The sequence below is a fragment of the Conger conger genome, chromosome 8 (genome assembly GCF_963514075.1).
Source record: "Conger conger chromosome 8, fConCon1.1, whole genome shotgun sequence".
Lineage (NCBI taxonomy): Eukaryota > Metazoa > Chordata > Actinopteri > Anguilliformes > Congridae > Conger > Conger conger.
In genome coordinates this window covers 31,676,704-31,791,663 of record NC_083767.1, presented here as the reverse complement: position 1 = coordinate 31,791,663, position 114,960 = coordinate 31,676,704, and the positions used below count along the sequence as shown (strand labels likewise).

The following is a 114,960-nucleotide window of genomic DNA, read 5'->3' as shown; positions in this document are numbered from 1 at the left end:
GTGAGAATGTCTGGGGACATTGAATACCAGACACAAGCTCCAGCGTTCTGGATTAATTGTAGGGGTCTGATGGCGGATGCTGGTCGGCCAGCCAGCAGTGATTTACATTAGTCCAGGCAGGATGGGACCATTGCTTGAACAAGGTGCTGAGTGGAGTAGGTCATGAGGAAGGGACGGATTCTCTGGATGTTGTACAGGAAGAACCTGCATGCCCGGGTCACCACTGTAATGTTCTCGGAGAAGGACAACCTGTTGTCCCATCAGCCCTCTGCGGTTTCATCAGAGAAGGGAGAGGTTAGAGCAGGGCTGAAGATTAGTTCCGTCTTGCCTGGGTTGAGCTTTAGATGGTGGTTGTCCATCCAGCTCTAGATGTCTCTCAAGCAAGCGGAGATACGGGTAGAAATCTGTGTGTCAGATGGGGGTAAGGAGAGAAAGAGTTGGGTGTCATCAGCATAACAGTGGTATTACATGCCATGAGCAGAGATAACAGGGCCTAGGGCTCAACATCAAGAACACGAGGGTACCAAGGACTGACCCCTGGGGAACTCCTGTAACAAGGAAAAGAGGGGTTGATACTTTACCACCACAGTTCACCTGGGAGGACAGAGAGAGATGGGGCTGAATCCAGCCAAGGGCTATGCCACAGATCCCTGTAGCTGCCAGGGAGGATAGGAGGATGGAGTGCTTGACCTTGTCAATGGCCGCAGAGAGATCAAGAACAGAGAAGAGGGAGGCTGCTTATGCAGCCTGAATGGATTTATTGATGCAGTCTGTCGAGTGGCCAGGTCTGAAGCCAGACTGGTCAGGTCTGAAGCCAGACTGGTAGGGGTCCAGCAGGTTATTCTGTGAGAAGAGGGAAGATAGTTGGTCAGAGGCATCTCGTTCAAGTGATTTGGATAGAAAAGGAAGGAGAGATACCGGACGGTAGTTCTATATACTGGAGGGGTCCAGATTGGGCACATATTCCAAAATATCTCTAGGGTTGCTTTTGATCACTCGAGGAATATTTCAAAAATTCAGAAGATACTGTCCTTACATGATGCAGAAAAGGTAGTCCATGCTTTTGTTACCTCAAGATTAGATTTTGGCAATGCTCTTTTGTATTGATATGCAAATTCATCTCTGAAAGGGTTCCAGCTAATTCAAAATGGGGCAGCTCTCACTATAACAAGATTTGAGCACATCAGCCTAATGTTAGCTTCACTTCACTGGTTGCCAGTTAATTTACAAATAGATTATAAGATACTACTTCTGACCTTTAAAGCCTTACATGGGCTTTCACCTTTGTACTTAAATGATTTACTTTTTCCTTATATACCCTCACAAATGCTCCGTTCACAGGGTGCAGGCCTCCTTGTTATTTCTAGAATAGCTAGGTGGCAGAGCTCCTCTCCTGTGGAACAAATTAACTGCTCATGTTCAGGGCGTAGACACTATCACCTTATTAAAGCTAGGCTTAAAACTTATATTTTTAGTTTGTCCTATAGTTGAGGGGCAGGAGTGGGTGGTTGGCATAAGCTAGAGAGTCCTCTGGTGGACAGCGGTCAGTGCTGTCTCTGGACCATTAACATTAGTTCTGTGTTAAGCTAAACCAGTCATGGTCTAGTGGTGACTGTCTCAAGCCTGCTTTTATAGCTGTGTTGGCCACTGCCTCCGTTTCCCTTAGCTAGGGTTTTCCTTATGGAGTTTTGCATTGTTCCCACATCAGCTGCGTTTGTGGCTAGATGTTAATGCATTTGATTTCATGGCCTGTATGTGTTAATGTCAAGAGTAAATGTTATGTTATAGTAAAAATATAGTTTTAAAGGGTTTATACATAAGATGTGGATAAGTTTAGTGGCACTCAAATAAAATGGTACACAACTCTGGAGTAGAGCAATAACTTTAATATCGTTGGTAAGCTTACATTATCCTCTTGAAATTAATTCCTAAAACTCAAATTACATTTTGGGGTCAGTACAACTGATTTTGCAGTGTAACAAAGGTGACTATTGGCTGTGGAAGTAGAGATGAATCACCAAATTCATTCTGCTCTTGGCACTTTCCAAGAGCTCTAGCCCAAGTTTCCTGAGCATGCGCTCCTGGCCCAGAGCTCCAAGCCAAGACCAGCTGTGCACCCCTCCACCCCACCCCCTCCGGCAACTGTTGATTCAGCTCCAGCACCAAGCCTGTCCCCTTGCCTGACAGTGCCACCCATTGGTGTTCATGCCATCCCTCTATGTGACCAGAGTCGCAAAGTGACAATGCCCTTTGTTAAAAGCGCTATATAAATAAAAATGTATTGATTGAAGACCTTTTTTAGAACCCTGCATGCTCTTTTCTGTACTTAGTACTTATGTAACCTGGCAATCCTGTTTTTGCGGCTAACTAGTGGTTCTGGTTAGTGCACCATAGTCACTGACACATTCATGCCTGCCTCCTGAAGAGTGTTTCTGATCTGTCAGACAGGTTTGGGGAATTCATTATGATAATAATTTGTCAGTCGTCCACTGTAGAGGTCTTCCTTCACCTACAAGTTCTTTTGTGACTACTTATTAAAAATGTCCCAAACAGTGAATTCTGACCATTTTGAAATGAGATAAAATATAGGCTAACAACAGGAAAATGTTTAAAAATGTCCTGTTACCATTGAAATCAATGCTATTTGGCGGCCATCTTGAAAACATTCAGAAACATTTCAGATGGTTTTCTCAATGTCAAAACTGACATTCAGAACCATTTCAGATTACGACAAATGTGTTATGATAACATTTTAAGTAGATCTTTGTGCATGTGCATTTAAGATGTGTCACATCCATAACGCAATGGCGACACATCTATAATGCTGGTATCTCCTCATGAAAATCAAGTCAAAGATATAAATATTTTCTAAATTGCTATTTTTATGTTCAGCCAAGAGTTTTTAGAAAGTGTATAGTCTCCCCAAAATACCTGTCTTCTTGTGTCACATCCATAACAAGTTACAGAACAGAACTGTCAGTTAATGGCTCAGCACAAATGGCTAGGTTGCTCGACAGCCGCTGCATATATTTTGGTAGGATTTATGGGAACACCATCTGTTGAAACTTTCATGGGGGTGTCTTTCTTTTCCCTTTTTCCTCTAGTTTCAAAGGTGTCCATAATGACTGGGGCTACAAGCCGATTAGCTTACCGAGTGTCCAACGCAGAGGCTGACTAGCAGCAGCCAAAGCAAAAAATGCTCAGCTTTCTTTGCAATTCTTTACATGATAAATACACCTGTTTTGTTAAAAGATAAGGGAAACTTATGGGGCATTTGATGGGTGGAGAAAAAAACAAAAAAAACAAAAAAAACCCATCATTTTAGAAAACATTGGCCTATGAGTAAAAACTTGTCATCAACCTGGATGGCATCTTGCACCACCCCAGGACTGGGCAGCCTATTGCCAGTGTGACGAAAGTCTACATCACCTTCCGGCCGACCAAGAAATCTTGCCTACTGGAGTAATCATGATCTGTCAACCCTTTATTTGATACAACGCTATCAGGTGATTGTGCATTTTCAAACTTAGTTCTGTGCCTGCATACATATAGTTTCAGGTTACGTTTGTGAACTTAATAGGCACCCGCTAGCAAGGAAGCTATAGCTAAGAAGGCTATCTCACTAGCGAGCAAACAGTTGTGTATTATAATAGGCAGATAAAGTTAGCTAGCTAGGTGGTTTGTAAAGTGCATCCACCTAGCTAACAAATATTAGCTGCCTACTGGAATTCACAACTGCTTGCTCCCTACTTAAAAAATATTTTTTGGTGACTTGGAAGGCAGTTCAAGATTTGTTGGTCACACAGAACTTCTTGGCACACATTGGCAAAGAAAAAAATGGAATGGAAGTTAAAAATGGTTATAAAAAAGGGTTATAAATCTTTCATTCTCATTTTTTCTTTATGCATGAAAAAATGTATACGGTGAATCATGAGGTGCAACAATGAATACTTACCCAGCTAAAAAAGAGCAATATCCTTTTTCATCAAATACAAATGATCACAGAGAAGTATTCCTCTATATATGGGGAGTCATCAACGTCGACTATAATTTTTTCTTATGATGAAAAATGAGGTGCACGTATTTCCCTCTGGGAGGCTGAATTTTTGCCACAGAGGCAAAATCTCAAATGAAACATGGAACCACTGTATGTTAGGCTTCATAACTCCAGCTGTGAGCATCACAGAACACACTTAGACACGTATAGTTTATACATAAATTATAAAAAAAATAAAGTGTCACAAATACAAAAACTGTGCATTGCTGTAAATCATAATGATAATGATATATTTTACTACAAATCAACTGTTGACTGATGAAACATACTTTTTCATCATTTACAAATGGGAATTACTTGCTTTTCATCAGTATAGGGTCTAAGATATAGAGGGGTCCAAAAACCTATCCAAAACCTCTTTGAAAATAATTTTTTGTTCATTATTAAGCATATACATTTGCCCCTTATGGTGGTTTAAGATCAAACATTGATATTATATTGAAAAATAAATAATACATAAATTGTGACACTGTGGTACACCTACATTTTCTGTATGTAATCTTTTGTTGCAAGGGGATTTCAACACTCAATTTCGTTGGCACGGATGGTGCAGTGGGTAGCATTGCCGCCTCACAGCAAGGAGGTCCTGGGTTTGAATCCCTGTCGGCCGGGGCCTCTCTGTGCAGAGTTTGCATGTTCTCCCCGTGTTTGTGTGGGTTTCCTCCGGGTACTCTGGTTTTCTCCCACAGTCTAAAGACATGCAGGTTAGGCTGATTGGAGAGTCCAAATTGCCCATAGGTATGAGTGTGTGAGTGAATGGTGTGTGTGCCCTGCGATGGACTGGTGACCTGTCCAGGGTGTATTCCTGCCTTTTGCCCAATGTATGCTGGGATAGGCTCATTTTTATATATATTTTTTAATTTTAATTTCTTTTTTTTGCAATATTTCGATGAATCAATCACAGGCATTGGAACAGTCCATGTAAGTGCAGGAGCAATATTCCATGCAGTGCAATCCCACAGACAGACACTGGTACTTTGTAGTTTTACTACAGTCCTTATCATTGCAGTAGAGATGGGTGACACCTCTTGCTGCTTTTGGTGCAGGCTCTTTTTTGAAAAGGACAGGCTGCAGTGATGTGCCAACTTGTATCAAACCTTTCCCGACTGGATTCCAAAGGATGGGTTTCGGAACGTGACTCTGGCACCATATACCAGTTTGGTACGTTGCCTGTAGGCAAGATTCAAAAGCATCTTCAGTGGGAGGCAGATGTGAGACGGGCATGTCTGGGGTTGATGCAAGAATGTAACAAAGCTCATCAACACTGGTACACAGCTGGCCTTTTGCCTTCTTTTTCAGGCCATAGAGATGAAGAGCATATAGTCTTGCAACTGGCAAAGCCTCTGAAAGGCAGTCAGACAAGCCAAAGGTTCTCAGACCCTGAAGCTTATGTGTTTCTCAATTCTCATTTTGAACAGGCTGCTTGTTGTATCACATCCGGTCAATGCGTGGCATGCTGGAAGGCTCTCACACAGTGCCGTTCCCAATTTCTTTTAAATATTGGATACCGGGATGAACCGTTGTCTATCACCATGACCAGCATGCATGAACACGGAAGCTGTTCCAAGCAGACCTTGACTCACATAGTAAATGAGCAACACAAGTACATCTGTTACATCACATGATGTTTTGATATCTGTCAGAGAGGTGAATTGCATGCAGAACCATTCTGGTGTCAGCTTCCTCTAGTGTGCTGTACAACACAGGCAAGCAGTGGACACCTGTGTGGTCAACCATCCTGACCTCCTGGCCATTTTCAAATCCACCTGCTAATATAATGGAATCTTGGTCAAACAAGCAAAGTTCTGCTGTGGTAATAAAGAAATGGGACATTTCTGGTTCCTGTGATGTTATGTGTTCTGCTGTCTCATATGTTTCCCCTTCTCTCCCACTCAAGACACTTGATTGACTGTGGATTGTCATTTTGACCATAAACTAAGGTGACAAGTCAGATGGGTTTTGCCTTTCTTTGATAACCTCCATGATTTTTTTGCACATGTGCATGCGTATGTGTGTTAGCTCTGAGGAGGTTGTATGCTCTCCTGAATGTGTGCGGTTATACAGGCAAACAAAGAAACTAAGATGGAGGAAGGTTTGAAACTAGCTGAGCAAGTGAGGAAACTATGCTGCATGGAGTTGGCAAACAGATGAAGGATAACCTAATGGTTATCAGTGTGTGTCAAGATCAATAATGCCGTGTTATGACCAGTTAGTAATTAATATAGACCACATGCAAGATCCTGTCTATGCCTGATGTCGATTAACTCAACACAGCGCGGCAGATTGTTTGGAGCCAACCAAAAGAAAATGTGTACAGTAACCATGCAATACATTGAGCATTAAAACAGTTATGTACATTCAATCATAGTAGTTACCGTTGAGATTAAGCTAGCTATATGCCCAGCAGTGGCAGCAGCTAATTAGGATGGGCCCCAGTGCAAAAATTTTTATGGGCCCTTCCTCTGACAAAAAAGTCAACCAAGACGCAGGCATGCGCACGCTAAATCATATAACCTACGCATGCACACACAGACACGCACGCACCACCATTAAACAGATATTTTTGAGACAATACTTAGGATTTTATTTGGCTCATGAGTAACTTTAGTTATTATTTGGTTGCTTCCTCTTTGTTAAGTGATACAATTTATAATTTCTATATCATAAGGTTTTTAAAAACAGCCCCAAATCTAATTCACGGTAACTGCTGGGAGAATTATCAGCTTTTTTGAATTTGAATGCAATGCTGCTGTATTAACTACAACTTCTGGTAAAAATGAATGGTCAGTGAAGCGTCATTGAAGGTATTTAAACATTACATCAGTAATACATTTGCTTGTCGCCATCATTCCTCAAGTTCACATCACACCTTCTTCTTGAAGTAACAATTTTCTTCTTTCTGACTTTTTACATGAAAGCATTTTGGGACATTCTGTAGTTTTGAACCTAGAGTTTAACAGGTTAATCCACACCGCCCCCTAGAGTCTAGAACACATTTCTTAGAACAATTTCAAATACTGTAGATCCACAATAAATTCCACAATATGTTTACTGTGTGTTCATGCATTACAAACAATATCACGCATTAACCAAACTAAAAATAGCCTACATAAATATAACTGGAATATAGACATCTAGGGGGTGGAAATAAAGGGTGAGAGACATTTTGACATATAGACAGACAAGGTTAACCCCAATACAGCTCAGAGTTTACCTGGATCACTTTCACTTTTCAGCCGAATGTAGCTGAATTTTCTCCTGAAAAAGTATAGTAAGCTAAGGTTATATCTAGCTTGCTATCCTACCTGCAAGGTTTTGCCGCTGTCAGGTGCAGTGATTGCGATGGGCAACTGCTACTGCTGGGAACAGGGTAGCAGTTGAACAATTTTTTTTTTTCAAAAAGCCATCCAGTTTAGGTAGTTTTGCAACCCTTTTCCTCCAGGTCCTTTTTCATCTATTCTTTTCTGCGACCCACTTTTGTGCTTCAAGGGCATTTTCATACTAGGCAGCTAAATGTCGCTCAATGTTTTATGCACTAGACTAGCTAATATCAACACATGATCAAGACAGTTCACAATGGAAAACAGCAAACATATTTCCCGGCAGCAGTCTTGGCATATCAGAAAATAACGCCAACACCAAATTAATTAGCCTGCCACAAGTTATTTTATTGAATACTTTATACATTATAGCCTTTTTTCTGTAAAATAGACACATGGTATGATCACATATTGTACAAAGAAAGAGTAATGAGGAAAACTGGTGACTGTGCCATGCTCTGACATTTGTGTCATTTTAATTTTATATACAGTGATTCCAAAGTGTTTCATATCTTTGTTTTCAGCACAAACACAGCTACAATATTATGGCAACATTAAGTAGGTCATATGTTGGTTGTAAATTGCTCTAGAATCACATAAATTGTGAATGGTAGTTTTGAATACGTACACGAATGCAGTAAAATCACATACTAATCTATTGTAATGAAATTTTTGGATCACTGAAATTTGTTTTGGTCTTGGGTATCAAAAGATGACAAAATATTGGAGCAAATCCAATTAGAAATATAAATTATTTTTCAGCACCAATTGACAATGGGAGGGCTAATGGTCTTTCTTCAATTAATATTTATGTGGTATGTGGTCCTGCCAGGTAAGTAGGCATTTCATACCTGGCCTGAACCCTCCCTACCTCTACGACCAAGCCTTTCCACAATACTCAGTGATCCATTTAGAAGACAGGAACAAATAATTTTTTTGATTCAGGAATTTATTGAAATCACCACACAAACTCCAGTTTCGCGTGCCATTTTTCAAAACTATTCCTGTTTAGCTGCAAGCACAGGGGGACATCACACTCTTTCCACTTCCACAGTGTCGTTTTTCCCGAAGTCGGATATGTTCTGGTTTCCAGGGTGAAATCTGGAGGAGTTGTGGTATGAAGAAGGGGAAAGCGCTCGCCCTTCTTCCAGTTCCAAAACATGCAATGTTGTCCTTAGCGCAGGCTGCTTGCCTCATGGGACTTACAGGGTTTGCTGTGCAGGCTCTGTCGCTTGGGTGCCTGGCTCTTCTCAGACTCCTGGGAACTCCGGCACCAGCTTGCAGTGCTCCGTGGCGGGTTGCTGGGATAGGCCTTTGCGAGCGAGTGTTGCTCGGGCTTACAGCCTGTCCAGTGCTGCGTGCGAGACGCTGGTCCAGGGAAAGTACTGTAGCGTAGTGGTTAAGGTACATAACTGGGACCCGCAAGGTCGGTGGTTCGATTCCCAGTGTTGCCACGATAAGATCCGCACAGCCGTTGGGCCCTTGAGCAAGGCCCTTAACCATGCATTGCTCCAGGGGATGATTTTCTCCTGCTTAGTCTAAATCAACTGTAAGTGGCTTTGGATAAAAGCATTTTACAGTACAGTACAAATTACAGTACAACAGGAAGTCGTTGCTGGGTGACTGTCCTACATCATGGTTGTTGTAGTTCGAGTTCTGTTTAATAAAGGGACTTGTAGTCCTATTGTCCCTACACCACTATGAGCCCGTACATTCCATAACACTGCCCTGGTTACACTGCAGTGCTCCTATATGAATAACTACTTAGCCCACAATGAACACATGCCTGGCTATATTAACAAAGGCTAACAGTTGTCTATTATGGCCAATGTGAATATAACAATTAAAATATTACAAACAGCAATATGTACATCTTCCCCATGTATTCTAGACTTTATACTTCATCGTATGACCCACTCCCCAAATCCATGTCAGCATGGATTGAATTTGAATTGAATTGCCATGCAAAAAGGTTCCAAAAACTTGAGAAAAACAACAATTACGACTGAAATGCCTGTATATAATTGTGTAACATTATGGATGGCTGTGCAAAGCTGCACTGAAGAAAGAATACTAGTGGTTATGCTCAGCCCAAAGTAACAGTTCTAATTTTACAATTGTACAAGCCATAAACCGTTGGAATCAAACAGAATTAACTGAAAACATTTTACCATGGTGTAAATGGCAACTCAGGTGCTAAATGTGTGACCGATGTAAATGATAGTGGAATGATATATACGTATGATATAACACAATAAATCATTATTCATAAATTAACAATGATTTCGCTATTCAGTGTTTTTCACCACTGTATTGTGAGTATCTTCTGGCTATTTTTGGCTTGATCTTACTATCACATAAAAAAAATGTTTGGTGGTGAAATGTTTGTATGTATTTTTGAGTTCATATTCCTCGATGGATGCTATTGTCCAATGTGGCAGGAGGTTAACTGGCCACACAATGTGACAATGATGGTACTTAAGAATTCTGTGTTTGAATTACTTGTCATGTATCACTTAATAATAAAGCTAGAACACAGTCCAAAAGTATAGGAACAGCAATCCAATTGAGTTGTTGCTTCATCTCATAGTGGAGCAGTCTCGAATGCTAGAACCATGGCCACAAGTGCACTGGCTATCTTAACATATATAGTCCAAAAGTATTGGAACAGCAAGGTCAATCCCTTTGTTTTTGCTATACACTGAAGACAATTGAGTTTGAGGTCAAAAGATGTACAAGAGGGGACAATTTCAGCTTTTATTTACCAGTATTTTTATCTAATTTGTTCAATTAGAACATATCACCTTTTGTATCAGACCTGGAAGTTTTATGGGCTGATGAGACCAAGATTAACCTCTACCAAAGTGATGGAAAGACCAAAGTGTGGAGAACAAAGGCATCTGCTCATGATCCAAAACATATCAGATCATCTGTGAAGCACGGTGGAGGAAGTGTCATGGCTTGGGGTTGCATGGCTGCTTTTGAAGTGGGCTCACTAATCTTTATTGATGATGTAACTGGTAGCAGCAAGATTAATTCCAAAATTCAAAACATTCTTTCTGCCAATTTATGGAGAAATGCATCAGGAACTTCATCATGCAGCAAGACAATGACCCAAAACACACTGCCAACACAGCAAAGGACATTAGGGAGAAAAAGTGGAAGGTTTTAGACTGGCCAAGGCAATCACCAGACCTTAACCCAATTGAGCATGCATTTCACCTCCTGAAGAGGTGAACAATGGTACAGTTGGGTCACAGGCTTGATGCAGTTACTACAAGCAAGGAATATGCTACCAAATATTATATATTTACTTTCATTGACTTAAATACTCTATTCCAACAATAACTTCGCTCAAATTTGGGAGGACTGATACCAAATATGCTCTGTTCCAAGTAATTAACACTTCTAGGTGTAAATACCAGTGCAAGTTTGTGGGGAAATTCCCCTGATTAGTGATAGATAAGAACTCCAGCATCTTGCTTAACTAGAAGCAGAACTTAAGTGATTCCACACAGGTTATAGTAGCCAGTGATAGACAAATATAGCAACATTTATGCAGCTGAGACAGTATACAGGCAACAAATGAGAAATAAGAAAATAAAAATACACAGAGACATAGACAAAACAATGGGGGAGGTAAAGCGGATGTCCCACTGAATGGCATTTCCAGTATACTGCTAAATGCTATGCTAGGGTATTTCCTCATAGACCGGCAACAGTGACAACTTCATTTTAGCAGATGAAGCATAAAGCCGCAGTTGCTCTTCAGGTTGTCATCGATGGGCTACTGATTACAAATAGGATCACATTTGTGTGATCAAGTTTATAAGTTAAAATCATGCCAGTTGAAAGAGATTCTTAAATTGCATGTTTTTTTTTTTATTAGGCATGAAGATGGCCTAATTGTGCACATTCTGTCGCTATGAAAAGGAAAGCATTATGGGAGACTGAGATAGAGCAGTAGACAAAAAATGTAAAACAGGACTTTTCACAAATTGTATGCAAAAAAATTGAGCAACCCTGGTCAAAATACCTTTTACAATTAATATCATGGTGAACAGAAGCGAACCTGGTACAAAATTAAACAAGACACATTTCATACATTTTAAAGCAAGATTGCTGTCTATTTGAATATTTCTTTTACAGTATAGGCCCTGTGCAAAAGTTTGGGGACCCTGTCAGATAGTACTTTATAACTCCTCCTTGGGCAACTATAACAGCTTACAAATGCTTACTGTAGCCAGCTAAGAGTCTCTTCAATTTTCCCCCATTGTTCCTGGCAGAACACCTGTATATTATTTGGCCTCCTTGCATGTATGGCATGATCAGTCTGGGGACTGTGGTGGCCATTCTAAAACTTTCATCCGTCTTTCCTGGAGGTACGTCATGGTTGATTTCAAGGTACGCTTTGGATCATTTTCTTGCTGGAATATCCAAACTCTGATTCTACCATGAACCTCTAGAATTTCTTGATATTTGGTGGAACCCATTCCTCCTTCAATTTGCACAATATTTCCTGTGCCCACAGCTGCTACACAACCCAGATGGGAAGGTATTATTCTTTACAAAGGCTTCACCCTTTTTTGGCCAAAAAGTTCAATTTTGGTCAGTCCAAAGCACATTGTTCTGAAAGGCTTCAGGCTCCCCAATGTTTTCTTTTGCATACTTCAGATGCTTAATTTTGTGTTCTTTTGGTAGGTCTTTATTGTTTAAAGGAAGTTGTATTGTTGTCCTTTGAGCAGCTAGACCTGTGTTTGCTACACTTTTTTTGTAGTTCTTTTGCAATGGTGTGGGTTCTTCTGAGCATTTCTCACCAGGTCTCGGGCCATCCTATCTATCGTAAATCTTTCTTTGTTTTTCAGACCTTGCCTTGACTTCAACTGTTCCATTTATCTTCCATTTTCTAATAATGTTCCTGACAGTGGAAATGGGTAGAAACTTTGAGAGAGTTTTGTAGCCTTCTCCTTCTTGGTGGAAATTAACCATCTTCATTCTGAAATCCTTGGACAACTCTTCAGAGGAACCCATAGTTGTTAACACAAGACAGAACAGCCACTGCAGTTGGAAACTTTAGAAGCCATAGAGTTCATTCAGAATAAAAAGTTCAGCCCTGGAATGATACCCAGCTGACTATTGAAGCTCATTGTAACAGACATTTAAACAAGGGGTGCCTATATTTTCTCATACCACTGTAGCTATGCATTTAAACCATGAAACAAATACTTTGAAACCAGACTTCAAGGCAACATAGTTACATAGCTTATATTTCGCTTTCACCACTCTATATAATAGGGAGGAGTATACCAGAAGTATTGTTCCCGAAACATGCGCTTTACCTCCTTATAGGCTTACCAAAATAAACATTCTGTTTGTACAGACATATCACTCATTAAGGTAAAGATAAACCACTACTGCAAAATAAATATAAATTGTGAATACATAAAAACAAAAAGTATTCAGTTTTTCGGGGTGTCTCGGTGGCACAGCCTGTAGAGCACTGACCGCATGCTCATTGCGAGCCGCGACGTCCAACATTTGTCGCATGTCTTCCCCTCTCTCTCGCTCCCATTCTTCCTGTCTCTCTATACTATATACTGTCCAATAAAGCTGAAAAAGGCCTAAAAAATATCTTTAAAAAAAAAAAAAGTATTCAATTTGAGGCAATGAGTTTTATTGTTACCCTACATTTATTAAATGTTATATTCCATCAGGTTAAAAGTGGAAAAAAAATAGAATAGCATTTTAACATTGTTCAAAGCATTGAATAACGTGGTTGAAGGCACACTTCTTTAAAAAAAAGTCCTATAGTGGATACGGTCCTGTTACAATTAATACATCGAAGACAAACCACAAACTTATTCACACACAAGATGTTCATGTTTAATATGCCTGTACATAAAATGTCACACTAAAACTTAACTTGGTTTGGGAAAAGTATGCACTGTTCACTAACGCAGTCGTCGTGTTAGCTGGTTGGTTGTAATGTTATTAGTATTATGCATGTTACTTTATTCAAAATGGTAGTTAGTGATAACACTTGCTGTGTGAAATTTAGTTTGTCATGCATAACTTTGACCGTTATTTTGTTCTTTATTGACCAGCAAAGTAAGCACATTCTCTGACCCCCCCCCCCCCCCCCCCAATATCATAAAAAAAAATAAAGAACTAACAACAGTAATACAACAAAAGGAGGGAGCACAAATAATACATGATGCCCTATGTCTGGCATAGCTGAGACAGTTATTTCATAAGATGCTCTGGTTACATTTAAGCGCAAGAAGGATGATCTGAATGGCACCTGGTTAGACTGCATGATATTTGTATGAGACCTGAGCATAACTTGAGCCATATCATTTATAAAGATAATTTACCCAAACATATCTATTTTGAACAACAGATGAGTATTATAGAAGAAAACACACAAACTTGATTAAAAGAACATTAGCTCTATTTCCTGGAGCTTAGTGAGTTGCAAGCTGGCAAACTTGCAACTTTGTATCTTTTTATCAATTGAGACAATCCTGATCCCTCTGGTAACTTCAAACAATACTGCACTTGTCTAGCATATAGAAGCAGATCTATAAGCCTAACTCAAGTTTTGATGAATAGCCATGTTTTATCTGTATGTTGTTGGGTGTATATGCAAACCCAATACTTTTGTGGAGAACCAAATTGAATTTGGCTTTTCAATAGTGTTAAAGCAGCAAGTCAAAAGGGCTGTCACAATAATCTCATTGTCACCAATTTCCATTCATTTGCGTAGATTACAGCTGTTCCACCAACAAAGATGAACGTGCAGAAATGACAGGAAAGCATCCGGAATGGCTGGACTTTATATTTTAGAAATTTTTCAAATATTTGCACGTTGTCATGGATTTATAGATCTGGGCTTATCTCAATCGAATCTGACGCAGTTTTTTCAGCATTCTGTAAAGTTGAAAACTGTGCAATAGTACACCGTTTGGGGCATTGAGTCACATATATTCCTGTCAGGCAAGTCGGCCAATTGCCCTTTTGACATGCCTCTCAACTCAGGTCTAAAGTGTAAGTTGTAACCAGTCTATAGCATATTATCCGATTTCATGGACCGTAAGCAGTTCTGTTTGTCTTTGAGAGAAATCCCACAAGCAGAAAAATTGTTAATTGTTTCTGGCTGTTCTCATACTACTCTCATACTGTGATTCCCTAGGGTTCTGTATTTGCACCCATCTGTAATGAGAAAAATCTGTAACAAAAAAACGTTGTAATTAAGTGGCTGTAGTTAAAATGATAGCTGGCACAAATTAAGGATAGACTAACTGTGGTTCACGATTGATGCAATATTCTGGAACAATTTCTCACTTGGCATAAAAAATGTCATATGTAATAAATCTAGTATCAACACATTATTACTGTCAAGAACCAATAAACTTTACACCAACCTACCATTATATTATGTATAGGTTCATAACAACACCGTAGAGCAGTCTTATGTATCTTGCTGAACTAAACTGCACATTGTTGATTAGTGCCAGTACTGTATATGCAAGTTAGATGCATTAGTTCCTCTTTCCTAGTTAATATAACATCATCCGGTTGTGCTCAATATCTAAGAGACTGATAGATACAGGACATTATTTGTTTGCCTGGAGGGCAGGCGACGTTGTTAGGTAGCCTAAAAATCAAGTCCAAATATGTGGGTCAAGGAGAAAGTTGCATACTACATGTGCTAACACCAAATGCAAGTCTGTAAGTAATGCCACTGTAAATTCATTATATAATCATACAATTTATACTTTCTTTATTTGTACAACAGTAGTAATTTTACTGCTGTGAATGGGATCATTGTCATGATTTAAGTTAAGGGCAGATAGTTCTAGTCATGTTTCATTCCCTTTAAAAACTTGGTTTTTGCTCCTTGACTGACTATTAATTTGATAGCAGATTTAACAAGAGGAAAAAGACCTGTGGTAAACATTTGTTTTGTTTCACATTTTTCAAAAGGTTTATTTTTCTTTAGAATGTATGGGAAACGTATGGAAAAGTATGGAAAAGTATGGAAATCTGGTCAATGTAATGAAGAAAAAAAGTCCTATTTCAAATGTCGAATGTCAAATGTCGGACTTAAAATGTCTGTTAAAATTGAGGGATTTGAATGAATCCCATTTCTTTATCGTATCCAAAAAAAACATAATGTGAATCTCCCAGACCTTAGGCTATTTGAGAAACACTGCAATGCATCAATTAAGCAATAACTCACAACAGACAGTGGTATATTGTAATTTTATCACAGCTAAGGGGCGTTATTTGACCCAACGTGCAGCGTTGCATGCAAATCCTGGTTAACATTATTGCAAGCTGATCGGTTGCATATTGGAGTCCCATTTTCTCTCAATCTTGAAGAAATGTTTTGAATGCCAGTTTTGGAAACTCCAGTTTTTTACTCCACATTTTCCTTTGACTTTCACCTTCCCTATGCAGTTGAATTATATCTAAGAAATGTTTGGGTAGTTTGACAAGGGTTTGACAAAGGTTTGACAGGGGTTCTAACATAATGTCATTGACACTTTTGGTAACAAATTCTTGGAAGGACACAGCTGTAAATTGTTTGTTGATTGGAAAATCTTAAGTGGAAATAGGGTGCACAAACATAAATACCGACATTATATTTAGTGGAGGGGGCTTTTCTGTAATTCTATATATGTCTCCTGCATTATTGTCTGAGACTGACAACAAATGCACTGAATGGCTGATTTGACAGGAAATTTAATAAATTAAAGGGTGGTCTCTAACTCTTGCGCGGTACTGTACATTTAAGGGCCCTATTTTCCAGAATGAACTTTGTATGTGGAAATGGCGCGGTGCACAGGTGTAAAATGGACTGGACTATATTATTAGTGGGTGTGGTGCACCTTCATTCATTCATATTCAATCAAATTAACTATTTTCATTACATGTAAGAACAATGCATATTGGGCAGGTTGTATTGGCAATTTCCATAGTCTCGATGAATACAATGGAAGATGGGGATAAGGCATTTTTGCAGCAGATGCAGACTTGCGCTGACGAATCTCATAAAAAAAGAGAAATCCATTTGAATTTGTACATATTCTCTTGTCAGAATTTCAATAAAACATTGCCTAAACATTTATAAGAGGCTAGTTTAATTTCCCATTAAACCTGTAGCTCAATAGTTTAAACACACTATTCTATAACCATGAAATAATGACGAGTATCTCAAATTTTTTTTAAAGAAAAAAAAGATCATAACGTTGGCTACAAAGCTGTTCACAGCAGTGAACGACCAGGTATAAAAAGTTGCTCAAATGAAATAAAAATATTATAATGTATGATTAAATCATTAATTCACTCAAATGATATGGCTTACTAAACTTAACTTGCATTTGGGGTTCGCACCCATTGCATATGCAACCTTTTCCTTGGTTATTTACATGACCAAAATATCTGAATTAGATTTTTGGCTAGGCGTCACGGATGGTGCAGTGGGTAGTACTGCTGCCTCACAGCAAGGAGGTCATGGGTTCGAATCCCCGTTGGCCGGGGCCTCTCTGTGTGGAGTTTGCATGTTCTCCCCGTGTTTGCGTGGGTTTCCTCCGGTTACTCCGGTTTCCTCCCACAGTCCAAAGACATGCAGGTTAGGCTGATTGGAGATTCTAAATTGCCCGTAGGTATGAGTGTGTGAGTGAATGGTGTGTGTGCCCTGTGATGGACTGGCGACCTGTCCAGGGTGTATTGGAATGTATGCTGGGATAGGCTCCAGTGACCCTGTTCAGGATAAGCGGGTGAGGATAATGAATGAATGAATGAATGATTTTTGGCTACCTATCAACGTAGCCTGCCCTCTAGATAAAAACAATAATAACTTGTTGAAGATGTTATATTACTGAAGAAGATATGCTAGGAGATAACTAATGCACTTAATGCATGTAACTTGCACACACAATATGCTACTGGAACAAAATTAAAACACTGTGCAGTTTAGTTCAATAGGACTAAGAAATGTGGTTAAGTCGTTAATGTCTCAAATTATTGTTGCGTTCACATTTCTAAGATAATAAAAACTGTGACTTAATAAGACTGCAAGATAGTGATGCTCGATTGTTAAAAAGATTCTCTGCTAGCGAGAATAGCACTTCAGATGCTTTTAGAGTACCAAAGTCCTGACGTCAAAGCCACGTTCCCTGGGTCATAAAGAAATCAAAAAAAAAAAAAAAAAAAAAAAATCATGTTCCAATATAAGAACTAAAATCTACTATTCAAAAGTTGCATGGATAAGCACATTGTTTTTTTTCTTAGATTTGTTTTATTGCACGTCCGGCCAACATATTTCCAGTTTGGTAGAAATATGTTTGTTTAGCAAATAATTTGATGCAGACATATTTATGGAACGAATATCCCACCTGGTTATGAAGCTACAATTGTTTTCTGACTAACGTTGAAGTTTATTTTGTAATCTGTTCAGCCATTTTCAAGAAAAAACTATTTTTCCCTGGGACTATACCTAAGCAAATATCATCTTGAACTACTTGTGGTTGTTGCGTAAATGCATTACTAGGTCATGTCAGTATCAAACTAATTTGAAACATGCAGATCTTCTTGTATGGGGTTTCCTACCTTTTCCAACAAGGTATAATGTGTCATATTCAAGCAACAGACGTGATGGTTAATTTTCTTTACATATTGTAACAAAAAATTGGTTTTAAAGGAGTAACACGGTGGTTGAATATGACACTTGCCAGTTGTCTTTTGGCAACAACAAAACAAATGTGCATGATTTTTTAATTATTCAGTCATTTTAAGTTTTAATTACAATTTAACATTTTTGCTAGCTAGCTAGCCAAGTTAAGACAAAAGTACAAATATAACGTCCTTATGAAAGCAAACTACCTATCTAGCTCTCTAAAGGCACTCTAATTTAAGCGAACCTAATGTTAGTCAAATATTTGCATTGTCTTGCCTGGAGGCCAGTGGCGCAAACTATGAGACAGGGGGACGGATAAGGGGAGTGGTTATCCTTGTGTGATGCAGGTATGGGGAAAATATTTCTAAACCGGTTGAAAATAGGTAGATTGAAAATAGATATATTTAAAACGCTTACTTCTCCAAGACTAAAGAACGGACATTCATACTTTCATCATGTTCTTTCAATGCCCCCTTGTGCAAATTGCATTAATTTTCTGATTATTCATGTGTCTGGACAAAAAGATATGCACATGTTTTGTATTTGGAGAGATTTGGGGACACTTGAAGACATTTGGGTGCAGATTTGGGAAAACTCATGCGGAATTTGAATGCCTGTAAATATCTTCACCAAATTGGCTTCTAGCGCTGAAGTGGAAAGGGTTAACTACTGTCACATAATTAAAATGAAAATATTGTTCAAGTTGCTTTATGCCATTCTTCTCATAAAGGATGAATGTTAAAAAAAAGAAAGAATGAAATACACCACCCCAGGGATCATAGTCTAGTAGGAGAACAGCAACAAACAATTAAAAAGAGAAATAAATTACATGAATTAAAATTAGAAAGAAGAAGAAAAACAAATAGGCTGGTCATGCTTGCATTGCATGTGAAAGCCCCAAAATTAGCAGTATTCCATGGACTGTGACTTGCGTATTTGACCTGGGTTGAGGAGGCGGGTGGCAAAAGTGGAGAAATGCGGACCTGTCTGACTGGGAAAGTGCAATAACCTACACCAAAATGGCAATGAGCTGCTCCTCGCTCTTGACTGACACCCTGAGCAGTGGTTCTCCTCCCACTTTGGTGCACGGCAAGACCTAAAATTACCAAAGGTATCTGGCTCATCTGGAAAACACGAAATCAACAGCTCGCAACAAGTCAGGCGCCGGCCAGAAAACAGGGACTTAAGTGTCCAAAGGCAATACTTTCCACAAACACACTGAATATGCATATAGTATGTATAGTATATATATATATACACACACACATTACACTCAGTGAGCACTTCATTAGGTATTTTTTTTTATTTTTATAATTTCTGCTGCTGTAGCCTGTCCACTTAGAGGTTTGACACGTTGTGTGCTCAGAGATGCTCTTCTGCATACCACAGTTGTAATGTATGGTTATTTGCATTACAACCACCTTCCTGTCAGCTTCAATCAGTCTGGCCCTTCTCCTCTGATCTCTCTCATTAACAATGCATTTCTGCCTACAGAACTGCTGCTCACTGCATTTTTTCCGCACCATTCTCTGCAAATTCTAGAGACTGCTGCGCATGAAAATCCCAGGAGATCAGAGGTTTCTAAGATACTCAAACCACCCTGTCTGGCACCAACAATCATTCCACGGTGAAAGTCACTGGGATCACATTTCTTCCCTATTCTGACATTTGTTCTGAACAACAGCTGACCACATCTGCATACTTTTACGCATTAATTGCTGCCACATGCTTGGCTAAATATTTTCATTAACAAGCTGGTGTACATGTCTACCTGATAAATTGCTCACTAAGTGTATATTAAACAACTCTACATTTATTGGTCTGTTGACCAAAACAGTGTGACTACTTAAGGTACATAAAGGGAGTTTTAATTTAAGAATTATATTTTGCCTAGCACTTGCTAGCTCATACTACATGAAACATAACATATGACAGGATAAAAAAATAAAAAATAAACTAGTATACAAAAATAAACAAACCAGTTTGTCAAAAAATACCCCTGAGTGATTGACCTGTGGCAATGACATAGAAAAAGAGAGTACCTCCACCCTTAAAATTTCACCCCAGAGGCTACTAACAATTGCACAAGAACACAAGTGCATTAAGATTGGTTATCTGAGTAGCAGTGATACAGACCAGGCTATCAGCACAATGACCAGAGACAGTGCTGCAGAATGCTTCTGTGGACTTGTAACAATCCACTGGCAATGATACCCTGCATCTATCTCTATATCCACAAGGCATGCATCTCCATCCTGCCCTCTACACAGTGTTATATAAACTCTAATACATGATGGACCATATAGCAATTCTGGCTCAGAATTGGGCTTTGTTGGTACATTTGTGAGCTCAGGAAGTGCACAAGCAGCACATTTTCTCATTCATTTTTACGGTAAATAGTTTACTTTTCAACTTTGGTTGTAAAGTACAATTTCGGTTGTGTTTAGGGGTTAGGGTATAGACATCACAGGTCCAGCTTATACTTTCTAATATTGTAAACATGCAAGAGAAGTGTTCCAAATAATCTCACTGAGGTAAATGAGTGTTACAAAACTTCACTGAGGTAAAGCACTGTTAGATAGTAGCCTATAGTATTGCTGAGGTAAAATATTAGGCAGAGAATCCGTTCAGGAAATATGGTGAAACCGCAATCTACTATCAGAGGTGCCAACATCGCAGAGTTGAAAACCAGAGCAGCAAGGGTGAAAAAACTGAATTTGGACATGAAAACCATAGCATTGTATTTATTCTCGCACTTGTGGCTTGTCCCCCCTATTTCTACTTATCATTAGATGTCCAACTAAAACACTGCGACTGTAATCTATTATTGCATTGGTGCATTAAAAAAAAATACAAAATTTGCAAGAAAACTATAGCTTTTATGACCTTCCCCATAGCACCATAGTAGTGGGTCAAAGACCAGAGCTGTTATAGGTAAACAGTAGCAGTTGGCACCCCTGTACTATTAATACTAGGACTGGCTTCTGTTAAAACAATGCATAAACTTGTTAAAACTTTGCCTGTTCAGAAGTTAAGGCTTCAAAGGGCATTCAAAATTGGAACTTGTTCGCTGCACATGCTCTCTCTTTCTACCAAAAGTATTTGCCGTTTTCTCAATTATTCTCATTTTTGGGGTTGTGATTTCCCTTTGGTGATCCGTGAAATAATTTTGCCACCTGAATTTGCCAAAGAATTTACAATGTCAGAAAAATCCTGATTATGTGGTCAAATCAAGCCAAGGAAATACATTTTCATTTTCATTTTCACAAACAATAACATTTACTGTGTAAGAAAAAAAGGCCCCACTGTAATGGCAGTAACTTATCATAGACATTGGTGATGTCTCTGGATTTCCAGGAAGGTCAAGGGCTGATGAGAAATTGGGCGTGGCTCTATAAGAAGTTGAGTTTGTCAGAGTTGTAAACGCTGCCGATCTCAGTAGAGTCGGTATTGAGAGGAAGAGTAGAGAAGTAGTTGCCTGTATTCCTGCTCTTTCCAATGTCAAACTGGATTCCAGCATCAGAAGAACGCAGGATGTCAGAGCTGATGGGAAAGGAGGGGGGCGTGGCATCCATACCCTCTGCCTCCTAATGCAAGAAAAGCCAGTCATAAGTATTTTATTCATCAGTTTTTGCATACAGGGGAACATCAGTCTTTAAGTGTGAATTGATCTCACCTGAGTGACATGAGAAGAAGCCCTCTTTGTCGCAGGAGATGGTCTGGAGGCACTGCTCATGAGAGCGAAATAGGGCTGAAATACAGTGAGAGAGTGACAGAGAGCTCTGGAATTTTTTTTTCTTGTTTGTAATTTTAAAGCTGAGAAAATATTTCAAAATTTAATAGAAGCACAGTTCATCACATAGATAAGGATAATCATCAACTTAGGAAAAAGAAAGAGAGTTCAGAAGAAGCAACACTAATCATAGGGCGGTGGTATAGCAATAAACCCAGTAAAGAAAATCAGAAAGACAAATCAGAAGGAAAATAACAAATGCAGGAGTAAGTAGGGGAAAGTGGGGAATATCATCACACATTTCACTCTTTCTTAAATTTCTTGGGCACAGATCAGAATGAATTCTCAGGCACATATTTAGTATTCACTACATCTTCATATCTTAGTTCAGTACAAAATTATAGACAGTGAAGTAGAGCACATGCATTTCTAATAACTTGTCACATTGAAATCCCACAACCAAGTCATTGGGAATGTATATATATCTAAAATTCAAAACCAAATATAACTTCAACAAAGGACCAGCTAGGCTGGATCTGGGAGGGGTATTCTGGGATGGTGACTCAAAAGCTTTGGATGGTTCAGAAACTGGCCTATAGAGAGCACCAAGTAACCCCAAACTTAATTGAACAGTCTAATGTGTCTTACTGCTGGAAATTCCACAATCACCTTGAAAGTGTATTTCTTTGTCCAGTATTTCTTTATATAAAATGACAATTTTCATGCAAGAAAGCAGATGTTTTGGCTTTTAAACTATATTTAAAATTACTGACAGTCATAATGTCATTAGTCAACCACTCGTAGAAACCTTTTCTAATACATTTTTTGAAATGTGTGCGGTTGTCCTTGATCACTCCCTACTCCCCAGCTAGACCACTCCGGTCTGCCAGCTCTGGTCGCCTTATGGTTCCCTCTCTACGTGCACCTGGCGGTCGAGCTGCACGTTCACGCCTGTTTTCTGTTCTGGTTCCTCAGTGGTGGAATGACTTGCCTACCACTGTCAGGACAGCAGAATCCCTCCCCCCTATTTCGACGCAGACTCAAAACACACCTTTTCAAACTCTACCTCAGTCCTCCGTCCTGATTTCCCCCGCCCCTCCTTTCTGATATCCTTATCCTTGTCTAACGCCCCCCAAAAAAATAAAAAAATAAAAATAGAAAATTGCACTTATGATGACGACTATATGTTTAGAACAGCATTCCATGTGTATTTTCCTAGTTCTGGATGTGATGCTTTGACTTGTGGTAGAACCTATGCACTTGTAAGTCGCTTTGGATTAAAAGCATCTGCCAAATGACAAAAATGTAAAAAAAAAAGTTAATGTCCCTTCTTAACAGTCCATCTCAGACCTGTGTTTAATAATTCTTCATATTTTTGATGTATGGAATTAACCTGCAGTGGGTGCAGAAATTTGTGTTGTAATGTTTGAAAAGAGGTAGTAAAGTTCTAGGTCATAAAATCACCACTCACCAACAACATGTTTGTGTTTCTATGTTCCTAAGAATAAAGTTAGCCCAGAAGATAAAATTAATATAAATACAATTGTGAATAAAGATATACGAACAAATAGTGTAAAGGAAAAAGTCCATAGGAAATTCCCATTATTATTTGGTGCAAGATTTGTGAGAATGTGATCTTGCCTTGTACTATATGGTTGTGACGCATGTGGTCCACTCAGTAGATTAGAGTGCAATTAATGGGATAAACCTACAATAGAGAACCTGTATACAAAATTCTGTAGAAATGGCTTAAGAAAAGTGTCAACTACTGCCTGCTTACAGAATTAGACTGATTCTACTAGTCCAAAAAAGCAATCTAAAATTTTGGCTACATCTCCGCATACAATTCCACATAATTTCATCCAATTTAAGGCAACCAAAACCCAAGAGCCCAGACTCAGTCACCACATTCAAGTAGTAACAGGCAGACATAAAAAAAGATGAAAACCCAAGGAGGATAGAACATGGCCACTGTATGACAGGTGAGGTTCAGACAGAGATGCACTTTATTTTTTCGAATTAAAGATGAATGATTATGCTTCATGTTAATCATTAGGCTCCTAAATGGTGTAGACACATGGCCGATAATGTAGAATAATAATTTGAATGTAGTTGTTTGCAATATAGCAAAAAAAGCACAGCTTAGGATTTTTATTTTTCATGCTATGCATAGCTATTTCTGACATACTATGGCTGAAGAGGGTAAATAATTCCTCTAGACACCAAAAGCTCATAGTAAATATGTAAAACTATGTAACAGCATGACACAATTCTGGGATTGCAACCGGCATACAGGTGTGGGGAGACAGACAAATTTGTGTATTGGCCCACTTCACATATGATAATGACTGTTATCAGTTTCAAGGTTCCCCCTCTGGGGATTTCCCACTCGGCTCCAGGGGGGAGCGGGGCAAGGCCCCAGGACCATTAAGGATTTGAATGGCCCAATCCGAAGTGCTCGGGATATGCGCAATGCCATTCCATTCCTTACCACCAATCAGAGGTTACACTTGATTTGTAGATATATTTGAATATATGCAAATGTAACCCTATGAACACCCCAAACACCATTGCTTTTCGGAAAATTTTCCTGACTGTATAATAAACTTTCCTGCTTTTGTAGGGGAAAATTCACAGAACAAAACATCTCCCTCCTAAAAGCATGATAAACAATCACAAGTCAAAATCAGACTCCACCTTAGTGAGCAGGCTGGTTCCTCCAAAACTCTCGATGATGTATGCTAAAGGTGTATCAATATATCCGTATAAAAGTATGATATGTAACCTGTATAGTTTCAAACTGATTACTTGCTAAATTGTGCTAGAATTACACAGTGAGATATGCCTGTACAGCTGGTTTCTCCAGGACTCTTGATGATTTATGCCAGAAGTGTATCTATATGCAAGTGACTTGTAATCAATATATCACATGTATGCTGCTTGTTATCAAATCAAATGAACCTAGAACATTAATTATAGCTGAGCTTATGAAAACGCAAGAAACCACAGTGAAAACTGTTGAAATGAGAGCAAAGAATGCAACGTACATTTACTCACTTTTAATATTAATCAAATGTTTAGTATGTCTGTATATTTTCGATGATTACTGCTCATAAGATCATGATAGAAAAGTGACCCATATGTGGAAAGATACAGAGTGACGTGTATGGATGACGTGTGTTAGAGGGGGGGGGCATCCAGAACTTTATGAGGTCTTGTAGTTTTCCACTCTGCCAAGAGTGCGGGGTGAAGTGAGGACAGGGGGGCGGCCTGAACTTTGTTAGTAGTTGGCAGAGCGCCCTGAACTTTGTACAGAGCTGGCAGAGCATAAGGACCTTTGGGAGGAGTTAAGATAAGAACAGTGTGGGTGATTTGCCACAATGAGGTTTGAGGAGGAGTTGTAGGAGGAGTAACTGTGTATAAAATGGGTGTAAAAATGACAGTTGAGGTCCATGTTTTGTGCTGAACTGGTCCGGCTTTATGCATTTGTGCTAAATAAAGTCTGATTTTCCTGAAGAGCTTGCTGCCGTGGTGTCTTTTCCCTCGTGAAGATGTTTTTTGACAAATTGGAGATTTGGACTCGTTTCCTAGACACGACACTTTTTACTAAGAACGTTTGATCTTCTTCTTCACTGGGACAAAGGTCATTTTTTCATTCCTCAGTAAATTCAGAATTTACTAACACAGGGACCCCAGGAGGATGGGAACAGAGGTTTGGAACCACAGCCCTAATCTACCCGAAACCCACACTATAAGTTTCTACTTTTTCAAATTAGTCTTCCAAAGAACTCCAACCTTCAGGTTATCTGTATGTTTAATCATTAATATAGGTTATTTTAATTATATAAAATATGTGGTCAGATATTTCAGATAATAGTAATTTTTTGAGACTGATCAGACAGATTTAATCAGTGTGACAGGTGAAACCCTCCAGTGTGAAGTGTTAGTGTTAGCAAGCTACATCAAGTGCAATATTAAAAAAGTGTAAAACATGGAATGGTTGCAAACTTGTCAGGAAGAGGATGCAAACTGTGCATATTTTCCCCACGGACAGTAAGGAAGATGGTGAGGGAAGCGATAAGTAACCCAAGGGACGCTGTTTAAGAATTGGTTGTGTCTTGGGGTCTCCAAGTCAGAAAATAAATATAAAATGGCACCTTGATATCAGCAATCTTTGGAAGGGTGGCACGGAGACAACCCTTACTAGTACTAGTACAATAAACAAAACCAAGCATCCTGAGTTTGCCAAACCTCATTGGAATTATGACTGGAAGAGAGTGCCATGGTCAGATGAGACCAAAATGGAATGTTTTTGCCATACACACAATTGACTTGTTTGGCAGCAAAATGTAATGCATTCAAGGAGAACCACCTCATACCTACAGTGAAATACAATGGCAAGGGTTATTGATGATTTGGAGATGTTTTGCTGCCAGTGTACCAGGAAATCTTGGCAGAAAATCTAGTTGTAGGTAGATTGTCCAGCAGGAAAATGACCCCAAGCATACATCAAAATCCACATAGAAATGGTTAAGTAAAAACAACAACCATCTCAGTCTCCAGACTTAAATCCCATGAAAAACCTGTGTTCAGAACTGAAGAGGGGGGTATGCCAAGTATATCAATGAAATATGGAGGATATCTGAAAAGTTGTGCATGGAGGAATGGTCAAAAATCCCTCTAATTGTATTCTCCAAACTTATAGGAAAAGACTTGTGGCTGTCATATTTGCCAGGGGTGTTTGCAAAAAGTATTAAATCATTTTAAATACTTTTTGTGAAGATTTATTAGGGGTGCCAATACTTCTGGGGCCCACAGTGTATATTATTTTATCTTACAATAGAGAAATGCACCACTTTATTATCAACACCCTCCCCCATGCATAATGCGCATAATGCGTTATCATTATCGCATGTTTTCCTCATATCATCCAGCCCTGACCACAACAGCCTCAAATCTCATAGAGACCCGTGTAGGGCAGTACAGCATGAATCCTCCACAGCAGAAAGCTATTACCAATGCAATACTGTCCAACTTGGTTATAAATTGTAACAAGAGCTTTCTGAAATTTCTGACAATAAGTACAGACAGTATGTGCAGCCCAGTGTGTCGCACAACATTGATATCAAAAGCAGAGAATCTTGCTACAGAGAGACGTTCAAACTGAAAACTCAGCTGAGCAATACAGACCATCTTTCAGACAAAGTGGATATTTGGTCCAACTGAGCTAATTTAATGTTTCATTGTCCTGCCATTATTAGAAAGCAAATAAATCCATGTAGCCTATTATAACAAATGTTATTTATCTTCAAATATTGTCCTGTCAGTTTCTCTCTCATGTTTGACTTGTGAATGAAAGACAACAAAGGTTACATTATGAAAGTTATATACATTGCTCCGTAAACAATTTCACAGTTATCCGAAATGATTCAATGCTAGATTAATAGTTCAAATTTAAGAAATGGAGTAAAAATATCTTGGATTGGTTTAAACCATAGGTGTCCAATCTTATCCTAAAAGGGCCGGCATTGGGCGCAGGTTTTTGTTTTAATCCAGCAGTAACACACCTGATTATACTAATGAACTAATCGTGGTCTTTAATCAAGACCTTGATGAGTAGAATCAGCTGTCTTAGTCCTGTGCTAAAACAACAACCTGCACACACACCGGCCCTTTCTGGATAACATTGGACACCCTTGTTGTAAACAGAAGGCTTTTTGGCACATCCCTAGGCTAACCAGCGTTTTGCTCGCTAACTTGTATCGGCAATGTGGATAAATAACCCCTTTCTTTTTTCAGTTCAACGCCTCAACGTAAATTTCACCTTATCACAAGAATTTAAATCTACAATCATTCAGATGAATAGTGGGCCATAGCTACACACTTTCTCTGAGTCTTGTGGGGGTGGGGTGGGTGAAGACAAACAATAAAGCAAACTGATCTGAAACCTCACAAGTTCCCAAGACAGTAAATCCACAGCCAAAAAACGAATATCATTGTTTTATGGACGCATGTAAGGTTACATCCCTGTCCAGCTTTGCAAGCGAATATCAACCCCTGCTTAAAAAACAGCTTAAGTTAAGGTTTTGAAAGAGCAGGTAGCTGGTTGACCAGTTAAACCAGCTCTATACTCAACATCGTTTGACCAACTCAAGTTATGTTGCCAGGGACAGCTAAAGTCAGCTAGTTTGTTTACTTTAATGTTACATTGATGTTTGTACTGATGAGCTAATGTTAACAACATCCACGCCTCTATAATGCTAGTTTCAGATCTAGCTTGGCGGTAGCCTATCAAGATAGCAAAGCTCATATGGCTAGCACGCTTAAATAAGACCTTAGTACTTGGTATCTAGCTTGCTATTTTAATATGCGTGTGTCTAACAGACTAAAATCTACATGTAAATGCACCTCTTTTCCCACAACAAACACCGTCATATAAAGTTGTGACTTCATCAGACTGCCACACCATTCTGTCCTCAGAAAAGCCAGAAGCCCCAAAAACCCCAATAACTGCACTCCAATACCTAACCTCCACTACATATTTTAATCAGTAGAAAACCAATACATAACCGAAAGTGAAGATTATAAAGGAGGAAAAGAGAAAAATGGTAAGAAAAAAAACCCTGGAGTTGGGGAGCTCCACCAACACCCTACCTCAGAGAGAAAAGAGAGAATGTTCAGAAAGAACCTACTTCAGTTGAAGGACCAGGCTTCCAGTTGCTTTTAGGCTGACTTGGTACGTTAGCGTGAGTCCCACTCCACTGAGGCTGACTTGGGACACTGGGATTAAGAGGATTTGTGGAACTGGAAACCTAAAGCAAAACATAAAATCACCATGCGGCCCATCAACAACCATGCAAGCATGCACAGGGGTGGACAAATTATATGTACATGCGGTTGCGGCAACCAACCTCCTAAATCTGGTTGTCGTGATGCGTTCTTTGGTTGCTCAGATTTGTTCCAGTTTTTGGTGAAACTCATGAAGCACATGGGCTTCACACCAGTGGCGTGCGCTCATTGTAGCGATGGGGGGCAGTCGCCACCCCATCATTGGCGAAAAAAAAAAAGAAACCTTTTTAACAAATGGCCATTTGCCATAATAAATTAAATACACAAATTATTAGCCTATAACTAAAAATAAAATAAAGCAGCAGCCTACAGTTTAAAACCGTATGTTCCATAATGCATCAGGACAGGTTGGCGCCTTTGCATCAGCCACAATATCGGAAGTGTTCGTTTTTTTTGTTTAAGTAACAATCGCTGCCTATATTGTTTGAAGTCATTGGGCCTCATTTATCACTATTTTCGGAAATCCGTGTGCAAATGTATGTGTGATCTGAAACGAACTAAAAACGTTCTCAAGATTCACGAAAGACACGTAGACACAGCTTTTTCTAGTATCCACGTGTGTATGTTGATAAATACCAAGTAATCATAAATCAAAGACGCATGCACAAAATTTGTCATTAGCTTAAATAGACGCCCCTAAAACACCATAGATGGAATTTCGGATTTTTAAAGAGATACTCGAAAAAAGAAAAAAGCTTCTCTGAAGCGGAGATTAAAGTTCTGTTAATCGAAGTGCAAGCCAAAAACACTGATGCTTAAATACTTTTTTTCATCTAAAAATAGTGAAAAATAGTGCATTTTGTTTTAATAGTTCTTTAAATATCTTGGTAAGTACTGGTGTTCATGATCACGTCTATCTTAACAACTGCTCCAGGACATGTAGAATTTTTCATATTTAAAAGAAATAAAGGCCCGCCATATTTAAAAATACATGGGATCTATTCCGATATAAATTTCACCACGTGCAGTACCATGTAATTCCAACAGAAGGAAGAAGGGTGAAACTGATGTAGTTCTGTTTATAGTTTATAGACTGTTCTGTATATGTTTATAGTCAAGTGTATACAGTTTAAAGCAGTTTTTATTCTAAAAACTGTTTTAAGCAGGTGGTTGGCAGATTGGTGTATTTTATTTCCTTAGTGTAAGCAGTGAATTGTCAGAGCTGTGAAAAAAAAAATAAAAAATAATAATAATAATTGTTTGATATTGATATTTGGCACTTTCCTTTCCACAGTGAAGCCTGCAAGGCAGCAGTTTCTGCTCCCCCAACCACCAAATATACATATTATTACTTTGCTAGCAACTTTTATTTCATGTATGTTAATGAAATGTATCTTTATTTCTGTTACTAGCTTGCTAATCCCGTTGCGGTTATTTTGACAAGCTGCTGCCTTCAAGGGTTCACTAACGGAGTATACATTGGGCTAGAGGAACACATAGGCAAATCATAGGAGACGTCGGTATCCCACCAGAGGGTAACAGCAATAGCCTTATTCAATGTTTTCCCTGTCCTTGCAGAGAGCCAGAAGGAGGTGTCACAAGCCTCAAACAAAGTGATTATGTGGCCATGGTTCAAATCTTCTAATAAAGCTGTAAATGTAATGTAAAACCATAGCAAGGAAGCCTAATGCTGCATTCATGTCATATCAGAATGAACGAATTAGCACCTTCCAACTGGGAAAAACTGTTCATGTCAACCTCTGACATTAAACGTGAGGCAAAACTCCTAAACAAGCGCATCAGCCACATGTCATGCCACATGTCATTTGCAGGTGTACCTAGAACTTGAACTCACGATTATAGTTTGTTGTTCCGAAGGTGTAGTAGGCTATGCCATGCCTCATACTTGTTTAATGGAATGAAACATCACCCATTTTAATGTTGAATCCTTTTGCGTTTTTATATGATATTAATAATTATAATGTACAATTGGCATATTAAAACAATTTTGCCACTCTAAATAAAATAAATATTATATACATTTATATATGATATATATAATTATATATATACATATATAAAATATTAATTAATGGAATAAATTAATGGAATAATTAATGGAATAATTAATGGCTTTAATTATTGGAATAATAAAATAACAAAACATGCTTTACAGCCATGCTCTTTCATTTCCACACACAATACGAACAGCTGAGACCACTCATGATGTATATTCAGCTCCTATGAAAAAACTGACATCTGACAACTTTGATAAATCCCACATTATTTACGGTGAATTTTGTTCGGCTCACGTTTGATAAATGAGGCCCATTGTTTGCAATCATCTCCCAATGGTTGCTACTGCTAGCTACCTGGATACTTGCGATGAGGTGGTGAAAACGACCAAACAGAATGAAAGCAAAGGGGTGAGTGATTACACTGACTGCTCTGTTGCTTCATATCATGAATGCAATCTAGTGAGCATAGACCTGCAGCTCAACAAGCCTAGCTACGTTTTTTGAGACATGCCCAGTTTCTAAAGATTTACTTTCATGAGACAAAAATTTAATTAACTACATCCTGCAATATATGCTGCAAAAGGTAGTAACACCCCAAGCTGTCTCTATTTTAAGGTATGCTGGAGGTCTTAGATTACAACTCTTTACCTTGACAATTACCGTTCTAGATTCCATTTGTACATTCCATCTTTCTCAAGACTCTCGCACAACACGTTTACTTGTGTTGTGATTGGTCACTGCTTTTCATGAAGCCAAGATGAGGATATCCCATTATTTGAGCTATGCATTTAAATGGATACCAAAATATGTACTAAATATAGAGCTCTATTGTTTACTTAAAAGGCAGATGACACATTTTCTCTATGAGGACTGTTGCTTTTAAAATTTACACGGGTGCATGGCTCAGGCAGTAAGAGCAGTCGTCTGGCAGTCGGAGGGTTGCCGGTTCGATCCCCCACCCGGGCTGTGTCGAAGTGTCCCTGAGCAAGACACCTAACCCCTAAATGCTCCTGACAAGCTGGTCGGCGCCTTGCATGGCAGCCAATCGCTGTTGGTGTGCGAGTGTGTGTATGAATGGGTGAATGAGAAGCATCAATTGTACAGCGCTTTGGATAAAGGCGCTATATAAATGCCAACCATTTACCATATGAATACTATTAATGAACATAACCACAGCTATATATAATAATATACTTGTAATATTCTAAGGGGATACAGTTTACATATTTTACAAACGTAACTTCTTAGGCAGCCAGCCAGCACTTAGCACTCATGTCACTGAACGTTACACCCTCGTCTGATACGGTCTGGAGAGGGGGTTCGATAGGTAACGTCAGTGTTAATCAATATAGCTCGTTATTATTATAAGGGATTGCAGTCTACACATTTTGACAAAGTTTTGTGACGGCTCATCTGCGTTACCTTTTAAAAAGGAATAATCTTGGTTTTCGACTTTGTTGATGATATGTGAAAGAAAGAAAAGATGGGAAGTGAAAGAGCGGTGACATAATTAACAGCTCCCACATACTGATTGGAGAGGCAATTAAAGCTCAGCAAATAAATAGTATGTCAGATCTTGCCCTATTAATTTCCAACCAATTCGCTGCAATTTAGGTAACGAAAGAAAACGCAAAATTATCCGCTTGTCCGCTGGGCTTTGTGTTGCTGAGGTTTGGTTGCCAAGACTAAAATCTGGTTGTCCCAGGTGCCAGTACAACTGATTTGTCCACCCCTGATGCACACACTGACACTCTCTCACTCACTCTCACTCACAGACACTATCACTCACACAGACACTCTCACTCACAGACACTATCACTCACACACTCACTCTCACTCACACAGACACTATCACTCACACAGACACTCACTCTCACTCACACAGACACTATCACTCACACATACACTCTCTCACTCACACAGACACTCACTCTCACTCACAGACACTATCACTCACACAGACACTCACTCTCACTCACATAGACACTCACTCTCACTCACACAGACACTATCACTCACACAGACACTCACTCTCACAGACACTATCACTCACAGACACTCACTCTCACTCACACAGACACTATCACTCACACAGAGGGCCATATTTTCTGGCCGACGTCTGCTGTGTTTCAAGCTGGTATGCTGTTGATTTCACATTTTCTGGACGATCCAGATGCGTCTGGTCATTTCGGGACTTGCGGCACGCCAAAGTGGGAGGAGTTACTTGGGCTGAGTCAGTCAAGAGTGAGCAGCTCATTGCCAGTTTGGTGTAGTTAATTGAAAATTTCCGGTCAGGCAGGTCCACATTTCACCCTTTTGCCACCCACCTGCTCAAGCCAGATCTCAGTAATTAACAGTTTTCGTCAATAATATGCTCTTCAGTTTTTTCTTTCATATAGCGAAATCCCACAAGCAGGAAAATGCATCAGTTACAGTGGGGCAAAAAAGTATTTAGTCAGCCACCAATTGTGCAAGTTCTCCCACTTAAAAAGATGAGAGGCCTGTAATTTTCATCATAGGTATACCTCAACTAAAATGAGAAAAAAAAAAAAATCCAGAAAATCACATTGTCTGATTTTTAAAGAATTTATTTGCAAATGATGGTGGAAAATAAGTATTTGGTCAATAACAAAAGTTCATCTCAATACTTTGTTATATACCCTTTGTTGGCAATGACAGAGGTCAAACGTTTTCTGTAAGTCTTCACAAGGTTTTCACACACTGTTGCTGGTATTTTGGCCCATTCCTCCATGCAGATCTCCTCTAGAGCAGTGATGTTTTGGGGCTGTCGCTGGGCAACACGGACTTTCAACTCCCTCCAAAGATTTTCTATGGGGTTGAGATCTGGAGACTGGCTAGGGCACTCCAGGACCTTGAAATGCTTCTTACGAAGCCACTCCTTCGTTGCCCGGGTGGTGTGTTTGGGATCATTGTCATGCTGAAAGACCCAGCCAAAGAGGTTTTCACTCAAAATCTCACGATAGGTGGCCCCATTCATTCTTTCCTTTACACGGATCAGTCGTCCTGGTCCCTTTGCAGAAAAACAGCCCCAAAGCATGATGTTTCCACCCCCATGCTTCACAGTAGGTATGGTGTTCTTTGGATGCAACTCAGCATTCTTTCTCCTCCAAACACAACAAGTTGAGTTTTTACCAAAAAGTTCTATTTTGGTTTCATCTGACCATATGACATTCTCCCAATCCTCTTCTGGATCATCCAAATGCTCTCTAGCAAACTTCAGATGGGCCTGGACATGTACTGGCTTAAGCAGAGGGACACGTCTGGCACTGCAGGATTTGAGTCCCTGGCGGCGTAGTGTGTTACTGATGGTAGCCTTTGTTACTTTGGTCCCAGCTCTCTGCAGGTCATTCACTAGGTCCCCCCGTGTGGTTCTGGGATTTTTGCTCACCGTTCTTGTGATCATTTTGACCCCACGGGGTGAGATCTTGCGTGGAGCCCCAGATCGAGGGAGATTATCAGTGGTCTTGTATGTCTTCCATTTTCTAATAATTGCTCCCACAGTTGATTTCTTCACACCAAGCTGCTTACCTATTGCAGATTCAGGCTTCCCAGCCTGGTGCAGGTCTACAATTTTGTTTCTGGTGTCCTTTGACAGCTCTTTGGTCTTGGCCATAGTGGAGTTTGGAGTGTGACAGTTTGAGGTTGTGGACAGGTGTCTTTTATACTGATAACGAGTTCAAACAGGTGCCATTAATACAGGTAACGAGTGGAGGACAGAGGAGCCTCTTCAAGAAGAAGTTACAGGTCTGTGAGAGCCAGAAATCTTGCTTGTTTGTAGGTGACCAAATACTTATTTTACCGAGGAATTTACCAATTAATTCATTAAAAATCCTACAATGTGATTTCCTGGATTCTTTCCCCCCATTCTGTCTCTCATAGTTGAAGTGTACCTATGATGAAAATTACAGGCCTCTCTCATCTTTTTAAGTGGGAGAACTTGCACAATTGGTGGCTGACTAAATACTTTTTTGCCCCACTGTAGATTGGATTTACTGATCGCTGTTTTTTTTATCTTCTTTAAAATTATAATTCCTGTATTTATTTCTGTTTTTAATTATTTGTGGCTATTCTCATTGTAGACTCGGGTACAGTATTTCGTTCTTTTTCTTACACCCATCTGTAATGAGAAGAATGGCATAACGCAACTTGAACAATCTTTTCATTTTAACACGACAGTCGTTAAAATGATAGCTACAGTAGCGCTTACTGGTATAAATTACGGATAGATTGTATTTGTAAACTCTGATGATTAATCCGATATTTTGCAACAATTTCTCTCTTGGCATAAGTAATATGTAATAAATATAATATCAATGTATATGTGCAGACATAATTACCGTTTGTTTTAAAGAAGCAATGGTCATTACACCTAGCATGATGTAGTTACTAACAACAATACTGAGCAGTCTTTCTTGCTGTTAAGAGAACTAAACTGCACAGCGTTTCCAATTTATGCCAGTACTCCTTCCTCGCTCAATGTCAGAGACCGATAAACAACAAGATGTGTTGTTATTATTTTTTGTCTGGAGGGCCAGATACATTGATAAATGTAGGGGAAAATTCACAGAACCTAAAAGCATGATAAACAATCACAAGTCAAAATCAGACTCCACCTTAGTGAGCATGCTGGTTCCTCCAAAACTCTCGACGATATATGCTAAAAGTGTATCAATATATCCGTATTAAAGTATGGTGTTTCCGCCCGGTTTGGAGATATTTTGTTCTGTGAATTTTCCCCTACATAGGTAGCTTAAAAATCTAATTAAAGTTCAAATAACCTAGGAGAAAGTCACATGCACAACATGTGTAAACCCCACATGAAAGAAAATCGCTCAGTTCAGTTTAGTAAGCCATATCATTCCTATTAATTCATTATTAAATTTTTTTATTTTGTTTGAGCAACAGTTCATACCGAGTCATTCACTGTTGTGAAAGGCTTGATAGCCTATGTTATGATCTTCCCTGGTTTCATTCTGTTTAGTAAAACTTACTTCAATAATTGAAAAAATGTCTGTACAACCAGCACAATTTGCATGGATCCTAATGGTAATGAAAATAGTTAATTTGATTGGATATGAACAAAGGTACCACACCATGCACCTTGATCTGTGCTCCCCTTGCTCGACGTTGGAAAATGGCAACATTGAATAGCCATGCCCAGTATGCAACGGACTTCGCCGAGTGACTGCGCCAATGATTCCGGAAAATACTCACTCACTCACTCACTCACACACTCACACACACACACACACACACACACACACTCACACACTCACACACTCACACACTCACACACTCACACACTCACACACACACACTCACACACTCACACACTCACACACACACACACACACACACACACACTCACACAAACACACACACACACACACACACACACACACACACACACACACACACACACACACTCACACACACACACACACACACACACACACACACACCTACCTGTCTACACATACCTCACCATACACCACAGGTTGGGCAGGAGCTTGAGCAGACTTCTTGCAGCATATTTTCTTCATACAAAAACACATGATCACACCGAAAATCAAAAATCCTAAGAGTGGCAAATATTTAAAGTAAGTAGGACCTGTAGAGGGGCAGAAAGAAAGAGGAGAGAGAATGAGGCCATTCAGTAATATTCAGTGAAACAGTATGAGTCTTAATTTTCCAATTGAAAAATGTGAAAAATCGACAGAATATTTTTTTCATGCAATTAACCTTGCAACTATTTTACTTATTATTCCACAGAATCATTCAAAACAATCACATTTTTCTACCAAATATAAATTTACATGAACTAAAGGAACTACATTGTGTCATTCCATCACTTCATAAAAGCATAAAAAATGAGGTAACAAGCAAGCAAAATCCCTCAGCATGGGAAAAGGCAAAATAACTGTCAATTCAGAAGACACAGAATGTAATTGACCATCACACGTCTGTTAATGGGTACATAAAAAATACATGAACATTTCAACATGCCACTTAGCACTGTAAGGGCAACAATAAAGATGCAAAAAACATACGGAATGGCTGCAAACTTGCCAGGAAGAGGACATGAGTGCATATTATCCCCACGGACGGTAAGGAAGATGGTGAGGGAGGCCATAAGTAACTGAAAGATCACAGTTTAAGAATTGCAGAGATTGGTTCCTTCTTGGGGTCACCGAGTCTGAACAATATCCATACAATGGCACCTCCATACCAACAAACTCTTTGGAAGGGTGGCACAAAGACAGCCTTTACTGTGCACAAAACCAAGCATCTGGAGTTTGCCAAACCTCACTGGAATTATGACGGGAAGAGAGTGCTAGGGTCAGGTGAGACCAAAATGTAAGGTTTTGGCCATACACACCAACATGTTTGGCGTCAAAAGAGGAATGCATACAAGGAGAAGCACCTCATACCTACTGACAGAAAATCTGGTTGCCTTTGCTAGGAAGCTGGGACTTGGTCTTCCACAGTATGTGACATGAGCTGGTGAAATGGTCTACAAGTCACAAGTCTGCAGTTTACAGTATGGCACACTTGTTTTTTTTGTGTTTTAGAATCCATTTCATATAATAAAGTGATACAATAAAAATGGGGAACATCTACACCAACTTATAGCCTAAAAGTGTAGGCAAAGATTGTTCATGTTCTCCTTTTGTAAGTTCATTTAGGCGACCACATTTTTCGTAAAAAAGATCTGTCATTCATGTCCAAATTGAAAAATGATTTAGCCAAAATCAAGCAGAAAAATTAATGCAATGGAAGCACAGCATATACTGCATATTAAACTATTTTTCCTTAGAAGTACACATATGCTCAAATGAATATCAGTTTAGCTCTAAGCTTTCTGTTTATGTATGCTGACCTAACTGGTCTCTTTGGGCATCCTCACTTTACTGTATCCTACACATTTTCAAAAATTGTGAGCTTGCCACTTTGGCTGCTACCTAGCCTCCTGTCTGTGTACTATGTTGTCATCTTAGATGATCTACTGCCTGCCCGAGGACCAAGGACTGATCGTTAGAACTGGATAGTTATGACAGAACTCACCCTCCACTGTCACCTCAGCAAAGTAAACCACGTTCCCATCTGCATCCACAATCTGGTAAATTCCACTGTCAGAAGATCCCAATTCGTCGATCTCCATCCTGTCCTCCTCCACTGTCAGGCGGTATTCGTATTTAGGCAGTAACACCCTCCCATTCCTTACCAGCTGTTGTTTGCCATTACCATCAGTAGGTTCAAAGTACAACTGCACCTGAGAAGGTAAAAGCTTCAGAGGAAAGACCACAGAATCCCCATTGGGGGTGAAAAAAGTGTCCCCACGGGCTGAGCAGGAGAGAAGAGGACAGGAAAGGAAGAACTTAGTAAAGTCTGTAGCCTCCACTGGAAGTTATTATTACTACAACAGTCACTGACCCCCCCACCCCCTCCAAGGGTTAGTGCCTTTTTAGATAAATTGCGTTATCTTTTAAAATGATTTAAAGGGGGCAGTTTACCCAAATATGAAATTATGGCATGTTTCCAGTTACCCAGAATAGTATCTGTCCATCCAGGTTACATGCAGATAACGTTAGTGGTGTCATTTTGCAGTGTCACAGATTTACAGAGTCCAGGACATTCCATAATGCGAAAGATATAGTCCGCATCTACACAGTTGCCAAGCCACAAATATTTTGCGGAAGTAGCACTGCCTCATTGGTCCATTGAGGTGATTGCACATTGAACATTTTAACATGCTGAAGGGAAGGGTATTTTCACACAAGTATAATCTCACTAATAGAGAAGAGATCTGTACATATACTAATTGTACAATCATACCAATTGAGACTTATATACATGCACTAAATGCTCTCAAGAAACAGAGAGGTTTCCCTCAAATTTAAGCGGGTTGCAGAAGGAACCCTTAAGTGTCACTTTAAGGTCAGCTACACCTTACCTTATGTCTCAGTAAACAAGTTTTGTATTGGAGGAGGAAAAAGTCCCTCAGCAAATATTTCATGATAGAGAAAATCCTCTAGACTACATGACAGACATGTTCATTCTTGTAAATAGATTGACGTGCAAATCTACATTCTGAGATAGCAAATGACCTGGAAGGTGAACTCGATCACCCAACAGAACAGAACCATGCCTTACTGTGTATATTACAACTTTTAATTGCGCTGTGTTTTTTTGCCACAATATTTCAAAGCATTGCAGAACATTATTTTTAGTGCTCTGGTTACTTTGCTTTGAAACATTGTTGCAACAAAGTTTTGATTTCATTGGGAGGGCGCGCAAAATGCTGCAGCGTGACTTGAAGCGGTGTGTTCAAATGCAGGAACATTTGGTGCCTTTCCATGCGCTGCTGTCTTCCACATATTGCCTAGATCTACAGACGAGAGAGTCATTATACTAGGCATACAAATTTATTTCATATTTCATAGTTACTTCTTAAATGACTCTCACTCCGTGCTACACTCCATCGGCTCTTGTCCACTCCCTAAGCCAATTATGCAGCTGTGGTGCGTCATGTTTCTCAGGAGGGCGAAGTCTTCGAGCGTTTTCTGAAGTTTTTGCCAATCTTTAGTCATACAGGTTTGGGCGGCTTGTAGCGTAGTGGTTAAGGTAAATGCCTGGGACACGCAAGGTTGGTGGTTCTAATCCCAGTGTAGCCACAATAAGATCCGCACAAGCCCTTAACCCTGCCTTGCTCCAGGGGAAGATTGTCTCCTGGATAAGAGCGTCTGCCAAATGCCAATAATGTAATGTAATGTAATGAATCGGTTACCAATGTCCTACAGAACATGAACATTGATATAAAGAATTGCAGGGGACAGTGTTACGATAACGCGTCTAATATTTCAGGGACATACAATTGAGGGCTCATATTCAGGAAAAATGCCCACTTGCTGACTGGATTCCGTGTGCAGCCCACTCCCTGAACCTAGTAGGAGTGTGCAGTGTAGATTGCTGCAGTGAGGCTAATTTGTTTTTTAGACTAGTCCAATCTATTTTTTACTTTTTCTCAGCCTGTCCGCTGGAAAATATTAATGAATGGGCTAGACTTGAACGAGAATAAACGTATCGAGACAGTGAAAGGACTGTCATCAACAAGATGGTCTGCACATGCACAGGCAACAAAGGCTCTGTTTAAATTACAGAAATATTTACAATACTCTAACACACATAGCAGAAGATGACGCTCATAATGCTGTTGTGCGTGATGATGCGTGGTCCCTGGCCAAAAAAATTAATAGATTGGAAACGGCGTTCATAACTATATTATGGGACACAATACTGCAAAGATTTCAGCCTACGAGCATGGCCCTCCAGAATGTGGCGTTGGACCTAGTTGGACCTGTGGAATTGATTAATTCTTTCATCAACTATGTATCAGATTTGCGCCCCCAGTTCAATAACTTTGAATCCAAAGCTAAGGCGATGTCAATGTCACAAGAATACAGATCTACTACAACTCCACAGGCTAAAAGGAAGCCCAGATCAGATGACTCCAATGTGCCTGACCCTATTCATATTGGGAAAGACAAATTTCGTATAGACACATATGTCATAATAAACAAACTGATTAGTGCTCTGCAACAGACACGCAGCCTATAAGGAGACATGCAGGTATTTTGGTTTTCTCACACAACTCAGGAATCTATCCAATAGTGAAATACGTGAAGCAAGCCTCAAATTGCAAAGCAAGTATAACACCGATCTACATGAGGATTTTCCTGATGAATTTGTCAGTTTCTCAGCTGGTGCAGTCAGTGACCCAACACCAAGGAACCTACTTATATTAATAAAAGAGAGACAGCTCTGTTTTCCCCAATGTTGACACAGCACTCCGGACATACCTAACATTGCCCATCCGCAATGCCAGTGGGGAAAGATCATTTTCGAAATTGGCTATTATAAAACATAGAGGACCTCAAAGGCTGAGGACAGACTGAACAATTTTACTTTGATGTCAATTGAGCATGATTTATGACAGCAACTGGATTTTGAAGACCTCATTGACGACTTTGCCTACTGGAATAGCAGGAAAAGGGCTCTTTCAGTGGTGAGTCAGATATTATTATTCATGAGTAGGCCTAGGCCTATAGCTTCAATTGTAAAGTATTTTAAATATTTCTAGTGCCGACTAGGCTATTTCAACAATAATGTAATATTCTGACAATGGTGTAAGATGTCTGTCTGCCTCCCTGTCGCTGTGTTTTGGGTTTTGTGGAATTCTGCTATTCTCTGGCTGTTCAGTTGGGTTATGTGCAATAGTGCTATTATCTGGTTGTTGGCTTAGTAGGCCTACATGTGTTTTGGCTGCATAACAGTGTTGCTTTGTTATTAAAGGTTTAGTAGGCCTGCGTGTGTTTTGGCTGCATAACAGTATTGATTTGTTATTAAAGCTATGCATCACCAATATGATTGTTTTATCGTGGCTGTGAAGCTGAGAGCCTATAAGCTAGTCTAAGTGTCTTTGTGTATGAATAGAACTATAATAACGCGGTTCTGTTGCCTGGACCTCGATGCACTGCTGTATAAACAAATGTGTGTGTGCGCACGCACAAGCGTGGGTGCCTGCGTCCGCCTGAGTGCAGCACGCACGCCCAGGGGGCCCCGAGATACTGATAGCCCAGGGCCATGGGATGGCTTAATCCGGCCCTGCTAACGAGAGACACAAATCACTAGCAAGAATAAAGGCAAAATGTATTCAATTTAAACGTACTTACTACAGATATGCATGCATGTGGCATGATGACATTAAGCTACACAATAATGGAGTTATTTTAATGCCATTAAGTTGTATATATATATATAGGAAGGGGAAACAGAACGAAAGACAGGGATGGCAAGCAGTAATGTCTTGGGACCATTGACACCATACAACTTGGTCCTATGAAGACCTGTTTGCATATACCTGGACTTATTTCTGGCAAATTCAGGGTGCAGCAATGGTTTGGGATATTGATACAAAATGTTTATCAGAGGTATATTCATAAGTTATTTCCTCCATAGCTTTTGTAGCTCATCAGGGAAAAATTCTAATAATAATTTTTCTTTCCTCTGTACATAAATAGCTGTAAGCATGAGATTGACTTATGTCAATTTAGTCAGAAGGGTTAATAAAAGCTGTGGACCAAATTTGTAGCCTGTACAGTGCACCACCTGCTCTGTAAACTTGGGCATCAGAGTTTTGGCTTCACACACATCAAAATGAGGGGCAGAAGGCCCATCATGACCTGCCCTAATCTGGGCCAACTGCACCTGAGCCTCACGCCATCAGGCTCTCTCCTCACGCTTCTCAACGCTCTCAAACCTCACTCTCCTCCGCAGCCCAAATATCTTCCAAAGCCAGTTCAGTAATCAGAAGTTTCAGCAGTTCTGGTTTTAACATGTTGGGAGGGAGCATCACCTCCTGGGCTGCCACTAGCTGTAACAACTGAGGTTGTCCTCCCCCAGACAACCTTGCATTTCATCACCTGAGCTTCACATGCCGAAAGAGAAAAAGAAAAACAGAAAATCTAAGCATAGGCAAGCTCAGGGTTCAGGGAAATTCAGGTAAATGCACAAGAGGGGGAAAAAACCTTTTTTAAACTCATAACAAGGAAGAGTAGCCGCAAAAAGCAAGAGTGAGGAGCACAAAGATCTGCCTTGAAAAGGAAAATGCAGAGAACTGTGATGCCCCAAAATTGTCAATCACACATCAAATATCATTAGTGAACTCTAGGCTAACACTTGCAGCCTATGCCATGAAAAAGAAAAATGCTGCCAGAATGCACTTCAATGCACACAAAATACTCTTTTCAACCCAAGTGGCAATGACACTTGCAGCTAATGTGTGTGATTAAACAGTAAACACAACTGAACAGATGTAACGCAGCCCAACATTAACTGCAACAGCTGACCAGCTACCCTATGTCCAGAAGGTTGGTGGTTTGAAATAGTGAAATTCTCGATCAGTCGCATCATGAATACATGCATCTGTGGCCCAGCCTGTGTGCGGTTCTTCTTGCAGTGAAGTTGGGAAGTAAATGGCGTCTATAGTTCGTATAGTAGAATATACCGTCATTAGTTATTATCCCTGAGAAAAGCAAATCATGCACATCTGCTTTGAATGGAGTTGCTTAAATAGCCTACAGTACTCCTATCTGATAATCATGATTTGTAAGCTATTAGCTTACAAATCGTCTGGGGTGTTGTTTTGTATGGGATGTGAACGTAGTAATGTGAAGATCTTCTCTATGGAATTTACAGCTGTAGGTGGCTGGAAATCACCACCTAGAGCTTAAAAAGAAGAACTCCCTAACATGTGGAGGGGGAAAAATCTCCACCCTCCAAGATTTAATAGCTTTGGTTCACATTCCACCTGGCGTGGTGGTGTAGTTCCATTTCACATTACCAGTCACTCGCATTGTTGAGCAGTTTTTGTGCTTTTAACAAATTTTTCATTCTCAATATTGATAATTAATCGCATAATAATTTGGCATCGAAAAGAAACCCGGGGTTATTGAAAGAGCCAGGTTATTGGCAGATCCTCTTAAGCTCTGTCAAATTTGATGGGAAGAGTCTGCAAACTGCCAACTTCAGTTCTCTCCACATATGTTCGTTGGCGTTTAAGTCTGAGCTATAGCTGGGCCACTCAAGAGACTTAACCATCACCCAAGTCTGAGGTTGCTTGCATTCTGGAGCAGGATCTCTCTGTATTTGACTGCATACATCCTTCCCTCAACTTCCCTCAAGCCACCACCATGCTTCACTGTAGAGATGGTATTAGCAAGGGGATGAGCAGTGCCGTGTGCTCGCCTGACATAGTGACTGGAGTTCTGCTCAAAGAGTTACATTTTTGTCTCATCAGACCAGTCCCCTCCTGGTCCTCTCCATCCTTTCAACGACATTTGGCAAACTCCAAGCGGGCTGTCATATGCCTTCTACTCAAGTTTCTGTCTAGCCACTGTACTATAAAGGGTTGGACATAAATTACACCCACACAACCATACATTTTTGGTCATCTGAAGTCACAGGATGAAGGACGGTATAGTCTGCTTTACCAGGGGGAACCACAGCAAATATTTTGATCTGGATGGACACATACTACGCAGGTTAAGTGGAAACATACCTTCATTTTTTTGGGGGGGTGAACTGCATGTTCTCTTCTTCACTCAATCACCTTGAATATTCAAATGTTGTCTTGATATAAATCTCCCTTCTTTGTTTCTCTGGATGTAGGAGCCCTGGTCTGCGAAGGTAACTTTATCTGCGAGCCAGTATCTGCCCCTGACTCTCCCCCTCTTTCCTGTGCCCTCTGTGGGGTGAGTTTTATTCCACAGTGTGACAAACTGGGAGGGGGAGTCCTTGTGAGAGAACTGCAACACCGCCACGCTGTCTAGGAGCTCAAGGCGAAAATCATCTCCATAGTTCAGATGCTCTCTCTGGGAACAGTCTGTGAGAGAGTGAGAGAGAGACATTGTCATTTAGTCCTCCTTTATTCCTTATAACAAAACATTACGAAAAGGAGACCTACACATACAGGATATTATCAAGAAAGCATACTCTCACTCACTTGCAAAGCAAAAAATAGAACACAATTAAAGAAAACTTATAATCTAATCAAGACTTCAAAACAGTAGATCTAACCACCCCCTCCCCCCAACTTACCGTACAAAGACATTCCTCCACTCAGCAAGTCCCCAAGAAGCCATGAAAATTGTTAAACAAAGTGAAAAACACTTCTAGAATAGACCCCTTAAAACATGAACAAGGTCCAATGAATCTGTGCCACCTATTATGTTCCGACGAGTCAACCAAATATCTGTCTTTTCCTTTGCCAACAAGGTAGTACTACTTATTTATCCTTTGGGACACTGTACTTTACCCATAAATGAATACAGTGCAGTTTGTAAGTATTTGTAAGTATTTGTTGTTGTTGTTTTGGCTCTGTACTCTAGCATATTGGAATTGTCCAATTACTTTTGGTCCCCTTAAATGGGGGGGGGGGGGCTATACAGGTGCATCTAAAAAATAATAATAATAATAATACCGTGGAAAAGTTTTTTTTCCTTCTGTAATTTCATTCAAAAAGTGAAGCTTTCATACATTCTAGAATCATTACACAAAGTTAAATAGTTCAAGCCTTTTTTTTTTTTTTTATCTTGATGATTATGGCTTACAGCTTATGAAAATCCAGTATCTCAAAATATTAGAATATTACATAAAATCAATCAAAAAAAGGATTTATAATAAAGAAATGTTAACTTTCTGAAATGTATGTTCATTTATGCACTCAATACTTGGTTCGGGCTCCTTTTGCACAAATTACTGCATCAATGTGGGGTGGCATGGAGGCAATCAGCCTGTGGCACTGCTGAGGTGTTATGGAAGTGCAGGCCGCTTTGACAGCGGCCTTCAGCTTGTCTGTATTGTTGGGTCTGGTGTCTCTCATCTTCCTCTTCATAATGGTACAGTTGATTAGACTAAGCAGGAGACAATCCTCCCCTGGAGCAATGCAGGGTTAAGGGCCTTGTTCAAGGGCCCAATGGCTGTGCGGTTCTTATTGTGGCTACACTGGGGATTGAACCACCGACCTTGCGGGTCGCAGTCATGTACCTTAACCAATACGCTACAGGCCGTGTAGTGATTAAATATATTTGCAAGTTAATTATTTTCCACTCAATATACGCCTCGTTAAGTTTCCACAAGTTTCCACAAGTTTCCACTAGGTGTGTCTGCGAGGCCTAGTGGTGCGCTGTGGAGAACCGCAGGGTGAGGAAGTAGCAGGAGCCAGAGGCAAGACACAAGAGAAGAAACAAGAGAGGGTTAAGAGAAAAAAGAGGGTGAAAAGAGGGCTGGACAATATGATGTCCTATCTCTTATACTGTTAAAAGTTTATTGCTCCCGGCGTTACAGTATAGGCTTAACGGTAATTAGTCGCCACATTAGATGGGGAGGTAATAAACTTTGCGGAAGTGTCCTGTGAAGTGCTGTTCTAAACATACAGTCATCATAAGTGCAATTCAATTTTTTTTTTTTTTTTGGGGTTAGACAAGAGGGATAGGGATATCAGAAAGGGGGGGGGGATGAGGAGGGAGGACTAAGGTACAGTTTGAAAATAGGGGGAGGGATTCTGCTGTCCTGACAGTGGTAGGCAAGTCATTCCACCACTGAGGAACCAGAACGGAAAACAGGCATGAACGTGCAGCTCGACTGCCAGGTGCTCGTAGTGAGGGAACCATAAGGTGACCAGAGCTGGCAGACCGGAGTGGTGTAGCTGGGGAGTAGGGAGTGATTAAGGATTGGATGTAAGGTGGGGCAGTCCCCTTAGCAGCCTGAAATGCCAACACTAGGGCCTTGAATCGGATGCGTGTGGCAATAGGAAGCCAGTGGAGGCCAATGAGGAGTGGGGTGACATGAGCCGACCTGGGCTGACTGGTGATCAGGTGGGCTGCAGCATTCTGGAGGGGTTTGATGGCACAAGCAGGGAGACCGGCTAGGAGGGAGTTGCAGTAATCTAGGCGGGAAATGATGAGCGCCTGGACAAGGAGCTGGGTGGCTTTCTCCGTCAGGATATGACGGATGCGGCGTATATTGTAGAGCTTTAGTCGATATTCACTGAAATACAGATGAAGTGAATGGATATTCTACCTCAGAGATTTTTTTTGTATTACTATTCAGTGGGGATACCGCTCCTACCGCAGTTACAGTAACCTCACTGATAGGCTCATCAAAGACTTCAAGTTAAACATCAAGTTAAACCCTGCAATGTAGGCCTACCAATACACACGTTTGGGTCAGACACGTTCCCAATTAGACTACCAATACCTATTGTCAAAGGAATGTTTTCAACATCTTGTGGAATCCATACCACAAAGAATTGAGGCTGTTTTGAGAGCAAAGGGATGCCCTACCCAGTATTAGTACAGTGTTCCTAATAAAGTACTTAGTGAGTGTATATCTAGTGCTGTCATGGTCAACATATCTGTTAAATGCAATATATTTTGGAAATACAACATGCTATTGACACTGCCATGTTACATAAAAGTTTGCCTTCAAAAGTAAGGCAATTGCTTTTTCTTTATCTAGCTAAAATATACATTCAAGGTGCTTCATTCACCAAAACAATCTACCCAGCGCATATACTGCAATATGCAAGTGAGCTTCAAAGGTACACTTTACTATCACGATAGGCTACAGCCAAGCTAGCCCTGGTCCATACTGCAATGTATTTGGAACTAGCATTATAGAGATTTTGTCAGCATGCGCTCATTAGTACAAACACTAACTTAACATTAAAGTAAACAAATATTTGTTGTACAACTAGCTGATGTTACCTGTAAATTCCAGTTATGATAAGCTTGATACCAACTACCCATCTGTTTCAAACAAAGCTTGATTTGGTCAAACCATGTTGAATATGAAGCTGGTCTAACTGGTCAACCAGCTACCAGCTGTTTTAAAACCTAGCTTAACCCCTTCCCCGCCAATTATTTTGGAAAAAACTTGTCATTTTCAGACAAATTTTTTAAATAATATTTAAAAGTATTATTTTTTATGCTGATTATGAAAAATAACTTGTATTACATTTTTTTCCCATTTTTGTGGTTGAAATGTTATTTTGAAAATACCCTTTTTGGCAAAAACGTGTTAACTCGTCTTCCCACAAACCATATTTTTTTTCATTTTTTCATATAATTTTATTACCAAAAGTAAAGGGGAATGAAAAACCTATTTTAAAAAGATTTGCAAATATAAATGAATGAAATTACTTATGAATGAAATTATTTGGAATTATTTTATAGCACATATCTTTATTTGCAAATATTCAGTCAGCAAATTTATGAATGGTATTATCTGTCATCAGACGTAGCCAAGCTTCTAAGCGAAGGTTCATATTCACCATCTTCCCCTGAACTAAACATTTGGGGTGTAATTTGTTGAAAAAAATAATAAACAACGAATGAATGGCGCGAATCAAAAGAAATGCCACTGAGAGCATTGACTACTGTAGGAAAACTACGAAACAGGCGCCTTTACTTTTTAAATGCCTGAGCGATAGCTAACACCTCTGCCAGACGTATGAGTTGACGAGTAGACTCGTTTCATGCTTAGAAAGGCTCAACAACGCCCAGAATCAACAGATAAACTTGTCTGTAGCTGGTTTTTGAAGGTTATGTTTTAGACGTGTTTACTCGTCCGTGACTGAAAAAAACACATTCGGTAAAAACGTATATACTCGTCTCCGCCGAGGAAGGGGTTAAGCTGTTTTTTTTTTTTTTTAATAGATTTTTTAATTATTATTAAGTTCAGACCAGTTTGCTTCATTGTCTTCACCCACCCCAGCCATTCACTGACTTCTTGTAAGATAGAGAAAAAATAATGGTGATATGTGAATGGTGATCCACATTGCAAATATAAATTAGCAAGCAACACACTGGTTAGCCAAGGGATGTTTCAAAAAGCAAGCTGTTTACACCAATCCAAGGTATTTTTTTTACTATATTAATTACATTTGGAACTATGAATCTAGCATTGAATCTCGGATAACTGCACTATTTCTTTAAACTATGGAGGCTCAATAAGAAGCAATGTATTTCAAACTCTCATATTGTAACCTATGTTGTCTTTTACTCGCAAATCAAAAATGGCCTGAACAGCAAAAATGAGAGAGAAAAGCATGGCCTACAAGGAATAAACAACGTTATACAACGGATAGGTCCAGTCCATTGTTTCTATTGGTCAGTTTGCGTTTCAGTCATGCCAATATCCACAATATACGCATGGCTAAATGGAATGTTCACACATCTTTTAATATTACTTGGCATTTGTAGATCACCGTTATCTACTCAAAATGAACGTAACTTCAAGTTATCATCATCCCGCCGCTAGTAGCCTACCAAAGTAAAATAAAATTAGTACATTTAAAGCATCCTTCGATTTGGAAAGGAGTAGGAATGAAAAAATACAACTTTGGCAACATTCTCGGATCGAAATACCAGCAAGACCACCAAACACCAGCGAAACAAACCTAACCACCCCGCTAGCTGTGCCTGATGCATATATAACAAACATTCATAATACAGTGTTCCAACATGCCCCCGCTGTGCTAGTCATACTCCTAAAAGGCTCACAGTTTCTGCTTGCTCCTGACACGTCGAATCTATGTAGTCTAAAAATACAAATACAAATACTAGTGAAAAAACATTTCTTTCATGGTGCCAGATTTGTTAATAACTCTCGATACATTCATACAGCCACTCACACATACAGCCATTCACACATGAGAAGCGTGTTGCTATAGCACATCAGTGAAAATAAACCCATCATTATCTACTATACAAAAAGCCCATGTTTCAACATGCCCCGTGTTCATTTGTGCCCCGGTCTCCTCAAATCAAACTATACTTATGAATAAAATTGTACACTCGTAACCAATTACTTACCAAATACATCATAGAGTGCAAGTGGTTAACCTCACAGGACATTTCGGAATGCAAAGGATAATATTTTATGCCTGATTTTTCGTGATTATGCACTGTAGCATTAATATATGAAACAAGAACAAATAAAGTTGAATTAATCCTGATTACAGTTCAGTCGAAAGGCTATTGGGCCATGTTATCTCACATCATTAAATGTAGGAAAAACCTGGGCTTTAAAAAAGCATGAAACCTAAACAGAAGCCTATGTTTCCCATGTCAAAACAAGGGACACAAAAAGAGCATGCCTAAATATTACTTCACTGATTTCATCCAGGGTGGCGCAGGAGTGAATGGTGTGTGTGCCCTGCAATGAACTGCCGAACAGTCCAGGGTGTATTCCTACCTTTCACCCAATGTATGCTGGGATAGGCTCCAGCCCCCCTGTTCAGGATAAGCGGGTTAAGATAATGGATGGCTGGATGGATGGATGATTTAATTTAAAATAGCTAGCTAATGGTTTTGTGTGCGGCCTAAGGGAAACGTTATACAAAATATGCTGCAGTGGATAGCACTGCCGCCTCACAGCAAGGAGGTCCTGGGTTCGAAACCCGGGGCCTCTCTTTGTGGAGTTTGCATGTTCTTCCCGTGTGTGCGTGGGTTTCCTCCAGGTACTCTGGTTTCCTCCCACAGTCCAAAGACATGCAGGTTAGGCTGATTGGAGAGTCTAAATTGCCCGTGGGTATGAGTGTGCAAGTGAATGGTGTGTGTGCCCTGCAATGAACTGGCGACCTGTCCAGGGTGTATTCCTGCCTTTCGCCCAATGTATGCTGGGATAGGCTCCAGCCCTCCTGCAATCCTGTTCAGGATAAGCGGGTTAAGATAATGGATGAATGGATGGATGATTTCATCCAAAAACCCCAAACATTAAACATTATACAATAAATGCTATTGCTATAGGATAATTATGGAATCAATGGAGGTTCTTCTGAGTTTTTCTGTGTAAAGAGCACATGGTACTGGTATATGGTAAAAGGTGATAAAAGAACGTAATTTTCTGTTCTGTGCGTACTTCAGAATTCCAAACTGCTAGTTAAACAAATTGCACCTTCACAAAGCAACAAAAAAGAGTGTGTCCTAAGGAACAAATATTCCATGTTGACAGCAACAATTACCACAGGAACTGCTAGGCTCACAAACAAAGTTAACATAACTGAATTTTATGAGCCACTATTATGAAACAAGAAAAAATTTAATTAAATGAGGCAAGCATAGGATCGATAGGAGAATCAATAGTGTCTGCTTATCGATTCTCAATTTTTCTGAATTTCGATCCACATCCCTACCATGCACACACCACAGCCATCTGCTGGCAACTCCTAACTGAGTTAGACACCTCCCCAGCTCCCCTAAATAGTTTCAGAGCAAAGATCATTCTTGACACATACACATTTTTATACAGTGCACTTATTCCTACTATAAAGTATTTGTTTGTCATTTGTTATTTGATGCACTTGAGACCTAAGTTCTACTCTGCGCAGCTTTATACATGGGGCTGTATGTATGAAGCTGCTCAGAATTACTCCAAAGAAAGGCCTCAAACGTTGACCAAGGAGTTAAAACATTCTCACCAAAAAGTAGGACATGTGCCTGTGTGTAATGCATAATTGCGTTAAGTTTTTAGCAAAGAGTAAAGGGCAGTCTTAGGTGCTGGAGCTCAGTTAGACTTACACCACACTCAGGTGCCGTAAAGAGTAACTACAATGATGTCACCCGGACAGGTCTACTTCAGCCATGGAATCAACCAAGAGCAAGCTTTAATAGAATAGCCCATTGCATAAACTGGAAAAATGAGCTAGGCCTGCATTCAATTTATATGAAAAAAGAAGATACGTGTACAGATACATGTACAACGTTTGCTGTGTGAATGGCTCTCACTTGTCCTGACTGCAGAGGCACTCCTCCTCGCTCCCCAGGGGTGGAAAAATCTCCCTATAAGAACTGCTCACTCGCTGCCCATTTTCCACCACAGTCTGAAAACTAATCTCTTCACACTATATGTAATCTCCTTTGCGGGAGTCTCCTAATCTATTGTTACTTGTTTTTCACGTGTCTATCTTTAGCCCCTTGTATTGTATACCTTTTTGGCCTATCTACCTTAAAACCAATCATATATGAACTGTGCCTGATCTGACATGTTCGGCTGTTTATTGTATGACCTTGATATGCAATGTTTTGTACATCAGTTTTGGAAAGAGCGTCTGCTAAATAAAATGTCATATAAAAACATGAGGAACTGCTTCTTTCGTGTCATGCCTTATTATTTTAACCCCTTAAGGCTTAAAATAATTTTTCATTAATTAATTTATTTCAGGGTGCAATAAGCACTATGGTGACAGGATCATACCATTTGAAAGCTAACAGTTATACATGTATAATCTATTTTAAGGTTCCATTGCTTTAGCGACAACAGTTCCTTATTTTGTAACATGTAGGTGGTAAAACAACTATGGGGGGACCTCATCTTCTCTGCATTTTGGAAATCCACATACTACAAGAAATAAGTGTCCTTTTCACAACAAGTGTCCTGCAGACCAAATGCATAATAGTTTTTCATTCTGAAAATGTGCCAACTCTAAGAAACGTTGATAGAATGGCCATTGTTTATTTAGAATGTACATAGAAAATCTCTTGAACACGATGAACCCAACCGTCTCTGACCAGTATTTGTAACATAGTCGCAGAGAAAATGTGTGTGTAAGAAAATGCTGTATAAATCGCATTGGATTAAAAGCGTCTGCTAAATGACAAAAATTTTAATGAAACAAAAATCTGATTTTTTTCGCCTGTGTAACAAAACTGTAGCATTTTCAATAGTTCTTGAGATTTTCTGCCAAAAAGGTTGAAGTTTTAGAACAGAAATGTATTTTTCATTGCCTATGCCTAAATAGAGGAATTCCTTTGGAGGAGTTCCAAGGAATCTCTCGTCTGAGTGAATATTTCTGAGGAAGACAGTGAAAACACCGTTGACAACACAATAGTCAATTTTCAGTGACGTGACCCCATTTTATATCGTGACCATCTAACTATATTGTCAAAATATAATGCAATTTGTTTGTCAAAAACCCAACAACTGGAGGTTGGGTTTTTGACAGAAACTTCAATCAATGGACCTCAATTAATATATTACAATACAAAATGGTATTAAGGCAATTACTGTACTTATTTTTTATGATCTTCTCGACCTGTTGCTGTCTGAGGACAGCTGCAAGGAGAGGGAGTTTGGGACAGAGAGGTAGGGGAAGGTGACAGGTGGGAGTAAGTGCAAACACTTTTTTTCAGGATAAAAAGTGTTGTATAGTTTAGTAAGCAAAATGCAGCATTTTACACACCTCATAATGTAATTTAGTTTCCATATGTCCTTTTGAAGTCTCCAAATATCCTTTTTGGAAAACTGCCTAGACACAGATTATAAAAAGCAATGCAGAATGCTAATTCTTAGTAATATTGTCCTCAAATCTGATAGGGGATTTGTCCAGTGTTGTGACCTGGCTCCAAAAGTCACAGCTACAATAATCAGTATTCAAGCAAAACAGAAAGTCTTTTCAGTGAGAAAAAAAGCTGCCACTTTCACTGAGTTTGAGCTTCTGTAACTTTGTTTTAGTAATATGTGGAGTAATTCTTGGACACTTGGAAAGTAAACCCCAAAGGGTTTTAGAAGAGACCAGGATTAAACCAGGATTATGGTTCAGGCATAGTAACCATTTTACATTGGGTATGTCATTTTTAAGCTTGTGTCAAGAAAACTACTTCAGAAGTTAAACGGGAACACTGCAACACAATGAGTGCAATACCCTCCTGCTTCCATGGTTTTTCCTAAATAGTATATGTGAAATTGAGCAACATAATGGGTGACACATTGAAGCTAATTGCAAAAAAAATATTTTAAGTTGTCCCCCAAAGTTGAAGTGGAAGGGTGGTGGATGGATTATAAATAAGAGTTTTGTGACAAAGATGTTGAAGATTGGTGGGATTAATTATTGTGACTAATATAAAACCAAATGACACATTATTCAAAATACAGTGGTGTCATGTTCCAGTTAATTCTGTTTTGCTTGTTGCCGGCGTCTGCACACACACCTTCGGTCTCTCTCAAAGATGCTCCAAATAAAACAATTTGCAAGACATCAAAATACTAAAAATAATTGTTCAATTCAACAAACATAGGCTAACTGTCACCCATATCATTAAGCCAGCTACCGCAAGACATTGTTGCTGGAGATCAGATACCATTTCTTCAAGCCGACAGCCAGCCTTAACATTATGCTGTTGAACTCCTCATTTGGGCATCCAGTCACAAAGTGCTGTCCACAATATTGGTAACCTACGATATTGGTAACCTAGCCCGTGTTATCCTCATACAGTGCCCGCTATAATGTTTGGGACAAAGACCCGTTATGTCTTGATTCGCCTCTGATTTGCCACATTTCTACATTAGGAATCACACAATTAACATGTGGTGACTGTGCACATTCTCAGAAGGGTATTTTTTTAATACATTTTGGTAATTTTTTTATTACAGCTGTGTTTATACATAGTCCCTACATTTCAGGGCACCATAATACGTTTTGGACACATGGTTTCACAGGTGTTTGTAATTGGATCTGAATGCAGGTGTAATAGATCTCTCAGCACCTACTTTTTCCTCTAGTCCTTCAATCACTTTTGGAAACTATTACTGCTGTTTATCAACTTGAGGACCAAAGTTGTGCCAATGAAAGTGAAAGAAGCTATTATGAGACTGAGAAACAAGAATAAAACAGTTCAAGACATCAGCCAAACCTTCAGCTTAACAAAATCAAGTGTTTGGAGCATAATTAAGAAGAAAGAGAGGACTGGTGAGCGTATGGATAATTTTCCTAATTGACAATGTGTGTGTGTTAATATGTGCTAAGGAGATATGCTCTATAAAACAGATGGATTTAGATGAAGAATCTTCTCTGTCGCTCTCACTGTCTCTAGCAGACCTAGAAGGGGGTTCGCTGCACATTCTTATGGCAAGGTCGGAGTTTATCTAGAGACTAGATACTAGGGCGGCCTGTAGCGTAGTGGTTAAGGTAAATGACTGGGACACACAAGGTCAGTGGTTCTAATCCCGGTGTAGCCACAATAAGATCCGCACAGCCGTTGGGCCCTTGAGCAAGGCCCTTAACCCTGCATTGCTCCAGGGGAGGATTGTCTCCTGCTTAGTCTAATCAACTGTACAATGCCAATAATGTAATGTAATGTAATGACTAAATACTGATAATCCTTGGTTGTCAGGTGTATGTCTTCCTTGTCTTAGCTAAAGATATGCCCTAGTGGAAAAGTACCAAGATTAAGTATATAATTCATACTGTATGTGTGTTTCAAATCAGAGAGCCGGTAAGCCCTCTCACTTTCTGTATATATTTGCAAATAAATAAGTAAGAAAGTTAAATTAAAGTAAAATGTTGTTTTGCTGTGGAACTGTTTGATCAGACAATGCTCATTGAGATTGAGAAAGTGTTTTTCCCTAACATGTGCTGGGATACAAAATTTGGGATACAAATTTCAAAAGGGACTGGCAGCCCAGGGAAGACCTCCACAACTGATGACAGAAGAATTCTCTCCATAAAAAAAGAAGAAACACTTGTCTGAAAGATCAGAAACAACCTTCAGGAGTCACATTTGGATGACCACTGTCTGCAGAATTAATCAACATAAATACAGAGGCTACACTGCAAGACGCAAACCACTGGCTAGCTACAAAAACATGATGGCCAAGTTACAGTTTGCCATGAAGTACTCAAAAGAGCAATCACAGTTCTGGAAAAATGAAGATGACCTTACACTCAATGAGCACTGTCTTAGGTGTTTATTAGACTTCTTATTTAACGTTACTGTCACCTTTGACAAGTCAGGCCATTCTCCTCTGACGTCTCTCAATAACAAGGTGTATCTGTCTGCAGAACTGCTGCTCACTGGATTTCTTTTAGTTTTTTTGCACCGTTCTTTGCAAACTCTAGAGACTAGTGTGCGTGAAAATCCCAGGAGATCTGCCACCAACAATCATTCCAAGTCACTTTTATCAAAATTTTTCCCCCATTTAATTTTTTTTTTTTTCCCCACTCCTGGCCTGCATCTATGTGACTGTATGCATTGCACTGCTGCAACACAATTGGCTGATTAGATAACCGCATTAATAAGTTGATGTAATAAAGTAAACATGTTCCTAATATAGTGCTCGGTGAATGTACAGTGCCTACGGAAATTATTCGATCTGCTTTTCTTTTTCCACATTTTGTTATGTTACAGCCTTATTCCAAAATTGATCAATTTTTTTTTTTCTCAGCAATATAACAATTTTATCTCAACACAATACCCAATAATGACAATGTGAAAAATGTTTTTTAGAAATTTGTGCAAACATAAGTAGGTTAAGGTTAATTGGTATCCAGGTGCAGTCTAAATACCAAACCAAATATCTGTTATTGGTAGGCGGGCTCTACTCTATTTAAGACTAATTTGTCCCTCTGTACTTGAGTGTTACATTGTGCTTCAGACACCGAGCCAGGTAGAGGTAGCCGGCAAGGCTGGTTTTTCATTAGATATTTAAAGGTGTGTTACCCCATGTAACTGTATCAGTTCTTCTTTAGTATTTTCTTTCACCAATTAAATCAAAATAGACTTGTACCAGGTTTTCGGTAATATTTTAGTTGCTGTTTCGCCGGGGAGTTTTTTTGTCCTGTTTTCTAGTGGTTCCCCTACATTATATTGAGGAGAACCCTAATTTAAAAGAGTGGTTATCACATGTTCTGTAGGTAACTTGAACTTTCCATTTTCAAACTCCGATTAGCCACTCTATAGTCATTCACGGACAACAAGCTGACAATGCTAGATTTTGCAGTGGCTCCAACATCCTTTAAGACTGTGTTGCAAGTACATGGTAACAGTTGGTTTGCCAACATTCTTCAAGAAAATAATCATTATTCATTGTTTTATGTAGAACAGGGCTGTCCAATCTCATCCAGAAAGGGCCGGTGTGTGTGCAGGTTGTTGTTTTAGCACAGGACTAAGACAGCTGATTCTACTCATCAAGGTCTTGATTAAAGACCACAATTAGTTCATTAGTATAATCAGGTGTGTTACTGCTGGGTTAAAACAAAAACCATTTAGGATAAGATTGGACACCACTGATGTAGAACCATGATTAAGTTTGGACGGCACTACTTCATAACCAGGCCGATAAAGAAAATTAACACATTCCTCTCAGTCAATCATAATTGAGTTGTACAAAATCGTTGTATAATGTTTCATAATTTCTTGTGCAAAGCTAGATTTTCCACTGTGATGCAGTTGCAGCCTGGTGCGCAGTGAGATTAATTCTAATTAGTTTCGAATGAAGGGAAGATGGGGGCTTCATTGGAAATTAAGAATACTGCTTACATTGTCGCAAGCAAAATAAACTTAAGTACTTTTTGTAAGGTTTCCTTATGCAAGACTGAAGAGCTGCAACTCATCAAAGAGCTTGCCAACCGCAAGTTTGGTTACATTGCCGATAGTACCCCAATGTGCTATTCACGCCTGTGCGAGGTAATGTTTTTTCTAGTTCAGAAGCATATCTTTACTCGCATATGCGAGAAAAATGTTGCACTGTAGAGCCCTGATTACACCCATCTTAAAATATCTGCATTTGTTAGCTTTAGAATCAATTTAAAGATTTTTTTAAAACATTAAATTGCAATGCACCTGCCTATTTATCTTTCCAGATGTGACCTCCAGATCCCTTAGATCCTCTGGTGCTTTTTAACTGTCCAAGGCTATGGTTACGCTAGTCTTTTCATGCAACTTCAATACTACAATCTGCAACACAGGCAAAAGTAAAGTTTATAAATGCGTATTATCCTGTCACAAATTGACAAACTAAAAGAGTGAGGGAAACCCCAGGTACAGAGGAAAACCCCTCCACCCCCGGTCGCAGACTGCGCAGCACAACCCCGGGTTGTCGGTCTCCTAATAAGCAAGCAAGCTAAGGTTTGCAACAGGAAATTAAAATCATAAATGATTTTAGCATAGATGAAATTAGCAAATATTTCCACATTATCAGTTAACTGTAGGCTACCTGACAAGAAAAGTATCATGTAGTACTTGGGGTCTTAAAAATAAAATGCCACTATTTCATTGTAACTCGAACAGGATAGTTTTTACTGCAATCTCCATTGTTGTAGGAATTGCTCGCTTTCTTCTCCTGTGCTCTGCCAACTTGTTAAAGCTTTCGGTACAGGGGCAAGACTACATCATACGCATTGCATAAGCCTTCTCGCAAATGCATCTTTCAACAAGGTTAGTCAGTCAGTAAGGGATAAAGCCGATTCTAGGCTCAGGCAAAAATGATCAACACCCTGGACAAGGGTTACTCATGTATTGAATGAAGTAGCACTCATTCAACATTGTGCAACTCCCAAAATGCCTTCACATTCTAAGCTGAATCATTTATATTAATTTGGCATCAACAGAATGTGTATTTTGATTTGGTTAAGATAACTATTAATGTGTAATTTCAGTATTAATTGAAATAGCTCTTTTAGAGTTATTCTAAAAGACTTTATGAGACTGATACTTGACATTACGCCACCATTTGTAGAAAAATGGTACAGCTCCTACATTATTTTGCAGAATGTGAGGATTGTTAAAGCAGATACATTTTAATTATCAATCCTAACAATTCTATATGTAGGATATGGCCTATCTCCGACTGAAAGATGTATGTATTCAGTACCCTTAAAAAGTATTGGAACAACAAGGCTGTAATACACTGAATACATTTGGAGTTGAGATAAAAAGATGAACACGAGACAAGAGTTCAGAAGTTCAGCTTTCATTTCCTGGTATTTACAACTTGATCTGTTAAACTACTTATAACATAGCACTTTTGGTATCAGACCACCCAATTTGTAGGTGAGCAAAAAGTATTGGAAAAGAGAGTATTTCAGTAAATGAAAATAAATAACACAATATTTGAAACCATATCTCTGGCTTGCAATAACTGCATCAAGCCAGCAACCCATTGACATCACCAAATTGTTGCATTCTTCTTTTGTGATGCTTTTCCAGGCTTTTACGGCAGCCTCTTTCAGTTGTTGTTTGTCTCAGGAGGTTTTTCCCTTTAATCTCCTCTTCAGGAGATGAAATGCATGCACAATGGGGTTATGGTCTGGTGATTGACTTGGCCAGTCTAAAACCTTCTACTTTTTCTCCCTAATGATGTCCTTTGTTGTGTTGGCAGTGTGTTTGAGCCGTTGTCTTGCTGCATAGTTCCTCCGAATTAGTTTGAACATATTTCCTTGTAAGTTGGCAGACAGAATTCTGAATTCATCGTGCTGCCACCATCAAGAGTCACATCATCAATAAAGTTTAGTGAGCCCACTCCAGAAGCAGCCATGCAAGCCCAAGCCATGACACTTCCTCCACCACGCTTGACCGATGAGCTTGTATGTTTTGGATCAGGAGCAGATCCCTTCTTTCTCTACACTTTGGCCTTTCCATCACTTTGGTAGAGGTTAATCTTGGTCTCAGACTTTGTTCTAGAACTTGTGTGGCTCATCTCTGTACTTCTTTGCAAATTGTAATCTTGCCTTCCAATTCTTACTACTGATCAATGGTTTGCATCTTGCGGTATATCCTCTATATTGCTGCTCTCTAAATCTCTCTAAATGTTTCTGCCATCAAGTGTTCCAATAAATTTGCTCACCTAAAAATTGGGTGGTTTGATACAAAAGGTGGTATGTTCTAAGTTAAGAAATCTAGATAAAAATGCCACGAAATACAAGCTGAAATTCAGATATGTCATCTTATGTACATCTTTTGATCTCAAACTCAATTCTCTCGAGTGTACAGCAAAAACAAAGGAATTGACCTTGCTGTTCCAATACTTTTGGAGGGGACTGTATATATACAGTTCTTTGCAAAGGTTTGGCCAAATTACATACTTTGATGATTTCTTAATTGAAAATAAGTTGGTAACAAGTACTACTGTGGACAGATGAAAACGAAAACTAAAAGAAAACTCTTTGGCCACAATCAGCAACGGTATGTTTGGGTAAAAAATAAGACTATAGGGCGGCCTGTAGTGTAGTGGTTAAGGTACAAGACTGGGACCTGCAAGGTCAGTTATTTGCTCTGGTCTCATCCCCTTTCAGCGTGGTGATGAAATCTACAGCAGATTAACATCACTAAATCACTGGTTGTCTGTTTGGTGCCCTGCAAACGGTGTTGGCTTCATAGACAATTGGAATACCTTTTGGGGGGAGGCCTGGTCTTTTGAGAAGAGATGGTATTCACCCCTCGTGGGAGGGTGCTGCTGTTCTTTCTAGAAATGTATCGTATAGTCTCAGAAATTCAATTTCTTGACACACCAGAGCCAAGGCCAGGCAGCAGACCTTCTGTCTTACACAGATTTCTGCTTGTTCCCAAGAACTGCTGCCCAGGTTTCATACAATTGAGATAGTGTCTGTGCCCCGACCCAAAAAAGCCCATCAAGGGTGTTTGTATGGCTAATTAAAAAAAAATCTGACCCTGTCATTCTACTTATAATGTGGCTAACCAAACTGAGCTAAAAATTTGATTGATTAATATCAGATCACTAGCTCCTAAAGCAACTCTTATTAATTACCGATCATCAAATTGAAATCCTACGTTGGCTTAAAACTGATGAATATATTGCCCTAAATTAATCCACCCCTCCCGGTAACAGTTATACTCACGTTCCCCGTCTGACAGGTCGTGGAGGAGGTGTTGCTGCTGTATATAATTCCAATCTACTTGCTACTTTGAAATCTGATTTGATTTTAACTTTTTTGAAGTGCTTGTTCTCAGTTTTGCACATCCGGGCAAAAAAGCAGTCAGTTTTGTCCTTGTAATTGTATACAGGCCACCGGGGCCATACAGTGGTTTCTTACTTGAGTTTGCCAATTTCCTTTCCAGCCTTGTTGTTAATTCAGATAAAGTAGTAATTGCAGGGGATTTCAATATTCACATGGATAGTGAAGGTGATCATCTCAGACCTATCATTGAATCTATTGGCTTTGATCAACATATACATCAGTCCACACATTCCCATAACCATACTCTAAATCTAGTCTTAACTTATGACACAGAAAAAGCAAATATAGCAGTCATGCCTAATAATCCTGTCTTATCAGACCATTATTTAATTACTTTTCAAATTTCACATGTTTTTCATGTGTCACCAGATCCTACTTTCTACTTTAGCCAATTGGGGACTGCAAATGCTTTTATTAATGAGCTCCCAGACTTGTTTGTGCACTGTGGGGATTTCCTTGGCTCCAGCCAAAATGCATACACAACGAGCATTAACTCAACTGATCAGCTGACTGACAACATAAATAACATACTGTACTTTGCAGAACCTTGGATACTATCGCACCTCTTAAGAAGAGAAAAGTTGGCCATACGAAATTAGCACCTTGGTACAACGACCATACTCGTGCTCTCAAGCGAGCTTCACGTCAACTTTAGCGAAAATGGTGCTCTACGAAATTGCAGGTATTCCTCCATGCCTGGAAAGACAGCCTACTAACCTATAAACATGCCCTCTCCACAGCACGTTCATCATATTCCTCTACCTTAATTGATGAAAATAGAAACAATCCTAGGCACCCGTTTAAAACTGTTGCCAGATTGACTAAGTATTATGTTGATCCCTGTGTCTCAATATCGTTTAGTAGCAATGATTTAATGAATTTCTTTGAAGACAAAATTTTAAAAATCAGGGACAAGATTCAAAGTTCTTCTGCCACCCCTCCTATAGGGTCTGTCGTCCATCCACTCAACACATAGATGCACAATCCGACCGACCGATGGCCTATCTGAACTCTTTTACTCCAATAGAGCTCATAGAATTTATTACCATAGTTAATTCTTCAAAATCTTCTACTTGTCTTCTAGACCCTATCCCAACAAAGCTTTTGAAGGAGCTACTACCGGTGATTGGAGCACCACTCCTACATATTATCAATGCTTCTTTAGCATCGGGACACATACCACTGACTCTTAAACTTGGAGTCATCAAACCACTTCTTAAGAAGCCAAACTTATATGTGAATGATTTGTCTAACTACAGGCCCATTTTGAACCTCCCGTTCCTGTCTAAAGTACTAGAAAAACAACTTTGTTCATTTCTGCACCCCAATCATGTATTGGAAGTTTTTCAATCTGGTTTTAGACCCTTCCACAGCACTGAAACAGCCCTGGTCAAAGTACTCAATGACCTACGACAGTGGCTGCATCTCTGTACTTGTGCTTCTAGATTTAAGTGCAGCATTCGACACAGTTGATCACCTGATTCTGTTGGATAGACTTGAAAATCTTGTAGGCCTCTGTGGACAGGCTCTCTCTTGGTTTAGATCATACCTATCGATATCAATTTGTGCACTTTAACACTGACTCCTCTTATCAATCCAGGGTTAGATATGGAGTACCACAAGGATCTGTGCTTGGACCCTTGCTTTTCTCTCTATATATGCTTCCCCTGGGACAAGTTATTCGCAAACATGGCATTAACTTCCACTGCAAAAAAGACTTGTTAATGTTAATAATGATAGCAGCTGATATGAGTTAGTGAATTTATTTGTTTTATTGGTTTTCTGTAACTGAAACTCCAAGTTAACATAAAAACTCCAACAAAACAGATTGTGCGGAATATAACTGCTGTGGACTTGGAAAATAAATGCTAGGAAAGGAGTTGAGTTGTCCAGGCGTCCTCTGTTGTTCTCTGAGCCATTTTCGAGTTTAGGCAGGCATTGAGGCAATAAAAACCCAGATAACTCGACAGACATGAAGAAATGGATGAATCAAAACTTTCTTTTGCTAAACTCAGATAAGACTGAGATAATGGTAGTGGGGCCCAAGTCCTTGAGATGTAAATTATCTGATGATATGCCAAACATTGATTTTTATCACTTGAGGAATATCTCCAAAATTCTGAAGATACTGTCCCTAAATGATGCAGAAAAGCTAGTGCATGCTTTTGTTACCTCAAGATTAGATTACTGCAATGCTCTTTTGTCTGGATGTGCAAATTCCTCTCTGAAAGGGCTCCAGCTAATTCAAAATGCAGCAGCTCGTATTCTTACTAGGAGATTCTTACTTACAAGTAGATTTGAGTACATCAGCCCAGTGTTAGCTTCACTTGACTGGCTGCCTGTTAAATTCCGAATAGATTACAAAATACTACTTCTGACTTTTAAAGCCTCACATGGGCTTGCCCCTCTGTATTTAAACAATTTACTTAATCCTTATCCTCCCTCACGAATACTCCGTTCGTAGGGTGCAGGCCTCCTTGTTATCTTGTTATTCCTAGAATAACTAAAAGTTCCATAGGTGGCAGAGCCTTTTCCTATCGTGCTCCTTTCCTGTGGAACAAATTGCCTGCTCATGTTCAGGGTGCAGACACTATCACCTTATTTAAAGCTAGGCTAAAAACATATCTCTTTAGTCTGTCCTATAGTTGAGGGGCAGGAGTGGGTGGCTGGCATAAGCTATAGAGTCTCTGGTGGACTTGGCGGTCAGTGCTGTCAGTGGATCATTGTTGGTAGTGCTGTGTTAAGCATAACCAGTCATGGTCTGGTGGTGACTGTCTCAGGCCTACCCTCATGGCTGTGTTGGCCACTGCCTCTGTTTCCCTTAGTTATGCTGCCATAGCCTTATTCTGCCGGGGTTCTCCTTATCGCACACTGGCACCTCTCTCTCCTGCTGTGATTGACCAATTACCATCTGGACCCCCTAACAATGTTACTTTCCTCTTCTCCTCTTCGCCCTGGGCACCTGCCCGGAGTGCTAGCCCAACTTTTCCTGAGCACCCCCTCCTGGCCCGGAGCTCCAGTCCAAGACCAGCCGCACAACTCCCTCCTGCCACTGCTGATTCAGCTGTAGCACCAAGGCTGTCCCCTTGCCTGAAAGTGCAACCCATTGGTGTTCCTGCCATCCCTCAACCTCATCTCAGGTTATTGGACATTTATGTACTTTAATCTGGTTTTCTGTTTAAAACCATTGTTTCTGCAAACCAGTGTCAACCAGCGGCAGACAGGTTCCCCTATTGAGTCAGGTTCTGCTCCTGTTTCCAGGGAGTTTTTCCTTGCCACTGTTGCCCTAGGCGTACTCTAGGGGCCCGGTTTCTCTGTAAAGCTGCTTTGCGACAAAGGCCCTTTGTAAAAAGCGCTATACAAATAAAATTGAATTGAACTGTAAACACACTTCTCAGCTGGGTCATTGTGTCAAATTACATTACATTACATTACATGGCATTTAGCAGATGCTCTTATCCAGAGCGACGTACAACAAAGTGCAGATCAAACAGAAGTACAAGTGCGAAGAGGACCTGAGAGGACAGTACAGTTCCGAGTCCTAGTGTAACCATACATATATAATCGGAACCCTTGAAGAATACATCAACTTCCAAACTAGCACACCACAGTTGGCAGCTAGAATACCCCGAGTACAACAATACAATAACTAATACAAAAAACAACAATATCTATACAACTATATAAGTGCCATTACAGTCTATGGCATATATAAGGCTAATCATGGTGGTGAGTTAGGGATGGAAAGGTGTAGCCTGAATAGATGAGTCTTCAGTCTGCGCGTGAAAGAGGTCAGAGACTCTGCCGTTCTGACATCCACCAGGAGGTCATTCCACCACCGTGGGACCAGGACAGACAGCAGTCATGAGTGAGAAGTGCAGGTGTGGCGAGGGGGAGGCGCCAGACAGCACGAAGTGGCAGAACGGAGGGGTCTTGCTGGTTTATGAGTGAGTGAATATATACAGGGGCTGATCCCTTAACTGCCTGATACGCGAGCACCAAAGTTTTTAATTTGATGCGAGCCATAACGGTGGCATGTGAATGTCTGGGAACATTGAATACCAGACGGGCTGCAGCATTCTGGATCAGTTAGAATCAGAGAGAATCCAGGAAAGTGGTTGCAGCAACATCCCAGATTTTGAATATTAGGTCCCAAAACTAAGGTCTGTGAAATATTTGTAGAGACCTCAAATATTGGCACAAAATTGAAAAAAGATTGTATTTGCCAAAATAATAATGATTGATATCATATTGGTGCAAACATGTTGGTTTGAGGTACCCTCAATATCACTCTCGTTTAGGAATTTTGCACTTTTTTGTTGAATCTAGGGTCTAAAATGGCATGCAGTAGAGGCTTTTAATTGTCTCAATTGTCATACAGAAAACATATTTGTCTTCCATCCTACAAAGTTTGGTGAGGAAAGGAACAATACTTGCTTCCCAGATAAGGCGTTTTTCAGGCTATAAAAAAAAGATAATATCAAGGGCTGAAAAAATAGAATAACATAGAATTGGAACAGAAATATTTTACAGACCTTGATCTTGGGACCCATTCATGATATAGAGAAGGTCTGAACAAAATCTGAGACAGTGCTGCAACAACTTTGACACGGAATGACCAAGCTTTGTTTTTGCATGCATGGGCGTGTCACTTGCACCATAGAATAGATATTTAATTGTAATTTTGTAAATAGCATATAAAAATAGCAATTGCAATACCAATGAAAATAATCACAATTATTATTTGTTAAAGTTATGCAGCTCTATATCCAATGCAGGCAAAATCTATAAAATGTTAATAGCAGCTTCTAAATACATAACAAAGTCATGTGGTTACATGGTGTATATTAAGGTGGCCGTTGTGGGGCAGTTTGGCAGTTACCCCACTAATAGGTAAGATTACAACCATTGTTAGTAGCAGTAGACCTATTAATAATTACATTAATTATCAGCACATATGAAAGGCAACTTCAAGCATGCAAAGGGAAGAGTGATCTAACAGTCTAATAGAAGAACAGCTGGTGCACAGAGGAAAAATAATTTTGCGCTGTGTGGCCGTTGAATTATTTTACAACTTCAGTGTTAAACAATTCAATCAATCACAAATTCAATCAATTTGTGCTCTGTTTTGCACATTTAAAGTATTAATAACTGAAGCTGATTTGCAGCTTTAATAATCCCTGCAGATGAATTTTAAATTTGCAACAGTTATCTTTGAAATTGAAACGGAATCTCACCTTTGACTTTAAGAGTAATTCTGTCCAGGGTAATTCCTTCCCTCCCAATTTGTACAGTAAATTTTCCTTCATCCTTCTCTGTCACATCTCGCACCCGGAATCTAGCGTTTTCCAATTCATACCTGGGGTCTTGCACCTAAACACACACAAAGCACACAAAGTTCACACACAGACACACATACATGTTACATTTACAAACAAGCAACCTATTTATTAAAAAACAAGCCCATAAAGCTGCAACTTCCCATTTATCCAAGCAACTTCGGAGAAAACATGCCCAAAGTATAATATGCGGATTTGGCAATTCTGGTGAAACCCTGCTTAAGTAGGCTTAAGTTGGCTTCGGCAGCTGTAAAACAGGAACATCAACATTATGATGATATACTGAACCATACACTGATCCAATCCAGTTGAGGACTAGAGTTGTGCCAATGACAGTATGAGACTGAGGAAAAAATACAAAAAAGTCATCACTGAGAAGAAAAAGAGTGCTGGAGATCTCAGGAATTGCAAAAGGCCTAGTAGACCAAGAAAGGCCTCTGCAGTTGATGGATGAAGAATTAAACTCTCTTCAGGGAGCAGTTGAACTACAAGATGCAATCCAAACCACTAGTTAGCTGCAGAAACAGGATAGCCAAGTTATAGCTTGCTAATAAGAACCTAAAAGAGCCTGAGGAGTACTGGAAAATGATCCAAGATTGACTTGTATTGACTTGCTTGCTTTCTTCTGAACGATATTCTGAACGAATTGTCTATTTTTTTCTTATTTCTCTGCCTCATAATGGCTTCCTTGACTTTCATTGACTTAATAGTGCTGAGAGCTTTCTTGCACCTGCATTAAGGAGTAATTGCAAACACCTGTGAAGCCATGTGTCCCATGTGAAGCATTATGGTGCCCTGAAATTGGTGGGACTATGTATAAAGACCACTGTAATTTCTACATGGTGAAACCAAAATGCATAAAAATACCATTTTATAAAATCTGAGAACCATATTTAATTATGTGATTCCAAATCTAAAATAGTAGGCACCATATCAGTGGGACGCTATACTTAGAGGTGGGTGCTTGCCAGCATGGAGGGTAGTAATTGTAATGGGAGTGACCAAAGATTGTCAATAAAGTAATCAAATAATCTAAGCATCTCAGCTTTTACTTTGCATTCATCTATAAAAGGCCATTCCCTCCTGAAGTAATATGGACTTATAGTCTAACCCAGAGGTGGGCAATGAGGGCCGTATCTGTTTCTGGTTTTCATGCCAACTGCTGGCCTTAATTACTTAATTACCTAATTACTACACCATCTGACATTTTTGCTAAATTTCTTCTAATGCATTAATGACGGTCAAAGACTGTTCTTGTGTCCCGGTTTGATACGGTTTAACTGTGATCTAATCTGAGTGAACTAGTGTTAGTGCATACGGCCAATTAGCTCATTTAGCCAGAGTAATTGGTGGAAACAAAAACCTGCATACACACCGGCCCCCCAGGACTGGAATTGCCCACCCCTGGTCTAACCAAATGTTTGCGTAGAACTTTATTGAACATATTAGCCAGGCTGGTGAGAACCAGACTCAGCCAGCTAGTAAACAAGCTTTCCAATAACAACCAGCAATCATGAATAACACAATTAAACCCAAAAAACACAAGACAGACAGACCATTGTGACCTTATTTGTCACATGCAGTAGGTTTCACAAGTAGATTATTTGCAGGTTACTTTCTAGATCAGTGCTTCCCAAACTTGGTCCTGGAGTACATTACATTACATTACATTACATTAATGGCATTTGGCAGACACTCTTATCCCGAGCGACGTACAGTTGATTAGACTAAGCAGGAGACAATCCTCCCCTGTAGCAATGCAGGGTTAAGGGCCTTGCTCAAGGGCTCAACGGCTGTGCGGATCTTATTGTGGCTAGACCGGGATTAGAACCACCGGCCTTGCGTGTCCCAGTCATTTACCTTAACCACTATCTGCTGGTATGGAAACGTCACTATCAAAGACAAGAATGCACTTTCTAAAATTGTAAATGTGGCCAATAAGATAGTGGGAGTGAAGTTCAATAGTCTTACTGAGTATTTCAACAAGCAGCTGTTTAACAAAGCCATGAATATCTATAAATCATCCTCTGTATACAGAATACATGTTGTTGCCATCTGGCTTACGATTTAAAACCCCCATTGCTTTAAAACAGAGGTACAAAAAATTGCTTTAAAACAGAGGATCTTTCTATCCAAGCACTGAATGCACACAACAGAAGAAGATAGCCTTGTCCATTTAGTGACCCCATACCCCAATCCACTACCTCTTTTTATATCTACCTTATATTTATTGAAATTGTATCTTGATTTTAAATGACTCAGTTTTTAATGCACTGCCAATATTTATCACAACTGAACTATTTATTATGCTTCTTGTGCAGAATCTGTCTGTCTGTCTGTATTGTGTTATGCCTATTGTTGTGCGGTATGTGTGTGGTCCTGCTGCAAACAAATTGCCCATTTGGGACAAAGAATAAACTGAACTGAACTGAACTATGCTACAGTACCTCTGTGTATGCTGGTTTTTGTTCCAACCACAAGCCATTAAATAATTTTAACAAGCTGTCAATCTTTCTTAAATAGGTGTTTTTTACCTAAAAATTGATTATTCACCATAAACCACATTATGGCAGAAATATAGTTTTGCAATGGCATGAAGAATAAAATTACCATGTTCATATTGCACCATCTTGCAAACAATTACATTAGAGGTAACAAATAAAAGACTGAGGTTAAAGGTACAATAGGTAATTGTGTTAAAACATTCTCACAAGACCACTGTAAATCCCTTCCTATCATTGAAAAAGGCTCACTGACATGTTGACTCACCCTCTGCCTGTGTTTATAGTCCTTAAATTCGGGTTTCAAAATATACAGTTCACGGGCCGTCACTCTGTATCAAAACATTGTAATTACTGTAAATAATTCAAGCTCATTGGTTGAAAATTGGTTCTAATTGCCACAGCCAATGATTGTGTGTAACTGCCCACAAGCAATCACTGAAACTATGTATACTATTCCTTATTATCCAAGCAAAGACTACATACATGTAGTTATAAAACAATACCAGTTTGCTATCGGTTGCAATGGATATTTGTAAATTCAGCAAGCTAACGAATAGCTAATTTGCTTGTTGCTACCGATAACGAACTGGTACAGTTTTATAACAAGATATGTATTCTTCGCTTGGATAATAAGCAGTAGTATAAAGAGCTTCAGCGATCGCTTGTCAAGGAGTGCAATTGGGGCAGCTGCACGTTCCTTTTATATCTTTAGGTCTTCAATCATGCGAGTTTAGCGAAACATTTATGGCCTGACCCCTTCTCTTCCTTTAAGACAAAGCCTTTCCAAGCAATACTCAGTGAGCCATTTAGAAGATTTTTTTTTTTAGAAGACAATTTTTGATTCAGTAATTTATTGAAATTTTTCCTCGAACGTAGATACAGTATGCTAATATCAATTGTGTTTTAGAATCCTGGCTACACCACTACACATCAGGTATGTATTATTTTGCGATGCAAGTGTGGGAATTTACGAACATGATGCTGGAGGCGTTGCAGTAGACACGCATGCACTTACTCATGACGTCCAGTCATCCGTTCCATTTTCCAAAATGAAACTTGTTCCATGATGAAAAATGTTTACCTCAAAAGAAGTCAATAGCCTATACTTCTGTATGTCATTGTATTATGCTTTACAGTTGGCTTTCTGGCACATGGCATCGCGTCTTCCCTGCCAGAGAATAATTCTCACCTCGTTTCAATACGAATGAAAAGGAATTTGCGCAGGGTGAAACTCACATATTAATGAGTAAAGATTAAGAAATCGCAGTGGTCTTATTCATCTAATGCAAAATGCTTTAAAAATATCAATATTATGTGTCAATATGGGGCATTGCGAAATCAAGGTTCTAAGGTTTCTGTCAATATGTTCATTGCATCTGTATGGTAAAATCTCACAAAGTTAATCATCCAAATAGAAAGGAAAGTTGATCTGATCTTGTCACACCGCCGACCCCAGAGGGTTAAAAATCTTTGATTGCAATTGTGTTGGGAATGAAAAACCAGCATACACAGGGGTATCTAAGGATCGAGATTGGAAAGCACTGTTCTCGAGGAATGAGCAGAAATGAAGCTAGCAAGCTGGCTGCTAGGTAGCTCCACGTAGCACGCTGCCTGTTGATTTGTGTCTAGGTAATGCTAAGCAAGCGAGAGTTAGCTAAGGTCTGCAACCGCAAACTTAACAGCAAATATATCCACTTTATCTGTTAACAAAGCTGTCTGTGGGCTACCAAAAACAGCCAGCTAATTGTGAAGAGTAGCATTGTATAGTACTGGCGGTGTTCAATTTAAAAGACAGCGATTTTTACTGCAATTTCCACTGTTGTATGAATTACTTCCTTTCTGAGAGCTAGTTATCATGGACTTGAGGTGTAAGCCAACTGGACATAGCTGTTCGCTCTACCATCTTGTGACAGATTGGAAGAGCAAGGCTAATTCCTTTGTTTTTGCAATATACTGAATACATGTGGGGTTGAGATAAAAAGATGAACACGAGACAAGAGTTCAGAATTTCAGCTTTCATTTCCTGATATTTACACCTAGATCTGTTAAACTACTCATAGCACTTTTGGTGTCAGACCACCCAATTTGTAGGTGAGCAAAAGTATCAGTCAGTAAATGAAAATAAATAACACAATATTTGATCGCATATCTCTGGCTTGCAATAACTGCATCAAGCCAGCAACCCACTGACATCACCAAATTGCTGCATTCTTCTTTTGTGATGCTTTTCCAGGCTTTTACGGCAGCCTCTTTCAGTTGTTGTTTGTCTCAGGAGTTTTTTCCCTTTAATCTCCTCTTCAGGAGATGAAATGCATGCACAATTGGGTTATGGTCTGGTGATTGACTTGGCCAGTCTAAAACCTTCTACTTTTTCTCCCTAATGATGTCCTTTGTTGTGTTGGCAGTGTGTTTGGGCCGTTGTCTTGCTGCATGATGAACCGTCTGAATTAGTTTGAACATATTTCCTTGTAAGTTGGCAGACAGACTTCTGAATTCATCCTCCTGCTACCATCATGAGTTCAGCATCAATAAAGTTTAGTGAGCCCACTCCAGAAGCAGCCATGCAAGCCCAAGCCATGACACTTCCACCACCGTGCTTCACAGATGAGCTAGTATGTTTTGGGTCACAAGCAGATCCCTTCTTTCTCCACACTTTGGCCTTTCCATCACTTTGGTAGAAGATAATCTTGGTCTCATCAGTCGATAACACTTTGTGGCTCATCTCTGTACTTCTTTGCAAATTGTAATCTCGCCTTCCGATTCTAACTACCGATGGGTGGTTTACATCTTGTGGTATAGCCTCTATATTGCTGCTGTCTTAAGTCTTCTTTCAATAGTTGACTGAGATACCTCTACCCCTGTCCTGTAGAAATTGTTTGTGATATCACTGCCTGATGTTTTGGGGGTTTTCTTTCCAGCTTTCACAAGGTTTCTGCCAGAGATGGGGACTCGAGTCGCACTTGAGGCGCACATACACAGACTCCAGACTCGACTCGGACTCGTCCAAAAATGACTTGAGACTCGACTTGGACTCATCAATAAGGACTCGTGAACAACAAGTGTCTGCCAAATGGCAACCTGACAATGAAGAAGTGAATAATGTCACAGCCAATGATTCTTTTTCAATTATTTATATGAAAGATATTCCTTAGTTAAAACACACCCAGAGTCATTTTACACACCACACCATGCGCCTTTTGGTAACAACCATAGCAACACCCTACAATATATTTCTTGCAGCATAGCTCACTAAGATTACAGTTCCGCATGTTGTGGCCTTTGCGTTTAAATAATTTAGTCAGTTTACCAGCACTGGAGCTGATTCCCCATACATTTTAATTGTCAACGTAGTTCACACAAGCAGCTGCGTTTTCAGTAAAACGGTCATGTAATGGGAGCCTGATGCACTATTTTCAAAACCTTTCAGTATGGTCTTTCAGATTGCTATGCAAGCAGGACAACAAGTGATTTTGAATGTCTTGTGTTCGGTGACGTTATATACTAGTTGCGTGAACATTGTTTGGTGTTCCAGTGTTTGGTGTTCCAGTGTCATACAAATATGAACTGTAACATTAAAAGCCACAAAAGAACCCGAGTTTGGCATGTACTGTAGTTGCATTTTTTAAATGGTTTTGAAATGATTTATATTATTTTACTGTGCAATAGTGCAATGGCATTCCTTCGGATTCAAGGTTCTCCTATAGCATAATGTAGATGTAGTCCCAAAATCATATACATCATATATCATATATAATCAACCAATACAGCACGTGATTCAAATTTCAACACTTTGTAACTTTGTTTAAAATAAAGTTATAATTATAATTCTCGAGTCACAGATGCAGATTAAGCCTAGTCGTAAAGTCTAAATTGAATTGGAAATTATCCATACAAAGGCTGCATTTAGTCCAGGATTAAGATTAATCTGTATTCATGTAACTGGCCCCTATTTTGTTATTGACCATCATCTTATATTACAGCTCATGGTAAGGGTTACACTATGAGTCACATGAGTCACACAGAGTTCTTAAAAAATAGAATGCTTTTTATTTCATCTTATTTATTGATATATTCTTTACCTACCACACCAGAGGTTTTGGCAAAGCCTTCCTCCAGCCATCTTGAGAAAGGCTTTGCCAAAACGTTGGCTCAGGTATGGTAGTTCATTGATATATGAATAAATAAATGAAATAACCACTATCTTTGTGCTCCTGATAATACGTCTTCAATTGTCACACACTTGATGTCATGAACAAAATATGTCTTCTACACTTCTGGTTTTTATATATTCAATTAGCATAGGAATCGTGATGAATTCCTATAGCCATTCTGTTGTTTAGGCTGCACCATTCTGGAGACTTGGACTTGACTTGCTGATGCTCAGTACACCAGCGGTTTCTTTCCTTTTCAGGACATTCCAAGTTGTTGTACAAGCTATGGATCTGATCGATTTCCCCTCTTTTCTAAGCTTCAAAATGGCTTGCTTTTCTCCCAAAGACAGCTCTCTGGTCTTCATGTCTTTTCTAACACAAATGCAGTCTTCACAGATAGAACCCAAGCCTAAAACCAAGAGTAGACATTCAGAACTATTGGTTGTTTTACCAATCAATCATGTTCCAATACTTTTGTTCACCTAAAAATTGGGCAGTCTGATACAAAATGTGATATGTTCGAAGTTGTTTCACAAATCTAGATAAGAATACCAGGAAATAAAAGCTGAAATTTGGATCGGTCATCTCATGTACATTTTTTATCTCAAACTCAATTGTCTTCAGTGCACAGCAAAAAAAAAAAAAAAGAAAGAAGGAATTTACAATACTTTTGGAGGGGACTGTTAATGGAATGGACTGAATGTTAATGGAATTATTCAGATTGTTTAGTTAAGCAATGAGTAATAGCGTAGTTTCCACTATGTGTTAATCACATTTTTGGAGATGCCACTGCACAGAAAGAAAGGGCATGCAGTAGGCTATAAGCTGGCATGCTTTCGTTTCCCTTTCCAAACTTTTTTTATTTTTTATTTCACCTTTATTTTACCAGGAAATAGTCCCATTGAGATTTACAGGGAGTCCTGGCCAAAATGGCTTAAAATATAATAAATAACACAGATTGTGCATTACACACAGCAAGACACAAAGGAACGTAGACAATATACAAACAATTAGGCTAAAACAAGTAAAAACATTTAGGTAAAACCTAAAGTGCATACTGTGTCTATTGTAAATCAGTATATTAAACAGGATTATTTTCTTGTAGCTTCTTCCATGCTGAGGGAGCAGCATAGATGAAAGCTTTTTCACCAAAGACAGTATGTAGGCTACTTGTGGAACATTAACCAAAATGAAATCATGTGATTTCAATGCATATAAATTTGTGTTTGTCCACTTTGTGTTTGTTGGAGAGTCTAAATTGCCCATGGGTAATGAGTGTGTGAGTGAATGGTGTGTGTGTGCCCAACTTATCCTGGAATACCCAACCTCTCTTCAACTTCAATGTCTGGACTGACCTGGTGGAATCCATTATTCCTTCCACTCCCACAATATTTCCTGTGCCCCCAGCTGCCACACAACCCCAAAGCATAATGGATCCACCTCATGCTTCACAGTTGGCAAGGTGTTCTTCTCTACAAAGGCTTCACCCTTTTTTCTCCAAACATATCTTCTTTGGTGGTGTCCAAAATTTTGGTTTTGTCAGTCACATTGTTTCAGGCTTCTCTATGTTTCCTTTTGCATACTTCAGACTCTTAATTTTGTGGTGAGGTTGTTCTTCCTGGCAACTTTGCCATGTAGGTCTTTGTTGTTTAGGGTGCGTTGTATTGTTGTCATGAACTTGTAGACCTGTGTTTGCTACTCTTTTTTGCAGCTCTTTTGCAGCGATGTATGGGTTCTTCTGAGCATTGCTCACCAGGGGCCTCATTTATAAAACTGTGCGTAGGATTCACGTCAAAAGGTTGCGTAAGCATGAAACCCAGGACGTGCGTACGCAAAAAAATATTCTGATTTATAAAACAGTGCATACGCACGTCCCACGCCAGTTTTCCTTTATAAATCACAATCAACTCTAAATGTGGCGCAACTTTACCAGCTTCATGTCCCGCCCACAGTTGCCTATAAATAGGCAGTGAAACACCCCTAATGAATATGCATTTCATGAAGACGACAATGGCAAACGCCGAAAAGAAGGCCAAGAAAAGGGATTTCAGCCATTTGATTGCCTCTGAAAAGCTACAGGTGTGGGAATTATCCTGATTGATTGTAAATGACGAGCATTTCTGCACAACGAATGTGATGATGACGATCATAATAATAATAATAATAATAATGATAATAATACACGTTATTTGTCTAGCACCATTGAAAACAGTTACAAAATTAAGAGATAAAACGAACAAAAATGTATAACAATAAACACATTATAAAACATAATATATGAATATGATAACAATATATGAAACTATGCACTCGTATCTGCCCGACTGACGCATTGTAAACGGCATCAGTGCAGCACAATTAGATTCATTACACAACATTACATGGCATTTAGCAGACGCTCTTATCCAGAGCAACGTACAACAAAGTGCAAATTAAACACAAGAACAAGTGCAAAGAGGACCTGAGAGGACAGTATAGTTCCGAGTCCTAGTGTAAACATGCAGAAAATTAGAACCCTTTAAGAGTACAATCAGCAACAATCAATTTCGATTTATTTTACACAGTGGTATCTGTTGTGTATCATTTTCGACTTCTCAAGTCGCCAAATGTTGTGTTGCACTTAGGAAGGGAGAGAACCCGTATAGCGAGATTCAACAATACAACACTTTAATAAGTATAACAGGGACGAAGCACGTCCTTACAGCAGCCATACCCACCCACAACTCCCGGCAAATCTTTATACCTTTTTACATCCTGTTTCACTTCCCGTTTTCCTGGTCTTACGTCACGAGCATTAAAGGCACAGGACACAACAGTATCAATTTCACACCATTTCTCGCGTTTCATCCCATTGCCATCAGAGTCGCAGTTTCTCATTTCTCCAGTTAATGTGCGTATGCATGGGTCAGAGTTTCCGTGGAGGACCGCACATTTTCCCGTCAAGTTCGTTTTTTATAAATGCCAAAGTTTGCTTAGAAAGTGGCGTACGCATTCTTTTGTGCCTACGCAACGTTTATAAATGAGGCCCCAGGTCTCGGGCCATTCTATCCTAAATCTTTCGTCTTCCAGACCTTGCCTTGACATCAACTGTTTATCATCAACATTTGTCTTCCATTTTCTAATAATGTTTCTGACAGTGGAAATAAGTATTGAATGACTTGTCTCTCTCCCCATCAGCTTGATTTGAGCAAGTTTACATTACGCATTTACACACGCAGTGCAATTCTACAAAGACAAACTGGAGACATAAACCGTGAAAGTTTCACGGTTTATGTCTTTGGCGTAAAGTAAAGTAAATTATTATTTGTCACTCACTCCCACATCAGGCTGGAATGGATTACTGTTCACAGGCACAGTGCATAAGGCAGGGCTTCCTCACTTCTTCAGTGCCAGGGATGTTGAAGTTTATTGTTTTATTGTATTTGAATTTAAATAAAATTCTGAATTTATTAATAGTAATTTAAAATAAAAGTATTTCTAGTCATGGGACAGAATATTTATTCATCTTAACCAAGTATCAGTCAGCTTCGTGCATTCACTGCACCAGAATGCAACCAAGTATAAACCATCACACATGCACGAGAGTGTATACACAAACAAACCCCCATTTTACACCACACACAGAAGGGCTGCAGCGTGTATCCAGCTCGTAGGACACAGCACAGCAAGCAGTACCACATTTTACACCGACTCATTTGTATTCCAGTCCTATGTGATACATAGTTTGTGTAGGCTATATGAACCGTAGTAATTAACGGAATAACTATGTTTTGATCTTTGATCAGTAGGCACATTTTCACGAAATATTCTAAATTGTGGCTATATTCAATGTTTTCATGTCAAGTCTTTGTAGTAGGAATAGTAATGTTAGCTGCCAACAAATTTTGTGATGGACATGAACAAAATTATCATAAGCTCCAGTTTTGTTTATTTGTTTTTTCCCTATGTTTCTGACACTTTTAAACTTATGTTGGGCGTCTCTGTGTCCGCGGTCATTGACCGCTTCAAGCACCTGTTCAAACTCTACTTGGGCACACTCTTCCCGGATCTGGGTTATCCTCCCTTTTAAGTCCCTGAATCCACAGGGGAATCTGAAAAAGCCCAATCCACTGTGTGCCTGTGCAACACGATTTCCGCATAGTGAACTAGCTAACTGTTTCTACAGCTGGTCCAGAATGCTGCAGCCCGCCTGATCACCAGTCAGCCCAGGTCGGCTCATGTCACCCCGCTTCTCATTGGCCTCCACTGGCTTCCTATTGCCGCACGCATCCGATTCAAGGCCCTAGTGTTGGCATTTCAGGCTGCTAAGGGGACTGCCCCACCTTACATACAATCCTTGATCACTCCCTACTCCCCAGCTAGACCACTCCAGTCTGCCAGCTCCGGTCGCCTTATGGTTCCCTCTCTACGTGCACCTGGCGGTCGAGCTGCACGTTCACGCCTGTTTTCCGTTCTGGTTCCTCAGTGGTGGAATGACTTGCCTACCACTGTCAGGACGGCAGAATCCCTCCCCCTATTTCGACGCAGACTCAAAACCCACCTGTTCAAACTCTACCTTAGTCCTCCCTCCTGATTTCCCCCACCCCTCCTTTCTGATATCCCTATCCTTGTCTAACCCCCCCCAAAAAAAGAATAAATAAATAAATAAAATAGTTCTGGATGTGATGCTTTGACTTGTGGTAGAACCTATGCACTTGTAAGTCACTTTGGATTAAAAGCGTCTGCCAAATGACAAAAATGTACAGTGCTCTGGTTCAGTAGATTTTGAAGAAGCCCACCGCAGAGTGGCCACCCGGAAGTATCTCAGTGACTCTATTTACAAACATTCTGATTTGTTGTATTAATTAGCTTTATTTTTCTTATACCCGAGGATGATATAATTTGGCCTCTTCACAACGCTTTTCCTGTTTCCTAAATGAGTGTTAGTCGTGTTTCCAGACAATCATTTATTTCCATGAAGGTTGCCCACTGTCTTTTAATGTAGCTGTCAAACTCTGACAGTAATGGGGTGAATTTGTGCATTGGATCTACAGCGAGCACCATAATTAATTGGACAGTGACACATTTTTGTTATTTTGGTTCTGTACTCAGAGTACAGAGTTTGAAAGGATACAATGAAAATTATGTTGAAGGTTGATGCAGACTGTCAGCTTTAATTTGACAGTATTTTCATCCATAACGGATGAACCGTTTAGAAATGACAGCACAGATGTTAGTGCATGCAGAAGAGAGCTGTAAATATCAACTCTCAATTCTAGACTTTGCCTTTGGAGATTGCTGTTGGCGTATACAGTAACAACATGAGGAAGACAGCAGTGCCGTCTTCTTAATGCAAATTAAGCTGGCCGTCATAAGGCTCAGAAATGAAAATCAATCAATCATGGAACTTTGCAAAAACCATGGGCAACAGCTTGGTTCATTATTACCAAGAAAAACAACAAAAAACCTGGTTGACCGTGGAAGACCACTGTAGTGGATGACCGGACAATACTTTCTATGGTGAAGAAAACCCCCCTGTATATGTAAAAAATCAACCAGCCCGTACACAGAAATAAGAATACGTACATTTTCAAAATTCATGTTTTCTAGTTCCTTTTCTACCAAAAGAATATAACGACAAAAAAAGACTATGTTGAGCTGCTTACATAACCATTTGCTGTATCTAAGGAAACACACATTCCTAAAATAAATCAGGTCATGTGTACACAGCATTTAAATAGCATTTGTGCGCTTAAACACTTTATTTTGTGCTGCAGCACGCAGCAAAAATTGACCAGATGCATAAAACAATGGATCTGTCTGCGTGTGCTGCATCAGGCGACATGCTTACATATCTGGTGTAAATACGAACAATCTGCAAACATTCGAATTACAGTATTTTGGCTACTTGCGGGTGCTGCACAGCAGCGGTGTACAGCAACGTGCTGGATGCGGTGTAAAATTGGGTTAATACACACATATACATACTCATGAAAGCACACATACTAATAAACGTATGTACATATGCACACGCACATACACATACAGACGCATGCATAAACACACACACATACCAACTCATACACACATGCATGCACACACGTATGCAGACACACACAAAAACACTTGCGCACACAGCCACTTACCGTATTGTTCTGGAATACAATTCTGTTGGGTCCTGGGGGGGAACTTGGAGTGAAGGACACCACGGTGTATTTGCGGTTAAGATATTGTCCTTTGATGATGAAATCTTGGCCGAAGCACACATTTTCATTTTGATCTGAGCCACAGAGACAAGAGACAGAAAGTATTTAATACACTTCATTTCTTCAGTGTACGTAAGGAATGACTGTCTCTCAAACTGAAGTCAGCTACCGTGCTACGTCCACTCACTCTGAAGGTAGCGTTATTTGACGTAAAACGATAAGATCACAGTTACAAAATGAGGCATCACTTGTTGGGACTGACAAATCCGTTTTGCCGACATTGTTTGTTAAATTATGTGTGTGTGACAGAAGCGGTTTTGAGAAATCGGCCTTCAAAGTTTGGTGAGCGACCTTAGAATCTAGAAGGTGTTGTGAAGGGGTTTGAGTGGTTCAGGTGGAAGGTTTAATACAGGGAAATAACTTTTTTTGGAAGCTCCTATTAGTGTTGTCTTGTCCAGCATTAGCTATAGCATCAATTTATGCGACCATAGCGACCAATAATAAAGGATATTAAATTGTAGACTGCAAAACTATTTCCTTGAAACATAAGACAACAGAATATATTTCAATTTTTAAGGGAAAATGTATTCAGACATGCAGTGCATCGGGAAAGTATTCACAGCGCTTCACTTTACCCACATTTTGTTATGTTAGAGCCTTATTCCAAAATGGAATAAATTCTTTTTTTTCCTCAAAATTCTACACACAACACCCCATAATGACAACATGAAAGAAGTTTTAAAAAAATTTTTTGCACATTTATTACAAATAAAACACTAAGAAATCACATATACATAAGTATTCACAGCCTTTGCTCAATACTTTGTTGATGCACCTTTGGCAGCAATTACAGCCAAGTCTTTTTGAATATGATGCCACAAGCTTGGCACACCTATCTTTGGGCAGTTTCGCCCATTCCTCTTTGCAGCACCTCTCAAGCTCCATCAGGTTGGATGTGGAGCGGTGGTGCACAGCCATTTTCAGATCTCTCCAGAGATGTTCAATCGGATTCAAGTCTGGGCTCTGGCTGGGCCACTCAAGCACATTCACAGAGTTGTCCTGAAGCCACTCCTTTGATATCTTGGCTGTGTGCTTAGGGTCGTTGTCCTGCTGGAAGATGAACCGTCGCCCCAGTCTGAGGTCAAGAGCGCTCTGGAGCAGGTTTTCATCCGGGATGTCTCTGTACATTGCTGCATTCATCTTTCCCTCAATCCTGACTAGTCTCCCAGTTCCTGCCACTGAAAAACATCCCCACAGCATGATGCTGCCGGCACCATGCTTCACTGTAGGGATGGTATTGGCCAGGTGATGAGCAGTGCCTGGTTTCCTCCAAACATGACGCCTGGCATTCACGCCAAAGAGTTCAATCTTTGTCTCATCAGACCAGAGAATTTTGTTTCTCATGGTCTGAGAGTCCTTCAGGTGCCTTTTGGCAAACTCCAGGCGGGCTGCCATGTGCCTTTTACGAAGGAGTGGCTTCTGTCTGGCCACTCTACCATACAGGCCTGATTGGTGGATTGCTGCAGAGATGGTTGTCCTTCTGGAAGTTTCTCCTCTCTCCACAGAGGAACGCTGGAGCTCTGACAGAGTGTCCATCGGGTTCTTGGTCACCTCCCTGACTAAGGCCCTTCTCCCCCGATTGCTCAGTTTAGATGGGCGGCCAGTTCTAGGAAGAGTCCTGGTGGTTCCGAATTCTTCCATTTATGGATGATGGAGGCCACTGTGCTCATTGGGACCTTCAAAGCAGCAGAAATTTTTCTGTACCCTTCCCCAGATTTGTGCCTTGAGACAATCCTGTCTCGGAGGTCTACAGACAATTCCTTTGACTTCATGCTTGGTTTGTGCTCCGACATGCACTGTCAACTGTGGGACCTTATATAGACAGGGGTGTGCCTTTCCAAATCATGTGCAATCAACTGAATTTACCACAGGTGGACTCCAATTAAGCTGTAGAAACATCAAGGTTGATCAGTGGAAACAGGATGCACCTAAGCTCAATTTTGAGCTTCATGGCAAAGGCTGTGAATACTTATGTCGATGTGATTTCTTAGTTTTTTATTTTTAATAAATTTGCAAAAATTTCAAAAAAACTTAATGTTGTCATTATGGGGTGTTGTGTGTAGAATTTTGAGGAAAAAAATGAATTAATTCCATTTTGGAAGAAGGCTGTAACATAACAAAATGTGGGAAAAGTGAAGCGCTGTGAATACTTTCTGGATGCACTGTATTATAGGTGGATTGAGAGAAAAAAACAGAAAACACCACTATTTGAAGTGCACTTTATCACTCTTCTCGCCGTCTCCCTCCTCTTTCTTACTCTCAAAATCTACAGAGAACAAAAAGTTTTAGTGGCGTGTATGAGCAGGGACAGAACATATAGTCCCCTCCAAAAGTATTGGAACAGCAAGGGGTTGAGATAAAAAGATGAACACGAGACAAGAGTTCAGAATTTCAGGTTTTATTTCCTGGTATTTACACCTAGATATGTTAAACTACTTGTTTATTAAGTATTTTTATTGTATGTACTGAGCACAGCAGATAACAAGTAGCAAACTGATTGTTGATGGGAGTATTTGTTGAGGTATTTGTCTTGTGGGCCCAACCAGTATTGTGTTTTATTACTTAGCGACTGTGGTAACCATACTATAATGGCGATAAGTAGCTCTCCGAGGTAGTTGGGTACTGTAATTGTTTTAACTGTAAATAGTGTGAAGACAAAAACAAAAATGAGCCTATAGAGGCGAGAATGTAAAAATTAAGGAGTTTTTAACAGAAATCATAAAACAATGTGTACTAGACATTGTAGGGTCCTCACACGGGCCGCCAAATAAAGTAAAGACTTTACACTTTATGGAATAGTGAGGTTGACTATTTGAAACATATACGTCTCTGCCCTCGCACGGGGCGCACAAATTGTGTGGGATACGCCCCTACACTTTATGTGTAGATTGCAAGAATTGATACAGACGTTTTGTGATACTAATCCTCATGTATGGCATTAATTAACGTTATGTAGCAGTAAAACTGCAAAAAGTAATAAGTCTCATACAATTACTGTTATCTGAAATATCTAACCACAAATATAGTATTTTAATTAATAATTAAAATAACCAATATTAATGATTGAACAGACAGATAACCTGAAGGTTTGAAGTTCTTTGAAAGACTGATTTGACTCAGCTCTCATGTCTATGTGACACCAACACAGACACCGGGTTTAATAAAATATATTTCTTAAACAGACGTACAAACACAGAACAGATATGGGGTGATGAGCTAACGGGAAGTTAGTAAGATGTGGTATGGTAAGAGTGTGTGTATGTGCGCAAGCGTACTTATCCCTTGAACAAGGGAAAGGTAAAAGTAGCTAGCTTAGTAGGTAGTTACCTAGAGTTCTGGGTGGGAGTGTTAAGAGTGTTAGCTGTGAGAAGAGAGAGACTATTTGCGTAGTTTAAATCTATATGTACGCGGAACACGGCGAATCTATTCATGTAAACATACGGCTAACAGAATATATTCAAACGAAAAATAAAGACAAATAAAGAAGCACAGATTCAAAATTTCAGTTAAAACTAAGCTAAATACTGGCTATGGCGGGAATGTTTGTTTAGTCTTACTGAATCCACCCGCATTGCTGGCTCCAGGAATGCTGAGCTGCTATCCTTGTAGAAGCGGCAGGCTGCTGTGATTTATTGTCCTGGAGAGGTGCGCAAAGCTGGGGTGTTCCTGTGTGCTGTGCGTTGTGGCTTGGTCTGTTCTGTTGCTGAAAAGATTTTTGAGTGGTAAGATGATGTAGCGAGTCGCGTACACCAGTTTCCAGTCACTATATGGCACTTTAAGTTACCGCAAGGTAATCTGGGTGTGTCCATGAGGCCTAGTGGTGCGCTGCGGAGAACTCGGCCTCTGTCCCAGTGTCGGGAGCAGTGCGTGATGCAGCTGCAGGAGCTGGAGGCAAGATGAGGTGAAGAGAAGGGCAAAGAGGCAAAAAGGGGGTGGCTCTTATACCGTAAGTTTATTTCTCCTGCCGTTACAGTATTGGCTTAACCGTAACTAGACGAGGATGTCGCAGAAGTGTTCTGTGGAGTCATGGGAAGTGTAGTTACGTGGTCCCTACAGCATAGAAGGGATACAACAGAGATTGGATTCGGAAGTAAAAAATGTAAAGCGAAATTTGAGAAAGCGAATTAAATCTGTAGAGAAACAATTAAATAATCTACAGCAGCAGTTAGAGATAAGAGCAGATTTAATTTGATGACTCCAGTTGTCTGTGGCGAGGGAAGAGTTTGACAAATGTCTCCGGCACTGGCTGAGCCACAATCTTGACAGCATTGAGGTAAAAATAATCACAAGCAGAATTGCCACTAACTATGAAGGAATCAGTGTGCAAAGTGTAGAAAGTTAGGTCATTGAGCCAGGGAGTGCGTACTGTAAGTCAGTTAAAATCGTCTGGTGGATCAACCAGACCATTTATAAACATTGGTGCTCGCAAAAGAAGTAGACTATTTAGATAATGATGACGCAATAAAAAATGTAAAAAGATGCAATTTACAAAATCTAGCAGGTAATATTTAGCAACAACAGACCTTGTTGAGTGCATGATCTAGCAATTAGCTGGAGAGACAATAATTTATATATTTTTAATTACATTGGGTACACCTTAATACACAGGTCCAGGTTGCCCTTACATTTCCCAACTCCAATTCTAATTTTAACCATTGTAGCCTACAATAAAACATGAAATTGATCATGAACATCATTATTTGTGATGAGTTATCGCACAGAATGACGAACGACTGTTCTTGAATCTTAGTTCTGTATTAAAAATATGAGCTGCCTAATACTAGAAAGCTAGTGAAACCGTACAGTAGTGTGCAAAAATTTGGGCACCCCTGGTCAAAAAGCCCTTTACAATTAATATCTAAGTGAACAGAAGCAAACCTGACCTCTAAATGGTACAACATTAAACATGACACATTTTCTTCAAATTCAAAAGCAAGAAAAAAAAAAAAAGAAAAGAAGCAATATTTCTTTAAAATTTGCAAAGCTCTCATGTTTAACCATTTAGAGTTCAGATTTGCTTTTGATGAAATACAGACAGATTCATTGAAAAAGACATTTAAACCAGGGGTGCCAAAATATTTGCACCCCACTGTATGTTGCAAAATGATTTTCTTGAAATAAAGACCCAGGATTCAAGAAATTGAATCCTGGGTCGAGTAACCCGGGATTCTCCCTTTCATACCAAAGCTGAGCCGTGAACCCTTTCACACTAACCGCAAACACAGGACAGAAGGCCGGCCTGTAGAGTAGTGGTGAAGGCACATGACTGGGACCCGCAAGGTCAGTGGTTCGATCCCCGGTGCAGCCACAATAAGATTAAAGGCCCTTAAACCCTGCTTTGCTCCAGACTGTCTCCTGCTTAGTCTAATCAACGGTACGTCGCTCTGGATAAGAACGTCTGCCAAATGCCATTAATGTAATAATGTAATGTAATGTAATGGGACATTCCCAGGTCACTGCTTCGGTGTGAAAAGGGTATAAGCGACAAGCCAGAGCAATAGGACTGTTAAATTACTTCAGACACAATGTAAAGTTTAACCTTTTAATCAATCCTGCATATCTGTCATTACATTATTACATGAAGAAACTCGCAGACACCTCCTCAACTACTTCCTCCACATTACGGGCCATAACAAATAAAATAATAGGGACATTAGAAATAATATTGTAACATAATCACCCATAAAATTTGGGATAAATAAAATGTTTTACTTGAGAAAACGTATGCATACATAGAATACTGTTGTCATCATTGTTTTCAGTCCAGGAATTACAGTTCCTTAATTTTCCATTTGCTGAGCTCTCAGCAATTGCAGTGAAGATGATTTTTGGTCAAACTGTCAAGCCAAAAGTCAATTTTTTTCTTTATTGTTTTTTTCTTGAATGAGCTCTTTGATTCCACTAATCTCCAAACACAGCCTTTTTTTCTGTGATAGATTTTGTGGACTTGATTGCATCAAAAAGTGAGTGATTATGAATTACACAGGGAGTGGCAAAGGTAGACTATTAGCCTCTCCCAAGGTGAGGTCAGAAAATAGCAAATCTCCTAAACCCAGAGTTTCTCCAGCCAGAGTGCTTCATACAATCCTCTAACCCATTTGGACTGCCAAACAAGAGCTGAGTACTTTCCCTCTTCTCCCATTACCACAAGATGCCTGCGTTGAATCCCACAGTCAGTTAAATTACCAAAGGAGGCATCACTAAATATGACCAGCTTCAAACAGTCCTCTTTGCCCAAGTGCTGGAACTTAAGCACCACATGCTCAGATTTCAATTTTCCAATCATCTTATTCACCTCATGTACGCTTTGCACAATTGCAGGTTTTATTGACGAAGCTAAACAGCACACATCAAACATTACATGTCTGTTGTGATGTGTGACCCATAAAATCTGACCAATTTTTGACCAAAGCTGTTCAGATTCTGCTGCACTCAATTGTGAGTCCCATTGTAGTGCTCTTGATTCATCTAGCTTCATTTAGATTCTTGATGTAGCCATGTTGGTGCATCTCAAGGTTTCCATCAGTATTGACCTGCTCCATGTCCACAAAGCAGAATTTATCCACATCTTATCAAAAGCGGTTTTCAGATTTTAAATAACAGTGTTCTCAAATCCAGGGGTCCCTCTGCCAGATAAACTAATCAACATGAGTGGCTAGGACACCAGTTTTCATACAGCAATCTAAGGGGGAAAGGACATGTTAAAGAGTCCTTGGGAAGTATTTTCTTTTCAAGTTCTTCAAAACACCTTGCAACTAAACATGCTTTTGGAACAATTCTCTCTGAAGTGCACACCCACCTTGTGTTCGCACATTTCTGTCCTCCATCCTCATCAAATACATTATTGTCTCTCCAGAGCCCCGAGAGTTACAGTCTTTTGCGGCTGTGATGGGGAGGTTTGCATTGCAGCAAGGATACCTAATCTAGCTTGAACATAAAGACTGGGTCTGAATTCAGGAAAGTAGATTATCTTCTAACATATTGGTATATTCGTACTTATACTGCATGCAGGCGTGTGTATGAATCTTTGTTTTCTTTTATTGTATTTCATTCCATTTTATTTTGTAAAATAGAATGAGAAATACAATAAAAGAGTCAAAAGATGTATCATCCACAATTAGAACATCATTGTCACCTGTTTCATAGTTAATATTCTAAATGTTTCTTTGTGTTACATCTAGGTTGTCAACTGACACAGCATGACCTTGTGTTTCCTCGGTTCATTGGAATGTCAATGGTTGGACTACTTCAAACTGTGCCCTAAGAACTTGATTACTGCAGTCTCTTGCTCCAGACTTTATCTATTTAAATGAAACTCATTTGAAAAACTATTCTACTATCAATATGAGAGGCTATTCTTGGTTTGGTCAAAATATAAATCAACATATTAGAGCTTCCAAAGCCTCTGGGGGGGTTGGCATTTGTGTTAAAAACTAGCTTCTTCAGGATTATATGGTGCACGTTGTGGGTATGTCTATGGACGGGTTAATTGTACTTAAATTGGAACACCAATTATCACAATACACATTTATTATTATCTCCTGCTACCTAACACCTAAAGGATCCCCACGATGGAGAGATTCTGTGATGGAGAGATTTTTTTCAGCCACCTGCTTGGACTGGTGTACTCTTTGGAAGCAGATTAAATATATTTATGTGGTTATTTCAAAAGTCGTATCTCGAATACGGAAGACTGCTTAAATACGAACGGGGGTGCCACCTAGATCGGCTCCGTTATGAATAAACACAGGGAAACCCTTATTGCATTTAAGGACTCAAAGTGCTGCATTTTGAACGGAAGAATTACTCCTCAACATGACGATTTCACATCAATTTTGTCAAAAGGAAAAGATTACATGTTGACTCCTCGAGTGTTTAGTGTATTGAATTCAGGGTGATTACCTCCAATGCTCTTGCGGAGAGTAATGACCTTGAATGCCTTAGGCTGCTGGGGGACCACTGTAAAATACCTGAATATTCATTACTGCACTTGAAATTTAAAGTTAGACATGACCTTAATAATGAGATGTATTTGGATAAGCTGAACCCCCTAGTGTATTTTATGTCTCCACATATTCTTAGTTAGTTAAAATGGCAGGAAATAAAATTTACTCAGGAAATAAATAATATTGTGCATCCGATCACAGAATACATTTCTTTTCCTTTTCTTCACAATAGAGTGCAAGTGTTTATACAGCATACTAGTATAACAGTAGAGCAAAATTATATCACATCATATTGTACCATAAGAGAAGGTAACACCATAGATATGAGTCATCCCTTTTCAGGGCACCATAATGTTTGGGACGCAGAAATGTTATGCAAATTAAAGTAGTCTTGTTTAGTATTTTGTAGCATATCCTTTGCATGCAATGGCTGCTTGAAGTCTTCAATTCAGCAGTTGCTGGGTGCTTTTTCTGTTGATGTTCTGCCAGACCTGTATTGCAGCCATCTTTATCTCATGCTTGTTTTGGGGGCTAGTTCTCTTCAGCATATGAAAAGCATGCTCAATTAGTTTAGGTCAGGTGATAGACTTTGGCATTCAAGAATTGGCTATTTTTTTAGCTTTGAAAAACTCCTTTGTTGCTTTAGCAGTATGTTTGGGATCATTGTCTTGCTGTTGAATGAACCACCGGCCAATTTTTAGTTTTGAGGCATTCACTTGAACTTGAGCAGATAGGATGTGTCTATACACTCCAGAATTCATTTTGCTATGACCATCACAAGTTATATGCTCCAAACACTTCATTTTGGTAAGCTGATGTTTCAACCCACTTTATTCTTGTTACTCAGTCTCATAAGGGCTTCTTTGACTTTCATAGAAAATAGTCAGTAGTAGGCGTGAGCGAGTATGACATCTGTATCTGTCCAACCAACTGTACAAAGTAGGCAGAGTGTTGTCTAGTAACTGTTTGAATTTCCTTAATATTTTTGTATGATAACTTTTGAACTGGCGGCACGGATGGTGCAGTGGGTAGCACTGCCGCCTCACAGCAAGGAGGTCCTGGGTTCGAATCCCCGTCGGCCGGGGCCTCTCTGTGCGGAGTTTGCATGTTCTCCCCGTGTCTGCGTGGGTTTCCTCCAGGTACTCTGGTTTCCTCCCACAGTGTAAAGACATGCAGGTTAGGCTGATTGGAGAGTCTAAATTGCCCGTAGGTATGAGTGTGTGAGTGAATTGTGTGTGTGCCCTGCGATGGACTAGCGACCTGTCCAGGGTGTATTCCTGCCTTTCGCCCAATGTATGACCCTGTTCAGGATAAGCGGGTTAGGATAATGAATGAATGAATGAACTTTTGAACCATTTTGCACAGTGATTTCCAGTAAAGTGCATTGTAAAGCCAAGCCTTTCACTTTTGCTAACTGCTGTCGTTTCTGTAGGCCATTTTGGGGCTTTTTTTAAATAGCAGAAAATGAAGAAGCAAATTAGGTGGAAAGTCAGGGAAAAAGCAACAAAACGCTAAAAACGTAAGAAAAATATTCATGTATGGGGCGACATGGCTCAGGCAGTAAGAGCAGTTGTCTGGCAGTCGGAGGGTTGCCGGTTCGATCCCCTGCCCGGGCAGTGTCGAAGTGTCCCTGAGCTTGACACCTAACCCCCAAATGCTCCTGACGAGCTGGTCGGTGCCTTGCATGGCAGCCAATCGCCATCGGTGTGTGAGTGTGTGTATGAATGGGTGAATGAGAAGCATCAATTGTACAGCGCTTTGGATAAAGGCGCTATATAAATGCCAACCATTTACCATTTCTTTGATAAGAAGATCACAGACATACGCAGCTCTTCCACAACCACCACCACTCCCCCTCCACCCGACCCCCTCTCTGTGCCTGCCCTCCAGTACTACAGTCTCTTCTTCCTTTTCTATCCAAATCACTTGAATGAGTTGCCTCTTACCAAATCTCGTCTTTCTTTTCACAGAACAACCAGCAAAACCCCCACACCAGTCAACCACTCCATCCTCCTATCCTCCCTGGCAACTACAGGGATCTGCAGCATAGGCCTAGACTGGAGTCCTACCTCTCCAGTTGCTCCTCCCAGGTCACTGGGGCCAGTACAGTATTAGCCCCTCGTCCCCTTGTCACAGGGCTCAGACCTCGGTCCCCGCCTCTTCTCCATCTACACTAGATCCCTCAGCATTGTTATCTCTGCTCGTGGGATGTTATACCACTGTTATGCTGATGACACCCAACTTTTTCTCTCCTTCCCCCCATCTGACATACTGGTAGACATCCAGAGCTGGGTGGACAGCAACCATCTAAAGCTCAACCCAGGTAAGACGGAGCTAATCTTCATCTCTGCTCTAACCTCTCCCTTCTCTGATTTTTCCATTTCACTAGGGGACACGACAGTGACCTCACCCCCCCAGTGCAAGGAACCTCAACGAGAACATCGCGGCGGTGACCTGGGCATGCAGGTTCTTCCTGTACAACATCCAGAGAATCTGTCCCTTCCCCACCACCTACTCAACACACCTCCTTGTCCAAGCAATGGTACTGTCCTGCCTGGACTACTGCAACTCTCTGCTGGCTGGTGACCCCTACAACTGATCCAGAACACCACAGCTTGTCTGGTGTTTAATGTCACTAGGCAGTCTCACATCACCCCCCTGCTCATTGAGCTCCACTGGCTGCCTGTTATGGTATATATCAACTTTAAAACATTGTTGCTTGCATACCAGGCATTTAAGGGATCATACATCATACACAAGCTCATCCCCACTCCCCACTCTTAAAGCTGCATACCCCCATTTACCACCACAATGCACTCGATGAAAAATGCAACATCGCACATACACGGACTCCAGACTCGACTCGGACTCGTCAATAAGGACTCGTGAACAATAAGAGTCTGCCAAATGGCATCGTGAAAATGATGAAGTGAATAATGTCACAGCCAATTTCAATTATTTATATGAAAGATATTCCTCAGTTAAAACACACACGTCGTTTTATGCGCCCATAGAAACACCCTGCACTGTATTACTTGCAGCATAGCTGGCTAAGATTACAGTTCCGCATGTTGTGGCCTTCAAGTTTAAATAATTCAGGCTCATGGAGCCAAATAAAATGATTGCAACTCACAAAATGTGGACAATTGAAATAAAAGATGCGGGAGCAACCACGTCAAATTTCAACAGACATTTGAAAACTCATATGGAAAGGTAAGTCAGTTTACCAGCACTGGAGCTGATCCCACCGCTGTTCACTATTGCATTAATGTAACTTGGCTAAACTGTATGTTGGCCAAATGGCGCATTTCAGACTAGTATGTTCGTGTCACTGTTTAAATCAGCATAACAGAAGCGCATAATTTCTTATTTTGTTGACTGCCAAGTTGTAGCGATGTTGGCTTGTAAGGTACATTTTCAATGTAGTTCACACAAGCAGCTGGGTTTTTAGTAAAAACGGCCATGTCATGGGATTTTGATCTGGAGCCTGATCAAGGGTTGCACTATTTTATAAACATTTCAGTAAGGTCTTTAATATCGATATGCAAGCAGGACAACAAGTGATTTTGAATGTCTAGTTATGTGACGTTATGTACCAGTTGTGTGGACAGTGTTTGGTATTTCAGTGTCATACAAATATGTACTGTATTTTCGAGAGAGATTGTTTGTAATTAACGTTAACATTAAAAGCTACCGTAGAATCTGAGTTTGCCATGTACTGCATGCGGTTTTGAAAAGATTTATAATTTTACTATGCAATAGTGCAATGGCATTCCATAGGATTCAAGGTTCCCAATTTCTTGCATAATATCTAGCCTCATTTGATTTTTACGAATGATTAAAGTAAATGCTTAACAGTTACCTTTCATTGACAAATTTAAAAGTAAGTAATAATAATATAATAATAAAAATAAACCAATACTGCAACATGATTCAAATTTCAGCACTTCTTAACTTTGTTTACAAATAAAGTTATAATTATACGTAGATGTAAATTAAGCCTCGTCCTAGACTGAATTTAATTGGAGATTATCCATACAAAGATGCATTTAGTCCAGAATGAAGATTAATCTGTGTTCATGTAATTGGCCCCTATTTTGTTATTGGCCATCATCTTATATTACAGCCCATGGTAATGCTTGCATTATGTCACGAGTCACACAGAGTTCTTAAAAATAGAATGGTTATTTATTTAATCTTACTTATTGATATATCAATTACCTACCACACCAGACCTGAGGTTTTGGCAAGCCAGCCATCTTGAGAAAGGCTTTGCCAAAACGTTGGCTCAGGCATGGTAGTTCATTCATTTCTATATCTTCAGTTAGCATAGGAATCATGATTAATTGTTTAGGCTGCACCATTCTGAAGACTTGAGACTTGACTCGGACTCTAACTCAGAGACTTGAGACTTGACTAGGGCTTGTGAACATCCCTGGTAAGTACATCCATCCATCCATTATCTGAACCCACTTATCCTGATCAGGGTCGCAGGATACATTGGGCGAAAGGCAGGAATACACCCTGGACAGGTCGCCAGTCTATCGCAGGGCACACACACAATTCACTCACACACTCATACCTACGGGCAATTTAGACTCTCCAATCAGCCTAACGTGCATGTCTTTGGACTGTGGGAGGAAACCGGAGTACCCGGAGGAAACCCACGCAGACACGGGGAGAACATGCAAACTCCGCACAGAGAGGCCCTGGCCGACGGGGATTCGAACCCAGGACCTCCTTGCTGTGAGGCGGCAGTGCTACCCACTGCACCATCCGTGCCGCCTCCTGGTAAGTACAGTTAAATTTAATATATTTTCCTCGTGATTTGCGTCTCTTGTTAGAGCCTTTTGCTCACTCATGGAATACAATCGAATACGCAAATTGTTTATTAATTCTTGTAAAAAATATATGCTTTATCTGCTCCAAAATTATCATTTTTAGAATAGATATTTTCAGGGCAACATGTTTGGAATTAAGTTGCAATTTGAGTTTTGCGAGTCTGTCATCAAAGAAATGGATGAAAAGTGGCTAGAAGCTATAGTAGCCAACTACTGTTCTACTAATCAGCTGAAAATGTGATAGTTGTCCTCTCTGGGACTAAGCAGTTGCTACCTAATATTCTCCTTTATTCCTTCTCCTATCTTCAATTATGGGGGGCAGAAATGAGGATACATTTTACCCTATTGGGATGCCTCCTAATTAGTGTGCCACCATGTGAAGCTTAATTGAAGCTGGGCCTAATTACTGTAATGAACATGTCAATGAAAAATTACTAATTTAACATGTTAATATCACACACATACTGTTTGGGTCAATTTGACCCGGCGGTGATAATGGAGGATACAAAGGGTAAAATGATCAAATTTAGACCAAAACTGATTTGTTTTCTTTTCCAATATCAGAGACAAACCAACCACACACACACACACACACACACACACACACAGACAGAGAGAGTCATACAGAGACAGACGAACACAAACACACATACAATTTGTTCCTGGACCCCAACTACACCCCTTCCCATACTTTCTGTTGGGAAAATGCGAAATGTATCAAATATCATTCTACCCAAGACGAGAACGGGAAAACTCCGCCCACACTCAAGGAGGATGGGCAACATATAAAAGGGCCCCTGCATGTAGTCCTACCAACATTATGCATCTGTACTCTCTCAGAGGTTGAAAAGATGAGCAATATGAGCAGAAGAATGACAGCCCAGGAGGCTCTGGAACACATCTTTAGTGAGGATAGTGAAGTAGAGGAGGAAGTTCTGAAAGTGAAGATGATCTTGAGATCAATTCTGATCATGATACATTTTCAGATGATGACCCACACCCATCAACTCCAAGAGAGACATTCATATCAAAAAATGGACAAATAGAATGGTTCTCATCCCCAAACAGGCGTCAGGGAACAGCATCAGCTGCAAACATAATAATAGGCAGAGCCAGGGCCCACTAATCTGCTTTTGAGTTGGTCATTCCTGATTTAATCCAGAAAATTGTTCTAGAAATGACTAATTCAAAAAGGAGGCATGTTTTTGGGCAGTTGTGGAGAGAATTGGACAATAAGCATTTACATGCTTATTTGGGGCTTCTCATCCTGGCTGGGATTTATCAGTCCAAAGGGTCACCAGGTTTGATAATCGGGAGCCAAGAGGTGGCAGACCTGGCAACTATTAGGACAGTGTGGGACAAGTGGGTAGAACGGCTGCCACTACTCTACAACCCAGGTCCTAATGTTTGGAGACTCCAAAAGGACACATGTAAACTGAATTATGTTATTGGTTGTGTATGAGGTGTAAAATACTGTAGATTGCATACAAAAAGAGAGAACATGTTTTATCCTGAAAAATGTATTCACAATTTCCCCTGCCAGTCACACTTCCCCTACCGCTCCCTCTCAACATCCCTCACCCGATTTGGCAGCAGCATGTCAAGAAGATTGTAAAATAAATTAAAAATAAGTACATAATAACAACTTGTGTACTAATATATTGATTGAAGATCAAATACTCCAACAACAATTCAAACATATCCCCACAATTGCACATGCCATTTATTATTCAAAAGCAGGCCTGCTCCTTACTTATAAGCAGACAGAATAATCAGCTAAAATGCTACTCCGGCATCACATTCCATTACATTAATGGCATTTGGCAGACACTCTTATCCAGAGCGATGCACAACAAAGTGCAAAGTGCATACCCATAACCAGGGATAAGTGTGCTGAAAGACCCAAGAGGGAAGTACAATTTCAACTGCTAGCTGCACAACAAAGATAAGGACCCGGGCCTATTTGATCATTAATTTGTCTAATGGTAATACCGCAACACGCAAATGTATGAACAAACCCCTTACCTAGCCAAACACTGCTTACCTAGTCAAACTAAACATCTTGATACACAAGTAAATCACAGAAAGACAACAATTTACAGGGAAGTAGGGAGGGACAGGGAGAGGTGCAGCTTGAAGAGGTGCGTCTTCAGTTTGCGCTTGAAGGTGGGAAGATTCTACAGCTCTGACGTCAACGGGGAGTTCGTTCCACCACCGTGGAGCCAGAACAGACAGTAGTCGTGGGTGTGAGGTGGAAGTACCAAGCGGCCTGTGGAGGCCGAACAAAGAGGTCTGGCAGGGGTGTAGGGTCTGATGTTTTTTGGAGGTAAGCTGGGGCAGACCCCTTAACTGTTTGAAAAGCTAGCACCAATGTTTTGAATTTGATGTGAGCCATGACAGGCAGCCAGTGGAGGGAAGTAAGCAGGGGGGTGACATGCGAGTGTTTGGGAAGGTTGAAGACCAGAAGAGGTGCTGCATTCTGGATAAGTTGGAGGGGTCTGATGGCGGACACTGGGAGGCCAGCCAAGAGGGAGTTGCAGTAGTCCAGGCAGGACAAAATCATCGCTTGGACCAGGAGGGTCGAGTAGGGGGTGAGAAAGGGGCGGATTCTCCGTATGTTGTATAGGAAGAACCTGCATGACCAGGTCACCACCGCAATGTTCTCGGAGAGGGACAGTCTGCTGTCCATCACCACCCCGAGGTTCCTTGCACAGGGTGATGGCGTCAGCGAGGTATCCCCTAGGGAAATGACTGTAATACTCCTAATTGACTGTACGATGAGCAAAACTTATACTGTTGGTGATTGCTCATGGAGAGGGACGTTGTCCATAGCATGGGGCGACATGGCTCAGGCAGTAAGAGCAGTCGTCTGGCAGTTGGAGGGTTGCTGGTTCGATCCCCTGCCCGGGCTGTGTCGAAGTGTCCCTGAGCAAGACACCTAACCCCCAAACTCTCCTGACGAGCTGGTCGGTGCCTTGCATGGCAGCCAATCGCCGTTGGTGTGTGAGTGTGTGTATGAATGGGTGAATGAGAAGCATCAATTGTACAGCACTTTGGATAAAGGCGCTATATAAATTCCAACCATTTACCATGCGACTGCATTCAGAAAACCTTTGCGTTTTTGTAGACTTCTGAATTAATCTTGCTGCTACCATCATGGAGTTACATCATCAATAAAGATCCCACTCCAGGAGCAGCCATCCAAGCCCAAGCCATGACACTTACTTCACCATGCTTCACAGATTACATTACATTGATGGAATTTGGCAGATGCTCTTATCCAGAACGACGTACAGTTTATTAGACTAAGCAGGAGACAATCCTCCCCTGGAGCAATGCAGGGTTAAGGGCCTTGCTCAAGGGCCCAATGGCTGTGTGGCTCTTATTGTACCTAGACCGGGGATCAAACCACCAACCTTGTGGGTCCCAGTCACGTACCTTAACCACTATGCTACATTCCAAGTTATTGTACAAGTTATCCCCAATGCTTGTACAATGGCTCTGATCGGTCTCCCCTCTTTGCTAAGCTTCAAAATGGCTTGTTTTTCTCCCAAAGACAGCTCTCTGGTCTTCATGTTTGTTTATCTTTTCTAACACAAATGCAGTCTACACAGGCAAAACCCAAGGCTAAAACCAAGAGTAGACATAGAGAACTATGTATTGTTTAACCAATCAATCTAACAGGACACGTCGGGGTAACAAGGAACACCTGTCAGTCACATGTTCCAATACATTTGCTCACCTAAATACTGGGTGGTCTGGATACAAAAGGTGATCGAGAACTTAAAACTTTGCAAATCTAGATAAAAATACCAGGAAATAAAAGCTGAAATTTGCATCTGTCATGTCTTTTGACTTCAAACTCAATTGTCTTCAGTGTATAGCAAAAACAAAGGAATTGACCTTGCTGTTCCAATACTTTTGCAGGGGACTGTACCACTGTTGTAACTAGGGATGTGTATCGTTAGGATTTTATTGATACCGATACCAATACCAATACCAATACTCCTTATCGGTGCCGGTATTTATCGATACTCTTATCGATACCACGGCGTGTAATTTAGTGTATAAAATAAAGACGTTACAAGATGGTAAAAGATTCAATCGTTTTTTATTACCACAAGGGGGGTAAGACCAACAACATCATTAAACAACTTACAGCACCTGCCTTTTAAGCCCTTAGCAAGTCAACATGTGCAGTGCGAGGTATGTCAAAAAAATTAGCAGGCAGCTCCATACAGCCTTAAAGGTAACTGTCAATGTGATAATGCTTCAAAAGAACAGAAGCTTAACTTAAAATTACAAATGCTTCTCAGAATAGATGAAATAAATAAAAAAACCTAGGGAGATGACCAAAGCCCTTGCCTACATGTTCAACCCAACAGACACATACATGTAAACAGAACAGTGTAGGGGAGGCGCTTCTCCTGACACATTTAGCCCTAACAGTTTTTGTTAAGGAAAAGCAACATATTTACTTTCTCTGGCAGCAGCCGAGATCGCTCTGGACAGAGTGATGTCACGCTATACACTTGGATTAAAATGGCGCTGCGCATGTTTTAAAAAAGGGTAATTTAATTACTTATTATTTTTAATCCAGCTTTACTGGCAGTCTTGATGAAGAAGCACTGTCGGAGTCTGCCTGCACGGAGGAGGGCACGGTGTTGTTAGCGTCTGCCGGGTTGCTAACTTTAGATGCGTTGTTTAGGCAGTCAAACATGCCGCATTCCTTCAGCTTTATGCTATGGGTAGACTGCAAGTGTTTCATGATGTTGCTGGTGTTACCCCCCTTTGACGCAACAACTTTGATGAAGTGAGCCCATACCTTGGAGCACTTGGCTCTTACGGCCGACATTGACTACTAGAGAAAACAATGGGGCGCTGCGTCATAACCTGTCGACGGCGGCAGTGTCATAATTACGCGACGGTTAGGTAGACTCTTAAAAAATACCGAAAACAGTATCGTTTGTCCAGAATCTTTAGCGGTACTATGGTACCGACCAACCAAAATTACCGGCTCTCTGTACACATTCCTAGTTGTAACACGTGGTTATTTGCGTTACCGTCATCTTCCTGTAAGCTTCAAACAGTCATGCCCTTCTCCTCTGACCTCCCTCATTAACAATGCAAAAACAATATTTTTAGTTTTTCGCACCATTCTCTGCAAACTCTAGAGACTGCTGTACAAGAAAATCCCAGGAGATCAGCTGTTTGAAATACTCAAGCCACCCTATCTGGCAGCAACAATCATTCCACGGTCAAAGTCACTTAGATCACATTTCTTCCGCATTCTAACATTTGGTCTCAACAACAGCTGAACCTCTTGACCACATCTGCATGCTTTTAAGCATTTAGTCGCTGCCACAAGATTCGATATTTGCATTAACAAGTTGGTGTACAGGCCTACCTAATAAATTGCACACTGAGTGTAGTGAAATATGTTCTGCATGTAAATGGATGCAAAAAATAAAATAAAAACAGGTGAAAACATTCTGAAATATAGCCAACCATCGTTACTGACTTTTGCAGATTAGCTACCGACTTAGCTAGACCTACATTATACTCTTAAGAGTTAGATGGGGTCACAGGTAATGTTACTGGTATATTTCTGTGGTTGGGACAGTGCAGAATGCAGACAGTTTGGTTGTGTAGTTTTTTTTAAATAATATCACAAATCTGTGCGTAAAATAAATGGTTAGCACTCTAGTGAAATTGTAGGTTAACTACAGTGCTACCATGTAGACCTTTAAATTTTTAACTTGCATTGGTCAATTTGTTTAAGCATATTCAGGTCCATCTCAAAAAAACTGAATATAGTGTAAAAGTTAATTTTTTTCTGTAATTGAATTCAAAAAGTGAAACTTTCATATATTCTCGATTCATTACACAAAGTGAAATATTTCAAGCCATTTTTTGTTTTAATCTTGATGATTACAGCTTACAGCTCATGAAAAAAAAGTATAATACTTTTCAGAAGGTCGACATTTGTGTATGTTAATTTATGTGCTCAATACTTGGCCGGGGCTCCTTTTGCAGAAATTACTGCATCAATGCGGCATGGCATGGAGGCAATCAGCCTGTGGCACAGCTGAGGTGTTATGGGAGCCCAGGTTGCTTTGATAGCGGCCTTGAGCTCGTCTGTATTGTTGGGTCTGGTGTCTTATCTTATACAGGGCGGCCTGCAGCGTAGTGGTTAAGGTAAAGGACTGGGACACGCATGGTTGGTGGTTCTAATCCCGGTGTAGCCACAATAGGATCCGCAAAGCCGTTGGGCCCTTGAGCAAGGCCCTTAACCCTGCATTGCTCCAGGGGAGCAATGCAGGTCTCATCAACTGTACGTCGCTCTGGATAAGAGCGTCTGCCAAATGCCAATAATGAAATAATGAAATCTTCCTCCTGACAATACCCCGTTCAGGTCAGGCGAGTTGGCTGGCCAATCAAGCACAGTAATACCAGTTACGAGTAGTTTTGGCCCTGTGGGCAGATGCCAAGTCCTGCTAGAAAAGGAAATCAGCATCTCCATAAAGCTTGTCAGCAGACAGAAACATGAAGTGCTCTAAAATCTCCTGGTAGACGGCTGCATTGACTTGATAAAACACAGTGGACCAACACCAGCAGATGACATGGCACCCCAAATCATCACTGACTGTGGAAAGTTCACACTGCGTGCCTCTCCACTCTTCCTCCAGACCCTGGGACCTTGATTTCCAAATGAAATGCTAAATTTACTTTTATCTGAAACGAAGACTTTGGACCACTGAGCAACGGCCCAGTTCTTTTTCTCCTTAGCCCAGGTAAGACGCTTCTGACGTTGTCTCTGGTTCAGGAGTGGCTTGACACTAGGAATGCGACACTTGTAGCCCATTTCCTGGACACGTCTGTGTGTGGTGGCTCTTGAGGCACTGACTCCAGTCTGAGTCCACTCCTTGCGAAGCTCCCCCAAGTTCTTGAATCGGCTTTGCTTGACAATCCTCTCAAGGCTGCAGTCATCCCTGTTGCTTGTGCATGTTTTCCTACCACACTTTTCCCTTCCAGTCAACTTTCATGAATATGCTTTGATACAGCACTCTGCGAACTGCCAACCCTTTTAGCAATGACCTTCTGTGGCTTACCCTGGAGGGTGTCAATGAGTGTCTTGTGGACACCTGTCAAGTCAGCAGTCTTCCTCGTGATTGCCCGACCAAGTGTTGATTGCATAAATTAACATACTTTTGAGAAGGTAGACATTTCTGTATTATATTATTATATTTTGATAGGTCTTAAGTAATATTCAAATATTTTGAGATACTGGATTTTTGTTTTTTCTATTTGTTGCAGTTGTAATGTTTTAGCTCACTCAATTAAATTCCATGCCCTGGTGGCAATAATGTATTTAATCTTGAATCTTGACCTTTTTCATCCAGCGTACTCAATTTACATAAGCAGAAGTAAGCTTGTTATCTGTTTCGCTCTGAAGTCCTTGTCACAAACTTTTGCTCAGCCCGAGGTAATCTATGGGACAACCTATCTGATGAAGGATGCATCGATGATGCCATCAAATTTAACCAACACATTTTTGATGACTTCAGTTTGGAACATGCATATGAACCCTCCACACTACTCCACACATCCATCCTCTACCCACCACTACACACACAAAAACACACAAATGCTACTTACACCACGCCAGGGACAGATCTGTAAACAAAAATACATTTTATTCAAGAGAATTACTACATGCTTACTATAATAGCTTCCAATATAATATTTATCATGATGTTGTCGTAAAATTTCTTATTGCATGAAAAATCCCGACTGAATTCTGGACAGATCAAAGTGAATCAATTTTGTCACAGCACTTTCAACACAGGCAATGCTGGAGGCGCTGTCTTCTTACCAGGAATAGTGCCTGAAAGTGTAGAAATATGTTTCCCCAATGGTACAATTATATGGAGAAATGCTGTTCCAAAATTATTAGAACACTTGGCATATTTAAGAGGTTTCAGTTGTTTAATTGGCCATTAAAATACCCATAAAACAAATGAACTATCTACAAAGTCATCATTATGCTCTATAAACCATAGAATAGAGCCATCATAAGGAGAACAAGCTAGGCCTATTTCACTGTCAATGTCACACAATCATGTTCCTTCACAGAAGAAGCCAAATTACCTGTGTAATCATTGTCAGGTGTGATCATGGTTAAATTGATGGTGATGCAAGAGTCTTAGGACACAGCTGTGTGATTCTTTTGAATGTACAAGGCCTATCCTGCTCATTAAGTGATTGGTAACATCAGGGTTTTGTCACTGAGGCCACACCACCAATTGGTATAAATTCAAAGCCTCTAGAAGTAGTCTTGAAGCACATGTGGCTCTTTGAACATGGCTAAGGTGAAGAAGGAGCTAACGAGTGAGCAACAGGTTTGAATAAAGGCCCTTTTTGATGCTGGCTGGAGTTACCGCCGCATAGCCAAGGACTTGAGATGCAGTCCAAGCACTGTAAAGTACACTTTAGACCGCCATGATGCCACCAATTCACACCAGAACCGAAAGGGGAGAGGTAGAAAAAAGAAACTTTCAGACAGACAAGTGAAGCATCTCAAAATTCTCAGTTTTAAGGACCGAAGAAAGACCTCACGAGAACTGCGTGACGAGATCAACACCACAATGACTAATGCAACAGTGTCTTCAAGAACTGTGCGTTGGAAACTGGGAGAAGAAGGACTTGTTGGCAGAATAGCAGCAAAGAAACCATTACTGAGAGAGAAAAATATAGTGAAACGCCAGAAATTTGCAAAAGAACACAAGAAATGGACAAAGGAAGATTGGTATAAAGTGTTGTGGACTGATGAGTCCAAGTTTGAACAGTTTGGCAACAAGCGAAGAGTATATGTTCGACGGAGGGAGGGGGGGGGGGGGAGATATAAAAATGAGTGTCTCTTGCCAACAGTTAAACATGGAGGGGGTAGTATTATGGTGTGGGGTGCCATTTCAGCCTCAGGAACAGGTGACTTAGTGAAAATTGATGGCATCAAGGATAACAAAGTATACCACAACATTCTGGTGAGGCACGGAGTACCATCTGGGAGTCATCATATTGGGCCTTTTTTGAGTTCAAACAAAAAAATGTAAAAGGTCTTCACAAATGTCCATGTGCACTATTATTCAACCCCCAACGGCAGTACTTCGTGAAGCATCATTCAGCCTTTATGACCTCTAATAACTGTTTCTGGTAAGTGCTGACAAGCTTCTGACACCTCTATATTGGAATCTTGGAACTATTTTGGCCTATTCATGTGCATTTTGGTCAAGAGTGGAGTGCGCCGTGGAGTCCGGCCATGAAGTCTTTGATTGTTTAAATGTTGTTCTTATGGTTGCCACAGACACATTTGTCAGGTCATCATGTAGGTGTTTTGCAGGAAGGGGTTTTTCTTAGTTGTCCAGATCAGATGGCTTAGGCCTCTTGATGAAATGTTGGCCTTTCTCCCACAGCCAGGCAGGTTTGCTGTGGTGTCATAAGTTTAGAACTTAGAACTGTCTGATGCTGCAAATAGTGTCTCTTGGAATGTTCAATGTTTGGTAACACTTCTTATACCCAATGCCTTTCGAGTGCAATTAAATGATTTCTTCTCTCAGACCTCCTTAGTCTTTATCATGGTTGCAACTGACCATGAACACATTCATGTGTTTATGTGTGCATTACATCTGAAGCAAACTAACGGTTGTTACAGAGTTCCCAAAGGCTTAATTATGTTGGAACTCAACTTTGGGCCATACAGACTAGCAGGAGGTTTTTAAAACAGCAATATTATATAGGGGTAGAATAATTGTGACTTGGCCGTATTAACAAAATATCCTGTTACACTTTCCTTGTACATTTCATGTATCACTCAACTGATAAAGAGGTAATTGAAAGCAAAATCTAGCTCTTCAGAAAAGTTATAAATCCTTACAGACTCTGGGGGATTGAATATTACCGATTGCAACTGTGTGTGTGTGTATACTATACTAAGTCCCAGGCACTTAACTTCACGTTCACATGTAAAAATATAGTCTTGCACGTTTTGCTGTGATCTACCATATCTAGTCAATCCAATGGAAATGTTATGTTCCTCTAGAGCATAAAATTGGGCGTTATTTAAAATGAGCGCTGAACTGCAGAATTCCGCGGAGAGTCATTCTTCCACAGAACTGTTTGAACAGTTTCACTCCATATACTATACTGTAGTCTACTACAAGCAGTCATGCCTGGAAGGCAGTGGCTTTTCGAACTTGAGAACTAACAGGGGCAGATTAGCAAACAAACTGTCTACATTAAACATAGCTTGCTATTGATCTAGCCTACTGTATACCTAATAATTTGTAAGCACTTAAAGGATAGCCTATTGCCAAATGCAATTAAATCCACAAGCCTCTGTCAATACATTTTAGCTTACTGATAACGTAGACTCACTGTGTTCCGAACACCAAGTAAGCTCACGATGTTCCATACAATGAAAATCTCATGACAAATAAATAACAAATTACTTCCAGATCATCTTTGGTTTTTGTGTGTAATTTGGTATGAGACATACGCGATGTGTCTCAGTATACAGTGAGAAGGTAATGGTGTTCACCTGTGACAGTTTGGTGGGGAAGCTCTTGTTAACGAGACTACTAACCAGGCAGGCATTCACTCAGTGAGCACTTTATTAGGTATTTATTAGACTTCTTTTTTTAGGTCTTCTGCTGCTGTAGTCTATCCACTTAGGGGTTTGACACGTTGTGTGTTCAGAGAGGTTCCTCTGCATACCACTGTTGTAATGCTTGCTTATTTGCGTTATTGTCACCTTCTTCAACCAGTCCAGCCCTGCTCCTCTCTCATTCAAATTTTAGATTACCGCGGTGGTATATTATTAATAATAATAATAATAAAAAAATAAAAAAATAAATTTATATAGTGCTTTTCTCATACTCAAAGCACAGAAATACTGACAATAATTGAATTGTATTTTCAAACTTTATTTTGGGCATCTTAAAGGTACAATAGGTAAGATTTTTGTGTTAAAACATTGTTACAAGACCATTGTAAATCCCTTTCTAGCACTGAAAAAGGCTCACTGACATGTTGACTCACCCTCTGCCTGTGTTTATAGTCCTTAAATTTGGATTTCAAAATATACAGTTGAGGGACTGACCCTCTGTATCAAAAGATGGTATCGTTGTACAATGATTCAAGCTCATTGCTTTAAAATTAGTTCTAAATGCCACAGCCAATGCCGTGGGGGGATTCAACATCAGCGTGTTCACAGAGAAGGGGGAGGGATAAACAGTTTGAGGGTTTTTGTTGCTGCAATTCCTCTCTTGACCGTTAAAAGTCAGAAATTACCTATTGTACCTTTAAATAGTTCCATTTAAATTTCAACATTGTAAGGCAGATAATTGCCTAACAAGCAAATTAAGGATTTACATTTACATTGACCAGTGTTTCCCCAACCAATTTATTTGCCACTGACCCTGCAAACCAACCTCACGTCCCACCCGGAGGGAAAGGCAGCACTGATATTACTTATTTTACTGTTTCCGCCTCTAGCCAAAGATGGCATACTTTCTGTTTCGCTACCTGAAGTTAAGGACTGATCCCGGATCAACACCATGGAAGTGTCTTAAAGGAAGCTCTACGATGCTGAAAAGACAGCTGATCCAACCTCATGTATGTCAACCTCATAATTGTTATCGTCAAATCAATGACATGAACTTCACTAGCCGGGAGGGGGACTTTATTTATATTTCAATTTTACTCACAATTTAACCATTGTCCACGTTTTAAAGCCAGAAGCAAGAATTACGAGCAGCGGGTCAAACTCATAGCAGAGTATTTGACTGCGGTCCCGTCAGATGCACAACATGCCAAGAACAAATAAATAACCAGTCATCAAATTCACAGCATTTGGTCCACTCCTGTTTGTGCGGTACATCGACAAATTTGTTTTAAAGGTAGGTAATGGTAGCCTACAAACACAAACAATGGGCCTAAATTCTGCACTTCAAGATAACAGTGAGCTGAATGTTAAGGAATGAACTCCCCAGACTGTTACTTTTTTGGGCCATCTATTATTTGAATAAGACATGGTTTAGTCACAGTAATATTTAAATTAAGCGATCAGAACTTGCTTAATATGTGGAACAAAAAGAAACTTGAGACTCTGTTCATAAAAGCTGGCAGGAAGGTAACAGTAACGCAATAACCACACATTACAGCAGTGGTATGCGGAAGAGCATCTCTGAACACACAACATGTCAAACCTTTAAGTGGATAGGCTACAGCAGCAAAAGATAAGATGAAATAAGTCCAATAAATACCTAATAAAGTGCTCACTGGGTGTATATAAGAACATATAAAAACATACAAAACAGGGAAATCTCATTTTTATAAAATATCAACATTTTTACTTGGTTTCCTTCGTTACTCTGAACTAGCCTCTTTTATATTATTGATTTCAATTATATTGCATCGTATCATCGTATCCTCTTGTGGAGCAGTATAATTGGCTCGCTGCTCCAGGGGGAGGGACTTGGCAGGGTTAGTAGATCGCCGCACAAAATTCAAATTGTGTCCGGGATTCTATTTGAAGCCGGGGCTCGGATAATAGCCGGGGGCGTGGTCGATTCGGACAAATAAAGGCCGGCCCCCAAATACAAGCCGGGGTAATATTGCCTACCAGTAGGGCTATCAGTCCATGAGCACTAGAAGACATTGTTTCGATTTAACTCAATTAAATAAAAGAGCTCTTCTTAATATTTTATATTGTTGGTTGGTTTAATACTGTTGCCAATGAAAAGTCGTTGTCCTACACCATGGGTCTCCAACACGTTGCTCTCAAGCTACCAGTCGGCTTGCCGCCCCCTTCTGAGTACCTTGCCAAAGGCTGAAGCAGTATACATTTAAACACAATTGTTGCCGCGAGGCATTCCAGCCTACGAATTTAATAAAAAGTCAATCAAATTAAATCATTAAATCAAAGTAAATCAAATTAAAAATTAACTCAATTGGCCACGCAATAAGGTTTCCATGTATTTACAGCACAGCGCACATTCAATGAATGAATGAAAGACGGGTGGAAATCCCGACACTCTTCGGCTACATAAAACTTAACAGTGAACCATCAAATACCCCCCAGATTTCAGTGCCCATCAGTCCCAACAATTGAATGAAACAGTCCAAAAGTAAATTAAATCCCAAACCAAAACGAAAATCTTTTGATAGCCTCCCAGTATGCTGCTCCAAACGAAACGCATGTCTCACAATAAAACACACTTTAGGAAAAAAAGATCCTTAACTTGCTGTTATCTACGCTAATTTGTTATTGTTCATGAAGGCGTGGCTGGCAAGTTGGTATTTTATGAAGATGCATCCGTTTTGGCTTTCATTAATGGTTTAGCTACTGAAGTTGCGTTTCTGGAAGTGTTACAGGAAGTGTTGAACAGTGTTGGCCCACTTTAAGTGTATCCTTTTACTTTATTTCTAAGAATAAAATTCTACAACAGAAGCCTAATAAGAAATAAAGGCCTGCCTCGAAACAATGTGATAATTTAACAATTTCCATTACAGTTAAATTGGCCATGTTTGGGGGGGGGGTGTTTTTTTTTTGCATGACCCCCCTGGGTATGCCATATCTATGCATATATTAGCTGGTATTATATTTCCTCAAGTCAGAGGTTGAGCCACTCGGAATATATATTTACTTTAAGAAATATACATTCACCAAGCACTTTATTAGGAACATTTATACTTTATCATACCTACTTATTCATGCGATTATCTAATCAGCCAATTGTGTGGCAGCAGTGCAATGCATTCAATCATGTTCACATCAACCATCAGAATGGGGAAAATAATTATCTAAGTCACTTTGACCATGAAATGATTGTTGTTGGTAGGTGGTTTGAATATCTCAGAAACTACTGATCTCCTGACATTTTCACACACACTCTTGCGTTTGCAAAGAATGGTGCAAAAAAATGAAAAGAATCCAGTGAGGAGCAGCTCTGCAGACAGAAACGCTTTGTTAATGAGAGACATCAGAAGAGAATGGCAGAAGAGCATCTCTGAACACACAGTGCATCATAACTCTAAGTGGATAGGCTACAGCAGTAGAAGTCTCATAAATACATAATAAAGCGCTCAGTAAGTGTATATACATATTTTTCCTGGAGCAGGAAGAAAGAACCTATTGAATAAGTAGGTGGTAGCCTATAGCTCTGAAGTGTGCTCAAGCAAAGTGATGCTGAGACATAGAGTCAAGTCAGAGGTTCAGCCACTCAGGTTTTAAGTTAACTTTTTAAACATATTTTTCCTCACTTAGCTTGCTAAGACTAATAGTCATTTTCATTTATGTGTCAGGCAGTTGTTGAGTCTATTTAAATTATGCATGTGTTGGTATATAGTTGTTGAGTTGGTATCTAGAATTTATATATAATTGTATTCCCTAATTTTCCCTCTCTTTTTTCCTTTACTCTGCTTTCAGCCTGATTTCACTGCTATCTCCTCTCAGAGTAATACATTCTTACACTGGAACATTGAGAATGAGATCTAAGCCATTAACACACAGTCTCCCCTCTTAGGGTCTCCATGAGTCTCACCCCATGCTGTCATTCCCCTACAACATAAGTGTAATAGTACTGGTCTACTTATTAACACTTTTTTGTCACCTCATCTCCCCTACCGCGCAAATCCTCCTCGTAGAAGCAAACCCTGCCTCATATCAGTACTCCTTCAAGACAGTGACTCTTAAGGTTAACACACCATAAAGAACTGGCATTCTACCTATCTTCATAGATCAGCAGTGCATTTGTTTTGCAAAATAAGACGAAATTACAGTGGCCTCCTGCTCCTCTCGCAGTGGACAGCGGACGAAATTGTGCACCTTTGGAAGACGTTGATCACGTGATTTTCCATTATCGGTGAATAACATGGTCATGAGAATATGATTGCACGTGCAAAAATTAATAAAAAACCTTTTTTTCGAATACAAGCCTGCCCCAAATAAAGGCCTGTGCTTTGTGCAGCCTAAGTAAATAAAAGACCCCGGCCACAATTTGAGGATTTACGGTAGACGGGGTACAATTGGCTACCAAATTGGGAGGAAAAGAAAAAGGGAAAAAAAGCAGAAAAAAAAAAACCGCTGGGTTATTGTTGGCTTTGATACACTTCATCACTTATTAGCTAACAGAAACAATTTAACAATGTGATAATTTAACAATTACAGTTAATTACAATTAATAAAAAACCTTTTTTACTTTGTCATTATTGGGTATTGTGTGTAGATTGCTGAGGGAAAAAAAAGGATTGAATCAATTTTGGAATAAAGCTGTAACATAACAAAATGTGGAAAAAGTGAAGGAGTGAATACTTTCCGTAGGCACTGTATACTCTTGATTCTAGGCTTTTGATTGCCTCATGGAGTCGATTATTGGAATTTGTCAACACGAGGCCCAGAGTTCCGTCAATGCGTCAAAAACGTGCATCAAAACTGTTTCTGAGGAAATAAGCTCACACAGCTTGTGACATTACAACTTTTGAATAGCTGAAGTTGTTGCTACTCGAAGAGCATTGCACATTTAAAACGAGCAAAAGTTTTCCTTGTTAAGAGAGGCAACCCTGGTGGCTGACGAGTTCGTATTGACGCATAAAAGCGTTTTTTCACCTGTGTGGTGTGGTGATGATATTCAAAGTGTCTCTGTACAAGATGCAACAGTGGCAACAAACCCATCAAGTGTTTCAAACGAGACTTGTGAATAGTTTTATTGTCATGAAATCGGATACTTAATTGCTGCATTTCCAGCTTTGAGGCGTAAAAAAACAAATGAAAATCTTTAACGGTTATTAGAAGTGTTGGTCTAATGAACACTGTGAATGCACATATCAATAACATGTGTTCTTCCTCCGAAGATTGCACCTTTTAGCCATTTATCTCTAAAGGCACGGTTTCATTTTCTGTTTGCACGTTAAGAGATACGGGAGCTGTTCAGTCTGTCATTTTGGGAAGTGTAATACTTCTTTCGGTGCAGTCAAGTTGTGGTGCTGATGTGTTGATGCAAAGTGTCAGTGGTGATGTGGTTGCACAACATGTATTTGAAATCTGACTTGGTTTCTGGAAATGTGAAAGTTTGTGTTTGTTCGCAGTTGCCGGTTAAAGGAATCTCTTTTATTCCCGGGAATGATTAAGCAGGAGGAAAAGTGTTCGCCCTACCAGAGATCAAAGAGAAACGTAAAACTAATCTTGTCCAGACATTTCCCTCCTGTGGAAACAACTTTTATGCAGTTTCATGAGGTTTATTGCACCAAGTGTTAAGTGGTTGAACACCATTTTCTGCAACCCAAGTTCATCTCCATTCATTTTTCACTCCCCTCTCAATTAGGCGTGTGTCTTCCTGAGTTTGAATGAACTTTGCTTCCATGTTTCAGTGGATACTTTGAATTTCGTACAGAGCACGAACACGAACACGGTGACTGACGAACTGACAGTAGCTCCCAACTCATTTGGTGAACTCACACACCATTGGTAATTGAAGAATAAATCACTGAACGTGATTACATAGGACGCATCCAGAACAAAAACAAAAAGACAGATGGGATCGCGTTATGACAATTATGTTTCAAGAGCTTGGGTTGTGTGTTACAAAAGAAGAAACTGATGTATAAGATGGCATTAAATTCCTCCTGTAAATTCTATACGAGGGGAAAGTAGAAAAGTTATGTATTATCTTGACTTGGCCAGGGACTGGTTGTTGTATTCTCCTTTATTTTATTTTATAAGAATATTATTTTGTGGAAAAAACAGGCAAACACCGAAAATCTGGCACCGTGCCTGAGAACTTTAAGCCCTGATTGATGCTACTGCCAGGAAGAAGAGGGTGTACTACGCCTTCTATTCAAGCCATGACTATCCAGACTCTTGTACAATGGACTGCTTTTTTTCAAAGTTGCTATAATTGAGTAAACTGTGTCAAAAAAAAGAAAAGAAGCAATGTTACTGTCCCAGTGCGGGAAGTTGATGATCATTGTCATTAAACTGCAAAAGTGAATCTTTCTTGTGATTTATTTTCCCCTCACAACTTTCCAGCGGAAACAAAAGTCGTTATTGGCTCATTACTATATTTGATGTGCACCTGTTAAGCTCGGTCTTGTTCTCCAGATGCAAGCTCATGACACAAGTCATGTACATTGATAAAGAATGATACATCATGCCTATAAAAATTTTGAAATGAATGAAATACTTATTATATAGCTTTAAAGGGATAACTGATTATGTCATGAAGACATGGATTTTCATAATGACACATCTATTTTGATGTCCTGTCATAAATGAATGGCCCATCCCATACATACATTCTTCTTTAGAAATTCAGAAAACTAGTAGGTTAGGCATGTGAGCAGTTCGTGCAGAAGTCCATCAACATTAGAGAAAGACATCATGACTACTTTGTAAGAAAGCTCAGTAAGGCTGAATCTACCAAAATATTATAAATGTATTTACTTTATGCTGCTGGAGTAATGTGCTATCCTGTTAATAGTCTATAAATTAGGTCACATATTATTGGTGATGGTCTATGGGGCATTAACCCAGCCTTGGATTCATTAATGAGACAACGATAATACATTTTTGTATAGAACGTGTCATACAACACTCGCATCACAAGGTATACATCAGAAATCACTTCGTTTTGTTCATAGGAGAACTAGATCTACACTTTTTTTTATATTCGTTTGTTTGTCTAAACGGAGTTTGAATGGAGCGGTTGTTTGCTATTGCACAGGTTCTGATACGTACTGTTTCGATATGCACAGGAAAAATTATTCTGATGAGCCTAGGTTTCAATCGCAGACCTTCTACTCCAGGGGTCGGCAACCCTGGTCCTGGAGAGCCACAGGGTGTGCTGGCTTTCGTTGTTACTTGGCATTAATTGATCAATGACAGGGGTTGATTACACAGTTAACTCACCTCACCTGGTTTCTTGGGTCTGAATCGGTTGCTTATTTTAAGGTGGAGACGAAAGCCAGCGCACCCTGCGGCTCTCCCCAGGGTTTCCGACCCCTGCTCTACTCTATGGTTTCGATATTGACAAACTGTGCTGAGACGCCTACTATCAGAAGGGTGCTTTGGATTGGATAGCATATGTGTAACTGACCGAAATGTCGACCGATGAAAACATGCTGTCGAAACCCCATTTTGTTATCGAAACGCCCTTTGCTGTTGAAACGCCCTTACCACAGTCTGCAGATTGTTACTTTAGGACCGCTTGAATCGAAAGTGCAACGACGAAAACGTAGATATTCGCTTTCAGTCACATCTGTCCAGAATGTAAACAAGTCAGGATTTTTCACGTTAAAACATTTTATGACAACGTTAACAAATATGTTATTATTGACTTATTTAGCGGTCAAGCAAACTCACCCAAGCTGAGCACTGTACACATTATGATCCAAAACACCATGGTCTGTGTCGAAAGAGTGAGAATAGGAATATAACTTAACTGACACATCTAGCCACATTTGCACTCAGCTCCTCTTTAAAGTGAAGGTGTACAAGAATGAAGGATAGAGCACAACTATAGCTAACGTAGCTAGCTAACGTTAATACAACTGCAACTGTCTGAATACTGGAGGTAATTTACTAATGTTAAAATACGAACAGTAGCTAATGTTAACTAACTCATATAAATGAAACGCGTCTTTAAATGCATCTGCTAATTATAGCTTAGCTAGGTTATGCTACATATCAAAATACTTAAAGTTTCCATTTAGAAGAAACGTTTAACTGCTATGGCAGATTCACTGTCCTGTCACCATCTGTTACTTAAGTTTAAGCTAACAGCTAATTTATCTCTAGGCACGTCTCTTTCCTCGATAAACCAAAGCAGCAAAATTATTTGCATCCATATTAATTCGGGAGCTAACACTGTTAAATTAGCTAGTCAATATGTAAAGGCAACTAATGTTAGCTCACCGGCTTTACTCAATAAGGTAAGGAAACGGGCAGAAACGTGCAAAAAGATACACCTCACTCGCTCACACAGATGCGCCAATGTGTCGCTTGTCCCATATTGCTAACTTACCTTGGTAACGTTAAGTCGCCGGGCGAGGAAATGACAGGCTGCTCTGTTAGCTTAGCTAACGGGTTAACTGTGTTAGCTAGTAGCGAAGTTGTTTATGTTAGGACTAGGAATGCTAGCTAGTTCATTCAAAATGGCGGTTTGTGATAACTTACTCACAGCTTCTCTTGCATGCCGTAATACGATATCCCTGACTGTTAGCTGTGTTCAATGTTTTCAAAGCATTACGACGAACAAAGCAAACCCCGCCCTGTGTCAGGCGCGGCTGAGACACGCCCCACAACGCGTTCAGACCGATTCGAGGAATTTGAGGAAGGTGACGCAGAATGCAATTGGAAGCAATTGAAGGGCTGAACGACCGAGCCATGGGCTGGTGTTGAACTGAAAGTACAGTGCAGTTGAGCCGTAAGACGTAACGTTAATACCATCAGCAGGGAGCGCATGTACATTCCGCGGACCAGCTGAATAGTTAGGATATCACAGATAATATATAGCTAAATCATGTTGTCTTTTAATTTTCTGTAATAGCTGTGTTATGCAATAAAAGCTGTAATGTTTGTATTAGAGTTTTTTATTGTTTATTATCGTTATTTATTCATCATCATGCATCCCTGGTTATTGTTTCCCATTACAGTTTCTCATTCATGATCCCTGTTATGTCTGCGTCTGAATGTTAACCAGCCGAGTCACTCCCCCGTCTGCGTGTCCCACTATTCGGGTGTTTACGGTAGTTTTCGGAATTTCAACATTCCTTCCAATCTCGCAGTTCTTACATTACATTACATTACATCACATTAATGGCATTTGGCAGACGCTCTTATCCAGAGCGACATACAACAAAGTGCATACCTATAACCAGGGATAAGTGCCCTGAAAGACCCTAGAGGGAAGTACAATTTCACTGCTACCTGCACAACAAAGACAAGGACCAGGGCCTATTTTAATCTTTTTTTTCCCTTTTTTTTAAACGAACAAATAAACAAACAAACAACAAAGCAAAAGTGACCAAACTTAACTATCCAAACACTGCTTACCTAGCCAACTAAAAATACTGATACACAAAGTAAATCACAAAGACAACAATTAAGGTTCATAGGGAGGTAGGGAGGGACGGGGAGAGGTGCTGCTTGAAGAGGTGCATCTTCAGTTTGCGCTTGAAGGTGGGGAGAGATTCTACAGTTCTGACCTCAACGGGGAGTACGTTCCACCACCGTGGAGCCAGAACAGACAGTAGTCGTGAGCGTGAGGTGGAGGTTTGGAGAGGGGGGGGTGCCAAGCGGCCTGTGGAGGCTGAACAAAGAGGTCTGGCAGGGGTGTAGGGTCTGATTATTTTTTGTAGGTAAGCTGGGGAAGACCCCTTAACTGCTTGGAAGGCTAGCACCAATGTTTTGAATTTGATGCGAGCCATGACAGGCAGCCAGTGGAGGGAAGTAAGCGGGGGTGACGTGTGAGTATTTGGGAAGGTTGAAGACCAGACGAGCTGCTGCATTCTGGATAAGTTGGAGGGGTCTGATGGCGGACGCTGGGAGACCAGCCAAGAGGGAATTGCAGTAGTCCAGGCTGGACAGAACCATCGCTTGGACCAGGAGCTGGGTCGAGTAGGGGGTGAGAAAGGGGCTGATTCTCCATATGTTGTATAAGAAGAACCTGCATGACCGGGTCACCACCGCAATGTTCTCGGAAAGGGACAGTCTGCTGTCCATCACCACGCCGAGGTTCCTTACACTGGGTGATGGCGTGAGTGTGGTATCTCCGAGGGAAATGGAGAGATCCAGATCGGGAGAGGTATTAGCAGGAATGAATATCATTTCAGTGGGCCTAGGACTGAGCCCTGGGGAACTCCTGTGGCAAGGGGCCGAGGTGTTGATACCGTACCAGCGCAGGCAACCTGGAAGGAACGACCAGAGAGGTAGGACTCAATCCAGTCCAGGGCTGTGCCACAGATGCCCGTTGCTGACAGGGCGGACAGGAGGATGGAGTGATCCACAGTGTTGAAGGCAGCAGAGAGATCTAGAAGAATCTAGATTTATTTCCTGCTTCTCTCCGTAGTTAAATGTTGTAAAGCACTATTCTTACTAACTACTACTAATCTAGATACTGTACAGTACTAATCCGATTAATACATTTACTGTCTGTCTAACTAACAGTCACTTTTATTGGGTAGTTTAGAACAAATTCACTAACGCAATCTCTTAGGTTTCCGCACTGTTCTATAACTCCGCCTCCCTATGCTATCCCTGATTACTCGGTTTGTTTCAGCAAAGTGTTCGCACCTGGCTCTATCACTATGTCTTCAATCTATACAAATGTCTACTCCCTAATCCGGAGCTATATGTTTTACATGTTTGTTAACGTGCATCCAGTCCGCATTTTCGTCTCCCCCCAGTTATGGTGTTATTACCCTATTATGTTTCCCCACCTGTTGTCTATTTGTTTAGCCCACCTTCTCCCCAGCCCCACCTAGATTTTCATCTTCCCTCATGTATTTAAACCTCAGTCTCCACTTCATCCCTTGTCAGAACGTTGATCATTGATAGTGCTGAGATTTTGTATGCCTATTTCTGATATCCTGTGGTCTGCGTGGTTCTAAGTGCCGTACGTAACAAAAAGCAATGAAGTAACTGCCATAGCTGTATAAAAGAGTGTGCTAAAGCTTCCAGGTAGATGACGTACAGGAGAGATGCTAGAGGGCACCCCTGCCTGACGCCAGACCTGACTGCGAACAGGGCAGAGGGTTGCCGATTGACAACCACTCTGCCCGTTATCTCTTGTCCAGCGCTGGAGGGGGCCAGGAAAGTTCTCTCCAGCACTCTCTCCAAGCACACATGACTCACCTGGTCAAATGCCTTCTCCTGATCTAGGCTGAGAAGGCACACGGGGGACCTCCGCTCCCCGGAGTGGATAATTAAATCCCTCACAGGTTGTCACTTATGGACCTCCCCTGCACACTGCAGGTCTGGTCCGGTCCGATCACCGATGTTATCAGGCCTTGGAACCTCCTCATCAGCGCCTTCGCCATGATCTTATAATCAACTGAGAGGAGGTTGATCGGCCGCCAGTCGCGGAGGTATTCTAAACAAAGCCATGAAATAGTTGAAAAATGTAAAAGCAAGTACTACCTTTAACTTTGCTTCGTGGAATGTTACGAATGGCTCATGTAAGCAGTTATGGTCTTTTTTATGTTTTCATTACACAAGTCATATCAACTCACACTGTGTTTAAAGTGTCTTCTATGACGACGTAATGTGTCCGAATATCCATCTTCCTTTTTACTGGTACACTAAGGCCACCTTATGTACACCAAATTATAGTATACGTGTTGTGGCACCTCGGGGTGAGTCCTCAGGTGCAGTGGGTGGGCACAGCTGAAAACCATACACGGGAGTCAGCAATTCTCAGAAAAAAGGATTTTTATTTTTTTATTTTTTGGTCTTTTTTTTGGGGGGGGGGGGGGGGGGGGGTATTGGTGATAGCGCCCCGATGCAAGATGTCGATGCTTTTGTGAATATGTAGTGCTTCATATGTAATATCTCGATTATTGATATACATTGAACCACAATATAGGCTACATCTAGCTAGCTTGATAGAAAGATCCCTTGCTAGCTAGGAATAAAAAACAGCTATGGCTTATCTTCCTTGTTAGCGAGCGATCTATCCATCTGGCTGTCTCGCTAGCTAGATATTTCTTATTTTGCTAGTTAGGGAGCTAACTTAAATTCATCTACCTATGTCATGCTTATCTACTTCTCTACATATGTTTATTGGCGAATGGTTTGCTGTCCGTTTTACTAACTAGCTTGCGGTACTGATATTAGTCCACCGAGAGATTGCTATTGCTATCTTAAACTGTAGGGAAATTGGCAATTTATATCGTTTCGCTAACTTACATACACCAGACTAAACGAATGCTTATTGACAGAGTAATGACTAAGCGCATGTCATTCACAAAAACACACGCTAGCCAATTGACGCTACTGTACGCATCAGGGGAATGTATTGATTATTGCATCATAGCAACCAGCATATAAAGCTTGGCAACCACGCTGTCGACTTGATGTGACTTACGCATGAGGGGAACGTAACTGGAAACTGGAAACGTGACCCCGGAGGGGATAAGTTTTGTAAGGGGGTTAGATTTTGTTGTGACAGATCCTCTGGCTGCAGGTAAATTCTGCTTGGTAGCCGTGGGGATCCGTGGATAGCTAAGCTTAACTTCGCTTAAAGGGAGAATAGGTAAGATTTTTGTGTTAAAACATTGTTACAAGACCATTGTAAATCCCTTCTTATCATTGAAAAAGGCTCACTGACTCATCCTCTGCCTGTGTTTACCCATAAATTTGGGTTTTAAAATATGCAGTTGACAGGCTGGCACTCTGTACCAAAACATAGTATAGCTGTACAATAATTCAAGCTCATTTGGTTGAAAATTGGTTCTAATTGTCACAGCCAATGGCGTTTCAACGTCAGCGCATTCACAGAGAAGGGGTTAAACCATAGACATATATGTCTATGGGTTAAACCGTGTTGTAGTTTGAGCGTGTTTGTTGCTGCAATTCCTCTCTTGACCGTTAGAAGTCTGAAATTACCTTTTGTACCTTTAACTTTTCCCATTCATTCTCAACGGTAGTTTTTAACACAACGGATGTAATATATTATTGGCCACATGTTGATATCCTGACGCTATTCCTACCTTGAATTAATGACGTCATCGATACATTGTCATTCCATGGGTGCCGATGCACATTTCGTTATCTATATCATTATTTTACTACTAACGGGTTTCTATATGATATTGATGTTGTTGAGCTGTTCCCACAATATTTTCAGAAAAATGGCCTGTAATCAGTTACTGTAATGTATTATTATTTTGAATGTCCCAATTGTTTGGTTTTTTTCGCATTTTTAAGTGGGAAAATTAC

General features: G+C 40.1%; 1 protein-coding gene across 3 annotated transcripts; it reads right to left on the bottom strand.

Annotated features, from left to right (window-relative positions):
• Positions 1-20,791: 20,791 nt before the first annotated feature.
• On the bottom strand, positions 20,792-110,308 carry LOC133134786 (uncharacterized). 3 transcript variants are annotated; one of them, XM_061251182.1, is made up of 11 exons: positions 110,045-110,308; positions 109,384-109,426; positions 98,625-98,642; positions 78,059-78,192; positions 65,177-65,312; positions 43,794-44,066; positions 37,688-37,966; positions 36,103-36,233; positions 28,487-28,606; positions 21,738-21,812; positions 20,792-21,648 (listed from the first exon to the last, which is right to left on the bottom strand). In XM_061251182.1, exons 2-11 carry the CDS (start codon positions 109,421-109,423, stop codon positions 21,454-21,456), a joined length of 1,401 nt encoding a protein of 466 aa, XP_061107166.1. In that variant the 5' UTR covers positions 109,424-109,426; positions 110,045-110,308; the 3' UTR covers positions 20,792-21,453. The 3 variants fall into 3 exon arrangements, with proteins under 3 accessions (XP_061107166.1, XP_061107167.1, XP_061107168.1); XM_061251183.1 differs by having other exon boundaries at positions 110,197-110,258; XM_061251184.1 differs by having other exon boundaries at positions 110,201-110,258.
• Between the last annotated feature and the right edge of the window lie 4,652 nt (positions 110,309-114,960).

What these genes read in the sequence shown, in the direction of transcription:
- LOC133134786 (XM_061251182.1), bottom strand. Translation starts at nt 109,423, where the DNA reads ATGGTGTTTTGGATCATAATGTGTACAGTGCTCAGCTTGG. An exon ending in ACAACATTTGAATATTCAAG is followed by an intron (nt 37,967 to 43,793) that starts GTGATTGAGTGA and finishes TCTCCTGCTCAG; the next exon opens with CCCGTGGGGACACTTTTTTC. An exon ending in TGCTGAGGTGACAGTGGAGG is followed by an intron (nt 36,234 to 37,687) that starts GTGAGTTCTGTC and finishes GCCCCTCTACAG; the next exon opens with GTCCTACTTACTTTAAATAT.